Raw genomic sequence first — 121,896 nt, 5'->3', positions numbered from 1 at the left:
TTAATGAGAGTACATATTTATATTTCATAACATGAATGGTTTGAAATAGAAAATACAAATAAAGTAACTTAAGTCTACATAACAAACATGTCTATACTTGATAACAGAAAAATCCTACAACAATCAACAGTTAACTATTTTAGGTTATAATAATAAAAACACTCAAATACCCTGTAAAACATAAACAGTATTATAACTATGATTAAAATTAACTAGCTGAATTAGCTAAACCATATAATTAGTACTGTATAGTAACTTCAGTTCTGTCAGGTGCAAAATTGCCATTCTACATTCTAAATTAAATTTTAATGTTTACTTATAATTTTTATTAAAAGTATTGTAAATGAAAACTAAAAATTTCCACTTTCTAATGTATAACTTATATTAAAAAAAAACAAACACTTTTTTATTAATCAATTATTATATATATATTTTTTTTCTTTTCAAATGAATGTTTATGAATCTTATTATAATCTGTATTACTATCATGTAATTATCTGTTTAATTAAGACCTTGTGCATATATTTAGATCTCAAGAACAACAAGATCCCATGACACCCTTACTAAATAAAGTAAGACGTGAAGTGGTTTCTGCTGCCCTCTTCACAAATATGAATATACTGTTATCCTGTTATCATGCTAAGCCTACTGAAATGTACAAAGATATTCAGCCCAACAAATAATTTATTTACTTTGTTCAACATAGGGTCTGACAGTCATTTTTTATGTAACTTCTTCTTAGGAAACATTTATTACATTAATTGATCAAAATAAAATACTTTGACTGTGCTATGCAAATAAATAAATTTAGGACTGTTAAAAATAACCATTATAATGAACAGTTAATAGTTTCTTCAAATAGCTAATATAATTTTTAATAAAATAATGAAATAGTTACACCACTAATTTCAAGAAAATATTTTGAATTGAGGTCAAGAGGTTATATGTTTTACCCTGAATTAATTTCTGTCATGTCTTCACACCCATTCTTCTTGTATTGTTTATTGAATAACAGTATGAGGTCCATAGTAAATGATTTTCTTTAATAGTTAGAATTCCTTCTTGAAATTAATCTACTAATGGATAGCAGCACAATATGATAAGTGAACAATTACATCACATCTCATACTACTGCTTAACTTTCATGAAATTAATCAATTTAATGTTTTCATGTGTATGTCTCTTTTATGTAGTTTAGCTTTTATCAACAATAATAACAGTTTATTTTTAAGGGCTAAATTACAAATTAATTCATTTGAATTTTTTCGCAAAGAATATGCAAGACTAATATAGCTAATATTTAGTTTAAATATACATATAGTTAATATTTAAGTATTACATTAATAAGTAAATAATAATTTATATTTATAAATTAAATTTATTATATTAAGGTTATATTTAATGCATATTGATTAATTTTTTTATAGAGCAACAGATTAAACAATAATTAGGTTGAATAAACTTAAACATATAAACAGAGTAAAGCAGTGTAATAATAAGCACACTCCAATGAATTTCAGTAGTTTATTCATTCTGATTGATGAATGACTTAACTGTCAAATAACAGTAAGATAAAAATGTAGTCATCATATATAATTTTCTGTTATGTCTAATTAAGTTTTTATTCAGGTGTATTAATTAATCTTACATTCTCCAAGTAAATTATACATAAATTAATGGAAATTTTTAATTTCTGCCTTATGTTTTTTATCATGATTCAATATTAATATTATTGCAACACCATCAAAGATTAAAATCTATCAGTAGCTGATTTATTCTATAGTTGATATCTTTCTTTACAGTTAATAATATAAATCAGATTTTTTGAGACTAAAGATTTGAAATGGTAGTAAAATTGCACCAGTAAATCAACTCTCACTATTTTCTGGTAACAATAATGTTCTGACTAAATCTTTACTATATTATCACACAATTAAAATTGGTAAAACAGACAATAATGATTGAGTACTATGAAATGCTAAAAAATTTTGGTTAGTTCTTATAATTTATAGTACACCAAATTTATAGGATCACCAAAAAACCTGGCCTTATTAAAAAAAAAATCTTGATTCTAAAAAAAAACCGATAAAAAAGACTAAAAAAAGATTCCCTGATAAAAAAAAATTGGATTTCTCAGTAAAATCTATCCTCTTCCTTCTTCATTGAGTTTAACATGTTTTAATTTGTATTGGGGCTTTGGCCATATAATTTATAGTTTAAGCAGATTTTTTCGGATGCATTTCAATTCTAGTGGTAGGAAGGATGTTCTTCCTTTGAAAGTTGAAGCCTATTTACTGGTAGGTATTCAATTTCTGGAAGAAAAATAATTTGTTATAGTATGTTTTTGAACTGTTCAGAGGAAAATGTGACCATGGTTTCAATTGGCAAGTTTATATTTATAAAAACCCAACTGGAACCCACAATGTAAAATTTTAATTTATTATTTTTAATAATTACATAGTAAAAATCAAAATAGTGTTTGTGACCAGTAAAATGTTTTGACCTTATAACTGAGATTGAAGAGTAGTTTAATTTTTCATAGATGTGTTTATGATTAGAAATAATAATAAACTACAAGTGTTATGACAAAAGCGGTGTCATGGTGTACATGTTCCATTCAATGCAGAAGGTCGATGGATTAGATCTAACCATCCAATTCATACAAATCCAGCAATTTCTATTTGTTTGATTTCTATTTCTATTTTTTATTAACAATGCAACCCAGGTTGGTAAATTAAAGTAGACTGGACTGTTAGGTCATTTCGTGAACAACAGATATGATTACACTGAAGTGCACCAAAAATTTAGAACACTTGAAGAATACAATAAGGCTCACCTTTTGTATACGACACCAATAAAATTTACACATGTTTTCTTAAATATAAAACTATAAAAGTAAAAAAATTAAATCATTCCTATTTGGAAAGGTATTTATTGCTGGATTAAAAATGTGTTTTGAAGACATTAATGAGAAGAAACTTATAGCTAGACTAGCAATGTAAGTACACATTTTTGTGATGTAGAAGTTTGTTCAGTCCAACTTTTGTCATAATTAGCTAAAAAGTAACATAATTTACTTTTGTATTTTTTTTGACATAAAATTATAGAAAAGATGTAGTTTGTAAATAATATATGGGATGAATTATTATTATGTATAAAAAATTATTTTCAATGACAGGCACTATGAATGAACCTATCCAGGAATTGGAATAAAATGATTTCCTACAATCCATGTAATAAGTTATTTAATTTTAAGCATTTTATAATTTTGCAACATAAAGACAGTATATGCTTATTTTTTATTTACCTCAGTAACAAAAACATTGATTTGAAATGTCTATCAGAAAATTTACACTGTATGTGAAATTTTTCAAGTTTTGAGCTAATAAGTTGTTCAAACAACTTTTTCTGGGCTAGGAAAAATGCATATTTTAATTCTAATGTTACGTAACTAGAAATACAAAATTCTTCAGCAACCATCGTTCACCCAACAATAAAAATATCATTATTTTATTTTTCAAATGACCCTCCTTCCTTATCAATATACTAGCAAATAATAATCCACTTAATTTTTTTTTAGCAAATGAGTTCTTTAAAGATGCAAATATAACCATTATAAACAAAAGAATATTTAAATCTTTAAGAATACGCTACAGTCATGAATGAAATCTTCTTACAGGAAAATTGATTATGGAGGTATTTTTAATTTATGTTTATCATCATTACTTTAATACTAACAAAAAAAATTATCATGTTGTTCATCTGTCAGTTTTGCCTACCTATATACATCTATCTGTACAAATTTGCTTTTAATTGTTTTGAGTGTATTCTCATAATTACCCTGTTTACATATATGTAACTTTTTGTATGATGTTAAGTGAAAATGATCCACAAATTATACAATGTAAAATAAATTAATGAACTAGCATGCAAAACACCAGTTTTAAAATTTCATCATATGCTACATAGGTGGCATATATTCATGTCCTACGGCATTTCTGCATGTGCTATGGACTATTAATTTTTCGAATTTGCAACCATAAAATTAATATAATTCACATCAAATATACAAAAAACTGATAAAGCAAAAGATTAATAAATCAGGGTTTTATCATATTATGAGAAAAGGAAGCCAGCAACTGTGAGAATAAGAAGTGAACAAAAATGGCAGATTATGCATTATACTGGTTATTCATGCAGGACTAAGTGTTAAATTAGATCTTTATTAACCAAGCATACATGAATATACTAGTTCTCAATCATTATTTTAAATTATGTACAATAAAACTTTTAATTAAGTTAACACAATACAACAAAGTTTCTATAACTCAGTCTTTGAAAAAATAACTATGTAAAATATACACATTACATTTAAAAGTTAGTTAAAGAACAGTTCTTTTTACTTCTTCATGTAATCCATTACACTTTTTTTTTTACAAAAACAACTACATATTTTATTACAAAGATCAGATTCATGATTACAAAGCACAAATTAAAACTTATTCATAAATATTGCAGTTTCATCTAGCATTGTATAAATTAAATAAATAAATACAATAAGTTTACGCACTAACTGACAATGAATGGAAAGGATGTAGATAAGGTCTTACTCAACAGTTTGTGGTCATTGGTTTTCACATCTAACATGGATATTTGCAAGGTGGGCATATTCTATTGGTGTTGTCCTTAATACATCTAAATGTATAAACTACACAACAAATAATAATATACAAGATAAAATAGAATTTTCCACTTTTTTTTAAGAAAAGAACAACAATGTAAATCATACAAAATATGATAACTGAGAGAAGGTCACTCTACTTTATCCATTAAGGTATCATATTAGCCACTTTTAAACCACGAGTATACTGATAGTTTCTTAAATATAAGAATTCAACATTAATGTAAGGAAGTTACATTACACAGACATTAATGAATGAAAACTAACACATTGAGTAATGTAAGGTATTTTCTATTAGAAGGCATTATTTTCTATCAATGAAGATGTAGGTCAATATACTAGCAAATAAGTCTAATGTTATGCCAACTGCCAACTGTGTTGTACACAACATGGTTGGCAGTACAATCACCAGCTTAAATGCTAATTCCTTTTTTTGCTAAGTTGTTAATTTCATTTATATCGTTTTACTTTAAAAACAGTTTTTTAAATTTATTTCAACTTCAGTATTATTATTTTTTTGTTTTAATGTATAAATATTAACACTTTGTAATTATTTAATGTAAAAAATATTATATATTTTGATATGTGTAAATTCAACGAAGAGACGTAAATTTTATAGTATTATATGTTATTTTATAAAAAATATCAGTTATAATACTAAGTTGAAAAATTCAATCAGACAGCTATCAATAATTTTTCGGTGTATTGAACTACATTATGTAAAATTTTATTAAGTAAATTATTATTAAAGAGAAAAATTAAAGTCAAATTTACTGCAAATCAAACAATAAAGTGTGGGAGGCACCTAGTATTAGCAGTTGTGAGGCTAATAAGGTGTTTTATACAATTCAAACTTTAGTAATTGCCTGTAATTGAAAAGATACACAGAAAATTATGCTGAAAAACATCATGTTTAGAAAAAATTATTTGCAATTCATTTTTCTTTTATATATACTTTGAATGAAATTTAAATATTGTTTAATTTTAAAAATTCAATAAACACTAATAAATTGTTTTGAATTTATAGTACACATAGTAAAAAAAGTCCTATATAATGTCCTATTTATATAGGACATTATATAGCACTTTTTAATTTTATGGACAGTTTAAGTCCTATATAATAACAGGTAGGGAGGTTTAAGAGGTCTGAGCTTTTTCCAATAGTCACTCCAGCCATTATGCAACTACTAAACAGCAAAAAACATTTATGAATTTGATTCTTGTGCTTTCCTCTTTTCTGTTGCAGATTAATGTTATAAATTACTGAGACAGATCTCACCTACAGTAAATGAAAAAATTGTCTTTAATTTTCTGGTTTTTATCATTTTTAATAAATCTACAATTTACTAAAAATTTTACATTACCATTTAATATTTTTTTTAAATGTTGGATGTCTAATTTCAGTAATAAAATAACAAAAAAATATTATTAGAAATTCTTATTCTTGTATCATACTGCTTTAAGAGATTGATTTTCTATGTAACCCTTTTAGAATACCATTAAATTTTAAGTTAAAAGTAACAAAAAATGTCTCTACAGTATTTTTAGATTAGTATATAAATATGCCTTTAATACTATATATTACTATATAAATGAGATCTTTTTACTTGATTTTATATATAGATTACAATGATTTATACTTACAGTTGAATTTATAAAAATAAATAAATTATAAGTTTTTATTAACTTTTTACTTTAAAGTAGTTCTTTTATTAATGTCATCACTTTTAATTAGAGTAAGATCATTTTTAGATTCTTTTTTATCAAATATTTCATTTTCTTCTTCATCCTCATCAGCAAATTTAATATCACTCTCATCATTGTCTAACAGATCATAATATTCACTATCATTACTTGGTGATTTTTCTACTCTAGTTTCTTTTTCCCTAACACGATAGGCTTGGTGCACTTTAACCGGTGAGTGTGGAACAAGTTTATCGACCATTTTGTAAGTTAAATTATCTTTCAAGCAATTTGTTTGCTCAGAACTGTTATTTTTTTCACTAATTATACTTAAATCAGTGCTTTGTGAAAATCTATTTAAACTATAACAATCTTGAAAGCTTTTTGTGCTGCCATACTTCTCATCAGTATCACTTCTATCATTAACAGGTGTTCTACTACCAGAAATATTATCATTATCAAGAAATCCTGTAGTTTTATCAGAATATTTACTGTTAATAAATTTTAGTGTCATATTTTTCTCATCATCAGTAATAACATCATGATCTCTTTCTAACTCTGTCAATTCTACTCCTGCAGAGACTTCATTAGATAAAAGTCCATTATCAATTTCTTCTTCACTTTCATTTTCATTGTTAATATCACCACCTTCTGTATCATCATCTTCCTCATCATCATCATCATCATCATCATTCCACTGTCCAGGAGCAAAAGGCGGTATCCAGACACAATATGCAGGATCCATACCAATATATGATCCAGGTACCTAAAAAGAAATAAAGTGTTAAAAATTTGATATATTTTCCATGTCTTTGAACTGCTGTTATGGTATTGTATTATTACATTAAATAAATACTCTAAATCATAATATAACTGTCCATAATATTATATTGACTGTGTTTCCAAAAATCATATAGATAGGTTTCAGTAAAAAAAATTAGTGGGTTGTGAAAATTTTTTTAAACATGTGAGTAAACATTTTTATTCAAATTAAAAAAAAATTAGTTCTCAAATATCAATACTTAAAATATAATCTAGTTGTGTTTTTCTTAATGACATTTACAACTTAACTTGCGTAAGTGATTTTCTAAATTCATTTTTTTAAAAAATAAATTAAAAATAAACTATGTTGAAGCAGACTGTGTTATGAATATAGTTTACTTTAAACTGCATTACTCCAAACATATTAGTAGAAGATAATAGCAGAATCTAATCAACATAATCCAAGCCATAAATTATGTTACTTATGTAATCTGTTTATTATTTTATACCTGTAAAACCTTTTTTTTTACATAGTAATAAACAAACTAAAAAAATAGAATATAACAAACAATTTCTTATTATCAATATCGTTAACTACAACTGTAATGTTAGTAAGGCACCATCAGTAAGGAATATCAATATAAATTAAATTATCTCTGGTAACAACCAGAGATAATTTAATTTGATAGAATAGTAACAAGAAATTAAAGTTTGGAAATCCCTGGTACAAATCTCATCTGAAATGGTAGGTATGCTGTTGCACCAATAACATAAGGTACTGCTTCAGCATTTGCTTGGCAGGATGAAGAGGAACTATGAAAAAAATCTGAATCATATAAACATTATTAAGTATAAAATTAATGAATAATAGAGGAAAGTAATAGTCTGTTTTATTAATATTAATAGCCCACAGTAATATTAAAAAAATAAATAATTGTATGAAGTAATGTAAATGTAACTAGGTGAATATAAATAAATTATTATTATTATTTCAGGTTCATGAATCCTGGTCAGGATTGGCATCTCTTTAACATTACAAAATTTCTACTCCAAATATATCATCAACCATATATTTTGGTTGATGATAAATCACCACATTAAGCTTTGAGCTTATATGGTGAATGTTTACGCCAATGCGTAAAGTTGTTTTATTCCAATAAATTCAAGGTTATGGCCGAGTCTTGTAGTTTACAGGCTTGGTAAATTTATTTCGCATTTTTCTAAGGCTTATCATACGTATATTTTTAAAATAGGTTGTTTGGGTTTGTTTTCGATATCAATTTCTCTAGGCTCCAGTTTGACTTACTGTTGCATCATCATATTGGTGCCAGCTTATTTCTATCATGCATTATTTATTGCTGTTTAGTCTTAATATATATATTATTCTTAAGGGTTTTTTATTCTCAACCAATTTCAATATTGTCATAGTTCCTAAAAGTCTATTTCTCTTTGTCTGCCCTGATGTCATTTCTTCAACTTGCGAATTCAGAAATTATTTTATCAGTCTTATGTAATTCTTTAGTGGTCTGCTTGCTTGTAAATTATTTTTGTTTTGTCTTCGCTCACGAATTCCACACGTTTTCTCTAATCGTTCTCATACTAACACTTAGACACTACTCTTGTTGTCAACACACTCTTCTGTCCATTGCGTTGTTAGCTTCCCCTACTTCTCACCACGCCAGCTTTGTTCATTCCAGTTCAGTATTTCATGTTGTTTGGATGTACAGGCTGGTCCCCGCGAGGACCAACTTGCGGTTCTCTCTCGTATAATGTTTAAGTACTTTCATCGCATTCATACTCTCATAAACGTTGTAGTATTTCTCTGTCAAAATATTCTCTAGTTCTACTCGCCAGTGTTTTGTGATTTCACCGATCTCTATGTTTTTGTTTTGCCTTGTTTCTTTGTTAAGTTAATCTTCAAATTCTGTAGTATATTACGTCTCTCTGGAAAGTGTTTCAATCGCTACAAACTGCCAATTCTATCGACGCCAAATCTTCTCCAGCTACTGATTATATTCTTCATCGATGCAAATTCTCACCAAACTCGTCGCTACATATCTGAGGTGCTACGAAGTATTCAACTTCTAATCACAAATTGTTACCTCTGTTATTTTTGATTCGCCATTACAGACTATGCCAAGGATAAACTGTATGTATATGTGCACTTTAATTTCACGAGTTCATTTTTACCAATATTCATGTGTGATTAAGCCATGTTCAAATCATTCATTATTTATTATAGTAAACAGTTACGTTATTAGTAAAATTTGTGAAACATTCAGTTAATCGTACATTATGCATTTCAATTTCAAGTTTGGTTTAAAAAAACCGTCTATTGACTTAAGTGCAATCACGAAAGGTGGCTTAGATAAGGTTATGTTATTATGTCATGTGCAACATATTTTATGTGCTTGCTTATTACAATTTGTTTTTATTGTAATTAACTCTATCATTTAATCTAACTTAATTTGTTAATCGCAGAGATTAATTATTATCTGCTCATGAACTGAATTCATATTACTTCTCTTAAATTAATCTAAAGAAAATAACTCCTGATGTGAAGTTAAGTTTTTGGACTTCTTTATAATTTCATATTTTCAAAAATGCTTATTTACAAAAATGAACTCTATTTATATGTTTACTTATTTCAATTTGATTATTGTAATTAACTCTTTTTTTATACTGGAAGATTATCGTGGCCTTTTTTTATACTAAACTAGAATTACATGTTTTAATTATTTAATGTTAAGTTTGATGATGTTCATAATTCAGAAAAGGCCAGTGCCAATAATAAGATTTACTGTAGTTTATTTTTCTAAGTTAATGACATTTGTTCATTGCTAGTTCCTGGATAAGCACTAAGCTTTTAGATAAGACATCATCAGTAATAACCCAATAATAATAATTGTTCTGATACCTGTTAGCCAGCAGAGTTTTACCAAAAAAAAAAATGAGTATGAATGAATCTTTTTTCAAAAACTATCATTCTTATCTTGTAGACTGTGTTATCAATGAATCATATAAACTTTGAAAAAAAAAAATTAAAACTGCTTTTCTCTTGAATGGTATAAATGTAATGAGTTAATATATGAAAAACAAAGCAGTGATAACTTCTGTGCTATCTCACATTAAAATATTTTTAATATTCTTTCTTCTTGCCTGTTTCAATAATGAGGATAAATCAGAACAACTCTATAAAGTACATAGAACCTGACTAATCAGACCTATTATACCTAATAATGTAGCTTGTCTATGTTTTAAAATATTTCTCATGTTTTTAATATAAATATACAAAAAATCTTAGATGAGTATATACTTTATTCACAAAAATCACATAAAACTTATCACAAAAAAAAACTCCCAAGAATAAGAAACAGAAAAAATTATTCTATTATTTATATGAAATGCTACCCGTGTTACTTTGAAAGCATTTGTAATTTAATAAAAATTTAACATTTAGTTATTTAATTTTTAATAATAATAATACAGTAAAGTCTGTGAGTAGTGTAAAAGTAATGGAGCCAAAATATATGTTTGATGTTTAGATACATCTGTAAAGTGGAGGCCTGAAAAAAATTATTACAGTTCTGGTAAATTACAAACCACTTTCATAATTTTACCACACATTGTGGATAGTGTTGTTGAATTAGTTAATTTACAATCAGGCAGCACAATAAGTCTACAATGTACGGCTTTCAATAATAGCCACCATATATTATTTTAGAATGATAAAATACTGTGTGTAAAAGTGAATATGCTATATTTATTATTCAGTTACCATTTCAGTTCACATTAATACAATACAAACTAAATACAAAACAACAAAAATTGTGTTATATATGTTCAAGATTAAAGAAAAATTGAAGAGATTGAAATAATTTAATACAAATGATAATTTTTTAAAAACAAACATTTTTTCATAATTCATTTTAAATGAAATAAATATACTTATTTTTGCATTTAATAGAAAATTAATATTATTCCACATCAGAATTAGGTTTGTCTTTTTTTGATTTGATTAAATCCTTTAAAGGTAAAACATAGATTTCTTAATTAAATGATGCAGTTTTTGTTGGATCTCTGTTACCATACTCCCAATTTCAAATTCCACATCATTACTTTCATCATTTTATTTTGAAGTACCAGCTATAAAAGTCTAAAATATTCCCTGTGTTCTTTTTAATAACTTCTTTCAATATTAGTTATTTATGTCCATGTTGCAACCTAGGCTATTCATTAATCTACTGCATTCATAATCTTGATATCATTTATGTTTACATAAAAATTGTGATTCAAGAGGAAAGGGAAACAATTTGGGAGCTGATTCTAGAGCTTGAAATATGGAAAAACAATCATAAAAATATATGTCTGAAAATGCTTTGTTATCGAGTTATGGCCAGCAAACTCCTTATTTCAAGCTTTAGAGTAATGTAGATGAAGGTGGTGATGGTGGTGGTGGTAATATCATTAATTGAAATACAAAGTTACTTACAGTACTAGCATTTTGTACATTGTAGTCATAATAGTCCAACTCTAAGTCAGTATCTGGGCCAAGACTAAATTCAGAACCAGCAAGTAGCTTTGCAAGATTCCGTTTCTCTTTACTTTCTTTTGGATTAATTCCTCTAATACTAGAAACTGGTGATGAAGTTGCCTGAAAAAAAAAAAAAACTTAAACTAAGCTTAAAAGAGCATATAAAAATGAGCTTAAAGAAACAAAAACATAACTACGTAATTAAAAAACTTTACAAAAGTATGGTAACTGAATTTAACAGGACCACTTAAAAAGTTTGTAAATTAAACTATAGCATTAATGATTAATGAACTATAAATTAAATGTGAAACAAACAAAAATTCCTGCTTGTTAAAATACATAGGTCCACCACTTAAAATATCTACTGTTAAAATAAAGATTTCAAAATCTAACCTGTGTAAGAATTAACAAATATTTTAACTGTGAATGAGCAAATTTTTATAATTTACTTTACCTTTGCAAATTAACTTTTTAAAAAAATTGAGTGCTTGCTAAAGTAGTATCAAGCTAGCAGTACTTCTTATAATATCTCAAGTTAAGATGCAGTCATCACAGTTTAACTTTCACAAGAATTTGGTCTTTCATAAATATAAGTGAACCATCAAATTAAGTTTCTCCTAATGTGGCATCTAAAAATGACCAATTCCTATGAAAGTTAGAACTTGCATTTGTTCTTACTTGACTTATTGAAGTAATGCTTCAATATTGATGTCAAGTTAGCAGACCTTTAGTTTATATATTGTGATAGTAATTATATGGAGATTTCCTCCAAATTACTAGTATAAAGGTTTAGCAGCACGGTTTTTTCCATCTTTAGTAAATGAGATAGTTTTGAATAATTATATAAAGCAGAACCTATGTGTAAGATAGTTTTCTAGTGTAGTGAAAACTGCATGTTCAGTCATTTATACGATTCTTTTTTTTGATATACCTTCTGTAAGTATGGTTTTATTTAGAAACAGGTAGCTGCTTGTGATTTGTATATTATCAATTATTTTTTCAATTTTATAGCCAATATACTTGTATTAATTTTTTATATTTATTATAATAAAGAAAATAATTTGTCACCTTATAAGTATGAAATTTATGTATACCAAATTACAAATTTGGTATATGTTTTTCTTATTTTCTTATTTGTATATATGTGCTTTTTTATTTTTCTGGGGTACTTGTCCTAACCTACTGAGTTGCTCTAGTGGTGAACTCATCATTGCAAATCAGCTGATTTATAAGTCGAAAGTTCTAAGGTTCAAATCCTAGTAAAGGCAGTTTCTTTTATATGGATTTGCATACTAAATCATGGATATCTGTGTTTTTTGGTGGTTGGGTTTAATTAATCACACATGTTAGGAATGGCCAATTTTGAGACCATGCAAGACTATGCTTCACACATATCCTCTGAAGTAATACATTACAATGGTTCCAGAGGCTAAAGAGAAAAAAAGAGGAGTCCTTGTCCTCCTTGTACAATAATTCTTACCTGAAAATTCGATTGGAAAACTGCTTTACCTTCTAAATTGAAAATTCGATTGGAAAACTGCTTTACCTTCTAAATTTTTTTATCAAACTATTACATCAAACAAAGCATCTTTTTTTATCATCATATTACATCAAACAAAGAGATTTAAATATTTCCTTAGAACTTATTCAGAAAATACAGCTTAAGTTTTCCATTGCTTTAATTTATTCAGTGCTTAAAGTGTAGTGCAAAGTATTAAGCTCTGTTGTTCAGATTACACCAATCATCAATTAATAAGTGTTTTGGCAACCGCTGAAAGAACTGGCATTACTTTTCAGGAATATTGTTTAGTTGGGCCTCTTCACTAATCAACTGTGACAACTTTAATTATACAGTGATCTTAAAGGTTCAGCAGGCTTATAATTTTTAGTGAGATATCAGTATCGATATTATATAAATATATTTTATCTATTGCATACTAAATTTTTGATATATGTTATGTTGTATTCTATACCTGAAGACTCATGAAACTTTCTGAATGATAATGATAATATTAAAATTTTAATAAATAAAAAAGAATTCAACATACGTTGGTTAGTGAAGAAGAGACACTAGAACTAATACTAGGTTTAACTCCATTGCTATTTCGACGTTTAGATGAATAACTAGATGGTGGTCTGTGATCATAAGATTTAATACTAGCATTTCCTCCATCTTCAGAATCTTCAGGTCCCTCATCAACGGGACTCACAGGAGACTTGAATCTAAAATAAAAATATAAAGACAGAAATACAATTAATGATAAAAAAAGAAAAAGTAAATACACTGATAAAAAAAGTTTATTATTTATTAATTTTAATTTGAAATAACTGTATTAACAATAGACCAACATTTAAGCATTAACTCCTTTAATTGGTGGCTCCTAATGCATGCTGTATATTAATATGATAATTTTTTTTTCACTTATCACTTTCTTATATAAAGTTACTTGATGTCTGTTTTTAGTTCTTTTTAGAGAGCTTAGTTTCGTGTTGTTTTACAAAATTTAATTTTAAACATAATTTAAAACATAAAACTATAATGATGTAAGTTTGTCAGGTTAATAATTGATATAAAATGAATTCCTCTGAATTTTATATATTTGTTAGATAATGAAACTTTATAAAACTAATGAAATTCTATTTTTTGTATTAAAATTTGAATTATTAAAATTGTTCTAATTATTCCAAGGAGAACAAGCTTGTCAATCAATTGTTACCATTTAATTTAATGTATTAATTTTTTGGTACCTATTTCTCTGATTATGATATGATCATAATAATAATAACGTAATACATTCTTGTATACATATTACTTTTTTGTTTTAATAGACCATTGTTTCTTAATATTGGTTATTTAACCAGAAGAAAAATTTTAAGTAAAGTTACAATAAAATGTATATTCTATTATTCAATGATGCACTTGAGAGAATCTGTTTAAGTTTGCAAAACTTTTATTTAGGTTTCTCATCGGATATTTAATAAATCCTTACATTTAGGCATGTCTAAATCCCCTAAAACAATGAACAAAATCAAAATCATTCCTAGTCACATAAAATAATTTACATAACTAGATGTGTCATTTTATGTAACGTAACACAGTATAACTTAAACATAAGTGTGCATCAATTGTTAATCATATAAATTGCCACCAAGATATTCAAAAGAGAAGGTTACAGTACTATTTTGCTTTCAATTCAAATTACCTCTTAATAACAGAAATCACACTGAGAAATGCAGCAATCTATAACTGAGAATAAATGATTTAAGCACAGCACACCACTACACCATTCAGTCAGCCAGATCAAATAAATGAGAGAATCAACATTTAAAAATAATCTTTTAAAAATTTTAAAACCATATTTTTTTTTGTTTCCAATCATTTGATTGGTTTGATGCAGCTCTCCAAGATTCCCTATCTAGTGCCACTTGTTTCATTTTGATATACCCCCAACATCCTACATCCCTAACAATTTGTTTTATATATTCCAAACATTGCCTCCTGCACAATTTTTCCCATCTACCTGTTCTTCCAATATTAAAGCGACTATTCCAGGATGTCTTAAGATGTGGCCTATAGGTCTGCCTCTTCTTTTAGCTATATTTTTCCAAATGCTTATGTCTTCACCAATTTGCCACAATACATTTTCAATTGTTACTTTATCCAACCACCTGATTTTTAACATTCTCCTATAGCACCACATTTCAGGAGCTTCTAATCTTTTCTTCTAAGGTACTCCGATTGCCCATGTTTCACTTCCATATAAAGCTATGCTCCTTCAAACATATACTTTGAAAAATGCTTTCCTGATGTTTAAATTAACTTTTGATGTAAGCAAATTATATTTCTGACTGAAAGCTCATTTCACCTGCGCTATTCAGCATTTTATATCACTCTTGCTTTGTCCATCTTTAGTAATTCTACTTCCCAAATAACAAAATTCTTCTACCTCTATTGCCTTCTCTCATCTTATTTTTATACTCAGTGGTCCATCTACTTTATTACATTTCATTACTTTCATTTTGCTCTTGTTTATTTTCATGTGGTAGATCTTGTGAAGGACTTCATCCATACCATTCATTATTTCTTCTAAATCTTTTTTACTTTCGACTAGAATTACTATCTACTGCTACTAAATTACTACTAAATCTACTGCTACTAAATTACTATTACTGCTACTAAATCGTAGCATATTTATCTTTTCACCTTGCACTGTAACTCCAGATCTAAATTGTTCTTTAACATCATTAACAGCTAGTTTTATGTACAGATTAAAAAGTAACAGGGTTAAGGAACAACCTTGTCTGACTCCCTTTTTTATTACCGCTTCTTTCTTATGCTCTTCGATTATTACTGTTGCAATTTGTAACATTTACATTTACTGTAAATGTTAGCAATTGTTTTTCTATCTCTATAATTGAACGCTGAACTTTTTAAATGCTGAACATTTTATTCCAGTCTATGTTATCAAATGCCTTTTCCAAGTCTATAAATGCCATGCATTTCAGTTTTTTTTGTTTAATCTTCCTACTACTATTAATCTGAGCGCTAAAACTGCTTCCCTTGTCCCTATACTTTTCCTGAAACCAAACACTTCTTCCACTCTCCTCTCAATTCTTCTGTGTAGAATTCTAGTTAAGATTTTTTATGCATGAGTAGCTAATTGTACTGTATTCTTTACATTTATTTTATTTTATTTACATTTACATTTTTCTGCTCCTGCTTTCCTTGGCATCATGGCAATAACACTCTTTTTGAAGTCTGACAGAACTTCCCTTTTTTTTGAAAATGTTACACACCAGTTTGTATAATCTATCTTCTTTCTTTTTCCTGTTTAGCCTCCAGGAATTACCGTTCAGATATTACTTCAGAGGATGAATGAGGATGATATGTATGAGTGTAAATGAAGTGTAGTATCTTATACAATCTCAGTTTGACCATTCCTGAGATGTGTGGTTAATTGAAACCCAACCACCAAAGAACACCGGTATCCACAATCTAGTACTCAAATCCAAATAAAAATAACTGACTTTACTAGGACTTGAATGCTGGAACTCTTGAGTTCCAAATCAGCTTTTTGGGAAGATGTGTTCACCACTAGACCAACCTGCCGCAGCAGCGGGAAGTTACTGTGTTTACTGAATTTTATTTTATTGTAGTGTGTATTTCATTTGTTTTATTTATGTTTTTGTGTTTATATTGCTGGCGGGATGGCATACACGATCACTGCGACCGTGTGTAGGAAGGCCACGAACAGCGGTGACGAGGCCGAAGAATGAGACGGATGGGAAGAATAGACTTTTATTAATTATGTATTCTGTATAGGTGTGTTACTAGGCTTAACTGCGTTTTCCTGATGGCGGCTAAGTGGTGGTGTGAGTGTGTTTTATTACTTGTGTTGTGTCCTGCGGATGGGTGAAAAAAAAAAATAAATAAATAAAATACAGGGGGCGAATCGTGGTCGCCGTGCAGGGCCAGGGAGGCAGCCTGGATGCAGAGGGCGCTTTGGCTCCTTCATATGCAAGAATGAAGGTCAGTTGGGGTGCTCCGATGATGCATTTGGGACCATCAGGTGTGAGAGGGGGGACGCGGCGGTTTGCCGGCTTCGCGCAATGCGTAGCCGGAAACCTAGTGTAGGGACGGGAAGGGTAGCCTCTAAGTGGAAGGATGTAGTGGTCGTCCAGAAGGGAGGGCTGCTGCATCTTGATGAAACTGAGAGGACCCCGATGGGACGCCAAAGAAAAGGCAAGACAGGGGGGCAGTCGACTGCCACGACACTCCGACATTCCTGCGTATAGCCTAACGGCGGCGGCTGGGGATGTTGGGGGTGTTTAAGAACAAAAAAAAAAAAGGCAGGCCACGTTTGGAATATGTAAAACAAATTGTTAGGGATGTAGGATGTAGAGGGTATAGTGAAATGAAACGACTAGCACTAGATAGGGAATCTTGGAGAGCTGCTCAAACCAGTCAAATGACTGAAGACAAAAAAAAAATTTTTTCACGTTTAGTGGTTTTACAGAGATCTCTGTTTCTTTAATAAAATGTTATTTAAATGATAATTTAAAATATTAAAACTGTAAAAGTGTATGTTTACCATCTCAGACACTGAGTGAGGTAATATACTATTACTACAATCTGTTGTTTTTGAAATCATAATTTGAATAGATTTAAAAATGTAAGTTTGAATAAATTAAAGTGTTACTTAATAATAATTTAAGTTATGTAAATTATTTTGTCATATATAAATATATATATTTTTCAGAAATTAATCTTTTAAGATTCATATTATTCCTCCGTACTGTTAATTAATATTCCTCCATACAGATTAATTATATTTAAATTCTATTAAATGAACCTCTTAGTATAGAATACTGAGATAAGACAAATCTTACAATAATTTTTCATTAAAGTACATGATAGAGATAATCTTCATCATGATTGAGATAATTCCATTAATGCATAATAAAAATAATAAAACAATGATAATTGCATATTAATTTACATGAATGCTGGTATCTGTTGCAGTTTTTATAAGACGATCTCCCACAAACATTATGTGATGGTTTATCAAACTGAAATTCTGTTTGTATTTATATACGTAATATTTTTCTAATATATTTAATTTTATGGCATCATTATTAATTTCTATTATTTCTAAATTTGAATTAATATCAGAAATAGAATGCATATTATTTATTTCTGCTATATTAGATAAACCTAATTTATTATTTTTGTAATTTCAATAATGTTCAAGAAATCTAGTTTTAAAGGATATGCTTGTTTTTCCTACATAAATACCATCACAATCATTACATTTAGTTAATAAATTCTTGACAAGTTGTTCATTTTATTATTATTATTATTAATATATTTGTTTTTTAGATATCTTAATGTAATTATTAAGTTGTATGCTGGTATAAATATTTCTTTATAGAAAGTTTTAGTAATGTTTTCAATAACACTATTATTAGTGTAAAAATACTTTACGTATATTTTTTCTCTCTTTTGTGTCTTATTAAGTATTGGTTTTATGGTAGGTTATTATGTTATTATGTTTTGGTAGTTGTTTTTTGATAAATATTATTAATTAGAAGTATCATATCCATTTTCAACCACTATATGTTTGATGATGCTAATTTCATTATTTTCTTTGTTATTATAACTGTATTTGATTGCTTTATTAATCATATTTGTATCAGTGTTAATTTTATGAGACCAATATTTTGTTTTATTTAGGTGGTTTAGGTGGTTTAGGTGGTAGACCAATATTTTAGGTGGTTTATTTAACAGAATTTAAATATGTATATGACTTCTAGAATAAATAAATAAAATCTATACTCTCAACTCAAATCTTTTTAAACAACTTACAGGAATAAGTTTGAAATATCCAATCTATTTCAGTATAGCACTTATATAATAATACAACTGATTGCATCAAGCAATACCTGTAATAGAAAAGCTGAATAATATTTCCTTTCCAACAGAACAGTAATCAAATGTAAATTGACGGGTTTTATAGAAAGAAATGATGATGGTATTCAATGTTAAAAGGGAAGATAAAATTGAATGACAGTTGGCAGGCAATCATATGCATGAAATGATTTGGAATCAGTTCCTATTGTGCTCTAATTTTATATATATATACTTTTTTTAGATACCATGATATTAAATAAAAATAAAACTGGTAAAGAAAAATCTTATATAGGGGTAACTGTATTGTACGTAAAATTCATTACTGTTAAGCATAGTATTATTCTAATCCTGAGTTGCAGCAGTGTTTACGTTGTGTTTTTCACAAACAGAAAGGGGTGCAAAAATTTATTATTACATATTATCTGTTCCAATTTATATTATGGTTGTCATAGATATAAGGCACTAATCAGAGCTTCTGAGTATAATAATATTCACTATATGGCTGTAATATCACCTGAGTTTTTATGGGATCTTGCATTAATGGTTGGCATTGATCTTGAAAAGATTGTTATTATAATTTATTCATTCTGACTGCATTTAAAAAAATTTCATTAATAACAAAGTTTTTTTGTAGTGTTGGTAATAATGACTCTTCTAAAGAAACAAAATTGAACTAGGAACCTCATGCTTCCAGCTGTATATAAAATATACTTAAATTGACTTTCTTGCCATGTTTAGAAAAATATAAGGGTAGCAAACATGATGAACAAATATATCATATCATTTGTCATATATTATATGACATGATAAATGATATGGTCAACTAATTAACATACGGCACAGGGATTTATGATTTAATTTGGTGGATATTATCTGTGAGAGAGTTACATTTAAATTATCGATTAAACTCACTATCCTAAGTGTTAAATAACAACTAATAATAGACAGAAAGAAAAAAATAATTAACAAATTCTACAAGTATATCTTAGCAACTGATGTCTAGTTTATAAAAATGTGAATATATTTTTTGAACTGTGCTCATTATTTTACTACTGGATTTGATTACTTGCGATGTTTCTTGTGGACAGAAGGTGTTTGATCTCCTCCTTTTAATTTATTAGTTTGTATTGCAACATCTAATGAAGTGGGTCTCCCTTCTTCTTTTGAGTCATTAATAACTGACATCTGAATATTTTCCTTTATTTCGTCATTCTTTTCACATTGTAATTCACCTTCTTTTCCATCTTCCCTGAAAAAGTAAATGAGATTTTCAAAAATAAAGAACTTTATAAAAATAACTAGAAAATAAGAAAAAAAATATTAGGTGAAACTAATTACTAAGATATATTAAATTTTCTACTATTCGAGTTGATTAGATACATTGTTTTACATTTAAAAGAGGTGAATCAAACTGTTATTTTTCAATATCTTTCCTAATGGAAAGCACCTGAGTTACTAAAGCCACATCACATATTGCCACATTTCACAATTGCTCAGTGCAATAATATTCATTATACAACCAGTTTTGGTAGTAAATTATACAAAGCTGACAGTTGTAGGGCTGAATGTCAGTAGCAGTTAAGTGTGTTGATATGTAAAAATGATGAGCATTCAGTTCAATGAAGAAGGTAATAGGAAAAGCTGCAGTCCTGAATATCCTTACTAAGCCTATCATCGGATAAAACTTATTTTTGAAAATGGCTGTGCCATTTGTAGGAGTGACTGGTGATTCATGCCAAGTTCACTACAATTATTATGATTATAGCACCAAACAAATATCAACAAAAACACACTGGTTAAATTTCTTTTTTACAAACAATCTAAAAGAGAATCTATTGCAATTACCCAAAAAATTCACTACTCTTAAGATTTTTACGGATGTTTATATAAAAGAGGTTAATTATAGCAATAAATAGTTTAAAGAAAATATCTGTTTAGATGATTATGTTGGTCTGTTAAGTTTATAAAATGTTTTCTGTAGCTTGTCTAAAACAGTAGACTGAATTTTTTAACATTCTTATGTGCCACCAGGTAAATAAATAAACAAATCTTTATTCTGATCGGTACATAAAATACATTATGTAGATATCATTAATGTAAGATAAATTTAAAATTATAATAAAAGACTATATTAATTATTTAAAAAACAAACAAAAGAGATAATGTTAAGTACATTAAATATAAAAAAATTACTTCAAAATAATTCACTATTCAGATGCCGCTATTGAAAATTATTTTGAGTACGCATTTATGTTCAGCTGAATGATTTTTCCTTTTAGTAAGTATTTAAAAATTTATCAGCAGAATACTATTGTTTATGATGGGAAGAGTTTTCAAATAGTTAGGAAATTTGTTAAAAATGACAGCAGTAGCATAAGGTCCTTTTTCATAATCCAAATTATTGCATAATGTTATATAAATGTTGATACATTTAGATATACACCTAGTATTATTGATTAATCACAAACAACTTTGGTAGTATGTAGAAAAAGGTCAAATTATTTTTCTGAAAAGAAAAAGGACTCTACTAATTTTAAATAATTAAAATAACAGTACCTTATAACACAATGTAGTTGGTATGTCTGAGAAATATCATGCTCCTTCTGTAGCAGTAATTTTAATACACAACCAAAATATGCATTTAAGTGGAAAATAAGATAAAATAAGTATGTAAAATCTTCCTCATTTATTAAGAGTTTTCTCTTATTTTATATTAGCAACTATATGTTATGGACTTTTTTTTAGAAATAAATTTTTGAAGACAAATTTCTATATTTTCTTCATGGAACTACAATATTTAGAGCATGATTTATGATTGAAAAACTGTGTGTACTATCATAAAAAAAAAAATTAGTTATGGGAATTATACATTACCGCTGTTATTGTTTTCTATTAAGATTTCATTAGTAGCTAACGGATTAATTTTATACAGCTTATTAAGAAGCATACTTCTTTCATTATGACATTAATAGAGTTATTACATAAAAAAAAATAATAATTTAAATATTTTTTAAAACTATATTATTGTTAATCAATGGCAAAAAAATTGTTAAATAAATTAATAATAAAATTGTTATTTTATCAAATGGGAAATTGTGATCAAATGTTGATAATTATTTTTTAACTCACTTATGTGAATCAAGAGAATCTTGATAATCGTCATCATTATCATGATCTTCTTCATTTAATCGAGAATGTTTGTGACTGTTATGACCACGATGAAATCTTCTTAATGATATTACTTCAGAAAGTAATGTAGAACTGGATGCAGCTCTGCTTTTTAAAGGAGCAAGACTTCCTCTTGATCCACCTGCATATATCAGATTAAATATGTAAATAAAATAAAATCATTTTACAGCCTAATTATATTTTAAACCTGTTTCTAGTTAACTTAGCAAAAAAAAAATATTTTAATGAAGATAGAAAAACAACATTCAACAAAAAAAAAGAAAAAACTGATTGCCTTTGGGGATACTTCAATCACCAGCACATCTCTTTTCATTTCTCTATTCCTGACCATCGTCATCTTTTTAATGATTTAATTTTTTTTAATCTGTTGTTTTTATCCTGTTGTGTACTCATTTTATTTCTCTAAATTTAAACTACTCCAGATGCACTGTACTTTTATCAGGAATATGCAATAATACTTTAGCAGAAGCCATTATATAACATCATCGGAACTTCAGTTTTGTGAACAAATCTTGATGGATTATTTGAAATAATCTAAAAAAAATAAAAAAACCTGAACTGATAACAAATTTGTTCTAAATGAAGTATTATAAAGTGGAAATTACCTGAAGCTAAAACCTAATAAGTTACTGTTAGATAGCAAGGAGATTAAGAGGTATCTCAACCTCAAAATTAACTGAAAAAATAGGCCTTCACCACACTGGAGAACTAGAATATTCAGAAATAGTGTTAAAATAAGCCCAGCCAGAAGTGAGATCATTAGGAAGGAAGCTTGTAAAACACAGTGTGCTTCAAATCTCAGCTCTGACATTAAGCTTTTTTCAGGAGAATATGCAGCTCTAATATGAAATACTTCTTTTTCTGCTAAGATGGTTTAATGTGCTGTTGTAATTGATATCAATCGGATTGTGACAATATTTGAAACTTATGCTTGTATAAGTTATTTAACTCAGCGTCAAATAATGGGCAGGCAGGAGTAGGTTTCGTGATGAACAAGAAAATAGGGAGGAGAGTGGAGTATTTCAAGACGCATAGCGATAGAGTCATTGTAATAAGGATAAATTCAAAACCTAAACCGACAACGATTGTTAACGTCTATATGCCTACAAGCGCCCATGATGATGATGAGATAGAATGTGTATACGAAGAGATTGATGAAGCAATTAAACACGTAAAAGGAGATGAAAATTTAATAATAGTTGGAGATTGGAATGCAAGCATTGGAAAAGGCAAGGAAGGAAATATAGTGGGTGAATACGGGCTGGGCAAAAGGAATGAAAGAGGGGACCGACTTATAGAGTTTTGCACGAAGTATAATTTAGTAATTGCCAACACCCAATTTAAAAATCATAATAGAAGAATATACACTTGGAAAAAGCCAGGCGATACTGCAAGGTATCAGATAGATTATGTCATGGTTAAGCAAAGATTTAGAAATCAACTCGTGGACTGCAAAACTTACCCTGGAGCAGACATTGATAGCGACCATAATTTGGTGATAATGAAATGTAGATTGGGGTTTAAAAACCTGAAGAAAAGGTGTCAGATGAATCGGTGGAATTTAGAGAAGCTTGAGGAAGAGGAGGTAAAGAAGATTTTTGAGGAGGACATCGCAAGAGGTCTGAGTAAAAAAGATAAGGTAGAAAATGTAGAAGAAGAATGGGAGAATGTTAAAAAGGAAATTCTTAAATCAGCAGAAGCAAACTTAGGCGGAATAAAGAGAACTGGTAGAAAACCTTGGGTTTCAGACGATATATTGCAGCTGATGGATGAACGTAGAAAATATAAGAATGCTAGTGATGAAGAAAGTAAAAGGAACTATCGGCAATTAAGAAATGCTATAAACAGGAAGTGCAAACTGGCGAAAGAAGAGTGGATTAAAGAAAAGTGTTCAGAAGTGGAAAGAGAAATGAACATTGGTAAAATAGACGGAGCATACAGGAAAGTTAAGGAAAATTTTGGGGTACATAAATTAAAATCTAATAATGTGTTAAACAAAGATGGTACACCTATATATAATACGAAAGGTAAAGTCGATAGATGGGTGGAATATATTGAAGAGTTATACGGAGGAAATGAATTAGAAAATGGTTTTATAGAGGAAGAAGAGGAAGTTGAGGAGGATGAAATGGGAGAAACAATACTGAGATCTGAATTTAAGAGAGCATTAAAAGATTTAAATGGCAGAAAGGCTCCTGGAATAGACGGAATACCTGTAGAATTACTGCGCAGTGCAGGGGAGGAGGCGATTGATAGATTATACAAACTGGTGTGTAATATTTATGAAAAAGGGGAATTTCCGTCAGACTTCAAAAAAAGTGTTATAGTAATGATACCAAAGAAATCAGGGGCAGATAAATGTGAAGAATACAGAACAATTAGTTTAACTAGTCATGCATCAAAAATCTTAACTAGAATTCTATACAGAAGAATTGAGAGGAGAGTGGAGGAAGTGTTAGGAGAAGACCAATTTGGTTTCAGGAAAAGTATAGGGACAAGGGAAGCAATTTTAGGCCTCAGATTAATAGTAGAAGGAAGATTAAAGAAAAACAAACCAACATACTTGGCGTTTATAGACCTAGAAAAGGCATTCGATAACGTAGACTGGAATAAAATGTTCAGCATTTTAAAAAAATTAGGGTTCAAATACAGAGATAGAAGAACAATTGCTAACATGTACAGGAACCAAACAGCAACAGTAGCAATTGAAGAACATAAGAAAGAAGCCATAATAAGAAAGGGAGTCCGACAAGGATGTTCCCTATCTCCGTTACTTTTTAATCTTTACATGGAACTAGCAGTTAATGATGTTAAAGAACAATTTAGATTCGGAGTAACAGTACAAGGTGAAAAGATAAAGATGCTACGATTTGCTGATGATATAGTAATTCTAGCCGAGAATAAAAAGGATTTAGAAGAAACAATGAACGGCATAGATGAAGTCCTACGCAAGAACTATCGCATGAAAATAAACAAGAACAAAACAAAAGTAATGAAATGTAGTAGAAATAACAAAGATGGACCACTGAATGTGAAAATAGGAGGAGAAAAGATTATGGAGGTAGAAGAATTTTGTTATTTGGGAAGTAGAATTACTAAAGATGGACGAAGCAGGAGCGATATAAAATGCCGAATAGCACAAGCTAAACGAGCCTTCAGTAAGAAATATAAGTTGTTTACATCAAAAATTAATTTAAATGTCAGGAAAAGATTTTTGAAAGTGTATGTTTGGAGTGTCGCTTTATATGGAAGTGAAACTTGGACGATCGGAGTATCTGAGAAGAAAAGGTTAGAAGCTTTTGAAATGTGGTGCTATAGGAGAATGTTAAAAATCAGATGGGTGGATAAAGTGACAAATGAGGAGGTATTGCGGCAAATAGATGAAGAAAGAAGCATTTGGAAAAATATACTTAAAAGAAGAGACAGACTTATAGGCCACATACTAAGGCATCCTGGAATAGTCGCTTTAATATTGGAAGGACAGGTAGAAGGAAAAAATTGTGTAGGCAGGCCACGTTTGGAATATGTAAAACAAATTGTTAGGGATGTAGGATGTAGAGGGTATACTGAAATGAAACGACTAGCACTAGATAGGGAATCTTGGAGAGCTGCATCAAACCAGTCAAATGACTGAAGACAAAAAAAAAAAAAAAAAATGCTTGTATGTTTGACATCCACACCAGCAGGTTTAAGGCTATGTATGATCAACAAGCAATGGTCGCACTCATCACTGATTCAGTGACTTACTGTGTAGCATTCCTCATTAAAGGTTATGACCAGGAACTCTAGTGAGGCAGTCTCTTATACTGAGAGCTGATTTTAGAAAGTGGAGATATTTTTTGTGCATGTATAGTTTCACCTTGAACTCTTTTCATTCTGTGTTTGAATCTTTGTGAAGCATATTAAGCTGTAGATTTATTTTTTAAGCGAATGACAAGACTTAAAAGCTGCAAGACATGACTAAAGGATCTAGATCTCTTATTAATTTTGAATTGGATTGGTAAACATATGGGTAATTACTGTAATTGTTTTAAGTCTCTGCTCATAATGATTTAAGTGTCATATTATTCAAATTTAAGATAACGTAAAACATATAAAATTAAAATAAATTAATATGAACCAAAACTAGTTAAATATAAAGCATTTAAAAAATAGTAATTTATAAATTATCATCTTTAGAGTTTCTGTTTTTTTATTTTGATTTGATTGAAATTATTACTTAAATCTTTGTTATACTACATATGATAGGGACAAATTCATATTAAAAAAAAAGAAAAGCTGAATAATAAAATATAAATGAGTAATAATTAATGAAATTATAAAACTGAAAAACTTCAATTTATCAAGTTTAAGCACTTACTAGAAAAGTCTGTGATTGTCTCCAGATCCTCTGTTGCAGCAGCAAGTTGGTATTTACGATATCTGTGAATATATTGAGCTCCCATACACGCAGAAACTAGAAATACTACAGACAAAATTATAAGAACTGCAACATGGACAAGTGCAAATCGTGATAAAGCACTGGGAGCTGTACTGACAACAGGCATTACTCTACCATGTATGACACTAACATTTGGATCTGAAACAAACAGAAAAGTTCATTAAGTAAGTTATACAGACGTATAGAATCATGTACAATAGTATAGTGCCCAATACTGAAAATGATGTACAAAAGTACATGGTTAACATGATTAATGCATGGTGTATGAATGATTAATATATAACATTGACATTGTAAAAAGGAAAAGTAATAAAGAAAATGATTGTACTTTGGTAAAGTCCACACAAAAAATCTGATGTGGACACTACATGACTTCCTGTATGCCTATTAAATTACATATTCACATTTTTAAAAGTACATAAAATTTTATTTCACTAATGACTTCTGATATTTTTTCATATATATATATATATATATATATGAAAAAAATAAATAAAAATATATATATATTTTTATTGTTATTATTGAATTACACTGATAAACATAATTTTTGTTTCTTAACATGGATTTTAATGTTTTAAACACAGATTTTAATCTGTTTTTTGATGCTGAAAACGAATATTAACTTTGAATCTTTCTATCACCCACCATTTTTGAAAAATTTTTAAGTTTTAATTAAACGTTTTTTTCCATTTTTCAACATATAGTTAGCATTTTAAGCTACTATATTGTATTTTCTTAGCTCATTTTTTATTGTTTAACTTTGTTAGCATAATTTGTAAGCTATAAATAAACTATACTAGACAAAGAAGTAAATCATATCATAGTCACATATTATGACATCATATCTAATACTGAAGAGTGAGCCTTCATGGACAAGATTAATCAATGTCTGTGCAGGTCAAAACATGTAGCTGAAAACACAGCTGTGTTGTTTGCATTAAGCACTGGATTTAGGAATGAATTAATTTTCTTCAGTCTTACTGCTGTCTTAAGCTTGTTAACAGTGCAGTGTCATGATGCCTCAAAATTTTGTAAATGATGTGGATGCCTCTTGTTATGTATGTGGTGAGTTTACCATAAAATCAAATAGAAAAAACATTACAACTTTAATTAAAAAAGCATATCATTTGTACTTTCAGTGAAAAATTGGTGATCAAAATAAGACGGTTCCTCATATAGTATGCACTAATTGTTCTCTATATTTAAGAGGATGGCTGAGTGGTACATGGAAGGCTTTGCTATTGGTGTACTATGGTTTGATGTAAACCAAAGGATCGTGTAACCAACTGTTACTTTTGTTTAACAAGTATGTCTAGAATTTCTAAAAAATCTAAACATACTGTAAAATAGCCTTCATTACAATTTGCAATTAGGCCTGTACCTTATAGTGAAATTATTCCAGTTCCTAAGCCACCTGTGAATGTATGTTTCAAAAGCAGTGATGAAGAATCAGGCAAAATACTGAAGAAGACAACAATGATTTTGATTTTGAATTATCTTCCAGTAAGCTACATCTTATATCACAAGGTGAATTAAATGACTTGACTAGGGATTTAAATTTATCAAAAAATCAAGCTGAACTGTTAGGATCAAGACTGCAAGGTTGGATGGAATTTACTTTAAAAAAATACAAAAATTTCAGGCTTTCAAAACCAACAAAAAAAGCTTTCTCAGTACTTTTATTGCACAAATATTGATGAGCTTATGTTGCACTTAGGACAAGTTCATAAACCTGAGGACTGGCGCCTTTTCATGTATTCATCCAAGTATAGTTTAAAAGTGATTCTACTACACAATGGTAACAAATATCCTTTGATACAAATCACTTATGGTATTAATTTGAAAGAGACATACGATGCGATGAAAGGCGTTCTTAAAAAAATAAATTATAAAAAACATAGCTGGAACACATGCGGTAATTTTAAAGTTATAGCTATTTTGTTAGACATACTAGTTAGGCTATACTAAGTACATGTGTTTTCTTTGCGAATGGGACAGCCGATCTAGGGATAAACATTATGTTACCAAAGAGTGGAACAAACAAGACAACTTAGCTCCAAATTGGAAAATATTATTCATAAGCCCTTAGTTGAACCCAAAAAAATATTTTTACTCCCTCTCAATATCAAGCTAGGACTAATGAAAAATTTTCTAAAAGCAACGAAGGATAGTCCTGATTTTTGTACGTCCGGCAGAAATTTCCGAATGTAAGTGAAGGAAAAATTAAAGAAGGAATATTATGTTTATTACAATTATTATTATTAATCTGCCTGGTTACAATTTAAAAATTTTAAACCAATAAACTGTAATTGGATGGATGAGGTGACCTTTCGGGGGGGAATGTAGATTTTTGTTTAAAACAGGACGCTGAGCGCTATAACACGGTTTTGGAGGTGGGACATTATCTCCCCCATTGGTTTTTTAAGGAGGGTAGTTTTTATTTGTGGATTTTTCCTCCTGTAGGGTCAAAGACATTCAGCCCTGCTTTAGGTGTTGTTGTTATGGAACAGAGCAAAATTTTGCCAGTTCCTGTCGTGTGCTCATTGGGTGAAGAGGGGCACAAGAGGATTGTCCTAAGAAGGCTGGAGAACCGACTTGTTAATTGTAAAAAGCTGTGCAAAGAATACAAACTCTATGGATAGCAGAGAATGTGCATCATATTTGAGGGCTATTGAAATTTATTTCCTTTGAATGACTAGTTTTTGGCAGTTAAATGCACAGGGTGCTTATATTGCACAAATTGAATTAGATGAGGCTGCTGACCAGAGGAATTAGATGTTGTTCTTCTGCAGCATCCTTATGTTTTGGATGGAGATCTGCCAGGATTTAATGGCTGGGAGAAGTTTCTCTGTGATCCTGCTAGTATTTCCATTATTCTATGCAGGAGGCATTTAGATTGTGTCTTTTGTTCGACAGCTCTCCAACAATCATCACATTGTTGTGAAACTGGTAATGGGACACTTACAACTTCATATTTTCAATAAAGGGATCCTGTTGAGCATCATTAGCAAAAATGGGACAATATTGTCCAGTTTGTTGGCATCTCCCCTATTTTGATAGGTGTATATATCAATGCGGCTAAGTATTTGTGATTTGGCATAGCACCTTAATGGATGAGAGAGGGGAGTTAGTAGAGAGTTTTGTGGCTGAACACAATCTGGAAGTCTATGCTGTAAGTCATTCCACGCTTCCAGCAGGGATGGTGGATGGTAGAAGGTTGTTTACTGGGACTAATATAGATATAACAGTGGGGAAGAATATTCCAGAAATCATAGGTGGATGGATGGTAGTCAAAGATTGCTCTAGAGATCATCGACTGATTGTGTTTCAGCTCAGAGATGCTTCTGGAGTGGCCTGTAGGTACAATATTCCCATTCAGCAGGGGCACTGCCAGCACAGGCAGGCCGAATGGCAAAAATTTGTTGGTATACTTTCTACTAGACTCGTGTTTTGGGGTGGAGTCAAGATGTTCTTGATTTGGAGGTAATGGCAGAGAGATTGTCTCTCACTTTTGCTGATGCTGCAGAACAGTCAATTCCATGAATTTCTGGTCGGGAGAGAGTTGTTTTGTGGTGGAGGAGAGAATTTTCCAATTTGAAGCAATCCGTAAGTCGCCTCAGACGCGCCTCTCAACCAGAGGGTGATCCTGAGTAACAAGTGGTACTTGCTTCTAAGGATAGGGATAAGAGGAATGAATATTTGGCAAAATATTGGAATGAAGGTCAGATTAGCAAAAGAGACGCCTGGCGTTCATTCATTCAGGAACTTGACTTAGTTGCTTATAGGCTATTAGACACAAATGTAAAAAAAGTCGTTCTTCTGTGTGCTCTCTTGTCCTGGCGAGATGTATTGACTGATAGGGCTGACATTTTTAGTGTTTTATTACATGATTTCTTGCCGGATGACATTGTACTAGGGGAAAGTCACTATCATCTCTGTATTGGGCATGAGGTTGCCTCTTTTGATTCAAGTACAGTGTCATGGGAGATTATCTGCTCGAAATATGAGTTAAGGCATGCAGAGGTGGTTCAATAACTTGAGGGCATTGGTTCACATTTGGATCTGCAGACCAATTGCAAGGTTAGAGAGGAATGGCGTATCGTCAAAAAATTCTTGAGATTTTTTGTGCTCGAAAGAATCACAGGAGGATACAGTTTAGATTAGTAGCCAGGGTGGCTACAGACCTGTTTGAATATAGAATAGGCGAATCTTGACAATTACGTTTGATTGCAGTTCATGGTAGGCAAAATTTTAGAAAGTTAGGTCAATATTGCAATGTTAAAATAATTTTTTATGGTATAAGATTATGTTTTCATTTACAATCTCTTTGTTTTGTTATTCATTATCACAGCTTTAATAATAATAAATAATAAATAATCTTTAATGGTTGAATGTTATTTTTCATTAAATGATGTAGGTGGGTAAATACACTAATGGGAATGTTTCTTGAGGCATTTGCATCAGTGGGCTCCTGATAGAAGCCACTCTGATAACTGAAATAATATGTATTCAGGTGTTGAGATCTTGAAGATGACCTCTAGTAAATCCCATCAGGGCTAGGAGCAGAAGGGGTGGTGTGGCATCCGGAATCATCACAAGGTGGGTGTCTTCCCCTACAGGGTTAGGATGGGGGACCTGTTAAGGAAACAAGAAAGACTGTGACAGGATTATTTGTTGAGACTGTCAATGATCTTTAGTTGTCACGCTACTCAAAGCAAAGAAGATGGGACTCATCGACACTGGAGTTGTCCCACAGTTTAAATACTTCTAAGGGTGTTGTGTGCAGGGAACAAATAAACTGCACAGAAGAAGAAATCATTGAAGAGCTTAATTCACAAAAAGTCATTGCATATCACAGATTGTACACACAACACAATGGAGAAGTTATACCCTCCGTGTTGCATATCCTGACATTCACCTGACCCAAGTGTCTGGATAAGATAAAAGTTGGTTTTCATTGATTAGATGTTTGTCCATTTATCCCAGTTCTGCTATGGTGTTTTGGGTGCCAGAAATTTTGATACACAGCAGCGCAATGTACAAGGAAACAAATCTGTGTGTGTGGGGTGAGCCATTGTACTCTAATAACCCATGCAGGGACCCACCTGTGTACATTAATTGCCACAGATACCACTCAGCAAGATTACATAACTGTCCAGTTTACAAACAAGAAGTAGCTATTCAGAAAATGAAGACTGTACAGAAGGTCAGCTACTTTGATGCGAAGAAAATTGTGACTAGTAGATCGCTGAAGATTGTATCCTATGCTTAGGTAGCTGCAACCTACTTTAAAACAGGCGGTATGATATCTGAACTGGCACCAGAATTAGTCAAGATAGTCAAACAGATCATTAATGAGAGATTGAAACCTAACCAAGTTAAAGAAACGAGTCATAAACTGCTGCTGCTGCAGGTAGTAGATGAGAAGAAACAAAAATTTCTTCTCCACAAAGATCTGGGCCTTCAACAAGTTCTAATATGAAGCTGAGTGAAGGAAAGCTTAGAGAAAATCTGAATCAAAATAACCCAAATCAACATATAGGTTGAGAAAATCCCCATTCAGGGATCTGAGAAGTTGGAAGTAAAGACGTTAGAAGAAAAAAATTTTGAAAGCCCATCAATGGAGCTTTCCAAAGCATGGAGGCTTTTAAACAAGAGGGTGAGCTCTTCTTCCACCCCACATGCTCTAGCAGGAAGTGCATTGAGTCTTAACTCTAATGCACTGCTGACTGCACCATCGCAGCCAGTATCGTTCGATGCCAGCAGTAGGAGATTTTCTGAAATTTACTGCCCAGGATCAGAAGAATCCATCTCTGAGGTCTCGGACACCCTGATGTTTGACATTGAGGCCTTCAGGAATATGGAAAAATTAAAGAAGAGAGGATGGCCTAAGGGTAAACCTAAGGGATAAAATTTAGGAAGAAATTAGTATATATGTGTTTATAGAACTAACTGTGCTTGATTTTTATTGCTTTTGACAACATTTCTTTAGAAATGGTTAAATGTTTTTTAAGAGTTTTTAACTTATTTTGAAGTGTTTTTTTAGTGTGTCAGTTTTAAGTGTTTTTAAAAGGTAAGGGCTCTTTACACCCTTGTCATCTTGAGTATATTTTGAGTTTTAATATCTTTCTATAAGTCTACTTTTGGATAATATGTCATAACAAGACTATCTTTACACTATGTTGCCAGTGATTTTATCAGGATGGAAAAGTAATTTTTTTTCTTTTTTTTGTGTGGAGAGGGACTAATGACCATAATAGTTCATGCCCCTAAAACTTAAAAAAAAATAATAAGCAGCTTTGCAAATTATATCCAAGTAGCAAAATACAGTTATTTTTTTAAAATTAATTAATTATAACATCTCTCTTTTCTTTTTTCAGAGATCTTTGCTTCAGAACAGATATTTCTGTATATGAAAATATAGAAACCAATAGAATGGTGATAGATGTTATTGTAATTGAGTCACTAAAGTAAAATGAGAAGAACAGAATAATAATAAAAAATAAATTTTACAAAAAGTGTGCAATCTTACTTTTAAAAATGTTAAAATAAAAATAACAAATTTATTAACTATTACTGCCAAGATTTAAGATTTTATGCAACAATTTTGGGGGCATAAAATGTACATTGACAATTAACACCTAGTTATTAACAATCAGTGTTTGTCTTTAAAATCAAACCAAATTAGCAAAATATAATAAACCAATAAATTACAAAAAATATAATTACTAACCTAACTGCTGAGCATGTGCTAAGAATCCACCCCAACATTCTTGGCCTGCAGCAACCTTAACATCAGAATGAAATTCAAGCAAGAGCCAAGGCCCTGAAGACGAAATATGGTAGGGAAGTGATGGCATTCCACCCAGCTGAGCTAACAAATTTGATGACATTGAATCACCATCACGAACTTTTAACCACTGTGAGGCACATGGCAGTCGGAACTGTTCAAGAGATAATCTAACCATATGTGTTCTATCAGCCTGCAATGTAAATAGAAAATAAAATTAGAATTAGGATCAGTAATAAACAATAAAATGATAAAACAAAAAATTCATTAAATATTTTATTAAAAAAGAATATAAAATTCCTAATAGATGTAAGGCCTCTGAATCATACCTTTATGATGTAAAACTACATTTATTATAAAAGTACTTTTTTACTGTATGTAAAGTGTTGATCATTACATGATAAGGCCAAAATATGAAAGAAATCAATCATTTCTTAAACAAATATTTTTTCAGTAATAATATGATTATAATTGATTTAAAAGAAAACAAGAAAAAGATCTGTAAAATATTTTTTATTTAATTTTTAAATAAGGAATTAGTTGTAACATTAAAAAGATCTTATTTCATAATAAGAAAGTACATTAAAAAAAAACATCTTTTTTACAATTATGTATATTTTACAGATTTATAAAAGTTTATAACAAAAATTTTCTTACAAAATTATTCGATTCATGCAATTTAGGCAATTACTGAATTGTTGATGTCAAGAAGAAGGTTAAATATAATATTAAAACTGTATATTATTAAAATATAAGATTAAAAAAAAAACTTATATCTTTTCTAAATGTGTTAATTTTATTAACAGTTATTATTTTGTAAAATAAGAGCAACAGGCTAGTAAGTTAAACATAAAAAAATTAAAAAACAATCAGTATTGCATATTTATAATTAATAATATATACCCCAATAGTAATTGGGATGCATACAATAATAATAATAATAGTAATCAGGGTGAGTGGGATAGACAAATTTTTGTATGTTTACCAAGACAAATATTAAAAGCTTGTTTTATCTGAAAATTCTTTGATGATCATTTTTATGAAAAGAAAAAAAATATGTAAACACAGATTTCTATTATTCTTCCAACAGAAATGACTCTGATAACAGTCTAAATCATTAAAAATATATTTTTAAATCCTTCTTTTCTCTACAATGAGTGTGTGTATGAATGTGTGCATACACACACTGTATATGTGTATATAAACTGTAGTGTGTTTATACTCAAAGAGGTAACTGCCCAGTAAAATTTAGTGACTGATGTTTATGATTGAGTGTAACTGCACAACTGCAACTAAGTCTTGATATATCTCATTATAATATAAAACTTCTGAATGCAGTCCAGACAAGATCTATTCAAATCTTTAAATGTTTTAATTATTGAGTTCAAATAAGGAAACATATTTTTGCTAAAAACTGGAAAATGAGGAGTTCTTAAGATTCTTTGAAGTTTAATTAGTGGGAAAGGATGACATATATTTTTGAGACAGAGAAATATATAAATATGTAGCATAAAAAAGGGAGAGTAAAAAGCTTTACAAACTTCTAAGTTAAACTGAAGACATTATTTAGAGGTTAGCACCCTAATCACTACACAAAAGCCAGGTGGTTTAAGGACATATATCCAGTAACATTTTACAGTATATGTGGATGATATTATGTGTCTATGTGTTTGTGTGCAAGATTTTGAGTGTTAGGTTGTGTGAATGAGTGGTGGGGATGACTGGTTGGATAGTGTGTATGCGGCAACCAAGAGTTGGGGAGTCGGTGTTGATCTGTATGTGTGTGGTGTGATGAGATTTCGGCTGTTCATGTGTCATATTGTTCAGTTTTATACTTTCCATATTTAAAATAATCTTAAACCATTAAATTAATTACAGTCCACTATACAAAATTGTGTCATTTCATTTCACATCGACCAATCTGTAAATTCAAATATCTTTTACGGAGAGGAAATCAACTGCTAATTTAAAAAAAAAAGATAAACAACTCACTTTAAAATTAAATAAAGTTGTTCTTTTGAAGATCTTTCAGAATTGAAAGAACAATTTCCATGTAATTTGAAAGGATGTCATTTATAATTTTTAATATTTAATATGATTCTTATTTTATTTTGTAAAAGTAGGTCCCCTGTTGGACCCATAATAATTTTTTTCTAAGTAATTTAAGTAAGAAACTCTTTTAAACAAGTTAAATGGTTTATATAGTCATTTAAAGATATTATTTTTTTGTTGTATCACTGCTTATTGTTGAATTTTTATACACAATGACAAATAAAACAAATCATTTTTTTATTCAAAATATTTTTGTATAAAATATTCAAGGTAAGTGGAAAATGTAAGTTAAAAAAAATAATAAAACTTCTATTCTACAGTCTCAGCAAATGATTACAATTAATTTATATACATAGTTTCTCAGTATCTTTTTCTTATCTTTATAAAGATGCAAGTCTCACATATTTTTATTTCTTATGAATTTTCTATTTACTTACATTTTTATATGGAAAAAACCAAGAAAGTTAAAATTGCCTGAAAAAAATAATGATTTGAGTAATACACGTAAACTATTAGAATCATTATATAATTATCTGAAAAGCTGAAAAAAGGTACTAAAATCTATAACAAAATTTGTAAGTAGCATGTACATTTAAATGGAAACTGTTCTTGTGAATGGATTTTTTTAATATGAAGTGGCCTAAGTATATTTTAATAAAAATAAAACTAAAAAGTAAAAAATAACTTAAAACTTGTACCAAAAGGCAAAAAATAATTATTTTTCAACTTCTCTTTACATTTTAACATTTAGAAGTTGAGTCAAAATTATGATTAGTAGTTATTGAAAGTTTTTTTTTAAATTTTGGTGGTGAATTAAAAATGATAAAAATTTAAAAAGAGGATTGAAAAAATCCTTTACTGTTTGATATAGTTTTTTACAAAGTTTATTTTATCTTGTTATAAAGTATGAATGTTACATGTAAAGTTTTGTTATAGTGAGAAAAATTGAGTATTGTGTATGGCAGACTTTTTTTTAATTTTTTTACAAAGGTAAATTAATTTCTTATTATATGCTTTTTAAAACAATTATCAGTTTATTAGTGATATTCATATCATTATTTAATCAGTTTCATTAATGTCAGTTATACACCAGTTAACCTTTATTACTACCTATCATCTTTTGAAATGATCAATTTTTTTATTATTTATCTAGCTGTGTGCTTAATTTTAGTTGTTATTATGTGCAGTCATGGCAAAAGATAAATGAGTTGAAGTTTATTGTAAGAAGGATTATGTGTATATGTATATGGATGCAGTAGGCTGAGCTAAGGTGTTAGGTTGTGTTAGGTAGGTTTATTGTATATCATTATTCTTCATTGTTATGTATTTCGCATGTAATACTAAATTCCATCAATCAATGTTCTTCTTCCCCATATTCTTGTTGATAAATTATTCCCCATCTACAATCTGTCAACTCACCTAGTTTACATATATGAGAAACTTATGCCTTTATACTAAATTGTTATAAATAAATGATGGTGTAATATTTTTCTATTATTAGTAAGATTATAATAAATATTTCATACCTTTGTAAATTTAATATTGCTTTATGAAACGGATCATTTAGTACTGTAGGTGTTGTTTATATTGTGGTAACCTAGTTTTCACGATTTAAAATCCAAAACTTAAAAATATCATTCTTTTATCAAAATGTTATAGTAAATACTACAAGAATCATATATATTTTTATAACATGTATATTTTCACAAGTTTCATTGTTCTAATTGCATTATATAAAATTAATTCATAGTCAACAATTCTTATTGTAGAGTTATGGTATAATACTACAATTTTTTTAATGAGCATTACTTTAATTATGACTATTTTAACACGTTAATCATACTGAATCTAAATATATAAAAATGAAGTAAAAGTTATTAAAAATTAATGATACAAATTAATACAATCCAAATTTTAATGTTGTGCCAGTTGATTAATTCATATTTAAAATGGGGTAGCTGAGCAAGTGCAAGATATAGTTGTGTTTGAAAAATTTTTTTTATACATATTACAAACTATAAAAATCATGTATAAAAATGTTAGTTGTTCTCAAGTTCAAAATTCAGTAAAGATCTAGTACTATTTCACCTACATTATTTATTCATATCTCCTTAATCATCTCCCTTACAGATTTCCTTTATCAATTTAGACCCAAGTATTAAGTGACACCTAACAAAGTAAGGATTTGGTATAGCATTTAAAAGAACAGTTTTAGAAGAATTTTGCAAATGACAACCATTAAATATAAATAATTAAGCAAGGAGAGCCTCTAACAGTAATAGTGAGAAAAGTAATAGTAAAATAAGCAAAAACATAAAATCAAAATTAAAATCACTTTTAATTTTGTACTTGTCAAATTTAAAAGAAAACATGTAAAGTGAAAGTAGCATATTATGATTAATTAAAAAAAAAAAAAAAAACAAATTATAAATCAATTGATTAGCAATGAAAAATCTCCTTTAGATTATATATGAATGTACAACTGTAACTTATGAATGTTAATAAAAAATCACATTTGTTTTTCAAGTTGCTAACAATCTCAATTCATGTATCAATTAGTTCATAATATTTCATACAAAATCAGAATGAAAAGATGGATAAAAATGACAAAATAACAATACAATTATAAAATACATGCGAAGGAATACTGTACTGAAATTGCCAATGAAATTCACCAATGATCAAGGAGTGGAAAACTCCATGATAATGTATCTGGCACAGAGCGTACAACTGTAATGTATTTGAAATCTTTATTAATGAATGTCTTCAAAGTCTGATTTAAACTTCTATCTTAACCAATACCGAAAAATTGTTCTGGATTCCTGAAATTATTTAACATTATTTACGATTCCAGACAATACTGGTATATTCCAGATGACATCTGACAAGTAGAATATAAAATTATACTTTAACAGCTATTTACATTAGTGAAATGTCTACATGATTCGTAGAAATTTAAGATGCCACTAATTCTAAATGTCTTTTACTTTAGCAACAAAATTATAAATTGCTAGTACTAGCACACTGAACTAGTAATAATTTATCACTTAGAATGACTTCCAAGTTTTACCAAGTTTACTTTATTCCTACTATATCTATCTTAACTTATACTGATATTCATAGTAGTATATATTTGTTTTTCATTTTAAACAGACGGTTTTTCTTATATCTTCCAGGCTAAGTTATATGTAACAACCAAATCTGGGTGTAAAAATAAGGAAAAAATGTACTTTTCTGAATGGTTCTAGATGTAAGAGTAAAGGGCAAATAACTTTTTAATGAATCAGTATAATAAAGTAAGTAATAAAGATTTTAGATTAACTTCCAACAATAAAACTGGTTACAATCTTATGAAAGAATGTAGCTTATATTTTGTACCCGTATTATAGTGGTGATGGTTAAATTAACTAGTTACTTTGGGTTCTTAGAATGCATCTTTCATGACAATTCTTTATACGTACTAGAACTAAGAAAAATAGATATTTGTATAAATGAATGTATTATAAATTTGGGTGGAAAAAATTCCTGATCAGTATTATCAAAACAATACTAATTCCAGATTTCAACAACTGGTTTAAAAGTGATAATTTTCAAAAATATTTTCCACCCTTCTACATAAGATTAAATAAAAAAACAACTATTATATAATGCACTTTATCATAGTGAAATTAAAATGGTAAAGTATGTAAAAATACAATATTTCTTTATGAAAAAATACAGATAAAAGTTCAATTTATGAACATGGTACTGCTGATTTAACCAGTTTTTCTACAACATGTCCATCAGTATGTAAATTACACAAAACTGTATTTTTCTTTTGCATTCCTTTATATCTCTCTGTATCTGTTTAAAATTTTTCTGTTTTTGTGCAATCCTTTATATCTAATAAGAAAAGGACTAAAATATAACAATAAATAAAAATGTATCTAGCAAAAAAAAATCAACTGATTGTAATATTTGGTTTAAAATTATTTTTAAAAAATAAACTTTTCTAGAATATTTTCCAAGTTATCAAATATGGGTAAACAAAATTAAAAATATATTGTACTAAAGTATACATAAATAAATAACAAATTATGAAAATATACATGTACTTGAAAACTAAATTTGGGTTCTGTAACTGACAGTGGTTGAATTATAATACTCTACTTCAAAAAAAGAATAAAAATAAATAAACAATTAAAAAAAAAATCATTATTGTATTTTTGTGAGTTTTTGAAAATTTTTTATTTTATCATTTTTGTTTATTTTAAAGATAATACATTATGCTGATTGGAGTTTTGTCCTATTAGGGCTACCCAAGAACAGTCAGTCTCCTTCTTAGTAAATAAAATTGTAATTACAATTCATTTATTCTCTAATTTTAAGTTCAAAACAAAATATTCAGTAATTAGATTGTATGGATGGTTCCATCTACATATTATAACTAAGAATTTAATATTTCACTTCCTTTGTCATCTTTTTCTCTTTTAAGTTATCAAGTTTTGTTCTATGTTAAAACTGTATTTTAATTTCCTTGTTGAGTCTATTTGAAGAAGTATAATAATGTAACAACATTTTTATAAACAACTAATTTTTATTATTCAATAATTTCATTGGTGAAATTGAAATCTTAAGAGATTGACCTTTTTACTCATGTAAAATTAAATAATATTAAATTTAATGAGCTGCTGACTTAAAATGTTACTAAATATTGATTTACTTTAAGCATAAATGATACAAAATAATGTAAAAATAGTTTTTCCAGAGGTTATTTTAGAGTTCTTTCTTCACTGGATTTACCAGCGTTTTTAGTGGTAACTATCTGAAAGTGGTTAGCCAGACAACTTGTTTGGTATGTGTCAAATAATATTTTTCATCTGTGTTGTGTTGATCTATTGAAATTTAATACTCTATTTTTATTACATTCAGTATGTTCATAAATTTTATTATTAGCTAGGTGTATATCTTAATTTTAATAAGCTTCACGTGAGTTATCCATGTTATGGTTGATGTCTTCATGTGAACTGTCCTGTTTAAAAAAGTGATTTTGAAAACATTATCCAAACAAGCACTATACATAACAACAAAATAAAAATATGCAAATCACCTCAAAGCTATATTAAGTATAATTATCTAATTGTTGCAAGCTGGCATAAATGTTGCCACAATTATAAATGCTTGCCTGAAAATTATGTTTTGATGTGAAGTACCAGTATGTTTAAAACATAGTTAAAATGGTCCATCAAATTAATCATTTTATGCAAATGATTAAATATCAAAACTAAACTGCTTTTAAATTTTTTTAGTAACTAAATTCTTAAAAACTTATTATCATTTCTTGATAATAAACTTAGTTAATTATTAAAAAAAATTCAAAATTTTTAATTTTGAAAAATAAATATTGTACTATTTATTGAACACCACAATTGGTGCAAGTAGAGGCATTAGTGACAATTGGTGGTCCCTGTTAGTCTGTTATCTTTTGAAGCTGTATTTCAGCGTATTTGTTTGGAAGGAAAATCTGATCTTCATCTGAATCATAGTAATACAGTTTAAAAGACATTAATTGATAAAATATCCATACAAAGTGAAAAATAACCAAAGTAGTAAATTGTTTTACAATTTTTTTAGTTGACAATAGAAAGTGTTTATTTTGTTATGTTAACAACACTGTATTTAATGTCTAACTACATTTTTATGTTTGCAATTTGATAATATCATTTTGTGCTGGTTAGTTCTTAAATAATCATAAATAAACACATAAGTCTATTGTCTGGGTGGAGGTATGCATGCGTGCACACGCACCCACCCAGTGTGAGGGGTGGAGACAAATGTGTTGAGGCGATGGCGAGGGGGAAGGGAGAGAGACGTTTTTTTAGAGTTAATTTAAATGTGATACAAAACAAACACCCATTCATGAAGTTTTGAACAATTTAAAAGATAATAGTTTTTCATTAATCAAATAAAGTATTAAAAAAATCTGAACAAAAAGCTACATAAAAACTAACACAAAAATACTTTTCATCAATCAAAGAACTTATAAAAAACTAAAAATTGATTTTAAGAGTTGGTGTAACCTTATTAATCAGACATAATACTGATCTCAGTACAGTAAAACTTTAAAAATTTAATTCTATCAAGATTTTTAATGACATATCCGCATAACATATCTTTTGTGAGTTTTCATTCGTGGTAGTTACAATTACTTGTAAATAATCAAGATTATTATTTAGATTTGCATTTTTCTAAAAAAAAAAAAATTTTGTGAATATAAAATACAGTAAATTGTTTTCACATCATGTGACATAAATGCAATAAATTAAAAAAAAATTCTGTAGAGTTAAAATTTACCTGAATAAGCCAAAAGGTTCGACCAGGACAGCTTTGAGATGAACTTGCAATAAGGCGTCTAGGTTTTGTCATACCAAGATGTACAACACACCCACATCGACATCCTGGGCCAACTTCAGCTATTACTTCTGGTCTATCTGCAGGCACTTCTGGTCCTCCTGAATCTTGATAAAAAATACAATCCCAGGCAACAGCAACACCGCATCGTTCTGTCTCAAAAGTATGCCCCTTTAATCACAAAACAAAGAATGAATGAATTAAAAACTCAAATTAAAATAATAAGTTAATCAATTTGAACATTAATAATAACATTTATAGTATATTTCTAAATATTTTAATCTGGAGAGTTTAAGCTTATGCTGCCATTTAGTAACATAACTGCATACAAGATTTGGACAAAGCATACTAATGAACTCATTTCAAGTGAAATTTCAAAATTTCTTTCTTCTTATAATTGGTTTAATTTTTATTTTGTTTTAAAGTCTTTTGTGTTTTAGTGAAAGGGTTTGTACTGCTAAACAATTATTTGTTTGTATATTTGCTTGGCAAGAGGTGCTTGCTGTTTTGAGAATGGCTATGCCAGTTCATCATATCAGGTCAACTACAAGCATTTTTATTACAGCACTTACCATACAACATTTAATTGACAAAATATTAAATTGTTAAAAAAATTCTGTTTTCAGTGCTAAAAAACAAACCAATAAAAGAGAAAGATACAAAATGAAAAAATTAACCAGAAAATAACACCTTCATATAAAATAACATTTTAACCTTTTAAGCTGCTGGATAATTGCTTGGTAATGATTTCACATTTCATCCCAAAAGATTAAAGTATGAATTCTCCACAGGACCAAATACAACAATTTTTACATTATTGCAATTAAATAGTTTACCTTTTCTTAATTATATTTCAACGTTTGCAGTCACAAGTACACAAACTTCAATGCAAATTTATTATTGGCATTTCAGATTTTTTGACAGTCCATTCAGCTTTGGCTAATCTGAATTCTTGTTTGTAAAAAGATTATTCTTAGTAACATATAGATGATTTTTTGATGCTAATAGAAGGAAAGGGATTGTTGTAATATTTAGTTAATAGATGAAATTAAGGAAACAGATAATTGTATAGCAGAGTTCACTTGAGAGAATACTTAGGATAAATGCAGACATAGGATTTGGTGGAGTCTTAAAGATAATTCAGAATTTAATAGATCTAGAAGTGTTGTGATCTAAAAAGCACAAAAAATTTTCCAGATAATAAGGACCAAGTGACAAGATGCTCAATGTAAAGAGGTGTTCTATAATAAATATTATTTGCAGTTTTATTTGACTCGCTTTCAAATTACATAGACACTGTTGTTCTAGAACTAAAAACAGAGCTACTTTTTCACTGAAGTAACTCTAGACAATGCTTTTAATGGCACTCTTCATTTTACAATCATACAGCTAGCTAAATTTGTAATTTACAAACAAATAGAGATATGGTAATTTATAATAGGATTTTAATTACATCCTAGCTCCTGGTGAACTATCTACTACATGAAAATATACGTCCATTAGATCTCTACAACTATAATGATTTTGTTTCAATTGTGTACTGCTTATACTTTCTTAAGAAAGTCCTTTAATTGCTTTTCTGCTTTAATGGTGTTCACCAGACATAAAGAATTATGCTTATGAAAGGATCTTCTGTTAGCAGATTTTCAGGAATTTAGAAAGTGAAAATGAAATTGAATTTAGAAAGTGTATAATCTCTTCTATTAAGAGATTATACTTCATCATTTCATAATGCTGATCTATAAAACTAAGTAAGTTATCTATTCATATTTACATATATCACAAACAATAAAAGCAAGATAAAATATTTATTACTTCATATTTAAATAAATCTATAAAACTTATTATTGAAAAAAAACAAAACTTTTAAAAGTAATAACAATTATTTTTATTTATATTAACTATGAAAGTATGGGAATTATTGAAATTTTGCCATGAAATGTTATACAGGCAAGGTATGAGGAATTTTGATGTTTTGTACATGCATAGAATAATTTGCAACTGCATAACACACTCCTGAAAAGATTTCATTGAGAGCTTTGTTTTATTTATGTGATGCATTGTCATGGGTGAATATTTTTAGAAGGTGTAATTGCTGAGAAAAGAGAGAGATAGATAATTCATATCTTCTCTCCCACACATATTAACTTTTCCTGACATGATCAATGTATATAAATTTTGGAAGATTTTACATAAAAAGTTTTTTGTTAAGAAGTTGACTTGCTGTAATAAGAAATATTCAAAGTATTTGTTGTTAAAAAATAAGTTAACAAATTTTTACTATTATAGCAAATTAAAAAAATTGTTTTTATTCCAAAACAAGTACTTCTGGTACTTAATATTTTTTCCATTCCAAATGAAAAAAATAAATTTATATGTATATATTTATACATATTATACATTTAAATATATATATATATATATATATATTTAAAATATTAAATAATATATATATATATATATATATATATATATATATATATATATATATATATATATATATATACTAATTAATATATATATTATTTTACTGAAATTAATCTTAAGATTCAAATTATTCTGTACACTTAAATTATGTTTTAAATTCTATTAATATAAACCACCTAGAAGAGTACAGAATATTGAGATAAGACCTATCTTACCTTAATTTTACCATGAAAGTAATTTTGCAGGATCCCACATCTTCCATCATAATTGAAATAATTTTGTTAAGCTGCATAATAAAAATTAAAAATAAAAATACTAAAATAATGACAATTGTGTATTAATTTATTATATAAGTGCTGTAACCTGTTAAAGTTTTCTAATACTGACTCCCTCAAACACTGTCTGGTAGTTTATGAAACTTCTTCTTTTTCCTGTTTAGCCTCCGGTAACTACTGTTCAGATAATACTTCAGAGGATGATATGTATGAGTGTAAATGAAGTGTAGTCTTTTACATTCTCAGTTCGACCATTCCTGAGACGTGTGGTTAATTGAAACCCAACCACCAAAGAACACTGCACGATCTAGTATTCAAATCCATGTAAAAATAACTGGCTTTACTAGGACATGAACGCTGGAACTATCGACTTCCAAATCAGCTGATTTGGGAAGACGCGTTCACCACTAGACCAACCCGATGGGTTAGTTTATCAAACTGAAATTTTGTTAATGTTTAATATGCAATATTTTTTAATATATTGAATTTAAGTCATCTTTATTAATTTCTGATATTAATTTTCTTATCTTAATATTCTTTGCTAAGTGGTTTATATTAATTTAATTAAATATATATATTTTATTCAATATATATCAGGTAATTGTAATTTAATATATATTGAATTGTTTTTTTGTTATTTATATGTATAAAAGGTTCATATAAATATATGATCTTAGTTCATCTTAAACAATTGATCTTAGTTTTCTTATCTATTTTTTCTATTATTCAAAATATGTTGTACATATAAAAACATAAACATTTTTAACCTTACCTGGCAAAACTTTGCTCCATAACGAGGTGGTGGAGAGTCACAAAAGCGATATCTGTTGCGTGTACCACCACTACAAGTTGTAGTACATGGTGTCCAAGGACTCCAAGCACCCCAACCACCTGTTTCTGATTCTTTTTGAAGGAAAAAAAATAGAAAGTAGAGGTTAAGGTTTATATGTTATAAAACAGTATTTGTTCATCAGTTTTATAGTATTTGTAAGATGTTAGGGTTAATTTTTAACATGTATAAAGTGGTTTCCCACTTTACTACGTGGCTTAGTATTTCTATATAGCTGTTTAAAAATAATTAAAAAGTGGTCATTCATCATAAATAAAAAAAATAAATATATAAAATTCATTAAAAGATATAAAGATTTCTGAGCAGAATATTATATTATTGTGTACTGCTTATACTTTCTTAAGAAGGTCCTTTAATGGCTTTTCTGCTTTAATGGTGTTCACCAGAAACAAAGAATTATGCTTATGAAAGGATCTTCTGTTAGCAGATTTTCAAGAATTTAGAAATTTAATTGTAAAAAGTCTATTAAGACAGTTTCAATTGTATTATTTGGATTATATTTTTTATTGAAAAATGTAATGAAGTTTAAGCAAAGATATAATGAACCCTCCACAGCAACATAGACAATTACAAGGATGGATGATAATGAATTTTGTATGCGTGAAAACCTTAATATTCCAAACATAAACAAACAAGGGCCTTACCTCAAAACATTAAAACACACACAATAATGATATCCTAAATAAACAAACACAATTCATACCTCGCACACTTTTTGACTGCATCCTTCTGCCTAACCAAAAAAAACAACTTTTAGAAGTAATATCACCTCTGACATCAGAGTGAGAACTGCAGCATCATTTACTGGGGATGGTCGCAATGGCAACTAAATATAATTTGAAGTAAGCTTTTTAAAAATGTTTATTATAAAATTTAGTTAACTTTGTCATTCGAAAAGTTTATATTTTAAAATTAAGCTCAAATTTATTATTTTTTTACTTTTTTCAGTTAGAGGAATGTTCCATTGTGCCATAATTATTAAATATTTATTATACCTATGCATATCACCATGTAAAATGTATCAGATTTACCAGATAAATATTGAATCTCATTTAAAGTGGGGTCCATATTGCTTTATGATACCTGTTCATGCTATTGATGCTATGGAATAACATGACATCTATAGAGAATTAATGGAAATAGATGGTAGAATAATAAATATTTACAGCTTTATGAGTGTTTGATTTAAAACAGTATGTTTTATGTTTGTCCTAATTACTGAGGGTCCCCTTCAAAAAATCAGAATAAGTTTTGAGGGCAAAAAATTGAATGTTAGATCATTTTTGGCATGATAGATATAAAACACTTGGATCAATGCTTTGTAAATAAAACATTCAAATAACTGATTTATTTATTTGTGTGTGTGCACGCTCGCGCGCGCGCACACACACCCGCATTCTGTATGATTATGCTATATTTGCTTGAAAAAATAATTAGTTGCTTACTTCTTTCTAAAAACGACTTATGTCAAACCAGAAAATTGGGTTAACTGCAGATTCAGCATAATAAACATATACATACATAATAATAAAATAATGTGACATATATAAATATATATTATTTTTCTAAAATCGATCCTTTCGGGAATCATGTAATATATATATAAACAGATAACTGTTTTCCAAATTCAAGCTTGTGAGAAATTGGAATTGACCTTGTTTCTCATTTGAAGTTAAATATGTGCTACTTACAATAAAAACATTGAAGTGGAAATAGGCTGGGTATAATATTGTAAGGTGGCAAGATGTAATACTGTATGATGGATAAATGAAATCCTCTGTGAATACTACATTTCAGAAAGAAGAGAGGCTGACAAAGTACAAGATGCGGTGACAATATTTTGAAAATGTATGGGACATACTTGTATAAAAAAATCTTGGGATGGAGAATTTTGAAGGGAAACATTCAAACTTTTCTTTTTTGTTTTCTACAGAAAAGAGGTAGTGTGTGTCATTACACACAAGTAGATATAAGGATACCCGATCTAGGGTATCCATACCCGATCTAGGTCTTATTTGCGCTTCATATTTTTTAGGCAGTGATATAGCAATGCCGGTTGCGATTACTTTAATTTCACCCGGTTTTAAAATCGTATCGATTGTTGAAATTAAATCTAAACCGGCACTTTGTTCGGTTTAAATTTTTCAATTTCTTAATTTTAAAAACTTCCATTTCTAAATATCTATATTGAAAAGAATTAAATACAAAACAAATAATCTATGCGTGTAAAAAAACAAAAAAAATAAAAATAAACAAATAATTAAAATTTCATGAAATAAACTACTTATGTAATGGAAGAAACCAGACTTATCAGACGGATAATCGAACTTTTCTTAAACAAGAAAAGCAGACCCATGATGAAAGTAACAAGGTGTAGCATTGCGCACAGTATTCGGCGCGCATGCGTATACGCTCGTCCCAAAATCTCATTTTCTACCGGGTTATTTGAACATATAAGTAAGGGATTTTGGGACAAAAGTTTTTAGTTGTACAAAAATTTTACAAAATTTTAAATACATGATAATGATTAAACGAGCTAACAATCGAATATTTATGAATGATTATTCACTTTCAATATGAATTAGTATTATTTAGTACTGATAAAGTTGTATTATTAAAAATAATAAAACATTTTTTTTTTAATAATCCTTAATAAAAATAAATATTTTACACAAGTCTATTGATTCTTAAGAGTATTGAAATTGATTGTTAATTAAGATAAAATTCAAAATAATGAATGAAAACCTAAACAAACAAACAGGGGACACATCTTATGAAGTGCAACTGACACAAAGTCTTCGTGTTGCGTGTGTGGCTCTGTGGTAATGATTCCTTTTGCTATTCGTGGGGTTCGGTATCGAATCACCGGTAATTTTTTTTTATGCTCATAAAATATTTTTTTTACTAATGTTATTTTCCATTTATTATGTGAAGCTATTTAATGCTGTTAAAATGGAAAATCAACTAAATGGGAGATAACTTATTTCAAAATTTTATAACTAATCTTGTAATTCGTAGTCCGTCGTATTTTGATGTTTCATTTTTAATATAGGTTTTAGTCGAAGTATTACTTTATTTAAGTTTCCCTAAAAATTTGTTCTAAGATTTTTTACTTTATCTGTTATGGGTATTACAACATATGAAAATATACGAAGTGTTATCATAGAATTTCATTTAATTGACTAATTTTTTAAATAACGTACTTCAACTTCTATTTAATTCTTATAATACCTCATGAATAATTTTATGTCAAGGAAAAAATATTGATATTTAAATGCAAAAAAAAAATTGGCAGTAAGACATGTAGTTATATTATTTTGGATACTTTCGAATTCTTTCGAACTCTAGTCGGTTTTGTCCTCTTTGTTAACATTTTTTATTTTTCTTTATATGTGCAAAAGGGTCGGTTTTGATTTTTATGTTAATGAAAACTATTTTATTTTCTATTTCATATAAAATGTTTCCATTATATTTTCATTTTGAATTAAAATAATTAAAGTTAATTACTTTCTGAACCGCTCTGTATCTAATAGTACATTAATAATTAATTCAAGGTAAATTGTTTATTAAGAAAAATTATTAGAAATTATTATATTGTTAAGAAATAAACGAAATTAATCATTCAGATCATAATTCTCGACTCCACATACAATCAATTAAATTTTATAAAAAAACCTACACTCCATATTTATTTGGAAGTGCGTGTACACGCACACGTGAGTACGGCACTTCCTATTTATAAATATTAGAGTAAAAACCCACATTTCGACGCCAATTTTCATATACGTCAATGAATTTTATTCTTTTATGTTTCAAAAGTTTGTTTATTTTTGATAATTCTGCCTTTAATCACATTGATGTCTTGCTTCTGTTTGTGCGCCAACCGCATAAACGAATTTAAACATCATGGCGGGAAAAGGATTTTGGGACGAGCCACTGCGCAGCGCTGGGTGTGAGACACCTTGTTACTTTCATCATGAGCAGACAGAACTAGTTATACGAAGTACAGAAAGACATGGAGAAATTAGACATAACCCATGAAAACCTAAAAACGAAAACCGGAAACTATGAGAAATTAAAAAATAAAGAAACAAGATTCCTATCAAAACCCAAGAAAACAATAAGCCGGGTAATTACTTTGCCGGTTAACGGTGAGTAAGCCACTATATTTTCATATGTTAATAAACAATACGCGATTGTATTGGGTTTAAAATTCTCTTCAACTTCAATATTAATTTTTAAATCAATAACACCCATTTTTATCGATTCATCTTGTCGTGAACAATCAATCACATATAAGGGATATTTGTTTTTATAATCTGAATATGTGTATGGTGAAATTTATAATTGTAATTATAAATTATAATTATATCTTTCAATTACTGAAAGATATGGCCAATACTTGAATCTCTATCTGAAACATCTATCCACACAGTGCTTTAAATTTCACATTGTAACGTACTGGTGTTTGTTCGCATGGTGATAAATTTTTTTTCATTTCATTCTGTATATAATCACCAATATCTTCAATTTCACAACTACCCGTTGGTATTGTTATGTAATTTTTCTTTGTAAATTCATAATTATTATTTTCATCTTTTTTAACGTCCTTGTCGAACGCATAACAATTTATTATTTTTGTTCTCTTCAACATTTGGAATAGTGCTGGCCGTCATCAACCATTTTAATCCCAATTCATATTGGCTTTTTGAAAGGTCTATTGGAGGAAAAAACACTTTTTTAATCAACGAATCGTTTCCATCAATCGATAACAAACACGACATATTTAAAATAAGAAAAAATAAAAATTAAAAATATATAATTTATTCAGATCAAAATTCTAAACACAATCGACCGCAAATTACATCATCATCGGCTTGATACCTGTTATAATTATACGTTACATAAGATTTTCCAAAATAATTCATCAATTCTGCAGGTGGGTGTATTTCCTATACTATCAAAATATTATAAATTTTTATCGCTTTTTCTAAAGCAAACCTAATGTGTACCACAACCCATTGAACTGTCCAAATTGATTATAGCACGTTCATTTTTTCTAATCTTTTTTGGTAAAGCATCCAACATAAAAACACCTCCAAAATGTGGAATTTTCAATTGTTTTGCATACTCCATCAATTCGTCGTCATATAAAGCACGCCTCGGTATTGAATCGATTAATTTTTTTACTCTACCCCCGATAGAATAAAATTTCTTTTATTAATTATAATTTTCTTTAATTTTAATCTACCCCCGAATTTAGACTTTAATTTCATCGCTTTTGTTACAGCATATGCAGCCGCTCTTTCAGTAAAATTACTATCTGGGACAATTACACGTTCCAAAGCTCGCTCAGCAAGTGCTTCATCAGCTTGTGATCTGGTTTTGGTGTCTGAATATTTTGAATAGGCAATGTCATGCATTTTACACGCATCATCCAATTTATTAACGCCTTTATCTTCACGTTTTAATCTTTTATTTAATTTCATGTCAGACCCACAATAACTATAAGCTGGTTTGTGTGGATCAACTGGTAATAAATCTACAGCTTTATTCACCACAGAACCAATAACACCACATCATTTTTTTTCGTCTTCGTTATCTTCTTCATGTCTACATCTAAAAAAATTTAATTTCAATTTAAATAAATTATTGATATAAGAATTAGCCCAAGCCGAAGCGCATATTTGCACATCGGCTTTTAACTAGGAAGAAACCGAATCATTTGGTGGCTTGAATTCGAGCCCCAAAATATTTCTTATAAAGTAAAACATTTCTCAATAAAACAGATTATTTCTCAGTTTTAGTCGGCTCGAATTCGAGCCAACAAAATGTTTCATAAAAAGTAATTTTAACAACAATCTTTGAATGTATTTCATCAAGTTTGGTCACTCAGATTTATACACTAGGGTTTATCACGTACTTTTAATTTAGTCAATTCACTTTCTTGAATCATCGCCCCGACAATGGATTTAATATGATCGTGATGAGACTTCTGTAATGCGACCGTTTAATTCATCGTCTATATACTTTGCTATTTTTTCTTTAAGAGGTTCGAGGGAATCTTTCATGAATTCAACAGTTGCATCTGCAAGTTTCAGTTTTTTATCTTCTATGTATTTTTTAATGTTTACATCATGATTTGTTATCTCCTGATTTAATCGTTCTAAACCCACAAACTTCTCACCGAGACTGTGTATTCATCAAACATAAGTTTACATCGTTTAAAATTCAACGCATCCTTATCATCGATAGGATCAGATATATTACACAATCTATGAAATTAAAAAAAAAAATTTCCATATGATGTGAGTGAAAAACCTACTCTTCCTCGTCGACGACCTTCGCCTTATTTTATTCGTGATATTTCTCTATATAAAAAAATAAAAAATTAATATTAAAAAACCTATTCAAATTCAACGTCTTTCAATTCTTTAATTATGGATATGATTTCATTTGAAACGCTCTTGTTTCCAGCAACATATTCACCCACAAGTGTATATAATCTATCTATCAAACTCATTTGGATCGTCCCAATATAAATATACTGGATTGTAATTGAATTGAGCATGTAACAACTTAGAACCACTAAAAGACATGGATGGTGTTGTATATGATGAGATTGGGTAAATAGGTTTTTTTGAAGGGAACAATTTTCTAATCACTTCATCATATTTAAAAGATTTATTCGATTTTACTGTATCTGTATCATGTTGCAACATCAAATGAGCACCAGTATGTTTTAACATTTCACCATAAGCTTGCATATCTGCTCTGTGAACCTTATTCAAGTCTGGATTTTTATAAACTAACAACTCTAAAAGACCTGGTGTGGCTGGATAAATGAAATCCCCCAAATGAATTTTATCATTTATAAATTCAATTTTAATGTCACCCAAAATGCAAGTATCTATACTTTTATCATATGTTACACCATACAGATGATCTAGATACTTTTGGACCTGTTTTTAACATTTCCAAGTATGGTTTAATTATTTCAGTTATAGTGATGTCAGAAGACTGACTGTCTTCTAATATAGGCGTATATTTTGTATATATTCTAGGTTCTTCGTCTTGAGATTGTTCAGAGTGTAGTGGTAATGTTTTTTGTTCAGATAACAATGTTGAAGAGGCTAGATCATCATCATCTTGTTCCAACAAACTCTGTCCACACCTATCTTGATGTTGTTCTAAATGAGGTAACAATCTATCACCCAGTTCACATCCTACTCTATCTATATCAATTTCTCCATCGGTTGGAGGTGGAGGTGGTCTTGGTCTATCTACCTTTTCTTTAATTTCATTTATAGGATCATTTATCGGTTTGAAGCGTTTAGCAAATAAAGCTTCTTCTTCAGCCAAACCCATCATAAAGGCTGCATGTTTACATTTAAAGTCTTTATTAAGCTTATCGATTTCAATCATTTGTTTCTTCTTCTTCATTGTTCTAAGAAGAAAAAATAAAATTAAAAATTATTATTATATTAACATTAAATGTTACGTTCAACAACGATGAATTTATCGATATTGTTTCTATATCGACCTTTATTTTTATCTTTCTCTTTATCGATAACTAAAAACTATATTGGTTTGTGTTCCAAACTTGATCACACATCGATTTAAAATCGTCAAATGACATGTTTATATGATCATCGTAAATGTGTTTTAAATTCAAATTGTCATGTTTGAATAAAATAAAAAAATACAATTGTCATGTACGAGTTGTTTTGGTATTTTAGTATATGTTTGTGCTAGATAAAAACAATCAATCTTATTGTGACGACCCCTTGCAAAATAAGCACCAACACTATTTTGTTTCTCTTTGATTACATCATCAAAAATCATTATTGAATGGAGTTCAATCACCGCTGATTGAGGGACTCGTTCGTTTTCAGTATATTCATAATAACCCATTTCAGGATTCATCATCAAATTTGATAAAATTCTATAGAGAGGTTGATGAAGTGATTTTGAGAAAATGTACAAGTTTTGAAAACGTACTCCATTCTCTTGAACTAAAGGATTAAAAACTACATTTGTTTTAACCACAATTCGATGGACCACATACAATACATGTAATAGTGTTTGGTAAGAGAGAACCATGTTTACTTGGTTTTTTGAATGCATATCCCCTCATTGCATTCACAATGGGGAATTTTGTTTTCTGTTGTACTTCCTTCATATCTCTCTAAATATTAAAAAAATTAATAAATTATTAAAAAGTTAAACTTATATCAATTTCAGTGATTGTACAAATATCAAAAATAATTTTTGATAAATCATAATCAAATTGTTTTCTAAATGACTCTACATCATCAATATCATAGAGATAATCTTTATCTAAAACAGTGATTCTTTTATGATAACAGCGATAATCTATTTTCAAATGTATTTCTTCGCAATCAATATCTATATCATTAATAACAGAATAGAATGAAACAATTGTAGATTTCATTTTAGAATCTATCTCCATTAGCCTATATTTATAATCATCAAATTCTAGAACGAAAGAATGTTTAAATTTGATTTTGAAAGAACAGAAGAATCGACAATTGGAAAAATCATCTATATATATATATATATATATAAACAAGTGATCTTTCAATAAACTATTGAATGTATTAGTCATTTAATGAAGTTATATATATATATATATATATATATATAGAAAATAGTGGCTCCTTTTAAGTAACTTTTGATAAATCATTTTCAAGTTTTTTTCTAAATGACTCTACATCATCAATATCATAATATTTATCAAAAATAGTGTCGCATATACAAACTATTTGACGAAAGTCTATTTTAAAATGTATTGTTTTATCTAAATTATTATTATCAATAATAAAATAGATTGAATCAATTAACACCATTAGATTATATTCATCATTATTATAGTGATTTATACATTCATTATATTCAAATGTAGATGATGAATTTGGTGAAACAATTTTATTATTACAAAGCTTCATTTTGGTATCTATATAAAACTTAAATTTTTTTATTCAAATAGACTAATGATAATAGTAGGTTTTTGATTTATTTACAAACTCTATTAAAATTAATAATTTAAAATTTTCAATTTATCGAAAATATTAATCATTTTTCTAATTTTATAAATAATTAAAAATATTATTACAATATTTTAAAATTTTCAACTTATCTAAAATATTAGACATTTTTACAATTTTATATAATAATCATATTTTAGAATTAACAGAATCATTTGGTGGGGCGAATTTGGGCCCCCAAAATAATTTATATAAAGTCGTTTCAAAGGGTACAAATCCACTAGATTTAGTAATTTCTGGTTTGTAGATGAATAATTTAAACTTTTCAATTTATCGAAAATATTAGACGTTTTTGCAATTTTATATAATAATTAAAAATATTTAAAATTAATATTTTATTGTTGTTAAAAATTATTAAATTTATATGGAACAAAATTATGTAAAGATGGTGGGAAACAATATGAAGTTTGGTTTTGTAATAAAGATTCAAAAGAATTAATTTATTATTATTCACAAAAATTAGTCGGCTCGAATTCCGATGGGCTAAACACTATATATGTAGTTAATAAAAATAAATTAGATTTACTAATTTCTAGTTTGTAGATGAAAATAATAGATATTATTACAATAATTTGAACTTTTCAATTATAGAAATATTAGACATTTTTGCAATTTTATATAATAATTAAAAATATTTAAAAATAATATTTTATTGTTAATGAAAAAAAATTTATTTTTATGTAGAGACAAAATGAGTTTAATAGATGTATGTTATGAACAGATAAAAAACAATTATTCATATGGTATATTTGGTGAATTTAAGAATTATTGATACAAACACAGGTTTTTTTTAATGCGACAAAATTATGTCATGATGGTGGGAAACGATTTGATAAATTGGTTTCATAATAAAGATTCGAAAGAATTGATTATTATTCACAAAAATTAATCTCCTGGAATTCGAGACGACAAAATATCCTATATAAAGTGAATCCAAAGGGTACAAATCCATTAGATTTATTGATTATTGATACTTATTTAAGGGATGAATTAATTTTGAATATAGCATGTTGGATATCAAAAAATGTTTATGATAATTGTTTGAAAATTATAAAAGATTATTTCATTAAAGATTTTAAGTCATATAATGATGATATTGCTCAATTGCATTCAAAGTTGCAATATATAGAAATCGAAAATAAGAGACTTGAAGATGTAAATTAAAAATGTAAGTTGCAAATTAACGAATTAAATGGTAATGTAAAGAAAATTAAAACTATGACCACCTCATATTTATCTTCACTTTATCCACTTGATGAAAATGATAAATTTGTTATAATTATACTCGTGTAGATAAAAATAAAGATGACGAAGAGTATAAGTATTATGTTATAAGTCTTCAATACAGAAAAATAGAAGATACATAAAATAAACTTAGAAAAATTATCCCAATTTTAAAATTGTTTATCAAAAATTAAAAGATCCAAATAGTATACAAATTTTTAAACTTGCTTTTAAAGATCTTATATTTAAAAGAAAACGTAATCATTTTAATATAAATATGGAATTTGATGATTTTACACAAAAGTTGGATTTGTTGTATGAAAAAACTTTTAATAAGCTGGATATCACAACTTTTTAATAATTTTTACAAAATTGAAAAAATGATTAATATTTAAGATAAGATGAAAATTTCAAATTTGTAAATTATTATAGAGATCAAAGATCAATGCTATTAACAATATCTGTCTTTCATTAATTATTATAATGAATGATTGACAGCCATATATAATGAGAAGAATTTCCATTAACACACATCTATTATCTCTAAATAAAAATAAAAATAAAAATTTTTACAACAATAAAATATTAATTTTAAATTTTGAAATTTATAATAAGAGAAGCCAGTATGAAAACCTTTAATTTTATTCTAAATGTAAAGATCCAGAATATATCAGTGTAGGTATTATTGTATGTATTTTTAAAAGTTGCGTGCGTAAGAAATAAAAAACAAATATTTAATGTAATAATCAGGAAAATTACTGAATTGTGTCAATTTAAATATTTTCCACATGGCTTGAACTGAAATTTTTTTAATGAGAAGATGGGAATGGTGACTGATTCTTGAAATGAGAAAAATATACTTAAAAATGACTTTAGTAGTTGAAGGGTTTCTAAGTGGAGGATTAGTTGACCTTGGCATAGAGTTAATGGATAATATGTACAACAGTATATTCTGGGCGCACATGCATATTAACTCAAGCAAGCTACAAAACACTTACGAAAGGAAAGGAAACGCTGTGTAGGGTTCTTTGTAAAGAAGGGGAATGAACGCTAATTGGATTGGGCTGAAGTTTTATGCAGCAATTCTGCCACTTCCATCTCGTTTTCATTTCATCCCCCTCGGATATAACTTGCAGTAAAGTTGTGCAATGAATTTACCCTTAGGGATGACTTCACAACGTCTTAATCGCTTTGAAAGTGCTGCTATATTGTTTCTTATCGCGGTATCCTTATGACAGGTATCATTTTGAAAACATCCCTATCTTTCTCTTATGATGAAATTAATTTCTAGTTTACACTTTCATTAAAATTATCTATTTTATGTTTAAATCCACAAATCTTCTTGAGTTAAATCCTATTTAGGTTACTTTTATTTGTTTCATTTAAATACCTTTTCATTCAATGAAACTTGTACGGTTTTGTTACATTCAAGTAAGATAGTAGATTCTGATAGTACCAAACTGTCTTTAAACCATTATTGTTCATATAATCAAGCTTTGTTTTCATGGGTTTCCATCTTACAAAAGCAAAAATGAATAACGGATCATTTGATTAATTAATGTTTCAAGAAGTTTAATTTTTTTAGACAATATAATGTTATTTTTTAGACATATTATTACTTAATTAAATTATTAACCTTGTGTACATTGTATGAAAATTATTATTGAAAATATTACAACAAAATACTCATAGTTATAGTTCAGAGACTATTTTTAAGATAAATGAGAAAAAGTTATTATGAGATTTTTAAACTCACTGACGTCACCATGCTTACAATTCTCAATATATTTTTTAAATTATTACTTTTGTAATTTTTTTAAATTCAGTTTAACACAGAACATTTTGTAATTTGTTACTTATGTATTTATTTAGAGGGAACGGAATACTCAAAATATTAAAGTGGGTGTTATGCTGATCTAGGGAATCTGTATTCCAGCTCTCTCAGAATAGTTGCATTCATTGGCATTTTTCTTACATCCTGAAGAATTACTGTTGTACATATCTCATTAAGATGAAACAAAGTCAAAATTTTCTGGTTAAAAGAAAAATGTAAAAATGTAACCATATCATGTCCCACATATTGTGAAATCTCTGATGATTGTCCTTCAACCAGGCTAATATTAAATTAAATTTGAGTTAGGGTTATTTAATTTCATATTTTAGTGTTTTATTATTATTATTTGTTTCTTTTTTAATTATTATTATTTCTTCTGATGGTTTTGAACATATTTTAATAAGAAAGATGGAATGGCTGAAATGAATGGTGAAAAAACTGCCAGACTTGCTGGGAATCAACCCAACGTCAACTGTTCTAGAAGCTAGCTTTCCTATATGTATCTGGGCAGTCAGTTATACAGAATATAATTGTTTTTCGTATTTAGAACTACTGTAAATATTTTTAAACATATATTTATATACTCAGTACAGTGGATAAATATTTTATTAAAATGAATTCTAACAAAAGAATAATATAATAAATAAATTAAAATTTTAAATTTACCCTTTAATATTGATAATATATTTTTTGAATTTTGTCAAAGCTCTTTCATAGTGCATAATGCTTACTTCTTCAGTGCTTTTTATTAAATGCATGAATTTTTGTTTAAAAGTTATAAATTAAAAATATAAAAAAATAGATATAATGTTTTTCAGTAAAGTCAGACTTGACTGAAAAAGGTGCGTTATTGTTTTTTCTACATTAAAATTTTTCATTTTAATATTTTTAAAATTATCAAAATCACATACTTAATATAAAAAAATAAAAGTGACCACTATAAAATCAATTTAATGAAAAGCATAAATAGTACAATGTTAAACTCCCTGATCAAGAGAGATATCTTTTAATGCTTAGACCATATTCAGTCTTGATACTTTAATTACTGTTGTTGATGAAGTAAAATTAACAATAAAAATTTAATTTATTCAAAAAAAAAAATAATAAAAATAATACTTGCTCATTTCTGTATCAAATGGGAGACTTCAAGTACAAATTTTATGTCCAGATTTTATTTTAAGTCCAAAATTGGGATAGAGAAATCCAAAAAGAAATAATTATGTTTATAAAAAATGAAATTAAAAAATTATACAAAATGAACAAATGAATACTTTTAACATACACAAAATAAAATGAAGAAAATTATTTTAAAATACATAATAATGATATTAAAAACTAATAAACAGTTAAAAAAAGTTGACGACACAGTTGTAGGACTTTCCCGTCACTGTGGGTTGTTTCCGATTTACTGCTTACACACACAACTTAATTTAAAATATTTATAATTTTATTTTAATATAATATTTTTTCGTTTATCTAATTCAATGATTCTAACTTAAGCACGTGCGCATACCGTATTTAATTAGTACGGTTATGGCGGTACTAGCGGCAACAGTCGGTACTAACTAAACTAATGTATAATTTCATAACTTACGTAGAAAAGGCGATAGAGTTCGAGACCCATCAACACCGAGTTACTTTTTTACACTTTAAATATTATTAATTTATTTAATTCTACCACTCATCTATGATGTAACAACATAGCGGTCCACTACAACGGCACATTTTTGGCATGGGGATGCGATTTTGCAAAAATTTATTTTTGCAGATATTGTTATGATCAGATACAACAATTTTTGTTTAGTTAGATTAGGGTTATTTTAATCATACTAATAATAATAACAATATAAACTTAAGTCTATTTTTACTTTTAATGAAAGTTATTTAATCAAAATTATTTACATTTTTTAATGTAAAATGACATAAGACTGCTACTGGGTATGAGCTAAAAATCTCTGGAATGCAAGAATGAATATTACTTTTCACCAAATGTTTCAACTAACATTCTTGAAATTTTGAGAAAAAATTCTTTTGTTATTAGAAAATTTACAATTATGTATAGTTTTTAATATATTGAAAATTTTTTTTGTGCTTAAGTACTGCAATTATAATTTTAAAAATATGGTATTTAATGCATAGAAAAGTTAAATCAGAAGTATAAAAAAGTGCTATGTTTCAACTAGTAATTGAAATCTACCAGTAAAAGTTGTTAACTTTACCAAAGGGTATCGAGAGCTATGTAATAAAAGTTTTCCTATGACACTGTAATAACAACTTTTATAAATAAAATAAATTATTTAACTTTCATAAAGTAATGGAATGATCTACACCATTTTAAATTATATAATTACTTAATCAAATGAAGTGATATTACTGGAGAAGATAAATAATTGGATTTAATTTTGTTAGTATCGATTATGGTAACAGTATTGAAGTTAATTACACCACAAGTTAATCCGTTAATGAGATAATAATTAGTTAACTCACCAAGTACAGGAAGCGTAGGTACACAATCCATTCTGACATCAGATACAGCTCCAGTGATCGCTTGACTGACATAAACAAAGCAGTACTCAACAAACTTTTCAGTGAAAAGATCACAGTCAAATTTAAGAGCATGTTGACCACGATTAATTCGTTGTTCAGCAAGATAATGAAGTGTTGTTGGTGGTAACAGTGCTGATACATCGGCTCTTAATCTACCAAATACTCGTACTCTGTCACCAGTTGGAAGTATACACTCAGGATATTGAAACAGTACAGGAACATGACCATCACACGGGAATATACTATTTGCATGAACATTGAAAACAAATTTTTCACTCCATTCAGCCTAAAAAAATACAAAAATTAAAAATAATTTGTTATATTTAAAATATATTGTTTTATTACAATTTATGTAAATAAAGCTATAATTATTTAACTATTTAAGAATAAATAAATTATAAAATAAAATTCATTTGCGTAAATTATAAAAAAATATTAATTTTTTTAAATGCTCACAAGGTATTTAAAAAGAATTAATTAAAATCTAGAATTGGATGGCTGTTTTGATAGTTAAACAATCATCATTAGTGGACCATGATGAATTAGTATTAAAAAAAATCCAAATGCTTCATAACAAATAGAAGGAAGTATAATGATAAATAATAATAATAAATACTACATTATTATCTAAATAACAAAATAAACAACACTTACAGAACATTACAAAGTATAGTTATTAAATATTATTTTTTTATCATTAATTTTTTTTAATTTATATTTTTTTTTTATACTTATTATTCAGTTTCTATTGATAATGGTTGTTTAACAATTGAAATGGTCATCTACTGGGTCTACGCTGTAAGTTAATTACTGCTGTGATGGTGTGAGTTGACTGCACGGTGGCGGGGGGGAGCTCTATGTCGTGCTTTCCACAATCATCGTTTTTATAAAAATAATATTAAGAAATCATATTTACAATGATATCATCATCTAATTACTGTATTTACATTTGCACTTAAAGTTATGTTTAAAATATGGTTCACATTATCCAACACATATTGCAGTAAATATGTAGGACCTTGGATATATAAACAACTATAAATAAATAACAAGTATTTAGTATCCTTTTATGTGACAGTAAGATGACAATCTTTTGAACAGTATCAAGGCAAGTTCAATAAATTTATTTATTATTTATTACTCTTTCATAAATTAAATGACCTCTTACAGCTTCAGTGTACGATGAATTGTAATTTATGACAACATAAATGTTATAAATAACATTTATAGTTTCATTTAGTTTCGGTTTAGTTTCATTTGCATTTATAACCATGATATATGTTGCACTTGCGATGATTTGGGATGATATTAATAGAATGAATGCACAGCAAACTGTCTCTTGCATGGTAGACTGCAGTCGTCAGGTTACGCTGTGCGTAACCTTTTGACCCGTTAAGTTTTTCATTTTGGTGGTTGCCTTCAAACACTTTGGGGTATGAACTATGTTTTTTATGTCAATAAAAAAATTGAAAATCATCATCAAAAAATTACAAGGCTTAAGTAAAGTTTTTATAGCATACCAATCCAGGAATAAAGTCTATAAAATGAAGTGAGATATTTTCCTGGATGTAGCAACATGTTTTAAATATAAAACAAAATAAATAGTTTGACAGAACCTCAAAATATGTTTGACATAACCTCAAATATTAGAAAAGATTCTTAAAATATTAAAAAATTAAAACTGTTTTCAAAGTTAATAAATGAGAAAAAAATTAATATCTTTTAATTAAAATTATTTAATTAAAAAGAGTAAAATATAAAAAAGATTTAACCAAGAATTAAATTATTTTTGTTTGGAATTGTGCTTAGATCAAATTTGTATTTTGTTTCAGTTATGAAAGTCAAAATAATTATGGTTGGACCACACTGCTTGTGAAGTTCACAACAATTTTGATAATGATTGTTGAAAAATATTAATAATAACGAATTATTTAACATTCTGAACGTTAATTCACCATAATGTTACTACTATTAAGTGTTATATAAAGTCTTGACAGTACTGATGAGATATACAATATTAAGCTACTAATTGTTGGTTTAAAAACTAGCCAGTTTAGAAACACACAAAATAATAGTTGTTTCATTTGATCTAATGTATATGATTATTGTGTAATGACTAACTATTATCAATTATTCAGTAGCATAGTCAAACGTTTAATAATTACATACAGTTTTAAGGGATTGATATCATCATTAATCTATAATAATCTACGCAGTTGATTAATGTAGATGGAAATTTAATTAAAATTCTGCTGTAAGAGGAAATGACATTGTAAAGTCATTGCAATATGAAGTTAACAAACCTTAGAAAACGTTTTATATATCTTTAAAATTTTCAGATTTTTTAATAAAAATAAGTTTTTTGATTGAGAAAACTAACTATGTAATTAGAAAATCATATAGATTTAATAATCTACTAGAATGCACAACTGATTTTCGTTTTTTCAAACATATATTTACTATTTTCAAACTGCAAAAAAGATGATTTGAAAATACAAAATGATTAATCTGGTGCAGAAAATCTGGTGTTAAAAAAATTTTGTTAAAAAGATTTTTTATAAAATCATGTTGCAACAAAATTATGTTACATAACATTACACTGTTTGAAAGATTCAAACAGTTAAAATTGGAAGAATATAGATGTCATAACTTAAATTAATGATGTCTATTGTTCTTCAGCATCACATTAGGCCATTTTAACTATGGCATCCATTATTAGACTCAAAAAAAGTCCAATGATAATATCATTCAGTGTGTAAATGAAGTTTACGGTTCTGTGGATTTATACTAGTAATCTGATTTTTTGTTATAACAAATACATAATTGATAATACAAAAGAAAAGCAAACTGCTAATGTACTTTGTTTAAAGAAAATGTTGAAGTGTTTTTATTACAAGTAAAGCAATTTAACTACATAAAATTATACAAAATAGATGATTCAACATTAAGAACAGATACCATTATCAATTTTACTGTGGTTATTATAGGAGGTTGAGAAAGACTTTTTATTAAAGAATATCTAAAATGATTTATGAGCTTCATAACTGTTTTATACGACAATCCAACTTGTTTTTGACACAGCTATCAAACATGTCTTCTTATTGTTGTAATTCAACTCCTCCTCATCAATAAACATAGAAAACAAAATTCCAGAAAATAGTTCCATAATAAAAGACCCTGAAAACGATAGGACTTATGATTATTTTATGTAAATTAAGAGATCAAAACTCAATTTAACAATCTGTTTTATAAATTTAAATAAATAGATCAAATTGTCTCTACGCAACAATTAATATTCCATTTAAAAACTACATATATGCCATGTATTAATGTCAAACTACTTAAATGCCATGTATTAATGTCTGGACATGATATTACAAAAAGATTCATATGCTTTGAATATTAATAAAACAATTCAAATGATTTTAAAAATATCTTATAAGAATTTTATTCTATTACTAAAGATAAATTCAATCATCAAATATCAATTCATATAAGTTAAACATTTTACATTTTGTATAAAATCTTGTTATGAAGCTAATTTCTGTGATATTGAATGATTTTAAAAAAACTTAAATAATGATGTAATGTACTCGTATATTCCTTACCAACTTGGACTAGACAAAATATGTGGAAAGTAAGATAATAGAAATTTCATACACAAATATTCATAAATTAATCTTTATTATGTTTTACTTGTGAATAATAATTGATAATTCTGCATTAAAAAAAAGATAAGAATGATGCAAATGCATTTAGAGTTTTAGAGTTGGAAACAGTAATTGTGTGTGTGTGTGTGTGTGTGTATACTTTCAGAATACTTATCCATTTCTTATAATATATTCCCCCTGAAATTTTTTTCTGTACACATTTATTTTTTAAATAATTGCATTTAAATTTAACATGATAATCTTTCTAAATTATATTCCCATTATCATGATTTCTGCAAATTTTATAATACTTATAAATATATATACTAAAATTTAATTACTACCTTTTTATTAAATCTAAACTAAACACTTTCATATTATCAGTTAACAGCCAAAATACACATTGCAGACAAATTTATTAGGATGATAAATTTTTCACAATAAAATACATTTTTTTTTTTTAACTACCATTAACGTATACTTTCAGCTATACTAAATTACAATTGCATGTAGTGATATAGTAATTTATAGCTGATGTAGTAATCTGTGGCTGATTGATATTTCACATATATTAATTGATAGTACTCAAATCATTATTCTTTTATTAGATATTTTGTATTATGCCTTTATGACCAAATTAATCATGAATGAACTGGCAACAACCAGTTTCTTCTAATGAAAATATGGGCAATCTGGCAACTATGACAAAGTTTTGTGACAAATATGAAAATATGGAAACTTCTACTGATTTATTTGTTTTGGAAAATAAACTGTTCAAGTACTTGTATGATCATGTTGTTATCCCAATATAATGGAACTACGAATGTTTAACATTATATTACTATTATTTTAACATTATATTTTTGTAATTTTTTAATTTTCTTTATATTTTTGTAATATGTGTTTAGTAATTTTTTTATTTTCTTTGAATACTCTATTATCTACATATATAAAAATGAATGTTTGTTTGTCTCTTATGACTTCCTAAACCGTTCATCCGATAGCGATGAAACTTTGGGGAATGGTTGGACGCATGCCAGAGAAGGTTTCTGAATTAGTTTGGAAGCGCTAGGTGGCGCTGGCATCGAGATATTTTGAAAAATTTTATTTATGGTCTGAAAGAATTATCTCTGCAGAAAATGAACCCGCTAGATGGCACTGGGGTTGAGATATTTAGAAAAATTATATTTATGAACCAATTTGGTTCATATTCAGAATATGAATATTAGTTAAGTGAAAAGAAATATTTTTGTAAAAACTACACCCACTAGGTGGGGCCAGTGTCGAGATATTTACGAAACAAACAAATATACAAACAGACATTTTTATTCTATATATATAAAAGGCATGTTTGTATGTGTGTCTGCTAAAGACCAATAAACTAATGGATCGATTTACGTGCGGACAAAAGGGAAAAGGGGGAAAATGAAAAACTGGGAAAAGGAGGAAAGGTGGAAAGAGAAATGGGGAAATCAGGAAAGGGTAAAAAGGAAACTGGGAGAGGGGAGAGGGAGAAGGGTGAAAGGGAGAAGTTGGAAAGGGAAAAGGGGAAGGAGAATAAGTGAAAGGTAAAATTTGTGAAGTTTAGTTTTTTAATTTTTTATCAAATTTTAAATTGTGTTCATTTATACTCTCTCTCTCCCACTCTTCGGCAATAGCGAAGCATTGCCGGGTCTGCTAGTTACGATTATAAACTTTGAGTCCTGAGTAAGATGGCAGGGTGCATCCCTAACAATTTTATGGTTTTTTAACATGCGGCATGTTTCAGGAAGTAATATAAAATTAAAGGATGAGAAGTATGGATGAAATGACAATGGCTTAAGTTTAGACTCTTTTTCATGTATTTATTTTAAGTTCAATTATATATATATATATATATATATATAAATTCTTTACTAACATCGCCTTCATTTCTATTTTCAATACAATTATCATTCATATTCTTTTTTTTTTAATTGTTGTGAATAATCCACATTATTCATTTCTACTCATATCAACATTTCATTTTATCTATTATTTGTATTTTCAGCTTCATTGAACAACTCCAAAAATTGTTTATTAACAGTAGTTACATTGTATAAAAAGTTATGTCATATGAAAGTAAGACTAAAAAAAAAAAAAAACAAAAAACAATATTATCAGTTTTAGACCTATGTTTGACCTTTGAAACCTCTGTTTGACCTAAATTTCTTCCTTTTAGAGCAATAATTCAGTTACTTTTGATCAGGAATAAATTATTCACTTCCTATGAACAGAAATCGGTTAACAAAAAAAAAAGAAAAAAGAATGTTGATCTGCTGCAATAACTTAATGAGTATTACAGATATACTCATATCTGTTGGTGTGTACATGTGTCCATATGTGCTTTCCAATGACTACTTGTAGAAATACCACTGTGATAATCAGGATTAGAGTGTACTTCACTAAGAGATATGTTCAACTGTGGCTTAACTCTTAGCGAACTTTGTATGTAGAATTCATTGAACGAATGCCAACACAATTACTGTGAATCAGCGACCACCACTTCAGAGTAAAGGATTGAAATGATTAAACTTCCAGCTTTAATTAGAAATGTCTGAACAATTAAATAGTTTGTCATGTATTTCATGAATTGCATTCAAGTGTTACATTTCATGACAGTAATTAATTAGATTAACAACCTGTAGTATCATGTAACTTTAAAAACTGATTATCTACATTCACTGTGCTGCATTAAATAAAATTAACAACAATGTAGAACAGTATTACAGCAATATTTATATCAGAACTTACTATAAAAGTTTAATTTTGATAAAATGATTGACAAGTGATAATAGCATTGCATTAGATTTATATAATAACAATCAAAACACTTAATTATGTTAATAAAGGTTTAATATTTAATTATTAAACATCTCTATTTGCTAAAATCTAAACTTAACTACATTCATTAATTAAAAACAAATGTTTTATAATAAATTTATATGAGCAGGTCTCTTGGTGTTGAATTCTGTAACTGAAATCCGTATTCTATCACTACTTAATGTACTTACGCATATATAATGGTATTTCAAAAAAATAAAATAAATAAAAAAATAATTTAACCATTTAAAATAGAACAACCTAAAAAAATAATCATTTTTCAATTCTTCTTTAGGTTTTTATATTTAGAAGTTTGGGCTGTATTGAAAACAATTACAAACAGTTTACTAATCCTTAATTTGAAGCCAACTTTAAAAAGTCAAAATATAAAGAAAAATTCTGATTTCAAAATGTTGAAATTTGAAAGAAAATTAAATTTCAAGTTATTCTTTGAAAGTTTTCTTTAGAATATCAATCTTTAGTTACATAGTAATATTTCATCTTCCATTAAACCAAAAATGTAATTTAATGATTTCAAGAAGTTAATTGTGACTTTTTTTTGTTGGAGCATAGTTTTTGTTCAACAGAGAGGATTTTTACAACAAAATAAATGCTTATATCATATTATTTTAATATTGTTTACATGATGTTTAGAAGTGTTTCTGTAATTTTAGTATTTGTAACTGGGACATTTTTTAGGGGATCAAGAAATTAAAGAATAATATTTTTATATTGAACTGTTTAATGTTTTTAGGAAAATTACTCATGCTTTATTATAGTGGGGTAAATGTATAATTTCCATGTTATTAGCCTTAATCATATAATATAATTTTGTAATGATGTGCTGCTGGTAATGTGAAAAAAACAAATCAACTGAGAAAAAAAATTGTTTTTTATCACAGTTTTCTGAGCATTTTTCATTGTTTTACAGTTCATTTTATATTTTTATTAGCAATATTGATAAGCCTACAAAATCTTTATTATTTAATTATCTTCCCACAAAAAAAAATAGAGGGGTAATTGTACCTAGGTACAGGAAAGTGTAGGAAAACAGTTTTACTTGTGTGGCATGAAAAAGAGATTTATGTGTTTGGCTTGTCCCTTTGTTTATCTATGTATATAAGTATCCCTACATTTATAAGTGTGTTTGTAGAACTGCCACTACAAAGTGGCTGCATTGATTTTAATTACATAAGTACTGAACAATTTGTTTCAGTCACTCAAGTAATATAATCTGAAGAAAAAAAATGGTGGATGGTAAACAACTATACATAAACATTTTGGCTGCAAAACCAAAATTTTTGAAATGCAATCTAGTACATTATCGAAAAAGGTAAACTTGGGTGAAAATAGGATTTCAAATATATAATATAGGTTACTGTAATAATATTATGCTTAAGAACAGATCAAATTTTAAGTGAATACGATTTATTAGAAATGTTATAAAAATATTAACATTCTTAAATTAATAAATATGTTTGCCATATACGATAAACAAACGAATTTTAAGTGATCTAATATGAGATGACAGGTACTTTTAAGAATAGTAGATATTATTCTTACTGATATATATATTATTCTTATAGATATTGGTACTTACTACGTAATCTGCCTGCCACATACAATCTTTGTTTAAATCAATGTTTTAATTAATGTTTTAAAGTTTAAAACAATAAACTAACCTAACCTAAACTCAATGAAGAACTGCATGGCATTCTGTTCCATATTTGGTAATTGCCAAATATTCATTTCAAAGAATGTAAATTAGAAGCATAAAATTCCAAACCGATCTAATTGAAGTGAAATACTAACTAAAATAAAAACAAGTATTCAAAAAATATCAGTTGAATGATAAGTCAATAGACATAACAATTATCAAATCATAATAACTGTTTCACTAATTTAAAAATATAATGGCATTTAAGTAAATAATACATAGCTAACATGTAAACTGATTACTACTTACTGTTTGAACCCGTTGGAATGGAAAAATATGTGGTGGGCAGATAACCAATAAGAAATCAAATATATCATACTAGTCTTACAAGAGGAAGTGAGAAGTGAACTAATTTTCTGTAACTTTTTCACAGAGCCAAATAAATACTTATAAAACAGGATGCTAAGCCTGTGGAAAAGGGTGTACAGAATTGCCTCTATCAAAAAAAGTAATTAATGTTTAATAAACAAAGGTGACACAATGTACAAAATTTTTTCAAGAATCATCCTCAACAAGATCAGTTTACAATTCAAGAAAGAACTACAAGAATACCAGGAAGGTTTCTGACCCTGGAGGATCTGTCCAGACCAGATCATGAGTCTCAAGCTAATAATGGATTACAATAGAAAAAGAAGCAGAGACATGGCAAAAAAGTTTGTAGACATCAAGAAAACATATGATTGCATCTACAGAGAATCCCTACCAAAAATTCTATGACACCTCAGACTACATCCCAAATTAATAAAAATGATAAAACTGAGACTCACAAGCATTAAGTCAAAAGTGAAATTCAGAGGTGAACTCCCGAAATCATTTGCAATCAAAACAGAACTGTGCCAAGGTGATGGACTCTCACTGCTACTATTCAACTGCTTTTTGCAAATGGTAATGAAAAATGGCTAAAAAGGTCCCAAAAAAATAAAAACAGGCCAAAAAATCAAAACTAACTGCCATGGTTTCGCCGACAACTTGGCACTGCTAGTAACTGACATCGATGGTGCTATAACACAAATATTACTATATTTATAAGATATATTACTTCAAAACATTGCAAATAAAACTGGCCTCAATATATCATTTGAAAACAGAAATTATGCCCCAAAAACCAACACAATTAGAAGAAGTAAGCATAAATAGTAATAAAGTCAAAATAATAACTCATTTTAAATACCTCAGAGAAATAATAACAAACAACCTAAATGAAAAAACCTCAATCCAAACAAGAAAAAATAAACAAGCTAAAGCACAAAAATTACCCTGGTACAGCTACAGTAAAAATGTCTCTATCCATAAATACAAAAATAAGACACTACAATGCAGTTATAAAACCGGAAGCCACAAATACAGCAGAACACTCATACACCTGAACAAACAAAGACCAACGGAGTCCAGAAAATTGAAAAAAAATCTGCATCAACAAAGAGTACCAGAAAGATGGGCAGTGGTGGATCATAACCAACAAAATCATGCACAAAGAGTTAGAACCTATCACTGATACCCTGCATAAGAGGAGACTAGAATTTTTGGGCACATTATGAGGATGAAAGATTTGAGACTTCTCAAACAGCTGGTACAGTACAATCTTAACTTGAAAAACACCAAAATACCAAGACAGATGCTGTTGAATTAGAGAAATAAGAGAGGATCTGAAGGAAATTAACTTTACACCAGAAGACACCAAAGATAAGATAAAATTGAATGAAAGAATCAAGGACAAAACACTCGCTCTACACTCTCAAGAATGAAACTCACAACACGAACATTTACTACACCAGAAGGGGCATGGAGGTAGGAAAGTATGAAAAAGTACTGGGAGGACTGCAGGACCTGAACAGTCCATTCGAAGAGACTTGGATAATGGATTGGTTAAAGTGATCCTATGCGGTCATAAAGGATGAAATAAAAACAAATGTGAGTAGGTCATTTAAATTTAATCACAGGATTTCTAATTCATTAGAGAGATTATTTGAAATTGGTACTAAATAAAAATAAAAGAAAATAAATAAACAGGAATAAATTTGCATATTGGTTAACTTTATCACAAAAAAAAAATAAATAATCTCATGAATGGTATCTTTGCATATTTCCAGCAAAAACTGGGTACATTCACAGCTGAAAAGTAACTAAACTTAAGAATTTAATTTTTTGGTAATTTCTCACAACGTCCTTGTTACTGTTGTAAAATTCTTAACCCCTGATGACAGATATATAAAAAGAAAAATTGGAAGAAATTAACAAAAGGAAGGAGGTTTAAAAAATCTGCTATTCAAATACTACTTTCCAAAAGAAATCTGATGTGGACACCACATGACTGACATCCTTGTACGACTACTAAATTACATATACAAATTTTTTTTAAATGAAAAGTACATAAAATTTTGTTTCATTAATAATTTATGATGTATTCATATTTTTTTTATTGTTATTGTTGAATTACTATTTATTGTAATTTTTTTTATAATCAGAGGTTAATTATTAATAACTCAATATATTTAAATTAAAAAAAAGGAGATAAAGTCTGACTCAAACCTTCAATTTTACACGCCTTTCCTGTGTAAGATCCAAATACTTCATTAATTAAAGTTTTATTTGGCTATAGCTCTAGAACCAATGAAAATAAGAACCATTTATGATATATTGGTGAAAAGCTCTGAAAGGGCTTATTACTGCAGGTTGGACACTTTTGGTTCAGTTGATTGCAATCAAAAGGAGAAGTGCACAACTAGATGTTACAAGGGTCCTAAATCCAAAATTTCAACATTTTTGACTTATGTGAGATACATACATACGTACAGATGTTACGCCAAAATGGAAATTTTCATTGAAATCTGAAAACCAAAAATTTTGTGATCACAATACTTCCTTTACTTTGAACAAGGAAGTAAAAATCAGTACTGAACCCTCAGTGTTTGTAGTTCAATAGAAATACCAAATTCCAAATAAAAATAATTAAATTTTTAACGATTTGAATCTCTACACAGCAGCAGCAAGAAACAATAATTGACACAATACTCTACTCAATACTGTCTACACATACTGTAGGTGGATTATAAAATGGATGAGCTCTTTTTAGAAATTAAAGTCTAATTGTATTAAATAATAATTTTGAAACCAGTTCTGAATATATTTATGAGTTTTATAGTGAAACAGAATTTTTATTAGAGTTAAAAAAAATTGTCAGAAGCACATTAACAAAAAGCTATTTATTAAAGTAAAAAAAAAAAAAAAAACTATGAGTAAAAGTGAAGACAACTTCTTAATAAAGACAAATTACCATACGGAATAGATTTATCTTGATTGATTTATTTTCTTTCCAGTCTACATGCTATTAATTTTATATTTTTTTCATTTAAAGGAGAGTATTTAATGAATTACTCTTAGAAATAATGAGTGTACTAAATGATGAAAATTTATCATAAATTAATCACTTGCCTTTTATGTTTGGAAAATGTATAAATGAATGAATTAATAATATCTTTCTGTACGTTGCAATTTACAATTTAAGTTAAAAGTTCAAGAACTTCGACAACAGTCCAATGAGTCATTAATAATTAATAGTATGTTAAGTACCGTTACACAACGATAACTTGGAATATATTAGGATTATATATCTTTTACACCTTTAGTTGAACATTACAAACGCTATACTAGCTCAAGTACAAGTTAACAACTTTGTAACTATAATTTATATGAAAAATCAAACTTCATGAACAATTTTCATATTGCAAACTATTAACAAAATAAATTATGATCGTGTCGTTACTAATATTCATTATGAATAATCTGTTATTCATAGGATTATATTGAGAAATAACATTTATTTAGAAATAAAAAATTTATTCTTGATTACTATTATGAAGTGCATTCCTATAATTTGAATTTAAAAAAAAATTTAATTTATTTAAAACAATGATAAAACTCTTAATTCATATGTATGTACACTTTTCATTGCCCAGGATAAGTTAATAAAGCAACATAATCTTCCAAATTATTCCCTTAATGAGTTGAATTATCCTCCCTTTCTTGATTCCTTCTTCTCTGGGTTTGTGTCAGCTGCAACAATGACTCGGTTTGTGATATCATCTTGTCATTATTTGTAATTGGTGGCAGTTAATACTTTAGCTCTAAAAAATTACATAATTTTTTGCATGTCTAGTTCTTTTCATAGACTTTTAATCCAAAACTGAGCCATATTAACTGTGTTCAGTTGTAAAGCATAATTCTTTAATTGAGCCATTTGCCTATGGACAGAATCATCTTAGAAGATGCTGTTCTTTTTGGAACTCTATAGATGCACAATTCCTTGTAGTTGATTCATTCAAGGGACCACTTTCACTAAAGGCACACCTGTATTTTAGGTAGAGATTTAAACTTCTTAATCTTGTACAGTCGAGTTGGAAATCTATTAGAAAATGCTCTGCTATAGGACCTGGTGGTTCTTCTTCACCATCCTCAGAAGACACCTGGATGTTAATCACCCTGCTATCTTTTCAGCATTAACTAGCAAGTGCTATTCATCAAATGCCTGTTTAAATCTCTGTGTGTACTATGTCTTTCTTTGCTTGATATTTGGTGGATCAAATCCTGTTGTTCTGACTTTTCAATTTCTATAAAATTCATGCATTCTATAATTTGCTTTGTAATTAATTATCACTCAAGTTGTATTATCAAATTGGATTTGCATAACTGGAACTTTCCAACATAGGTTAGAAATATTCTCCTAATATAAAGTCTATTGGGTGAGTGCAAGTCTTTATAACCTGAGAATCTGCATGGTATTTACTACTGGAAGTACTAGAAAAGTAAACTGCTTTACTAGTACATCAGTGATAAGCAGATGTAACATTTAAATGCGCTGTTATTAAAAATTTCAGATGGTTGTTCTCATGTAGAAAAGTAAATTATTACCACTTTTTTAAATATTTTAGTCCTTTAATTAATTTTATTATTTCTATTTCATAATGAAACAAAGCGAAAATAATACATTTAAAAATCCAATGGAAGGTTAAAACTTCACAAATTAAAAAAAAAATCAACTTAGATTAATATCCTGTTCATTTCATTACAGATTCAATTTTCAGAAAAAAAATCTTTAAATGTTAGTTTTTCAATTATTTATTTGTGGGTATATACAATTAGACTTGAAACACACATTTACTTGCCTTTTTCTGTTTTTGTACTGCTATGGTTTTGATGATCATTTGGTTCTTCCTGTTTTTTTACCGTGACTATATTTTACTTTATCTGAAAAACATTTATTGATTTGCAATCTTTAATTTAATGCGATCATAAGGGGCTCTTAGGAGGAAGGATGTTACTATTTTAGTTTCATTTTCTGATCTAATGTTCAAGTTTGTTCTTATTCTTAGTCTGTATCAGAATCCTAGTTGGCTATTTATAATTTTTCCAATGTCATCATTAGTCATGTATGAGTATTTACTTGGACTGATTTGTCTTAGGCAAAACTTGGGATATAAGCAGATGTAATTTATCTAGACAGTTATGAAGCAGTTGTTATGTATTGTTAGCCACTTTACAACTGATCATGCTGAAATGAAAGAAGTACTAGATAGATTAGATTTCACTAAGAAGCAAACCATTTGATGTAACAACTCTTACACTGAAACATTCTGTGCAAAAATTCCAGATATATTATTTTCATTAAGAGAAGTGTCTCAAGGTTCAAGTGTCAGTAATGCTTTAGTAATTCCTGATTTATTATAAAAAATTGGCAGTAAAATATGTCTGGTTTTATAGAAAAAAAAATAATTCAAACATTGCTGTTTAATTATTATTAAACATTTTTGTTGTTTATTCTATCAATTTCAACAGGTTATATTCACATGAACATATATGTAAATGAATAAAACAATCCTACTCATATAAAACAAATCTGTGGTAAAAATATCAGCATATTTCTTATTTACCATCAGTTTTTAATTTAATAAAAATAATAATTAATTAGGGCATGTTTTTGTTAATTAATTAACGTTTTACTTTCACGTTATTAAATCTCTTTGAAGAAATATTATCTCATTTAAGAGAACTGAATGAAGTAAGTTATATCAAATTAAGTTTTGAATAACCATTTGACTAGAAAATTAATTTTTTATTATTTTCTTTCCTCATCAAAGAAAGTTATTTAATTTTTAAATAATGTTTATTTATAATGATCAGGATAAAATATACAGAACATAAATTGAGAAAGTTTCTTTCACTTTAATAGTACTAATAATACTGAAATCTTAATTTAGCAGTCAATGTTCACTCTTAATAAATTAATTACTCTTTTTTCTAATTGTTATATTTAAGAAAAAAATTTTTGTTAATGATAATATTTTCTAATTATAAAAACTTTTAAAAGAATTATTTGACTTTGAGTTATATTTTATAAGTTAAAAATTTTGTTTTTATATTAACTTGTTTAATAATTTTTTCAACAGTTGTAACTTATGGGATGGCTAAAATAATGTTATAAAACCTTTTGTTTTAACCAGTGTAGATTTAAGTCTTACCTACCTAAGTCTAATCTAGACTGATATTCATTGGTGATAAAACTATCAGATGATTGATTGTGCTATCTTAAATGTTTGTCAGCAATAATTCATTGAAATAATAACTGAACGCTACAGTCAAATGAAGCAATGACGTAAGTAAAGGAATCTCTAAAATAAAAGATACCTTACTTTTTATTTTTTTCATCAAATTCTGTTATGGAAAATGCAAAAAATAATTTGTCATAGTTCTTTCAACAACTGAAAATTTTTGTAGTATAAATAGCAGTAATCGTAACTCATGAATACAGTTCTTAGTACATATTTACTTTTTTTTTTGCTATTTTTTAATTGTATTTATTTACGACTTTAATTATTATTATACCTTTATTTGTCTTGCATATTAGCTTGTTTGTATCTTAATTTTATTTATATATTTACAGAAAAATTACAAATCTATTCAAAAAAATATGATCTTAAAGAGGATTACAGATAAACCAAAATAAAGGAAAATTTCTATTTAATGTAAAAACAAATTATAATCATGTGATAAATTATCAATTAATATTGTATCTGTACAATATATTTTGAAAAAATTAATGAAATTAATCATAGTTAGAAAGATTTCTAATTTTGCTTAATATTTTAAATAACATATATTCCTGAAATATTCATATCGAAAATATATTTACTGCCGGTTTATCTCCAGCATTTGGCAGTGTAGTATATAATAAGTACAGTTGTTGTCTCCACTGAAAGTCAAACGAGATATCCAGAAGCTAATCAGAGCAACAGATGAAATCTAATAATGACTTATTAATGTATGTGCTCCAGTTTTTTTTTTAAGATAAAATTAAGAGTATTGTATGACAATCAACAATCTAGAACAGTCCTACCATAACTGATTATTTCTTATATAACTTATTTATTAAATTTCAGCTCTGTTTTATTTACTTTTTTAAATTCTGGATTTTAATGTTTGTCATAAAAATATCAAATAAATTTGTAGAAGGTGTGAGATACAGATGAAACACACTTTTCATTTCATTAAAAAATGATAATTGTATATAAAGATGAACTTAATAATAAGTATAAATATTAGAGATCAATATCATTGCTTAGGATATAATAATGTCAATTTAAATATATTGTATATTGACATTTTTAAAAATTTTTGAATTACATTTAGTTTTAATCATGTTTAAAGAGTAAAAGTGTTAAAAAAATTTTATATTCTCTTTGTCAATCTAGTTTTGTTACAGTACAATATTATGTTATAAAAAGCAATGCACTTCAGAATGTAACATGATAATTTAGCAGCAATTTTAATTATTAACAGAATAATTAATAAATTTCTAGAGTGATTAATAGTCTTGAGGGGACGATCATTATTGGTTCCTCAAGTTGATTAAGTAACTCTAAGTAGGTTTTTTGCTAACTTGGGTAAAATCCACGCTGATAAAATAGAAGTGAATAAACACTATCATCAAGACCAAATATTTCCCAGTCTCCTACCTAACATTCAGCATTTTCAGTCCTCTTTTTTTCTTACATCCAACAAATTAATCTGAAATACAAAATATAATTGAAAATATGAAATCACCTCTTCTCCTGGTATGGATAACTTTAAAAACTCACTTAAAAAAAAAAAATTAGCATATTTGACATGTAAGCCACTTGGGATTATTATTAATAAAAATTTTGAAGAAGAAAATTTCCTGAACTTTTTATAATTTCTAAAATAAAACAATTATTTAAATCAGGCAAAAAACTAACCCAAGAATTACAGGTCTATTCATCTTTTAAGTCATGTCACCAAAATTTTGGAAAAAATAATAAAGATGAGGTTATTGTGTTTTTTAAAAAAGTTTAATGTAATTGATAAAAATCAGTATGGATTCCAGAAAAATAAATATGAAGAAGATGCAGTCATAAAATTAACACAGATGATTACTAATAACCTCAACAGCAATAAAGAATCATCCATTCTTTTGGATATTACATGGGTGTTTGCGACAGTGTCTCATGATAGATTATTAAATAAACTTCAGTTTTATGGAACTCTTGGTATGTCATTGAAATTATTCACAAGCTATTTGAATAACAGGAAAGAAATCTAGGATAACAATATTGAATCTCTATGCAATTATGGTTTACTGCAGGGCACGGTATTGTCACCCTTGCTAAATACAGCTAATTTAAATGATCAACTTAAAATTAAGACCGATAATATACTTTTTATATCTTTTGTCGATGACGCTGCTATTTTATTCTCAGGAAAGGAATTATTTTATTCTTGGGTCAATGTTTTCCACATGAGAAAGGGTATGTTTTTAAAAATTGGAACTTGGTTGAGCGCAATGTATTAGCTTTAAACTGGGATAAAACCAAATATGAAATGTTTTCTCAAAATGCTGCTTGCCAGCCTATGGATAACATTTCAATCAGAATTCTTACAGCATCTTGAGAGGCGGTTCATGATGCTTAAGTAATTATGGTTGTGAATTAATAACAAAAGCTACAAGAGTAAAATATCTGGTTGTCATGATAGATCAGAATCTCAAATAGCAATCTCATGTCAAATTTTTCAGTAATAGAACAAGATAATACTTAACTTATCAGTTTTGAAAAATTAATAAAATAAAATTTTTTCGTATAATTAAATTGGTATACTATGAATATGCTCATTCTCTAATAAATTATTATTATAGGTTTGGGGCAGGTCATTTAATACCCACTTAAGTACATTTTTTAATGTGTAAAAAAATTTATCACATATTTATGACGTGAAGTGTGTTTCAGTGTTCCAAAAGTTTTCATGACTATGTGTAGGAGACAGTTTCATTATGCATGTCATAAACTGGCAAATCAGATACCTATTGAATTTATATTTTCAAGATTAAGTAATCACACTTAATAAAATAGTGGAATGGACATCGGATAAATTTTATTTTAAAATAAATTTTATAAACAAGAGATAAATATTAAAACTTAAAAAATACGACTGCCAAAAAAACATTGCTGACAAACAATGCTCTTTATTATAGGATAATTATAATACAGGAAAATTAAAGAGTGTGCAGTGACAATTTTGAGTATAATATTTATATGTAGTATAATTTATATAAATACATACATATGTAGTGAAAACATATTTATTACTAAAAACATAGATTTCAAATTTTATTAAAGAATAAATTTCAACGTGAGAATGTGTATAGATACTACTAGATTGGAAGTGAACAGTTTAGCTTATAACGTTGAAATAAATGAACTGGATAGGCTGGAAAGGATGACCAGTCTTATTTAAATGAACAGTTCTGGTTGAGTTCTTGCTGCAGTAATATTTTCATTACTTTTAATTTTAAAATTTAATAATTATTACACTTATTCATTTTCTATTTATTAGATATTTATATAATTTATTTTTTACTTTTCAGTGCATTTTTATATTTGTTAATATATTATATTTTTTTGTTTAAAATTCTCAATTTGATTTAATTCTTATTTTCTACTTTTTAGAGGGTTTTTCTAATTTGTTTCCTTTTTTTATTAATATTAATATTAGTTAAATAAAAGCTTTTTTAAAAAATAATTTTTTATATGTAATCAAATATATTTTTGTAATGTTTTGTATTTTTTTAAGACTAAAAAAAGGTAAAAATATTTATTTTTACACATCAAAGTTACATACGTGTACCAAATTTCAATCATTTTCATACGATAGTTCATGAGAAATGAAAATTTTCAACTAAATGCATGAATTTAGCGTAAGGGTAGCGCATGGGGGTGGGTTATATCAAATTCCGACACCGTAGTGCTGTATTGTCATCAAAGTTACATAAATTTCATTGATTTTCATATGATAGATCAAAAGATATAGCAGTTTGCAAGATTTGATTATTCCTAAAGTGAGTTAAATAAAGCCTTTTAATAAAAAATGTATATTTCAAATTTAAGTGGTAGGGATTGATTTTTTGAAAGACTTTTTTTATTATTTATATAACCATGTAGGTAACAACTTTAATAAAGTTTTCTCTAAAATTTCTCTGAAGAAAATCAAAATTGGTTTTTTCGATATGCCTCCAACACCTTTATGAATTTTGAAAAAATTGATTTGATCAATGCTTCATGTGTAGAAATATTTGAGTCAAATTTGAAGAAAGTTGGTTTGATCAATTCTGAGATATAAGGCCAAAAGCAGTGCGACATACATACATACGCACACACATAAAAATATATGTTTTTATTTTGGATAGATGAACTAGTTGGGCTCTAAAACAAAAGAATTTGTAAGAACCCCGATACTCTATTTTTGACATGGTCATCATACTTACCCCTTTAATAAAACTATTCCAGCTACATTTGTCAGGAAAGTAAAAATCTATGTTTTCGTATTTTAAGAAATATTAAAATTATTTTTTGTCTTTTTTTATTTATCTTCTGTTCTTATAACATCTTTTAAAAGAAATCTGGATAAAACAGAAATACTTATGGTAATTCTTAATGCAGCTAATAAATAAAAGGACTAAATTTTGAAAAAAAATAATTAAAAAAAAATTATATTCTTCTCATAGAATATAATTTGTTGCAATATGCTACACATTTTAAAATACTAAACAAAAAAAGTAATAAACCATCTAAAATAACAAATACTAAAAAATAAAACAAATCTGGAAACCATGTGTTTGAAAGTGATAGTGCAGAAATATATTTTATAAAGAATATAACAAGACCTGTTGCCTGTAAAATATAGCTCAATATGAGATATAATGCCTAATAGAAGTTGTGAAGATTTTCAACCAATAATTTTCTTGCTGTTGAGAACTTTTGAAACAGAATAGGATTTACTAGGATTCACATATCCCAGACAGACAATCTGAGCTTTAGGAGGGATTACATAAAGCACGTAGTACAATATTGCTGCTTGAAAATGCCACAACACGTATATATATATTCCTTTTCAGAACTAATAAACAATGTCTGCAAAATTTATGACTTATATAAATTACTAGTCTGTATATATCTTAGTGCTATTTCTAAGAAAAAAAGAACATATTTTTTAGTTTCAGTTGTTATTTTATAATAGAACGAACTAAGTCATAATGTTGGAAATGATATTACTTGTATTTTGTATATACAATGGTTATTAGTTTATAAAATTTATATTTTGTTTTTCTTATTTTATTTTATTTTATCTACATAAAATGAAATGTTTACTTACTATCTTCTTTTTAATATTGTAATCAATATATAAAAAACTTACAATTAAATTATAACTTTTGGAAATAAAATTTTGGTATTCAGGTGAAAAAAGTATTTCATATTAAACTAGAATATCAAAAATTTTAACTAACTGGGACCTATAATGGTTTGAAGTTTTTAATTAAACATATAAAAATAACATAATCATAAATCTATTTTGGTAAAGCAATAGATACATGACTTGTACTTACGTTTCTTTACATAAAACAAAAAAAACTGAAGCTTATACTCCGAGTTTAATCATATACAAGTACAAAAGTAATAATTTATATATTAAACCCTCAGCTGAATTGAAAGAGTGTATATACAGAATATATTGTTTCCCAATAGAAAAGAATAGTGCTATTCAACGCACAACCATCACTGTGGAGAACCGATTAAAGGTGTCATTTGTAGGAATAAATATCACTTGGATTTTGGTGGGTTTGAGAGCTGATAAACACAATATCTTCAGTTCAGTGAAAAAGGCAAACATTTTATTCTTAACTTTCACTACTGTCAAGCATGAATTCTTGTTATTATTTAAAACGGGTTTGTAGTTTTCTGAAGTAATTTGCCACATAGATTGCTTTCAACTAAGTGATTCAGGAGTAAAAGAAAATAATTTTCGAAGAATAGATTCTAGAGCTTGAAATAAATAAAAAGTTCATACAAATATATCTCCGAAAACGCTTTGTTATCGAGTTACGGCTAACGAAAAATTTCGCCCGGATTTCAGTTTCGCCGGTGTAATTTCATAGTGAAATTTTTAATAAGGCAACACAATAGGCATAAACTGGGTGGTTTCTTAAGTTTTTTGTTCTGAAAATGGAATAAAAAAGGTTCTAGAACTGCATCTCTCGTAGCTTTCATATCTAACGTAAAAACAGAAAAAAATCAATAACGAAAAACATGTTTTTTTTTAGGTTTGAAGTACAAGAACTTTGTTAAAGAACTTTGTTAAGAACTTTGAACAAGAACTTTGTTAACAAATGTTTAGATTGTACATAAAATTTCCTAAAAAATTTAATTCTAAGAAAACTGATGTGATAAAGTCTACGAAAAACAAAAAATAAAATTTTAATATTAAAAAAAAATTAATAAAAAAATATTATGAATTTGTAAAAATTAAAAACAGCTGTATTTAGAAGCCTACAATAAATTTAAATTTTTGAAAAATTAAAAGACTTTTAATTTACTTTTACAACATACTCACTGTTGTTTATACTCTAATAATTTACAATAAATGTTGGAAAAATCCACCATTGACATCGATGCGTTTTTCGACTCGTTTTTTACATTTTCTGTCACCAGTTTAATGATATCTTCGAGTTCCTTGTTGAGGGCAGCAGCATTTAGAATGCAAGCGATCTGTTCATCACGTGTGTTTACTCTTTGCTTGTATACCTCGCTTTTCTACCATCCCCATAAACAGTTTATGGGAGTCTAGTTATCCAGGTAGCCAATTTACCGATCCACTATATCCCAATCCATTTACCAGTAAATTTTTCATCTAAGAATTCTCTTACTTCATTCGTGAAATGAAATAAGTTCCATCAAGCAGATAGTACATTTTAATTCGTTTTGCCTAAGAGAAATTTACAATCATTGTAAGAAATTATTGTTTAAAGTCCAAATAATTTCTCCCCAGACCACGTTGATCTAATATGAAAGAGCCTATTATTTGGTTGTCGATCATACTACACCAAATGTCCACCGTAAAATCGTAGCTGGAAATTTAATTCAACTACAGCAACGGGGAGTCACATCGGTGGGTTTCTTCAGAACACTGTCATCACGAATCAGCTGATTTCGAAGTCGAGAGTTCTAAGGTTCAAAATCTAGTAATGGCAGTTACTTTTATACGGATTTGAACACTAGATCAGTGGATACTGGTGTTCTTTGGTGATTGGGTTTCAATTAACCACACATCTCAGGAATAGTCGAACTGATAATGTACAAGACTATACTTCATTTACATTCATACACATCATCCTCATTCATTCTCTGAAGTAATACCTTACGGTGGTTCCGGAGGCTAAACAGAAAAAAGAAAGGGTTTCTTCAGACCACCGATGTGAATTTCGTGTGTTGTTTATGCCATTAAGGGTAAAAGTAGCTTCATCCAAAATAGTATGATCAGAATTAAGAGATAATTGTTCTTAACCCGTTGACAAAACTACAGTTGTTTGGTATGGCCACCAAATGGAGGTGCTGAACCTTCTAATCATGACAAGGACGCAGTCTGTGAGCATGTAATATCCTTCATACTACTTTGTGGAATACTAAGTCATGAACAAATATTTCGCGTGCTCTTTGTAGGACTAAGCTGTCCTACCTGAAGAATGTTTTCTTTTCATCACCATGTACCTGTTGACGTTCAGATGAGCGCTGGGAAGTGTATTACTCTCACTACTAGTTGAAGATTGTAAATTATTAAAAATCCTACAAAATAATTTACGGTTTGGATTTACTTATACAGAAACATTCTTTTTTGGGTAGGAGTTGGATTTTGCAATATTTTTTTTAATCGTTAACAAATGTGCCTAAGAAAAATATGACTTTAATTATTAGAAATGTTGAGATAGTGTGGGTGACCTTGCTGTACAGCCCTTAATGCCCATACATTGAAGTAATCTGACAAAGTTTGGTAAAAATCTGTTCTGTAGTTCTGAAGATATAAAATGAATAGAGGCCAACACCGAATCCACATACATATGAACATTAACATTAGAGCATTTGCTTTGGTTCTTTGAGTTCCTTAGGTGTGAAAACATCAAGATCCGGTGAAAACTGCATATGTCCAGAATGGACAGTTTATAATATTTTCTCTTCTAGAGCTATAACTCTGCTATAGTGCAACCTAGTTGGGAAAGTAAAAAGAATGAGATATTCCACAGTTCTAATAAAAGGAGCATTAATAAAACGTCAATTTAAGGAGAATTTTTTTGCTTTCAATGAAAAGAAATGTAGTATTTACTGTACAATAATATGTAAGTAGCTTTTAAGTATTCAACTAAATAAAGTCTATTACCTATACAGATCAACAAGTTTTAGTTCTAAATTTGTAGAAAATAAATTAGGTTTCAAATGAAAATTATTGGTGTGTTCAGAAACAAAAATCTGCTACGGCAATTTAGAAACGTATAACATTAGATTATAGAATATAAAGAAGATTTAATAGATTGGCAACACTGTAATATTATAGGTAGAGTTGAAAAAATTCACAATGAATTCTATCTTTATATTTCACATCTCTTTTTACTTCTTACTAAATATATATCTGCAATTCTATTACATAATTATGCAAACATTTGGGAGGTTGTTTATAGTAATAGTTCTATAATTTTGACATTAGTTTCAGTCGTTTCCATTTCTTTATTTTTTTACATAATGTGAGTGTGTTGTAAAGGGATAGAATAGAGTTAGAAGATAGCAGCAGTTTACAGGATGAAGAAGGATTGTTGGGGGTTTGTAAAAAAAAAAAAAAAAAAAAAAAAAAATGGGAAAGAGAGAAAATAAGAAAAAGAAAGTGGAAAAGATGGTAATACAGTTCCCAGACCCTTTAAACTTTTATTTAGTTCATTTTTTCTCGTACAAACTTTATGAAAGTTGAATATTATTTTGAAAATAAGTGTTAAAAAAATGAAACTTGAAATTAACTTTTTTTTTATTAATGATTAATCTTTTAGAAATAATTAAGAAGATTAATATAAATTAATTACAGAATTGAAGAAAAAGTAAAAAAAATATAATATATTAAAATAAAGAACAGACATTAATAAATTATGAAATAAAGAACTTATATTATTTGTTTAATTAAACCTTGAAATGTTTTCCTTTCAAAATTTATTAATTAATTTTAGTATTTTAATCAAAGAAGTCTCACAAAAACTTATTTTTTACAAGATAAAAATTCTATACTTAACAAAATCTGTATAGAAAAAAATAATAAATATTAATGACTTATAAATCATATAGATGGTACACAGTAAATTTTAAATGTACTTATTTATATTTATGAATTTCCAAAGAAGTCAGTTATTTTAGTAAAAAAAATCAATATCCACATCTATCAAACTGGAATATTATCTGTTTTCGAATAACTCAACATTATACTTCTCAGCTTACAAGAAAGCGACTCATTGTACTTCCATTGCCGTTTTTAATAAATTACAGAACCATTTAAAAAAAAAACTTTCACAAATTTAAATAAAACTAAAACATGTCTCTTTTACAGAGACAATATCATTCTATCAATGAGTTTTTAAACAATACTAATAAATAAAAATAAAAAAAAATAGAAAAGGAAGATTGAGTATTCTTATATCTGCTGAAACTGTACATAAATGTTAATTTAAATAATGTTTAATAAAGCCTTCTGAATTGTGATTTATTTTATATATTTACATTTTACATATTGACTTTAATATTACTTAATTTGTTTATGTTTAAAATTATGTACTCTAATCATATCTACTTTTTTAATTTATAATTAATTGTGTTTTTTTATGCTTCTCTGATCAAGGGTTTGCTGTAGTTTCTCTTAATCTATCTGATCTAATATTAGAAAGTGAACTTTGCAGGAGAGTTTTGGTAATTTTGTTGCTTCAACAAACTATTCACTCATTATTCAAAAGTCTTATCAATAACCATCTTAATTGAACATATAAAAAAATACTTATCAATTCTAAATCATAAAAGATGAATAACTGCTACCACTTAATGGTTTACAGTACATTACTGTTTCTTTTTGAGTGAATCATTATCCATGCTGCAAATAAGATTTACCATTTGCTTGAAAACAATAGGAAATATGACTAACTCCATGTCAGGATTCATTTTTTTGGACTAGGGTAAGAAAAAGGTTGTGTGATTAATACTTATTCCTAGGAATTCTTCAAACTGAATATTCAATTGTCTTTATAAACCTGGCTAGACGATATTATGAGAGATAGTTGTGCAGGATGTATATCAAACAAGAGGGAGAAATTAAATATTCACAGGCAAGAGTTTTGAACATTGGTTTTCCCATATCATTACAACAGTAACATTCAAGAATAAAATTCTGTAAAATGTTATAGTGTAGAAAATACATTTAATATATTGAAATCTTGGTTGGTTTACAAAAGATTTGATTTTGCTATGCTTTGTAATATCCTAAAAAAGTATTTGTATAATTATGCGTAGTTAACTGAGCGATAAAATAGGAAATGCAGTTTTTTAAAGATTTGAAACTGTTTGAAGTATATTTATACCATGTGACTTTGTAAAATATTAGAACTGCTGAAAGTTTAGGTACCCTAATATTTAATGGCTATTAATGGATTGTTTAAAAGTTTAAACAGTTCTGAATCAACTCATGCTGATGCATGAACAAACTAGTTTTCTGTTTGAACATTATTTTGTTTTCACTGTCTGCATTCAAATTTTGTACAAAATTAGCTATTTCTGTTAATCGAAAACAATAATGAACTGTGGACTGTATTCTAAATTTCATTTACAGGTGCTATACATCCCTACAAAACATGATTTTGATAGAGGTACAAAACAGCATTTAAGTTTGATTTCTGAGTAAAAGAAGTGGAATTAAGAAAAAACCAGAACAATGACTGTTTTCATACAGTCTTGATGAAATCTTATTCATTCCTTACCATTTTATCCATGTTTGGAATGCAAACATACTTTTTAAAATAAGCGATGAACTACCGGGGTAACAGTTAATGACTCATGCAGTCATAGTCATTGTTAAATAAGCACATGATAACATTTATCACTGACTAATCAAGTAAACATATTACATTTAACTTTGTTGAATAACAACCAAGGTTATATCTTTATGATTAACCAAGGGGATATATTTTGAATTTTGTAATGCAGACATTATTACATTCTACTGCCTGGTTAGATACTGATTGTCTTGGTTCTTGCACCACACCTTTCACATGCATTCAACTGAATATATGCATGAGAACCAAGATCATATGAACTTTTACTGCAGACAATATTTCGTATTTTATTACATATTCAGCAAGCCAATGTTCACTGTGCTGCCTGATTGATGTGTGACAGTCATTGTTCCTACGCCTTGTCTTATGATACTGAGCATGTGCTCTAAAACCTTCTTATAAGGTACAGTAATCCTTCTCAAATGTTGGGCTTGTCTAATACTGGCCTCTGTGTAACTAACAATAAAGCAGACATTTGCACTTTGTCCTTAACAAATTCTGTTATGGTTACTTTACTTTGATTTATTTTATGTCATCCAACAGAATATTTATTTATTTTATTTGCATCATTTTCATTTTATCTTCATTATTTTTTTTTTTTTTTATTTCTGCCAGAATCACAGTTGTAATCAACGATTTTAAGAGAAAATGCATAACAGCAACAATGAAACATTGAAATATATATTTTAACAATAATTGTATAAGTTACAGCAAGAGTATTAATATATCGCAATTTGTTTTAATCCCCCAGAGGGAAACTCCCATTGAGGAGTAGACAGGGAGGGCAGAGACTGCTGCCACGGCACCCTCTGGTGACTGCGTATGCTTAATTGCTGAACCGGTTGCCAGGAGGGGGTTTAAAGATAAAAAATAAATCTGTTTTAATAATAACATGAATTCAGTCACATAACATGGTAAATAATAATTTAGGCCAACACCAAGTGACTGATATAAACAGTATTATTAGTCATGTTGATCGGATTATAAATAATAAATTCCTAGTTTTCATTTTTAGGTCATTCATGTTTATCACTCATTTGAAAACACTGTTGACCAAAAGTGTTTTTTCTAAAACTTCATCATTTCTTTTTGTTTCACTAATGAATTTTGTTGTAATTGTTGTTACTGAATTTTGTTTTGTTTTAAGTGTAGAAGTTGTTTCATATTGGGTGTTCAATTTACAATTTCAGTTAATTTTAAGTAAATAAATTTACATGAAAGTTAGGTGTTAAGTATTTTTTAAACATTTTAACTGCATTCAATAAAATAATTTAATTAGATAAAATTAAAAAAAAATGTTTAAATTAGATAAAATAATTTAAAAAAAAAACACTATAGCATTATGCCAATATAGCCAAAAATAAACCACTTGGTTCGCAAAGCAAAGATATTATGAAAAATGTTATTGATTATATAATCAAAGTAGTACGGGATATTCCCGATTGAACACAAAAAATTCTTTAATGTGTATCCGATGTGACTATGATATCTGTAAAAGACTAAAAAGAGTTAAATTTGTATTTATTTGAAAAACAAAGTGAATATGTCTTCTAATTCACCTCAAAAAATTTTAAATTCCAAAAAAATTTATAGATTTTGTTAATTTTGACATAACCACTATTAAACTGGAAGCTCAAAAATTTTATGTGTCAGAACATAGTATGTTGGAATTAAATTTGGTAGAATTGATTTGGGCAGTTTAAAAAAACTGGGTAGCATCACACGATAGGCTAGTATGTTTCATATAAATAATATAATGAAACTGTGTTGAAAGAAACTTTCTGAAATTGGATTGACATAATGAATAAAAAAGTGTTCACATATAAAAATGGTTAAGGAAAATTATTGAATTGTTCAGGGAATGGTAGAAAACATGATTGAATCATTTGTAATAAATGTAAATAGTGATTCCGATAATTCATTCAGTGGTAATGAAAACTACATTGAAGAAGGGAAAGATGATGTTGTTGGTGATGATGATGATGACAATGACCTACCTGGATTTATTGAACTATAAAGTAGAAATTGTTACAGTAAGATTGACTGTTTATTAAATTAATACATATTTGGAAAAATAAAAAAAATAATTACATTTTAACTGATACCATTTCTAATTTGAATGAGGAAACTATGAAAATATTTTGAGGATTAACAAAATATTTTGTTGTAAGTGTTTTCTTGCACTTTCATTGATATACATTATAAAAAATATTTTTGAAATAGAAAAAAAATATTTTAAAATATATATTGATGAGTTGAGTGTGTGTGAGTTATGTAAATTAATACTTCTCATTTTTCCATAAACAATGAATGTTCACTCAAAACAAGTAATGAATTATGAGTATTTATGGTATCATAAATATATTCTTATTCATTATTTCACTGCAGTTGTTATAAATCAGGATTAACTTAATTATTTTAATATTATTAGAATAATAATTATTTTAAATTAATTAAAATTATTTTAATTTTAAAATTAATAATTTTAAATTATTTTCCCCAATTATCCTAATATTATACTTCTTAAAACAGGGTTATGAAAAGGTTAGCAATTTTAGACAATACTATATATGTCATTAGAAGTCTAGTTTGCAGCTGAAAAGACTGTCATTAGCTTCATACAAAGAGGCTTATCATCAGTTAAACGACAAGCTTTACATCTACTTTCAACAATGTTAGGTATCTTAAAATTTAGATAAAATACTGTCATCAGTGCAACCCTGGTCACTGAAAAACAAAGTGAGCTCTACTGTACAATTTATTATGAGTATATTTAAACAAATGAAAATCAAAGTATTTTCTAAAAAAAAGAACATTTACATTAAACAACTGAAGAAATTTATCTACTAGAGTTCTCATATAAAAAAATGATGGCAAAAGAATAAAAACACAAATAACAATTAATAAAGATAGTAGTTCTTAATTACAATGAAATAAGTGCTACCGCATTTTTTCTATACCGTAAAAAAACAAAACAAAAAACACATTTTTACCAAAAGAATGACAGAGCTTTCCAATTTTCCAAAATGTACCTTCTCCATATTAACAAAGTCTGTTATCTTTTGATTAATATAGAAAGTTCTATTAAAACCTTTCAAGCATTATAAGAAAAAAACTTGTTGAAATTTTTAGTGTCATTAATGAGAATTGTTTAGGTAAGACCATAAATTAATTATAGTGTAGAATGAATAAATTTACAGTAATTTAAATTTCTTTTATTAGTATGGATATACAGCTGCAAGAAAAAACAGACATCAATAAATGTTTAACACTGTTAAACTAAAGTTTACTGAGAAATTCCCATAATTTTGAAATCAATTTTTTATAATTACGCTTTTTATTTATACACTAATTATGTAATAAATGAACAAGTAAACAAAACAAAATCCCATTTCCTATCTTAGCCATAGGATGTTACCTTCATTCATTTTCTTGTATGAACTTTATTCTAAAACTGTTGGTTTACTGTGAGATAACAGACTGAAAATTCTTGAAGTTACTGTACCTTATTTCTTAATACAGAAAGAAATCTTTATAAACCTTTTATAAATCTTAATAAAAGGTTTATTCTTTGATAAAAGTAAATGTTAGTTTTGTGAAACTTCATTACTAGATTTATCTTTTTTCTAAAATATATTAAATGTAACAAAAAACAATATTTGCAAAATTTATACACTTTACTCTTCCATTAATTCATATTTTATTTTCTAAAGTTAATGCATTTTTTATTTATCATCTACATTTATGTTTTATATATATATATATATATATATATATATATATATATATATATATATACGCACTTTCATATTACAAGTTTATTTTATCTGTTAAGATCTACATGATGGAAATGTAAAAGTCAGTCAAAGGAAATACACATTCATGTAAGTGTGTATAAACTAAAGATGAATTTGTTAAGCTATTAAGTAAACTTAGCTTATTCAAGCTTTTCAACATATGATGAGGGAAGTGTTGAACATATTTGGTTAGCAAAAGCAGACACAAACTTCAAGACTACATTGATAAATGTAAACAGACTAAATATAATATGTACTGAAAGTGTATGTGTTCTTTGGTGGAACTGTAAGTAACAGCAAATTTAACTATTTTCAAATACTGTTTCCTAATTTCAATAAATACAATTAGTTTTTGTAAAGGTATGTTATTATTAAAAAAAATAACAAAAAAGAGAGTTATTTATAAAAATGGAACTACAGATTTTATGTGGTAAATCATATTTTTCAACAAAAAAATTATATAAGACTGCTGTTTCAGTAATATTTATGAAATCCACTATATTTGTTTTATTGATAATGCTAAATTCATATAATTTTTATGGAATCTTTTAATATAATGCTGATCTCTGTGGTGGTGTGGTAGTGTTGGCTTTTAATTCCCACAATCAAAAAGAATGACAGAAATTTATGAATACACCAGAATATGTGGTGGTATAATAATACTAACTGTTTTCAGCACAGTAAACATTACTTAGTGATATTTACCTTAAGATAGAACAGCTGAGCTTCAACTCATATATGTTAAAACTTTGGAAAAGTGATGATTAGCACATTTTGTCAGGTAATATTAAAATGTAAAAAAAGTGAGAGGAAATTATGGTTAATTCTATCACAAAGTAAATCTAAAAATCTTTTAATAAAGTTATTTCAATTTTGTGACTTGTCTTTGTTTTTTTATTTTTACTATAAAACATAACAGAACTTTGGAATTTTTAATATCTTTGTAAATTTTTGATTACATAACCTCATGTTTCAAGGTTATAACCCCCATTATTAGGTTAAGTTATTAAAAAAAATAATAATAATAAATAAACATGGAGTTAACACACTAATATTGCATAGGTATATTCCATAATTTTTTCGTTATGCCATGTTGTTATTTTCAAGGGTTTTTAAAAACTATTAAAAGAATTAATTGTAAGAATGGAAAAATTTATATCTGTTATTTATTATTTTAATTTTTAAATTTTGCTTAAAATGATTAAATCTTCTGTCTTGTCTTTCAAACCAGAAAAAATTAATTCAATTCTTACTTTTTAGAATTATTTATTCTGCATAAAATCTCATAATACAATCTGTCTTTAAATTTTTTTTTAAACTGAATTTTTTTTAAATTTAAACTGAATTCTAACAATGGATTTAATACTGTTTCATAATATAATTTTCACAATAAGGAGTTAATTTGTTGTGTTACAATATCTGTCCCAAATTTTCTTACAGCTGTAACATGTGTGGTACAAGTTACCAGTCAGACTTTTTGTTGAGAGTACTGTTCACTACAAAATCAGTCCCTGTTGAACATAATAAATGTATCACTTATAGCACTGAATATCATCTGCATGTGAGTGATCTAGTATGCTGATATACAACCAATTACTTCACTCAGTAAAGAATATAACAGGAAACTACTTCACTCTTTACTTTGCGTAGTAAGCCTGGCATAGCTTTTTGTTACTGTATAAGGTCGCTAACATTTTTGACAATTACATTTTTTAACATAATAGTTGAAGGTGTCAGGTCACCGTCAACTATTATGGTTTTGGGACCTAACATAACTTTTATTTTAAGAATAAAAATGATATGATACATTTTGAAAATATAAATATTTGAAAATCATTTTAATAGTAATTTTTCTGTGAAAATGTAACACAGTTTAAACTATTTTTAACAGATTGCACTGACTTATTATAATTACTTTAAAATAATGACTTAAAATAACTATTTTTAAATAATTATAAGCAAATATAACAAAAATAAATAGCTTTTGCACATAGGATATATAGTTTCATAAAACACCATAATAAATATTTTTAAGTTAATAATAATGTGACAGATAAAGAGAATTTAATTTGCATTCTTTTAAAAAGTACATTGAAACTAGTGAGCATAAAGTAAGACATGAAAAAATGTTTTATACAATTTCAACTGTAATGGAAAAACTAAACAAAACAAAAATTGACTATCTATATGATTGTGTGTGTGTATGAATGTATATATATATATATATATATATATATTATATATATATGAAACTTTTTGAAAATTCAGATAATTCATCATCATACTGGCCATTGAGTATATTAAGTATTAATATATCAAGTATATTAAAATAGTCATGCGTCTAGTTTATTATAAGTAAACAGTTACTTAATAAACTGCATTTTTATCACAGATAAAACTACAAATTATGGAACAAAAATATTATGATTATTTGTATAAATAATGAAATGTAACATTACTCTAGTAAAAACTGAAAAAACCTACCTTAAGAGTATGATGTAATGGAGAGGTAGCTAAAGGTAATCCAAGAGCAGCAATGTGTGGTTGAAGTGCTAAGGCATAATGACCAGCCAATCCAAAGAGATCACATCTAAGTGATATGACTCTTAGTCTTGGAAAACCTCGAATTTGTTCAGAGTACACAACCTGTCAGACAAGATAGTATATTTAAGTAAATAATTTATTAGAAGCATAAAAACCATTAAAAACTAGAAATTATTTTTCTCTAGAAATTATTCAGGAAGAATGTGTTTTCAAAATATACTCCATCTTCAGTTCTTTTTTTATATAGATTTTAATGTATTTTTCATGTCAAATTATTAAAATTTATAATATATACATAGCAGCATACAATTTGCCATATTATTTAATTATATATTCTCTTTATATTATTAATATGAATATAATTGCTCTGCATCAAACTAGCTAAATGGTTAGGTATAATGCCTGCATTGTTTACCATGTTTACCTAAAGAAAAGTATCCTTTCTGATCAGAAAGTTGGAGTTTAGTAAATTTTCATTCAGTAAATTTTTTTCTTAGATATTTTCACCACAATATTAATTAAAATTATGAAATTAAGAAGGCATAATTAATTTTGTTAAAAAACATAGTTCAGTAGAAAAAACTAACCTACTTTTACTGAATTTGATCATTGTAAAAACCTTACATGAGAAAACAAAATACATATTCTCAAAAATAACATTAAAAATAACAAGGTATAACTTGTTTAGTATAAAAAAAATTTTTTTCATCAACCAATTCACAAAATAAAAATCTTCAAAGATAATTAGCATCTAGGGATAAATATTGTCATCAAGTTATTAACTAACAATAAAAAAACTGACACTAGATGAAGATAAGGAATTGAAGATTGATTAAACTGAAAACAAGCACTTCCAGAAAAATAAAAAAAAATAGTACTGAAAGGTAATAATACTTCTACCACTTAACTGCTTAACTAGAATTAATTAGATTAATTAATATAAAAAAACAAGGTAGAATTTAAAAAAAATAATGTTTGATAAAACATTAAATGTTGATATTTGTTATTAATACAATTTAGTAAAACATACTGTATTAATATAACAACAGATGTAAAAAATTTAAAGGAATGATCTGGAACCAGAGAACAAATTATACATCAGAGGCAGTGCATTTACAGTTTAACTGTCTTTATTTTTTCCTTTCCATCTCTTTCTTAATCTTCATCCCCCAATCCACAGAAAGATTTAATCTGATCTTCTATTATCTGGCAGGGCAACTGCTTCTTTACTGAGATTCATAATATGGTGACTCTTTAGGACGATCTAAGGACACCTGTTTTCTACCTAGGGAATGGCACAAAAATGTAAGCTAGTGGCTGAAGTGCCTATAGATAAAGTCAGCCCTCCTACTGTTCCTAATTTCTAAATCTAAAAGTGAAGTATCAGATTAAATAATTTAGTATTTTTATTGACATAATTTTTATCTTAAAATTTACCATCTATAAAGATTTTATTATTTAAAATAATTGAAATAAAATTATATATTTTTGATGAAAATAAAGATCACTTCATTTTAATATAATCAGAAACTTTTATATCTTGGTCATTAATTAAAAAATGTATCAATTGCAAATCAGCTGATTTGCAATGACAGGTTCATGACTACAGCTTAACTCTCAAACAGAAATAGATTCAAAGCAATAAATTTAAAAAAAGTTAGCTCCCAGAACAAAACTAATGAAAAGAGTACTGAAAATTGTACTTTTGCATGATTATAAAACTTACTCTTTTGTTTGTTTCATGTTTATAAAATAAAAAAAAAACAATAATTTTATTATCTTTTTTTTTTTATAAGACATGCTGATTTAACTTTCATCTGAATACACAAATGATTTTGTTTTATATTTATATAAAATATGTGCATGACAAACTTTTATTATTTCATAGTAGAATCACAAATCCCCTCTACTTCAACCTTATCCTAACCTTAACCTATCTTCCATCTCTGTTATTTCATTAACTATTATTGCAGCTACTTTAAAGCAAGAAGATTTTAATATGGAAAACCACTGAAAACAGTTAAAATCAGAGCACAAAATTTATGGTAAATAAAGAACTAATAAATATGATAATATTGTGGTTTTTTTTTTACTTATATTATTTAAGTTCAGTATAAGCAACATAGTATGACCATTTTGAAATTAAATGATGTTTGATATTAATACAAATAAAGAAATTAGAAATATACAAAAAACAGTTAAAATAGTGAGTGAACCTTCATTAAAATCTAGGTAAAGTTAAAATTATTTTTATTGGGATTTGAATATCCATAAATAATAGTGGATTTGGGTTGGTGATATCTAAAAAATACTACTGAAAGAAGATGACCTGAATGTGTACATCAACTGTTATATGGTTGAAAATGCTATTATGTACATTACATGTATGCAGTTTACTGCATTGTTTATTATAAACATTTAAAAGTATTGTACAGTTGTAATGATGAGACGATAAAGTTTATTGGAAAAAAATAATTTTTTAAAATTATTTTACCGCTCATTGGAACTTAAACAAAAAAAGTAAGAGAAGAAATATTTCTTTTTTTTGTTAATAGAGAAAAATATTTAAATTAATAAGTAAATTGAAGAGGAATAAAGTTTTAGAGTAAGAAGACATCTAGAAATTGTGTTATGAAAAAACGGAAATTAATATGCAAAAAATTCTTTTTAATAAATACTTTCTTGCATAAATTTGAATGTAAAATAAGAAAGTACAAACGTATAATCTTTAATCAGTAACTGAATAAGTTTTATGGAAGAACAAAGAAAAGCTTGAAAGATATCAGTGCAATCAAGAATTCTTACTGAAATTATTGATCAGAAATAAAAAATTCAGTTAAATATTCAATTGAGTAACAATAAAAATCTCTTTAGTTATACCTTACAATTAAATAAATACTTATAAACTAAAAACATGGTTTTATGATTATTTTAAACAGTAAAGTGAAAAGTGTAAAAGAAAGATGAAAAAAGGTAATTATTTGCTGGACAATCAAATATCAGCTGATTTATAAATCAGCATCCTGCCTAGCATACTAGCTGAGTTCCTACAGAACCCAAAAAACACAAAAACCAGATAGAAATGTTTGTGTGTGTGTGTGTGTGCGCGCGCGCGCGCGCGCGCGTGTGTGTGTGTGTGTGTGTGTGTGTGTGTGTGTGTGTGTTAGCTTAGTTTGCTTTGTCATAATTCATATACAGGAACCCAATAATTATAAACAAATAGCATCTGCTTTTACAGTACTTACTTTATAATCATTTATACTAAGTAAATTTTAATCATATCTAAATCGTTATTAAATGATACTGCTTTATTTATACCATAACAATAGCTTTTATTTCAATGGATCATTTTTATATTTTAACTGTTTTAACAGCCAAACACCTTATAATTTACAGATAATTAATTTAATGAAATAAATATATAATATAATGAAATAAATAGGTTAATAAACTTTAAAATATCTGGAAAAGAATAATCACACTCATTACAACAAAAATTAAAAAAAAAAAAAATACTTATTTTGAAAGAAGTAAATAGATCATAATAGTACAATATAATATGGTTAAAAAATATAGCAGATATTTCAAAAATTAATATTAAATAATTAATTTAGTATTAGAATGATAGTTTTTGTCTAAAGACTGATTGCTTAGTTACAGTTTTTTTTCTGATCAATGATAGCTGAATTTTTATGGTGTGCAAAAAAATGTCAATTCTGTTTGGGATTCAAACCCAGGTTGTTCCAGGTGAAACATGCTGCCATTCCATCACAGAGATTGATGGCAAATTTAGAAAGGAAAGAAAAAATTTCATGGTCAATTCCTGTTTTACACACACACATGAACGTGCGCGCAAAAGGAAATGAAGTCGAATTCGAACCGATGTGCCTTCCCCTTGTAAGAAAAAAATATTTCATTAGTTAAAATTTTATTTCGGTATAACTCTGAAACCAATGAAAACTTATGATATATCGCTGAAAAGCTCTCAATGAGGAATTATTACTGCAGTTAAGAAAAAGTCATTTTGACTTTTTCTTAACTGCAGTGAAGTCACTTTTTGGACACTTTTGGTTCAGTCGATTGCAATAAAAAGGTGAGGGGCACAACTAGATGTTACAACAGTCCTAAATCCAAAATTTCAACATCTTACGGGTAATCGTTTTTGAGTTATGCTAGATATATACGTACAGACGTCACGCCGAAACTAGTCAAAATGAATATTTCCGTTAAAATTAGAAAACCGACAATTTTGTGATCACAATACTTCCTTTAATTCGTACAAGGAAGTACTCGTAAATATGAATCTTTGTTCGTTTGTTTGTTTTCCCGTAGTTCCCAATAACATTCATCCGATTGCGATGAAACTTTGGTGAGTTGTGCGTACGCCCGCGAATGTTTCTGAATTAATTTTCACCCGCCAGGTGGTGCTGGCGTCGAGATATTTAAAAAAATTGTATTTATTGTCTGATTTAGTTCATATTCATATATATATTTAGTTACGTGATTAAAGATATTTCTGCTAAAAGTGGACCCGCTAGGTGGCGCTCGGGTCGAGATATTTTGAAAATGTATTTATGGTCCGACTTGGCTCATATTAAGAATATTCATTAGTTACGTGAAAAGCAAAATTTTTGCAAAAACTATACCCGCTAGGTGGTGTCGGTGTTGAGATATTTACGAAACAAAACAAATATACAATGTGAGTTTCTTCTGCTGTACATGTGTATATGCTCGTATCTGTGTCCGCTATGAACTAAAATACTACTGGGCCGATTTACGCGCGGGAAAAAGGGAAAAAGAAACGGAAAAACAGAAAATGGGAAGGGTAACAAAGAATAGGGAAAGGTTAAGTTTTGTAATGTTCAGTTTTTAATGTTTTAACAAACCTTCAATTGCGTTCATTTAATCTATATATACATATTTAAACTCAAATCTAGCAATGGCGAGGCATTCTGGGTCTGCAAGAATAATATAATTTTAATTCTCTGTAACCACAGATATACTCGAAATAACAAAATATAAACTAAGTATAACTATTAGTTTTTAATTTTTGTTGCTTATATAATTTTAAAAATCTACAAAGAAAAATAAAAGAACTGATGATGGAGGTACCTATCATTCTTTTAGAATAAAAAAAATGTATTTCAAAAGTAAGGATGCATGCACAGCTTTGTCCATTTTTTCATTGTGTTTCATCTTATGTGAAAGACACACACACACACACACACACACACACACACACACACACACACACACACACACACACACACACACACACACACACACATATATATATATATATATAAGGGCTACCATACACAGAGTATTAACTTAAACTAACCTGCTTATGGGATGAATTGTTATTACAGGTGTGTGGGGAATGACCACAATAAAGAAGCTGTAACCATGTTTCTGGTAATAATGTTCCAATTTCCTGATGGCAAGCAGCTTCCTCAAACTGTACTGTTGCTGTAACTGGAGATTCAGGATAAGTTTGAATTATTGGTGGTTCAAGCGCTAGTCGTGCTGCAGGCCAACTAACTTCTAATTCCACCATGTCCTGGAACAGAAAAAAAAAGAAGATTACATTTCATGTTTATAAAGAATCTTTTATTACATTGTATTTTTATTTTTAGTACTTTTATGCGAATACAATCTGAAATTATTTATAATTAATTTTTTTATTCTTATGGTTTTTGATGTTCTTTATATTTTACAGAGAATTTTGCTTCATAAGAACAAGTGTTTTTATAAAATTTAGTTGAAAAACATAACTTAAAATAATAAAATTACAGAGGTGTGTTAACCATTTCAGTCACTAAGTCTTTAATAAAATATCAGTAAATATAATATTACTATATATTAAAAAACATATTCTAATTAAACAGAACTCTGCGACAATATTAAGCACAAAAAACAAAAACAAGTATAAAAAATTGTACAGTTGATTATATTCTGATACCTGGATGCAATCTACTAAATCTTCTTAATTGGAATCAAAATTGTGTAAAAATTATTACAATAATATAAGTATTAAAATACAATTTATAAAGTTACATAAACTCTTTTAATATTTAACTAGGGTAATTTTTGAACGGGTTGTAAGGTGATAGCTCCTAGGTAAGATGATAAACTTATCATCTTACCTAGGAGCTGCATAAATTTTGTTCTTAATATTAAAGTTTTAGTTTTTTGAACATTTTTTGGAATATCACATTTCTATTTTTGGTTTTGATATTATAATAACCTGATTACTATATGTTGGAGTTAAAATAAATATGAGTATATTTGAAATAAGATCCAGGAACAAAGTAATGAATTACAAATCATTTGATTGATAATGATGGTAATTAGATGTTGATATAATAATTAATAATCTTGAAATCAATTAAGTTCATAAAAGTACTGGCTTCCTTTTTTCCTGTTTAGCCTCTGAGAATTACCCTCAGGTATCACTTCAGAGGATGAATGAGGATGATATGTATGAGGGAAGTGAAGTGTAGGCTTGTACAATCTCAGGTCAACCATTTCTGAGGTGTGTGGTTAATGAAACCCAACCGCCAAAGAACATCTGTATCCATGATTTAATTATTCAAATTATTTAATTATTCAAATCTGTATAAAAGTAACTGACTTTACTAGGACTTGAATGCTGGAACTCTCAACTTCCAAATCAGCTGATTTGCAAAGACGCATTCACCACTAGACCAACCCAGTGGGTAAAAAAGTACTGACTGGTCACTAATAATAATTTATAATACTATAAAGATTATTTTACTGATAAAAAGAAAGAAGTTTAGATGTAACCAGAAATATACTTTGTTAATAATTTGCTATAAATTAAATATGAAACTAAAAAAATTACAGTACTTTAATTTTCTAATTAAATTAAAGAGTTCACATAATTTGTTATCAAGCTGATGGGACCATTTAAAATAACTGAAGTTATTGAAATGAACTTCAGCAAGAATATCTTTTCTTTACCATCCTGACCCCATAGGAAAATACACCTGCCTTGTGACTAATCCAATCACCACACAACCCCCTCCATTCAAAGCCCTGATGGGCTTTACTGAAGGTCATCTTTTACACCCTCTAAATCTGATAACACAACATTTGATAAAATAACTCATCAGCTGGGCATCTGTAGGATGCCACTAATGCAAAAGCCTAAGCAGAAATTTCCATCAGTTTACTTACACAATCTACTATCACCTGGCTTCTTCCAACCACGACCACCTATCATAACTTAACCCTCAACTATCAAATAATCCGATTTGCAGAAGTACAATCCTCACACCTTCCTCTAACACCGAAGATTTTATGCAAAAACTGTTCCTATATCTAACTTCAATCAGACTATGAACTCACATCATTACTTGATTGAGTCTTTAAACACCAAAAATAGTATTCTCATACAAAAAAAAAACAAGTATTGATTAGAATGACAATTTTGTTCTATAATTAATTTACTCAGTCCTCTTGATTTATATAAAATCAAGAAACTGGTTCACAAATTTAATAAGCCTCTAATGAAAACATACCTTATCTTTTCTTTACCACAAATGGATTTTCAAATAAAGTTTTTTATATCAGGAACTTAATTTTTTTAACAAACTGACCATCTTTAACATTATTAAACATGCAGAACTGCTTAGAATATCTTGAGAAAGTCAGAATACTTTGAGATCTAACTGCTACTAAATAATTAAGTCCATTACTAATTTAGAGTTATGTTAGATCTTTAATCTGTTTAAAAAATAAAGTTCTGGTGAAAAGCTAATTAATTACATGAGCATTTATTTAAAAATAAAATTATAATTAGATTTTGGTAGCTTCATTCTATACTATAATCACTGCTTTTACTCGAATGTGATGTTGGCAGATCTTAAATGTGCAATATATGTATACACATATACAGTTACAAGAATAAATCTATCATCTATATTAAAAAAAGTAACTGATTAATTCTGACAATTATGTGCAAGTTTTGGTATATGTATTTCAACTTGCAATGTTGTAAGCTACTAGTTTGATGTCATACTAGCAGACTCCAATTTCTTTAAAAAAATAAAGATGTGATAATAAAGCACATTCACACAGTTGAATAATGTTTAAAAAATCAACAAATTCTCCACACACGTTAGATTTCAACAACTATATTTAAAGCAATTATTTTAAGAGATACCACCAACTTGATACAAAGTTAGCAGATGAATAATTTATTTAAAAAATTCAATAAAAAATAGATTCTTACAAAAAATTAAAACAAGTTCTAAAAAAACTTTAAAATAAATTCTAACAAACTTCAGCATATTCAATTTGAAAGGTGCGTAAAATTGGGTATTATGAATAAAAGTATAAATTAATAAATTTTTGGATGTGATTTACTTACTATTTCATCTGGCACTTGAATCTCAGTAGTTGTCTGTCCATCTTCAGAAACTATAACATCTCCAAATGTTGAGTGAGAATCGTCAAATTCTCTTTCCAGTCTTACTCCATATCTTCCGCCACGTGTTATGATACCACAAGGAAATTTAACAGTAACAGAAGAGCTTACATTAGATGATGATGGAGGCACAACAGATATTGAACTGATCACAGAATATCTAGATTTGTCCTCTTCATATCTCTCTAACAATTGTACTGTAGCCTGGTTACTGTCCGGCTCCATCCCCACCACGGTGACCACAAGATCTCCTGAATATGCCTTATACTGGTTTGGAACTCGCAGCTCCAGGCTACTGCACAGCCTAAGTACTGAAACAAGTAGAAAGTAAAATTAGATAGATAATTAGTTAGATATTAAAATTCAAAAAATAATGTATATTGATAAATAGAATTAAAACATTTTGAAGCTTTATATGTAACAACGCCATTGGTCTTTAAATTAGTATTAATTTCATTAAGGTTGCTGAAAAAAAATGATATAACATTAAGTTTTTTAATAGGTTTTATCAACTGACCCTCATTTGATAAAATTTAATATAGGTGGTACGTATTAAGAGGGAATAGGAAGCTTAGGTTTACTCAATAATCACTCAGCATCAGGTTAGGCTTTTTGTACAGCTACTGGGTAGGAAAGAGAGTTTTCAGACATGTATGTAAACAGAACCAGAAACTAAATCACATAAATACCAATGATGCATTAACTCTATTAGATCTCACAATCTACAAATCTAATGGATCTTTATAAAACTTATTGAACACTACCAGGGAAAAGGGATCATAGATTATGATGGGAGAGAAAGGATAATGAGAAGGGACATCTATCCATAGATGGACACCACAAATGTGAAAAATAAGTACTAAAAAATTTCTTCAAGGATTGATCCAGACATGGACATCAATCAAATATTCTTTGGGAGATTGGGGAATATTTGGGGAATAATGTATAGAATTGAGCTATTGAAAAGAATGATTTCTCATCAACCAAATTATATTTATGTGGTAAAAAACTACTTTTCCTCTGGATATTAAAGAGGCACCTGAGGAAGGCAAAGATTCACTACATAAAATTGTTAAAATTTTCTTTAACTGATATGTGGAAATATCCAACTGAACTACAAGTATATACTGTTCAGTTAGATATCCGTTTGATATATCATATACATGATATGAATTATGTCCTATATCTATATACATTTAATAATTAAATCATCATATGACTTAATTAGCATGAGTTTTTTTAGGTTATCCAGAGATATCAACAATTATATAATGTTACATGAAGTTCAATACTATATGTACTAGATGCTGCAGCAAGGCTTGTAAATAAATTCGGTCACTGTCAGACAAGGAATCATATCATTTTTTCTAATTTTAAGTAATTTTAATTGCTGTGGCCATTAATTACATATGGACAATGTTGTACAGTTTCCCAAAAGTTATCTCATTTCTGATATCATTTCTAATACCTGATATTTGATTTTGGTCCAAAATATTTCATTCTTAGATTACAAAATTTTATTTTATAACTTGCTAATCCCTCATATCTTCTGGACATTGTGGATATGTAAGTCAAACGTAGATTAATCTACTAACTTCAATGGGATCCAGAAATATAATTATCAGAAATAATAACAGTTACTGTTATTAGGCAAAACTACTATTTAGTTACTTCTGACATGTTTTATTTTTAAGTAGAACATTAACTGGAATTTTATTATTAAAACAAATTTAATTACATTTTTAAACATTTTGTCTAGTTTTTTTATCACTTTTTGTGTGTTGCAGTAATCAGTATTAATTTACTGTTAATATTTAACATGATTGATCTTAATAATTATTTTATTAATTGATTAAATCCTTAAAATCAATCTGATTTTCATTTATAAATGGAAACATTCATTTGTTCTTAAATATTTGCTATTTCTATATTACAAATATAAATAAACTAGCTCCCTGTCACAGCTTCGCCCGTTCTGTATGGTTACTTGTGTTTCCCATAGCGGTCAATCTTTTTATTTTGTTTTTCTACTCAAGTAACCAGCGGCAGGTGCAGCCAGTCACACATATTGTATTGGTGGCAGTGGTTGTGCTGGTTGAGTCACAGCGCCATATACCTTACACCCCTTAAAAAAATTGAAATTAATAAAAACCCCAAAAAAATTTTTAAATATTTATCTGAAGAGTATTTGCAAGCTCAAATTGAGTGAATATTTCATTTACTATAGTTGGGAATGGGAAAATTTACAATCATTGCTCAAAAATCTTTTTACCTTTCTTCAACCCATTTCAAGGTCAAATTTAAAAAATGTAGAAATTGGGTTATTGACATGAAGATTACACTCGTCAAAAAGCAGGTTGATTTCTTCATTTGTTACAGAGAAATTAAAAAAAAATAACAGGGTTTAAAAAAAATCAAAAATCAATTTTAACTCAGATGAAACTCAAAAAATCTAGAAATTGGTTTTTGGATGTTTATAATCAAGCAGTTGAAACTCAGCTCACACAGTGATAGACATCACAGTTCACAATTCATTAAAGTTTGTGCTTCAACCAGCAAATCTCCACTACTACATAATATATAAATATATATTTTTTTTCAAGATGAAATATATCCAAAAACCTCAGTTATGCCAAGAAACAAGGGTAAAAATTTATTAGCAATAGATTGAGTAGTTTTTCTGTTTATCCTAAACAAAAAAAAACCCTTCCCTCTTTATATAATACTATAGATATGAATTTGAATATTTTTCAACAAATATTTTCATAAATTTACTACTTTCACATACTAATAAATATCTCATATAATTTTAAGGTCTAATCACTTCTCTCTTTTTTGAATTTAATTTTTATTTTATTCTTCTTATTATTATAATTATGTGATTGTTATTATGAATATTGTTGATATCCCATGGTTTTCTTTAATACTTTTTGGAGAAGTTGTTTTTCGTATTTATTTGGAGCAGGCGCTTTTTATTACCACAAACTCATTCCTGATGCATTGTGTACATATATAATAAGTACTGATCAGAATAAAATATTCACTTATTTTATAATTTTATTAGTTTTACATTAATATATTATTGTAACTGATAAATAAAAGTATAAAATGGTGAAAAATTTCTTCTTCAATACATTATAATTTTTACATTTGTTTTTATAAATTATGAGGTACTCCCCCAAAAGAAAATTTATTAGCATTAAAAACATTAAAATGTTTAAACAGTAAGATACTACGTCTTTGGCTTGCACCAGTAGTTATTATACCATTCACTATTCATATTTCAAATTAAAGTCTTACTTTTGTAATGACAATAGCAGAATATACTTTTCTCTGTAATTATACAGAGTTACAAAATAATACTAGTAATTATTCTGTGAGTAAGATTCACAGCTATAACTGTTAATGGAACTTAAGAGTTTTTCACATAAGAAAAATTTTGAATATACATTGATGCTATTAATGTTAGCTGCATCGCTAATGTACACTGAATGAAAAAGACTAAAATTTTCCATTCTCTTCAAATATTTTTTTTTTACATTTGAGAAAGTCAAGATTTAGATGGAATAAAAACTAAAATAAAACAACTTTTTTTTGTCTTGGTATAATAAAAAAAAAACTTTAAGAATTAAAAACGCTGAGATAAGTAAAATGACTGAGTAAGAGAAAAATGTTTAGAAAAAGGTATATGTATTTTGACGTACTGAATTATGCATTATTGTTTATGTACTGCTTGGTCACACACAAAGCTCCATTACTCTCCTCCTTGCTTCTCTATTGTGTATCCACCGCCTGTGCAATTTCATTCTTGTCATACTGTAAAAGTAAAGAATAGTCCTGGGCTACATAGTAAACTACCCCGATCATCAGAGGCAGTCCCTCTGTGAGTTGATTGTCTCTTCCCTCAAACCTTCTCCGTTTTTTATTCTTCATCCCTTCTTTCTTGGATAGGTGCCATGGGAATTACGTCAGCCACCACTGTGCTCCATCTAAGATGGCATGCTGCTATCTTCTAGTAGCCAGTGTGACATTTGCTATCTTTTTGTAGTTACTTGTGGGGGGAGAATGGGTGATTCTGCCTTTGGGACTGTCCAGCAGCTCTATTCATGTTTGAGAGTTGAACAAAACCCTAAATAATGGTTGAGATGCTTATAAGGTAAAGAAAGCTAGTAAATCTTCTATTCCTCCTAAGATGTAAATCTAACAATAAACAAAAATATGCAAAATGGCATTTCACTTGATTTATTCATTTTTATTTTACTATTTATATTAGTTTCATTTGCTTCATGTAATAAATTTGTTATCATCATAATTAAATTAAACAGCGACCTGATCAATAAAATGGACATAATAAAGCATTCGTGATTGATTCTAGTAAATGAATATTATAGAAATATTTTCATGTATTAAAATAAGTTATGTATCCAGACAAAAATTACAAAAAATAATAAAAATCTTACAATTACACAAAATTTAAATTAACTTTTTTTTTAAATGGTTGAAAAGAAATATATTCAAGTCATCATAAAAAAAAACGTATAATCTAGTGAACGTAATTCTGGATTTATGTGTTCCGAGCTAAAATTTGCTTTAAAGCAAATTGTAGAAGCTTTTAAAGCTGCATCTGCAAAAGCAGCTAGTTTAATGACATATAAAAATATTTCAAGTTTCCTTAGTAAATAAATTAATATTACATTCAGATTGTTACCTAATAAAATATTAAATAGACCGTGTTAGTTTAGGTTAGGTGTATTACTCTACGGATAAATAGGGAAACTATGAAGGAATTATTGCTTATTTTAATATGTAATAATAATTTTGACTTTTATTTATGATCTCATAAATAAAGTTATTTTCTTTAAGGTAAATCTTTCATCGCTTACACTAACTTTAATAATGACAAAAAACCTTTTCAATCGTTTTGTCAAGTCGAATCATAGGAAACTTGAGCGGCATTACAAAACACACTATTCATTATAAAAAAGAATACGCATAAATGAATTAAAAGTCCATACTAATTAGTATATACGGTACAAATAATAAACATATTTAGCTGATATTATTATTAGTAATTAAACTTAACGTTAAAAAAACTCGGATTCTATTTTTTCAAATTAATAATCAATATTATTTAAAAACTTTTTGACCAAGTAGTTTTGTTTATGTATTAGAGAAATTTTACAATTAATTTATAATTTAAATAAATTTGTAAGAAGATCTTTTAAATTGGTCGTAATTCATGAAGAGTCGTAACGAAAGCATAAATTCCTTCACGTATGCGGAAGTACTGTGCTGTTACATAAAAACAAAATTCTGTTTTCAGGTTTGTTATAGATAGAGTTATTATACATCATTAAAAAACAAATGTATCTTTAAAGAATTATAATCTACTGTTACTCAGGAATTTAAATTCATTTAAAAGAAATCTGTACGACAAATTACACATAAAAAGAGCCCCTCTTTCACTCATTTACGCGATAGTGTTATTATTTCAAAGTTGTAATGATTTTATTGAAGTTGCTATCCATAACTTCGTTAAATAAATAAATAAAAAAAAAATATATATTTAATTTGATTTAAAAAAAAGTTTTAATTGTAGTTTAAGAATTTAAAAAAAATTCCCGATGGTCGGCTTCAGTTAGTGGCTGATGAAAGAAAAACCATTTCAGCTCTCGGTTTTCTGATCAGAACTACGTACTTTAACAACACTACACGTTACGTAATTTTTTTCACAATTTCAATTAACGCTGAACGGAAAAACAGTGGCAAAGGAAAGAACTATCATTAAAACTGATCTGAATCTTGGCTATCTGTTATAGAAGAACAGTCACCTCACATTATTCTACACTAATATTTGGTGAATTATTGTAAGTAAACTGTAAATGCTGTATTTCAAGTTTATGTGAAGCGACTAGACGCATTTCTAACAAAGTTGATTACCGTTTAAAAAATAACGCCGATAATAAAGACTTAATATGGTAAAAAATTCAGTTTTTCCTTTTAAGTGGTTTGCTAAGTTAAAACTCTTCAAATCGAAACTATTTTCTTTTGTGACAATTACTATGCGTTAGTTTATACTGATACTATTCTTTATTAATATCTAATTAATAGAAATAATTAAACGTTATTTTTTCAAACACAATAACAAAAAAATTATATCTACATCCAACTTCAATACATTTTTTTTTTGTTTATTATTATTTACTTTTAGAGTGAACAACCAGATGTAAATTTACCCGAACACCATTTCTAATAAAATGAACAAACAAACAGCTAAATCTCAAAATATACCTCAGTACCGATGAACTACTGACGATAGTGAGGAATATTGGTTTGGTTAAACTGATGATGATTATTTCAGCAGCAGTATAATAATGATGATTATACCTAAACTAAAATAGAATAAAATATCTAACAATTCTTTTTTGCATTCCACCCCGTAAAAAATTGTTTAATTTAAAGTTGAAGCGGAAAAAAAATCATGAATTTCGCATTAACATTTTCAGTATCAAATAAAACGATTTACAATTCATAATTCATGATTTCTAATCTTGTTATCAAGATTTTTGAAAGTAATTAGTATATTTAGTCACGCCGGCCTCCGTGGCGCGAGTAGTAGCGTCTCGGCCTTTCATCCGAAGGTTCCGGGTTCGAATCCCGATCAGGCATGGCATTTTCACACATAAAAATCATCCATCTCATCCTCTGAAGCAATACCTAACGGTGGTTCCGGAGGTTTAAAAAAGAAAAAAAAAAGTTTATTTAATCACAGTTTTTATTATGATATTTAAGGTAATATAAAAATTGAGATAATTTTTTCATTACCATAATAAAATAAATATCATTATATATTTTAAAATAGCATTTATAAACTATAGCCAGAACTGAATTATAATAATTTCCGTATTCCGAGAGTGTGAATTCTTTCTTTCAACATTTTATTAAATTATACTTCACTAAAACATTAAAAGATACCATAACCTAACGGCCATTAAAAATGTAGTAGTAGTGGATTTTTTGTATTCTTAATGATGTACCCTTAGTTCCTAGTAGAATAACATAATTAGTGAGTTTTGAGCGCCCATTTGGCTGATATACGTAGTTATTATTATAAAAACTATATATAATAAATTATATTGTGTGCTATAAACAGTACTTTTTTATATTAACATTTATTCTTCACTTATTTATTTTTATAAAATTCAAAAAACTAGTGTCTACAATATTTTTTTTTTAACAAAATGTAAAAACAATAAGTGTAATAAACTTCTTTTCAGCTTTTTCGTTCTATTACTCACTGTTAAATCTAATGCACTTACTAATTTTTTCATGAAAACCACAGCTCCATTTAAACATCAAATATATGTTAAGCTAATTATTTTGAAATGTATTGTATAATAAACATTATTTTTAAAATTATAACAACAATAATACAGGCAAAAAACGAAAAATAATTAGCTAAATAGTTAAAATAAAAAAAGTAGTAAATCACATTTTAGAAAAATGTTTGGTAAAACATACTTTCAATAAAACTGTATGTGCTGCGATCTAGCGTAGAAGCGCTTCATCTATATAAATAAAAATGTAAATGTTCGTTTGTTCAAAATTTTAAATCTCCGAAAGTTCTTCACCGATTACTTTGAAATTTTGACACAACATTGCATTCGAATACACGCGTGTTTTTTTTATATATCTACTATTTACACATCTAAGATGTCACACCTGTGACAGGTAAAAAGATAATTTTTTTGAAAAACAGCGCTATCTGTTAGATGTAAAAGCAACATACGCTATACTAAATATTTCCATTTCAGTGTATACGATATGTGTGTCCGCTATAAACTAAAGAACTACTGAACTGGTTTACGCACGGGAAAAAAGGGAGAAGGGGAAAATCGGAAAAGGGAAAAAGGAGGAAATGTTAAAGATAAAACAGGGAAAAGGAAACAGAAAGAGGAAGGAGAAAAAAGATAAAGGGAACTAAGTAAAGAAAAACGGGGGAAGGAAAGGAAAATGTTGAGGGAAAAAAGGGAAAGGGAAATGGAATATGGTAAAAATGAAAATGGGAAAAGTAAAGGGGGAGAGGGAAAAGGGAGAAAGGGTAAAGGGAAAAGGTCAAATTCTGTGGAGTTCCGTAACGTTCATTTTGTTAATGTTTTATCAAACTTTCAATTGTGTTCATTTAATCTTAATCTATTCATTTAATTTATGTATATATACTCAAATCTAGCAACAGCGAAGCATTACCGGGTCTGCCAGTTCAAAATAAAAATATGAGCACAAATAACCGACGCACCATCTTTTAGGTAGATTACATAAGAAAGCTACCTATTGTAATGGGTACCATGGTTCGATTTCCGGAAACTTTCGACACATCTCTGCGTTTCATATCCCCCAAGCCTCAAAACCACTGACAGTTCAACATTTTACATATATATATTTCACTTTCTTGTGGAAACGACAGCTACCGTAATTTTGCGCCAGTCACTTTCAAATTGATACATAAAATATAACGACCCAAAATTTCGGTCAAATTCGTTAATGGGAAAAATCGGACTATTGGGGTAGAAATGGGGGGCTCTTTTGAAAAAAACAAAATATCGCTATAACTTTCTTATTTTGTAAAATATCGAATTCGTTTAAAGTTTCTACTATTCTTTGGATAAGGGCCTAAAACTTATCTAAGTAAAGTTTTTTGAGAGCATCAACTATTGGCCCAGCGGGTGCAAAAAATTTAGAAGACAAAAAAAAATCATACTACCCTTAATAGACACAGTACTGAATCGGTTTAAAGTAGTCGTTAGTCCTCTAAACATTATTTAAAACGTTTGTCTGAAACAATTTTTGATATGATCAGCCCTTACGGCAAGGGATGACTAAAATGTTGCTGGAATTGTAAGAAGATGGGGCTTGTCGAATGCTAAACATGTGAAACTTTTTTCACATGGAACCATTGTCGTATTGAATAGCTTTGAAATTTTTCTTAACTTTAAGGTGGAAATCTTTTTTATCCCCTACTTAGCACCGGTGAAATCTACCTCCGGCTTCCGGCGTGCCGAAAGGAATTTTTTTTATTAGAGAGATCAATTATTCACAGAAGTACAACGAATCATAATTACGAGTAATTTTTTTTTTTTTTTTTAATTTTTTGTAATTACAATGGTACATGGTATCCCATATAGATTTTTCTTCGTAGGTATACAATTGATATTCATTCCGCGCTGATCGAAAATCCAACAGATTTTTTTTTTTCACCGCTTCCATTAATTTACAAAAATATTGCACTAAAGTACAAAACAATTTATATCAATTAATATACACCTTATTTATAATTAATTTAACATAATTATTATCCGGTATTATTATGTAATACAGTTATTTTCCACTAAGATTTATTATTACTAAAAATTGATCATATTTTTTAATTTATTTGCACTTAATTAATTTATTACATCAGTAAATTATTGATTAATATTTAAAAAATGTTGATGAATCAGAAATCCATATACCGATAAATATCTGAAAATACAAAATAAAATGGAAATTTAATAAAATAAATAGTGTAAAAGTGGTTACAACGTAATCGTAGTACCGAAATTTATTTTGTAGAGAGAATCGCTTACTACGATTTAAATCGTTGTGGAACCGGCTTTGGTTATTGATTAAGAGAGCGGTAGTAATTTGGGGCATTATTTATAGATAATATAAAACATATATTAATTGTAACAGTAGAATGTAAATTTAAATGTATTAAATGTATGTGGCGTTAGAGTTAACAATGCGAGCAGTGTTCAAAGTCTTACTGAGCATGGAAATAATTTATAATGTAGATATGATTTGTATTGAATAACACATAAGAATAGAAATAACCATTTGGCATCAGATCAAGCCGAACGTGCCTCAGATATTTCCTAAATTTAATGATAATGGTTTAAGTAGATTGTTAATTTTAGCATTCAAATCCAGAGAAACGTATCTGGCCCAGCAAGTGAAACTGGTCCAGTAAAATTATACAATAAAACTGTCACAAAAATTGATTAACAACGATGTCAAACACTCGTCCAACAGACGAAAATTAATATGAATCTATTTTAGATTAAATATACCAACCAGTTTACTTATTGTTTTATAAGCTAAAAAAAAAAAATAAAAAATAGAAGAAGCTATTATTATTCTAATTTAGTTGTTCCCAAACTGTTCCGCGCCGTGACGCCCTTTTTCAATTAAAATTTTTCCATGGCGCCCTACCCTTTCTTCTTTCTTTTTCCTGTTTAGCCTCCGGTAACTACCGTTTGGATAATTCTTCAGAGGATGAATGAGGATGATATGTATGAGTGTAAATGAAGTGTAGTCTTGTACATTCTCAGTTCGACCGTACCTGAGATGTGTGGTTAATTGAAACCCAACCACCAAAGAACACCGGTATCCACGATGGCGCCCTACCCTAAGTAAAAGTAAGATTACTCGTAAGTAAACGATAAAAATAAATAAAACTCATGTATCTTCATTATTTGTTTACTTTATTAACATTAAATTAATAATTATAAATGTTTTGGTTCAATTAATTATGAAGCTTTTGTGAAGAGAAGTGCGCCTTTTGAGAAGAAGCTTTTTTTTATGAAGTGCGCCCCTGTGAAGAGACCGCGGCGCACAGTTTGGGAATCACTGTTCTAATCTACTTTACGTGTAAATTATCATTGTTGTAATAAAAGGTTTTTAATATAAATATATTACAAAATACGCAAAACTGATACCAATAAATACATCAATAAACAATTATAAAGAACGTAGTCAATTTTAGCCAGGTTGATGGATTAATAATTGAAATTCCATTCTCTATTCCGGTTTCTCCCTTTTAATAAATTACAAACATATTGTTTTATGATTAGTTGTTCGAACAAAAGGGAAATTGAACATAAATTTGTTCGCTTAATAAATTCATGCATTTTTTGTTTGGTATTATTGCCTATTAATTTACAAGAACGAATGTCAATCGTAATTTTTTTTTTTAATTCATTGATTAAAGTAACTGAGAATTTAGATGAATTAAATTAAAATTAAATTAAGATCAATTTGTGATAGAACAATTATACAATAATAATTACACTCATTTAATAATAGTGATTTATTGTATATTAATTGATATGAATTCTCTCATTCTGAAACGCAAATATTTATAAATTATATTATATAAATATATTTATATTTACAACGTAATATACTTATATAATATACTCGTTATGTTCAGCGTGATAAATCACGATGATTATAAATGCATTTATTATAAATAACAATCTTGGTAAATAGATTAATGACAAAAAATACGCTTGAGTTTAATGGGTTTTTTTTAGGCTGTTGCCTTTTTTTATTATGGAAATATTAGAAAAAGTGGAATCAATCATTAAGCTTTTATACAGGATTGCGAACGATAAATAGGAAAAGATTGTTTTGTGGAACTATTCTGCAATGCTGAAAATGGTATTTGTGAAAATCAAGATATAAGACAAGAAAAGTTTCTAACATAAAAACTAGAGAAATATTTATAACATTTCCAATCTATGCCATATTAATATATTGTACTTGGGTCAATAATATTTTACTTTACAAATAAGTTATGTATAGTGACTTAAATATCATTTCTATAGAACCTGATCAGTTTTTATGTATCTGTTTATATTAAATAATACACATATTTTATACCAGCAGTGATTAATAATGGTTAAAACCCATCACTTTTACTGAAGCAAATAATTTTTTTCTAAATTCCCACATGAAATTGATAATTAAAAATAACTTTTTCTAAGGGGAAGGCATATCGGTTCAAATTCGACTTCATTTCCTTTTTTTTAACTTTTTTATTTTAATAGCATATTCTATACGTAAGTTACGTTCAATAAAACTAATAGGCATTAGGTCCAGTTGCTTACACATTTAATCCTGTAACCTGCGTAACGAAGTCAGCTGGCCCCATTTTTTGTACGGTTCTTTATAATCTGAGTAACGATAATATAATAAATATATAAATTAGATAAAAATACCATAAAATGTATATAAAATTTATTTCAATAGGAACCGGTATTTAAATCAAGAAAAAACTCAATTTTTGTCAAAAATATTTAATATTTTTATTATAATGTATAGTACACGGTAAGAAATTAAATATGGAATAATAAGTCAGCCAAATGACCGCAAAGACTCCGTCGGCAAGTATCTACGCATTTAATAAAATTTTAGAATTCTACTCACATGTTTGTAAGTAGTAATATCTGTGGGTTTTTGGCATTCTCCAAATAATCCCGTAAAAAGTGATCGCGAGTTATTAGATTGCACAATATTACTGACCAGTTCTGATTTCCAAAATGAGAGATTATAAGACCTGAAAATTTGGTCTGCAATAATTGAAAAAAAGTACTGTGTGGCAGTCCCCGTCTTCCTGATAGAACCATATCTTCCAATTCTAACCAAAAAACGTCTCGAGCATTGTACGGTATCGAACACCATTCATCGTAATAGTAGTGAAAGGGACGTTCTCAAAGAAATATGGCCCAATCACTACCTCGGCCCAAATTGCTCAACATACCACCACTCTTTTTTAGAGGCATGGAATGCTGTGAACTATCCTTGGATTTTTACTGCCTCAAATCCGACAATTTTGTTTTTACTTCCTCGAACAAAGTACGAAGTATAAATTGTGATCGTGAAAAATCTCTGTTTTCAGATTTTAACGGAAACATCCATTTGACCATTACTGAATCCATTTTGACTAGTTTCGGCATGACTTCTGTACGTATGTATCTCGCATAACTCAAAAACGATTAGCTGTAGGATGTTCAAATTTTGGATTTAGAACTGTTGTAACATCTAGTTGTGCACTTCCTTTTTGATTGCAATCGACTGAACCAAAAGTGTCCAAAAAAGCCAAAAATCTAAAAAATTGGATTTTCGCCTTTTTCTTAACTGCAGTAATAAGCTCTCACTGAGAGCTTTTCAACAATATATCATAAGTGGTACTTATTTTCATTGGTTTAGAGTTATAGCCAAATAAAATTTTAACTAATGAAATATTTTGATCTTGCAAGGAGGAAGGCACATCGGTTCGAATTCGACTTCATTTCCTTTTTTTTTTTTATTTTAATTATATTGATTTATTAATAATTATTTACCTGTGATTGTAAAAAAATCTTTACAATAAATAATAATTCAATAATAAAAATAAAAAAAAATCATAAATTATTAGTGAAATTAAGTTTTATCTACTGTTAAAACTGTATATATGTAATTTAATAGGCATACAAGGAAGTATGTCATGTGGTGTCTACATCAGATTTTTTTCTAGAAGCCGTTAATGTGGAAATCACTAAAAATTATAAAAATTATTTTCCGTTGAAATTCATCATTCGCATCTATATGTTCTAACACCCAATTGACGAAATCTCTTCGTTGTTGATGGTCTCTAGGAAGCAAATTTTGCATCAATTAAATTTTGTATAAAATTTAATTAAAATTTTATATGACATTAATTAAAATTAAATTAAAAATTTAAATTTAATCGTGTAGAAGATATTTTCTAAAAATTCGTTGTACTGTAACTCTGAAATATTTAATTATTGTGTTCGATGGAGTATTAATGTTTTAGGATTAATTATACACGATTACTCTCTGCAGCGATGTTTTGTGCAGATAGACCGAACGTTGACGCACACGCGGAGTATCATCTTTGTTGGAATGCTATACTCAAATATTTTAATCGACTTTTAAACATTTGACGGAAATGGGACGTTGTGTCTACCGAAATGAGTAAATATTTTTCCCATAGTTACCGTCAAGCTCTCTCAATTTTTCTAATGGGTTTTTACATTTAAATAAACATTACTCTAACGTGTTACGTGGCATTTCTAAAAATGTTTAAGGGTCACTAAGACCCTTAGCCTTAACATGGTATACCATGGATACTAAACATGGCAGCTTAGAATTTTGCAGTTCGAAAATGGCGAGTAATCTAAAATACCGGTCTTATTGAGTTATTAATATATATATATATATATGTTAGATTTACATTTAAAGTTAATTGTACAGTACGGCCGAGAAGTCACCGTACCCCTAACGTTAACGAAAAATATGAGTTGGGATATGTGTTTAAAACATACGGTATTTTCATTGAGGTCAGTTGGCAACAGTTTTTTACAACTTCACACACACTGAGTAAAAGATGGTTGTGCTGAAATGGCTGACACGAGTAGTTACAGCGTCGAGGAGCGGTTAGTGACAAATATATGGGTTCATGAACGACAACATATGAAACAAGCAATGAAGCTAATTAATGATGTGTTTCAGCAATGCTTTAATCAGCCGCCACCACAAAAAGTAACAAAGTTGGCTTGGGAAAAACGTGAGTTTGAATTACGCAGCGTTAAAGATCGCGGAGTGGACGAAAGTTAACGCTGTTAGAAACATGTGCTGCTATTTCAGTTTTCATTGAACAATCCTTGTTGAAATCAACTCGTAAACGGTCAACTGAACTTTGTATACCATGGACGACAATGCAACACCATGTGAAAAAGGATTTGAAAGTTAGGCCATTTCAATGAACGGTCAGATGCAGACATAGAACGTCGTACTGAATTCTGCCGGGCTTTCCCCGCTACTATGCAGCATGGAAAGATGCTTTTTACTGACGAATCTATTGCAGTTCGCGTACCAGAAATATGTTACTTTGGGCGAAAGAAAATTATTATTAAGCGACTAAGAACACAGGTGATACAATTTAAGAAGCTAATTTCGTTAAAATTTAATTGCTTCGGCTAGAACTCGATCTATCAACTTACCGGTAAAAATAAGCACTTCTACGTATGCTATTCCAAATAAGTTTTTTTTTGTATCGTATGTTTAGATATCAAAGTTATGCCGACCGATGTTTACTATTAATGCCGACCAATTATTTACTCGTAATTAGTTTTCTAAACATAAAGGAGATAAATTTATTTATTACTAATGCTATTAAAAATATTTTTAGTATGATTTTAATATATTAATCTGTTAACTAAATAATTTTCATCCGTTACTGAAATACGATTTAAGGAATAATTTTAGTCTGAATATATAAGACGATAAAACAAAAGGAGGAATTTCTGAATTATTTTAAAATCCATTATATAACAAATATTTAATGAGGATATAATATTAAATAAAATCAAAGAAGCTGAAAATTTAGTAATAAGTAGTAAAATATTTGACCCATAAACAATCTGATATCGAAACGAAGAGAATATCTGTTTGCTTGCTTGTTAACTAGATAGGTTTTAGTCCTTATCTTGTATTCAATTCTTAGTTTCGTTTCGTTTCGCAGTGTCCTATTCCGTCTTTAAGCTTCTCTTTCAGTCTGTTATCTGATCAGAATTTGTCCAACATAATCAGATCCGTCTCTAATCAACAGAAGCTTCTATTTATTCACTCTTTCACTCAGCATCCAACATTTCGTCTCACTTTAACATTCTCTTTGCTATAAAACACAATACGAATTCTAAACGTATTCGTTTCTATTGTAAGCAAACTTATTCGTAGAGTATTTCTACCCTCTACTTCTGTTTTTATTTTTTTTTACCCTACTCTCTAAAAGGAATACAAACACCCACTTCAGTTTAATCCTTAACTCGTGCGTACGAAATGAAAGGGTGATTTTCTCTGAAACTGCGAGGGAGAAAATGATGTAAATAACGCGGTGTTCTTCAGCATAATTTGACTACAAAGATGAAAAAAAAAATCCGTATATAATGTTTTTATAGTTAGGAAATTATTAAACTAATGATGGTGTTTTTTTTTTTTAAGATGAAATCATAAAAGTCTTGGTTAGAATACGGTAGGGTAACTTTTTTAATATGCATATTTTAAAAATCTAACCATAATTCTATTCATCTTCATTCGTGATTATAAGTTTGTAAAAGTTACAGTAAGTTTAAATCTCTGGAAAAAATGATAAAATCTGGAGAAAAAAATAACGAAAAAGTCAACTTTATTTTTATAATATTAAGTAATAATAAATTTTATGAACAATTAAATTTTATTAGATGAAAATAAATTTTAATAAAACATTTATAAACTAGATTTTGAATCATTTAAAATTAAATTAATCTAACTAAATTAATTTGTCAAGTGAATTAATCTAAGAGATATCTCAAACTTTTAACTATATTTCAGTAAAAAAAATCTACAAATTAAAAAAGAATTTTGTAAATGAGAATAATTGTAGGTTTATTTCCAAAAATATACCATGTTTATCTTTTAGTGTACTTTCTTTCTATATTAAAGCTGAAATATACGATAAAATTTCTTTCTTAGTTATCTTATTAATTACAGATGCTGTTAAGAACAATTAAATAATTTTAATTACTGTACATTTTTCATAATTATATTTGAACTTGGTTAAATTAAATTAAAACAATTTTTTTTTTTTTTTACTTAAAAAAGTTAGCTATTCTAAAGCAGCAAATTCTTTCATTGATCATAATGTATAAGAGAGAGAGAGAAAGAGAGAGAGAGAGAGAGAAAGAGAGAAAAGAAGGAGAAGTCAAAGCTATTAAAAATGTCACTTTTAAAATCACAGTATTTACCGTGAACAAAGAATGAATTTATATTACATTAGATATACATGAACCTTATCCTAGAATAATTCTTTTAAAAACTTACATTTTTGAAGGTAAAGCAATTTTTTCATATTTTTAAGCTAGATAAACCATACGGCTGCTCCACCTTGAATAAATATATTCTAATCTTCCAACGAATTGTGGGCGGAATCGATAGCTGTTATTTGGAAGAGGACTTTAAGATATTTATTCTCTGAAAAGAGTTATTTTCCTCATGCTGCAGTTTCTTCATAAGTAGATCCACATTTTTCCCTATTAAGGTTTGCTCCTTATTCTTGGTATTGTAACAGGACCAGTATAACGGATTTCTTACAATTAAGAAGAAACAGAAAATAATGAAAAGAAGAATCTAAACGGGATCCTTTTCTTAGAACAACGGATCCGTTTAACGATTTATTCTTTGTAATGCAGATAATGGTACCTTCAAAAGCTCTTGTTCGACCAGAAAGATTATTGGACCAGAATAAGAACTTATAAAAAAAAAACGTAAGGGCACAGACAATAAGAATTGTTACGCTTCAACTATTAAAAGGACGAGTCGGGTACTGGTTCTGCAGGCCAGGAAGTATAAATACTGCCAGGGACCAATAAAAAGTCAGTAGTTCTGCGAGGTCGCAGAAAAGAAATCTCCTGAGGAATAACCCAAGTAAAATTTTATCAAACTCACGGTCCAAAAAGGATCGGAACGCAATCCAAAACTCTGTCCACCCTAAAATCAACGTAAACATAATATATAACTGCCAGTAAAAATAAATAACCATCATTTAATTAGAAAGATCCAACAGTAAGGGACAAATCAGGTTCTGCGATAAGTAAAGGAATAAAATATGTCCCGAACATTTGCGTTCTAATCCGTTTATGCACATAGAATTCATACAAGGAGGAAGGAGAGGAGGCTGTCTGCCAGACGAAATAGTAGAGATTTCTACGAGAACAGAAATAACGATTTTACTTAAAAAATACTTGCATAAAAAATTGTACTCAAAGATAATGTAACTCGGAACATATTTTAAAAATAATGCATGGATTAATTTTATTACTTCTGAAGTTTCAGTAGAATGGAATAGACTAACCCGGCGAGTTAAAAATTTAGCCACAGTCGTGTCCGACCGTTGGTGATTCCAATTCCTTGGAATTTTCCTGGTAGATTTTTGCGGGTTGTTTGGAATTGCCTTAACAATGTGGTAAACTGAAATCCAACAACCAAAGAACACTAGTATCTATAGCTAGTATTTAACTCCATATAAAAGCAACTGCCTTTTCAAGGGCTCGAACTTCAGAAATCTCGACTTCGAACCTACTACCTACATATCTAAATTGATCTAATAGTTATGGAGATTTTCGAGTCATAAAATTTTATAAATAGGCCTGTGTATAAATATGAAAACCCCAATTTAAGTTATTGGTATTTTCTTACTCCTCATATGTCTAAACGTAAAAAAAATCATTTTCACTCCTTTTCTCAGCATGTGTGACCGAAAATAATACCGTACTTTCTTCGAAAAGTCGGTAAAAGACCTTCACGTATACTAAGCCATTACTGGAAATGAAACGTTGAGAAAAGTAATAAAAGTACAGTAAATGTTTATTTATTTAGGCGTAATAATACTCGTTTATGGAAAAGAAAATAATTTTTTATTTTTGGATCAGTAAAAATATCAACAGTTTCAAATGATGTGAGAACTTTCTTTAGGAATTTTATGGTGACTTATAATTTACGTATCCATATCTGTGAATAATGTATCCATCAATTCTTTTCGACCGATTGCAATAAATTGTGTTACATTTAATATTGCGATAAAATATCGTTGTTGTATCAATTGAAGTACTTATGTATTATATGAAAGTACTTATGTATTATGTATAATAAATACATAAGGATGTATTTATTATATAAATTAAGGCATTATGCATGTATTATGAAGACCTTAAATATTTTGAAAATAAAATACGATAATTTTTTTATTTAAAGTGAAACGAGTAGTCTCAATAATTTTGTGAAAAATAGTTACAAATAAAAAAATGTTTGGAATATTCCGTAAATGCATATTACATGAAAATCGTTTGAAAAATTAAATTTAATACTTTTAATCGAATTAATAAAAAACTACTTTACAATAATTTTTTGGAAATTTTCTGGCATCAAAAATTTGAAAAAACATAATATTTTCCATAATAATAGTTATACTAAATTTGATCATAACGTAATGTTATCTTCCTACCTTACGTAATGTTAACTATTTTCATGAATTCTCAGCTTACAATTTAGATAGAGCCCTAATTTTTTGTTTGTTTTAAGCAGCACTTCTTTCTGTATTTCCTGACACCAGAGATAATATCTTTGATGTAACAATTTAAAAAAAAAATTCTGACCGTCCATATTTTTTCCATTAAAAAAAAAATATATAATGTACTATCTCTTCTTTGCGTAATGAAATCACTCGATGTTTTACTGATTGTTATTAGTGGATTCAATGCAAGCCTTTTGAATTCCTCTTGTAATGATTTTACTGATGTTGAATTTCTTCTTCCATGATAAAATATTGGATTATTATCTTTCGTTATAATATATAACCGTTCTATATAAATAACTCTTGACAAAGCCACATTCTATAGCCTAATTCTAAAGAATGGCTTTTGTCATATTCATAAACAATTTCATGGAAAGTGCCTCCTTGTGATTTATGTATTGTAATTGCACATTCAGATACAAGTGGAAAATGCTTTCTTCTTGCATTTATTGTTATTTAGTGGTATTGTAGATGTCATTGTAAAAATTGGTACCGCATTCGGATTTATGTTATGTTTTTCATATAACTTTTCCATTTATTTCTGATTTTTCTTCCATTTTTTGTTTGTTTTGGAAATAGCATCCAAATTATTTTAATATCACCGTCTTCATTTCTGTCCACTTGACATAATTTACCAGCCGTTCCATTAGCCAAGCCATCTGAAACATCTACATTTGTAGTTAATATCTAGTATTTATCAGTAACAAAGATTATTTCATATGGTAATCCTTCAGTGTCGATAATAGTTATTTTATGTAATTTTTGACTAACAAAATTTTGTTGTTCTGAGTTTTGGCATCCAATATATACATCTTTAGCTACAGAAACGATTTTATTTTCTGTAGCACTTAAAATACGATTGTTCTATTCCTGTACTGCCGCATTAGGTAAGAAACGTCGTACAGCGTTTGGACATTTCGTTTCCGCTTCTTTTTTAGTTATAAATCTTGATTCAAATAATTGTAACTCTTCATCAGATACTTTTATTCCATCTCCTTTTGTCAAAGCTTTTGCGAACAAGATATTACTTTCTCTCATTACTTGATAATTAAAAAAATTTAATCCATGCCATACAGTAGATCCAGTCATTTTTGTTTTAATTTGTTTGTGTATAGGAGTTCCCATAACCGGAGGTAATTGCCGTAAGTTTTCTATTAATATAATATCCACCAAAACCACCAAAATTTGATTTCAAATTGCCGGTAATTTGTTTTAAACGCCGATCAATTTCTTCTAACAATTTACCTCGAATCATTCTTACCTCATCGATTATGAGAACTTTAACACATCTGAATAATGCTCTGTACTGATAAGCGACTTCAATGCTCAATGGAAGTAGTTATGATATTAAGTCAGAATAAATAAATAGCCACAATAAATTATTGCGGCTAAGTGGGTATAATGCGTCATTACTACCCCTTCTCGTCACAAGGAGCGGTAATGTAGCACTGACAGTACCGCTCCAGTACCGCTGCAGTAGTTATCTCTCTTTCTTTCTCGTTTTCTGTTTAACCTCCGGAACTACTATAAGGTATTACGTCAGAGAATAAATGAGGATGATATGTATGAATGTAAGCGAAGTAGTCTTGTTTAGTCTCAGGTCAACAATTCTTGAGATGTGTGGTTAATTGGAACCCAACCACCAAAGAACACCGGTATCCACTATGTAGTATTCATATCCGTATAAAAGTAACTGCTTTTACTAGGATTTGAACCTTAGAACTCTCGACTTCAAAATCAGCTGATTTGTGATGACAAGTTAACCACTAGACCACTGCTGTAGTCGTTTGATATGTTGCAATGTCACAGGTGAGCGGTGGAATTAAATAAATGAATAATATTTAAAGTGGCCGCTAGTACCGCCACACCTGCGCGAATTAAATACACTATGTGCTTGCGCTTTAGTTAGTTATCATTAAATTAAATAAAAAGAAAATATTGTATTTAAATAAAATGATAAATATTTTAAATTAAGTTGTGTGTAAGCCTTGCATCAGAAAAGAAGCCGCGTACACGGCTTTTTTCTGTGGGAAAAAACCCTACAACTGTGTAATCAGCCGGGAAAGCCTTACAACTGTGTTGTCAGCTTTTTACAGATATGAAAAAAGTTTTTGAGCTTTAAATTTATTTTTAAAGTAATATTGCAATTACTTTCCTTTCTTTCTTTTTCCTGTTTAGCCTCCGGTAACTACCGTTTAGATAATTCTTCAGAGGTTGAATGAGGATGATATGTATGAGTGTAAGTAAATGAAGTGTAAGTCTTGTACATTCTCAGTTCGACCATACCTTAGATGTGTGGTTAATTGAAACCCAACCACCACCAAAGAACACCGGTA

At 28.0% G+C, this 121,896-nt stretch overlaps 1 protein-coding gene across 1 annotated transcript; it reads right to left on the bottom strand.

Annotated features, from left to right (window-relative positions):
* Window positions 1-6,371: 6,371 nt before the first annotated feature.
* Window positions 6,372-103,619, bottom strand: gogo (thrombospondin-1 like protein golden goal). Its single transcript, XM_075372018.1, has 14 exons — window positions 103,616-103,619; window positions 100,630-100,940; window positions 97,519-97,737; window positions 92,118-92,279; window positions 60,102-60,447; window positions 45,411-45,541; window positions 41,880-42,107; window positions 33,438-33,687; window positions 26,621-26,839; window positions 22,201-22,381; window positions 20,138-20,320; window positions 13,709-13,883; window positions 11,619-11,780; window positions 6,372-7,130 (listed from the first exon to the last, which is right to left on the bottom strand). The coding sequence occupies exons 1-14, from the start codon at window positions 103,617-103,619 to the stop codon at window positions 6,372-6,374; spliced, it is 3,330 nt and encodes a 1,109-aa protein (XP_075228133.1).
* Between the last annotated feature and the right edge of the window lie 18,277 nt (window positions 103,620-121,896).

The sequence above is a fragment of the Lycorma delicatula genome, chromosome 7 (genome assembly GCF_047948215.1).
Source record: "Lycorma delicatula isolate Av1 chromosome 7, ASM4794821v1, whole genome shotgun sequence".
Lineage (NCBI taxonomy): Eukaryota > Metazoa > Arthropoda > Insecta > Hemiptera > Fulgoridae > Lycorma > Lycorma delicatula.
The sequence above is the reverse complement of the archived record's forward strand: the minus strand, read 5'-3'. Positions and strand labels throughout refer to the sequence as shown.

Bases quoted from the DNA above. Each gene is read 5' to 3' on its own strand.
- gogo (XM_075372018.1), bottom strand. The intron at 22,382-26,620 runs GTAAGTGCTTAA...TGATATATGCAG, and splicing joins GACAATCACAGACTTTTCTA to GTGGATCAAGAGGAAGTCTT. The intron at 13,884-20,137 runs GTAATCAAATCC...TTTTTATTTTAG, and splicing joins GTCCACAAGAAACATCGCAA to ATTCAAGTCTCCTGTGAGTC.